Raw genomic sequence first — 144,179 nt, 5'->3', positions numbered from 1 at the left:
TTGGTACCTGACCTGCAATGCCATTTCCACTAGTGTCAGAAGTGCTTGAATCCTGCCACTAACAAACACAACAAACCAGGTTCTGCAACTTTTAAAAAGCCCAATAGCTCTTAAGAGCCTCAGGTGATCAGAAAATACCAGGAGCAGCATAACAGCAGTGAATGCAGGAGGAGGAGGAACGTGAAGAGACAATATTGGAATGACTGTACATGCTTCAGTGGGGCTTGATTCCACATCACGATAAACTCCAGCCCCAGACCGAATAGCACCATCCAAGATTATACCCTCAGAGTAGTTTGATATCCAGTCCTCTGAACCCAGTGGGTTAGATGCTTCAGCCTATTTTGGGAAGTCTCTGGTTTTCATACAATCCCCGAAGGTTACGAAGTGAAAACCTTCAACCTCTGAGAGAAGGTGACAAAGTGAGAACTCAGTTACCCCTGCTAATTGAGCAAAGAGGCATCTTTTGAAGTGGTGATTCTCTTATGTTTAGTAGGGGGAGAGCAACTGTCCCTATCCAATCCCAACACAACATCTTTCCAGTGGTTGATGCTAGTGTCTACCTTTATGTTTCTTATTAGATTGTGATCCCTTTTTGGGACAGAAAACCACCATATTTGTTTAATATTATTTTTATATGTAAACCGCTTTCAGAACTTTAGTTGAATGTTTGGAGTAGTAGAATAAAAACTTTAATCTCTTTTATGGGGGCTTAACTTGATGGACTCCTGATGTTAGTGCTGTTCCCTGAACAAAGCTCAGTATAATAAAGTTTATATATACCATTTTGTGGGGAAGAAAAATGTGGTTTATGAACAGGATAGATTTAACCAAAATCAAGGGCCTTTGGACCATGTAGACAAGCTTATCACATCCTTGCACACACTAGCAGGATCCTGCGAGTATGGTTTTATCAGATTACATGGTCTCATCAGGGACCTTCTTGTAGTAGGTCTTCATGATGATAAGCTGTCACAACAATTTCAACTGGATCCTGCTTTAACTCTTCAAAAGGCTGTTACACAAGCTCATCAATTCAAGTTGGTCTAGAAGTAGCAAAGAGAAAAATGCCCTCAAGTCAAATCAGGCGACAGCAGACTTGGATGCTTTGCATATGCATACAGAAGGCAATAAATGTCAAAAGTCAGGCACACAGAGGGCAAGCATAGTAAATGGCCTCCTCCTTGGCATTAATCTCTACAAGCAGAGGTGTGCACAAATCATTTTTTTTCAGATACATGAATCCATGGATGCTGGATCTGCTAATGTCGGGGTTCTACTGTAAGCAATTTTTTTAAAAAAATCATGATTTGCCCATAGGGAATAATGGGGAACTCAAATCACCCTATTGTTTCCCATGGTAAGTCCTATGGACATTAAAGTGGGTTAGGTGGTAGAGAATGATTGGCATTTTTTTTAAGTTTCATGGGGTGTTTAGGATAAAAAATGTCTTTGCCCATTTCTTTTGTGGGTTGGGTGGAAGGTAGCACCATCATGCTATGCCACCCAACCTGCTTTGGTGTCCATAGGACCTACCCATGGGGAACAAATGGGTGATTCGATTTCCCCATTTTTCCCTACAGGTGAAACAACCAGAGTGCACACAATTTGCAACCCCGCCTTGAAAAACAACAGTGCAGAACAGAAGCACACACAGTCCCTCCCAACAGAGAACAACACATTTTGCCAAACACACAGTTCCAAGATGACCAAAAGAGAATCACTGTCAGCCACAGTGCCTGTGCTGCAGTAACATCATTGGGCACAAGTTGCTCTCTCTCTTACAGTTATGACTCCATCCTTACTTTCCAGCATTTTCAACAGCTGCCACAGCTGTGCCCTTAGCAGCAGCAAGCATAACCGTAAGATCAACTACAGCAACATCTTCAGTCACATTTTGACTGAGTGAGTATACCTTGCAATGTATGCAGATTGTCGATCAGATCAGAGCAGTGAGTGAAGCACAAATTAGTCTCTGAAAGCTAGACACTGAGATCATCTCACAGCAATTACCAAGAAAATATTAGACCGAGAGAGCGAGCGCTGAGCCGCCACTGTCCAATGCCACAACACAAAGCAATCCTCAACTCAGGGAAAGCAGGCAGGCACCCAAATTCTGCTTTTGTCAATCTGAGATCTAGCAAAACCAGATAGTCGCATAGCAGCAAAAGCACAGCATATTATACTCAGTGCAGAGAAAAGAAAACCACAAAATCAAACCTTCCTTAATTCCTCCCTCCCTCCCTCCCTCCCTCCCCTCCTGATGTATTCTCCTCAAAGGCCCACAAAGGGCTCTTCTCTGTTTCATCCCAAATGAAAACATTTTAAAATTCCCTCATTTTTGTTCCCCCTCCCTCTTCCCTCCCCGAGCCACTGGGGGCACAGTTGCCCATAACAATACTCAGAGGCGTAACTAGGGAAAATAGCGCCTAGGGCAAGCACTGAAATTGCGCCCCTGTCCAAACAGGAACGATGGGACTTGTAGTCAACAATATTTGGAAATCCTTGTTAAAAGGAACACTGTACCATCTAGACACGGTTGTTGATCAAAACCTGAAAACATGAGCCATCTCTGTAAAAGACCTAGAACAACAGTCAGGAGTTATGCGAGGATTCCAAGTGTCATTTTCTCTGTCTCCTCTCATTCTTTTTTAAAAAACATGACTTTGTCCTAGAGGATCACCTGCCCAAATAGCCACTAGCAAAATAGGGGAAGAAGGTGGTGGTGGTGGTGGTGGGGGGAAATGATTCCTGCCAGCCTTTGTCTCATGATGACTGTTGGCTCATGATGGGGTATATGTGCATTCACCACACCAGTGCTTACTTTGACACCAAGAGGGAGGAGGATACATTAGTTTGCCACACTAGACAGAGGCATTTGCAACAGGAGCAGACAGCCAAGTTCTGCCAGGGCCAAAACCAGCCCCTGCCAGACTAAGAAATCATTGTAATTTGCCCCTTCCTGTCACAAGCAGTGTGCTGTTCTTTTATTATTGACTCTAACTCTCAAATATCCCAGTCATGGATGGAAAATTCAGGGTCAATTTACAAGAGACACATTTTCTACATGGAAGTTTCTTCTGTGCAGGTGTTGTGCAGAAACCCATGTGTAGTGACCGCCAGGGGCATAGCAAGGTTGGAATGGGCCAAGATGAGATTTTAAAATGGGCCCCCAGCCCCTCAAAGTCCAGGGCCTCCACACATCCCAGGCCCCCAAGGATTTAAGTCTGATATTTCAAAATAAGTATGCTGCCTGGAAATACATTTCACTGAATACACACATGCACACTTCACAGTATATAATGATATACATTGAGTACTATATATTTGTGCTACTTTTAATGCCTAGAACACACTAGCAACGCTAATTATTAAAATGGCCCCCTTGCTGCAGATTAGCAAAGGAGACTTTCAACCATGCAGAGTGAGCCTATGTTTGTTTTCTCAGAATTCTGAACAAATTCAGTAAAGTTTGATTCCAGGAGTTTATTCACACGAGGCTTTTAAAGCCCTTTAACACACATCTCCTCTGGAATGGAGGGGCTGCATTCACATGTTGGCCAGATTTACTCTGAAGTCCCTGCAAGTTATTGGAGAGCAGTTCACACACAAGAAAAATAAAATAAAATAAAAGCACAACACATGCTTCACAGTTCTCATTCAGACCTTCTGAGTTGCAAAACAACTTGAACATAAGTGCATTTATAAATGAATGAATGAATGAATGAATGAATAAATATTTGTTCCAGAAGTTTTTGTAATTTTCTGACATGAAACAAGCCACTTACAGGTGAAACTCGGAAAATTAGACTATCGTGCAAAAGTCCATTAATTTCAGTAATGCAAATAAAAAGGTGAAACTGATATATGAGACAGACGCATTACATGCAAAGCGAGATAAGTCAAGCCTTAATTTGTTATAATTGTGATGATCATGAAAACCCCAAATCCACAATCTCAGAAAATTAGAATATTACATGGAACCAAGAAGACAAGGATTGAAGAATAGAACAATATCGGACCTCTGAAAAGTATAAGCATGCATATGTATTCAGTACTTGGTTTGGGCCCCTCTTGCAGCAATTACTGCCTCAGTGCGGCATGGCATGGATGCTATCAGCCTGTGGCACTGATGAGGTATTATGGAAGACCAGGATGCTTCATTAGCAGCCTTCAGCAATTCTGCATTGTTTGGTCTCATGTCTCTCATCCTTCTCTTGGCAATGCCCCATAGATTCTCTATGGGGTCAGGTCAGGCGAGTTTGCTGGCCAATCAAGCACAGTATACTGTATACTTTTCAGAGGTCCGATATTGTTCTTTTCTTCAATCCTTGTCTTCTTGGTTCCATGTAATATTCTAATTTTCTGAGATTGTGGATTTGGGGTTTTCATGAGCTGTACGCCATGATCATCACAATTATAACAAATTAAGGCTTGACTTATCTCGCTTTGCATGTAATGCGTCTGTCTCATATATCAGTTTCACCTTTTAATTTGCATTACTGAAATTAATGGACTTTTGCACGATATTCTAATTTTCTGAGTTTCACCTGTATAGGCCTTTTTAGATAGTTTTTGTTTTTAAAGCCAGCACATTTTTCAGTCTGTTTTAAATTAAATATTCAGAGACTTCTCAGTCTCGCCCCACCACCCATATCAAAGCCCTATGGCAAGCAGATCCCTATATACGGGTGTAACCACAAAAAGGAATTCACAGCCTACCTGGCAAAAGCTGTGCTGGATGGTCTGGTCTGCTGCAGGGAGGGTCTGCTGCAGGGAACTCTGCCAGCCTCCTTCCTGGCTTGCTGGGGCCTGCTGAGTTCAGGCTTCAGGGAGGCCTACTAGGAGTCCTCTCTGGAAGCCCTGCCCACCTGCTGATCAGCTGAGAGGCGGGGAGAGAAGAGCTCTGCAGTTTGCAGGCTGCTCCAATCTAGGCCTCGCCGATCCTAGGCCGGAGCTGGAGGCAAGTGGCTGAGGGGCCCTGGGGCTGGGCAGGTGGGCAATGGGGTGGGGGTGGCAGGAACTGGCATGGCACCCCCCCTCAGTGGCGCCTAGGGCACGTGCCCTGCCTGCCCCCCCTAGTTCTGCCTATGACAATACTTGCTTTGAATGACAACAAGCTAGCCATGAAGCAAGTAGATCTCAAGCCAACCAGAAGCCAGTGCCAGAAAACCAATCAGCAAGGGGGGAAGGCCCGCCAAAATGGCTATTCAAATCATGCAAATCAATTTGCATTGAATCGGGGCTGATTAGATTCTAACACAAATCAGCCCCTTTATTTTAAGGGTGATTCAATTCATGTCAGAATTACCCGAATCACTTCAATTCGGTGCAAATCGATTTGTGCGCGAATTGAATTGCACATCCCTATCTACTAGAAAGCCAAAGCGGAGAACTACTGGTAAGCTTCATCAGAACCATAACTCACTAGCAGAGCACATACTTTGCATGCAGGAGGCCCCAGCTTCAATCCCCAGGTTGGCCTGGGAAAGTCCCCTGCCTGAAACTCTGGAGAGCTGCTGCTAAAGTAAGGCAGCTTCATATGTTCAACCCTTTCCAGAGAAAGGGCAATGTAGTAGAGAGGTTAACTACTTATCCAGCTGGGTGTTGTTATCAGGAAGGGACAGATTTGCTTTTGAATTAGTAATAGGAAAAGCTGGATTGCCAGCCTGCCTCCCTTGGCCATTTGTGACACAGTCCAATAATGTCATGGCACCGGCCTGCACTGAGGTGGTGACATCATAAGACCATGATGCTCTCCTGCCTGGCAAAGCTAGGCAGAGCATGAGCAAGTGGCATGAGCAAGTGGCAAGTTGTGTTGGTGGTGGCTGCATCAGTGACAGCAATGGGGCCCACCCCAAATCTTGCTCCGGGGCTGCCCTCAACATCACTACACCACTGCATTGTTGTCCCCTCAGATGGTAGTTGTTTGACCAAAATGCCCTTCATCCAGCAACCTTGGGTTGCTAGATTTTGGTGGATTATGGGAACTGCAGTCCAAAAACTACAATCTGGGAGCCAGCAGCGTAGGGAGGCTAGCAGCGGCCCGTGGGTGGCCGCTGCAGCACCCTGCCCCCCTGCCACATCTGATGTCAAATGCAGGGGTCTGGCTAGCCACGCCCCTGCATCTGACATCAGATGCGGGGGTGTGGTCTTCCTCCCAAATGGGGCCACGCAGCACCGTTTGGGAGATCGATCGGCTCTGCTGCGTTAGCAGCGAGACCAGGAGAGGTTCTCCCTGCCTTTAAGGCAGGGAGAGTCACTCCAGCCATGCTACCAATGCAGCACATGCCAAATTCGGCTCCAAACGTGGCTGCATGGCCCCATTGGGGACCAGAATAATGTCTCCTGCATCTGACATCAGATGCGCTCGTGGCCCCTGATTGGTGGCGGCCCGGGTTCTTTGAACCCGTTCGCCCAACGGTGGCTCTGCCCCTGCTGCCTAGGGATGGGAACCCCTGCCCTAGATCATATGGAAATTTCTGAGTCCAGCCTAAGAAAGAATTTGGAAATGTACAACTAAGCTTCCTGCACAGTCACAGTCTATCAGTTCTTGAATTACAGGGGGCTTAGCTATTGGTTTTAGAACGCTACAAGAGAGGCTGTGATTTGGTTAAAATTGAGAGTATAAGGTAGTGGAGCTTGCAGATTTCCTTAAGGGCCTGCTTGATCCTCTTCCCATAATTCAAGCACAGCAATCCATTCTTGCTCTCAGGAGAGTCTAGCAGACCTGCTGCTCAATTCAGCATTACGTGCTGCCCATTTTTAAAATGATGTTTCTCCTCATAGTTGGTAATTGGTTAATAGAGCCAAGTTAGAAACAGGCATGAGCTGAAACTTGGCACAAAGAGCTCTCCAAAGAGCTCAGGTCATCACAGTCCAAACAAACATGGCCTGCTGTTTCGGGCCTGACTTCTGAAAATGCTGTGCTGTGCTACTCTGCAGCTTCTCTCATTTTGGCATGACATGGCGGTTGCTAAACACTGGAAGGCAAGTTGCAGTTATCAGCATTTATTTATTTTTTGCACATAATCTGCTAAAGGGTAATCAGCAGCAATATGTGGACACTGTGCTTCTAGCAACAGTGCACCGTCTGCAGTTCTGCACACTTCCTAATGATTATACGTGTACATAAAACTCCAAAATCCTGAAGAACCAGACAGGTATCTCTGATAGCCTACCACACTTCTGAATCAGCAGTTACAACTGCAAGCAATCTCTCTCTCTCTCTCTCTCCACACACACACAGACACACATAATTGAATGTCTGTTTGTCTGTCTGTTCCCTATACATTCCCACACCCTTTGAGCTATCTGGACCAAACTTGGCACAGTGACTTCCAAGAACCCTACAAGTAACATAGGGTACCCAGGAAGCCCGATAACCACCTTGCACAGACAGGCAGGTGGATATACAACAGGTATATCCACAAAACGGAGATGGATACAGTAACAAAGAGAAACTTGCACTATAAACCCAAGCTACGTGCACTATAAACCCAAAGCTAATCTCTACTAAATTTTACTTTTAACTGGAGACTGAACCTGGGACCTTCTGCATGCAAAACATGTGCTCTACCATTAAGATACAGCTCCCTTCCCTACCATGCAGCTGTTTAGGATATAATAATTTTTGTTATAGAATGTATCCCATCCACTGAAAGCTGTTAATGAGAAATAACATAAAATAACATAACTTTTATAGCTGCTTCCCTCGTAAACACAGGGCAATCTTATGTTTGTTTAACTAAGCTTTATTCAGAAACAATTCCATTTTTCTCCTTCCATTCCATTCCCTTTCTGACTCCACCCACCCAGCCCACACCGCCCACTTTCTACAGGATCCCCTCTGGGACAAACTTCCAATCAACAAAGCACAAAAGATTGCTAGACATAACATAACATAACATAACCGTTTTATAGCTGTTTCCCTTATAAAAATAAAGCAATCTTATGTTTGTTTAACAAAGCTTTATTAAGAAACAATAACTCCTTATCCTTTCCCTCCCTTTTCTTTCTGACTCCACCCCCACTCTCTACAGGGTCTCCACCAGGACAAACTTCCTATTAACAAAACATGAAAGGTTGCAAGATAGAATACAACACATCCCTTCCGCTTTATAACAAGCAGAATTGAAATTATTTAAAATTTGGTGCCAAAGTCTTGGACTTCCTTTTAGGTGGTCACCTGTCACACACACACTTCTCCTAATTCTTGGGGTCTCTGGCACAGGGGATGTTAGTGAGTTGTTTTCTGGCACACAAGATCGCCCACCACTTTCATCAGCCTCCTCTGTGTTGAGTAGCGTAGGGAGGCTGTTGGCGGCCTGTCCATGGCCCCCTGGCCCCATCCCTGCACCTGACATCAGACACAGGGACCCAGCTAGCCACGCCCCTGCATCTGATGTCCAACGTGTGGGCGTGGTCTCCCTCCCAAATGGGGCCACAGGGCCCTGTTTGGAAGGGAGATCGGCCTGCGCTGCATTGGGCAGCATGGCCAGAGTGACTCTCCCTGTCTTAAAGCGGGAGGAGTTGTTCTGGCCATGCTGCAAATGCAGTGCGGGCCGATCTCTCTCCTAAACGGGGCCATGCGGCCCCGTTTGGGAGGGAGATCGATCGGCCTCGTTGTATTGGCAGCGAGACCAGGAGTGGCTCTCCCTGCCTTTAAGGTAGGGAGAGTCACTCGGGCCATGCTGCTAACGCAGCGCAGGCCGATTTCGGTTCCAAACTAGTTCTTTGAACCTGTTCGCCCAATGGTGGCTCTGCCCCTGTCTGTGTTATAGAATATAAAATCTGTGCACGGTTTATAAGTGCCTTGAACACATCCTGTGAGTTGGGCTGTAGAAGGGTGTGGAAAATCATCAGGGAGTGAAAGTGTGGCACGAGGGCTGCAAATTCCTTTCCTAACAGGGGTTTCTGTACCTTTAATCTCTGCATAACAGGAAGGAATTCACCAGCGGTAACTTTCCCTGACATGGAGAGATAGCATTCAAGGAAAGCCCTGTTTAATTTTTCCTGGACTTGCAGTTGCTAAAGACACAAACACATCTGTCAAGAGAGGAGTTGGTGACCTTAAGTGGGACTAAAGTGATAGCTTCAGTACAAGAGAGGACAGTTGCCTCAGATAGTTGTTTGGAAGGAAGATTCATCAGGTGTAGCTCATTTTAATATTGCAGTGGGCAGGGAGCAGGTTGTGGAAAAAATGAAAACTGCTGAAAATCCAGTTCCAATTCCAGTTGAAGAATAAATGCACCAAGTCCTTGTCTTGAATCTGGCAGGTCTCAGTGGGATAAAATGGTAGGAGGGAAGAAAGTATCAGAAATTGTGCTGGACTGTGAATGGATGGCCTGTTTCTTGGAGCAGTCCCAATCCAGGAAGCCAGGTTTGTCTGAGCTTTTGCTTACATTTGAACAAATAGGCCAGAGTTTTCATACCAGCTGAGATAAATTCATCACAGCCTGCGTACTACTTAACAGATGAGTTGGTTGGTATAGAGGTAGAAATTTGCTGATACAGGTTTTCAAGAGACACTCCAAATCTATTTTAGCCCCCCCCCAAAAATGGAATGTAGTTTCTCACACATTAATCATGGCAGCTGGATATGTAACATTTTAGAGTTCAGACAATTCTCTAGAAGTTCAGCTAGGATGCTTTATATGAAATCTACACTTATTCCTCAGATCCCTTCCAGCTGCATAAACGGACTCTCTCACAAGATTTTGTATTTCAAGGGGCACACTGTCGGCTTGGCCAGTGAGCTTCTCCCCTGATACATTACACTGAGACTTGATCCTGTGTCCATTATAGGCACCAAATTTTAAGAACATTTCCTCTGGCTAGTTATAGGCACCACATTATGAAAGAACTTTAAGAAGAACAAGACAACTAGAATTGGTTCAGAGGGACAACAAAGATGATGAGAGGTTTAGAAACCAAGTACTATGATTTAAAGGAGTCAGAGAAGAGAAAACCAAGAGGCAATATGATAGCCACCATCAAACATCTGAAGAACTGTTGCATAGAAGAAGATGAGGGCCTGTTCTCCGTTGCTCCCTTGTACCAACCCGGCTGATTGATACATTACTCCTGCCATGGGGGTGTCATCAACAAATGGCATCCTTGTATTCAATTCTTCACCCTCCAGCTCTGGTGTGAAGCTTCTTCTGGTGCAGCTGATCTGTATTTTAGGATGTGTACGAGATGCACACTGAATGAGAGTGGTTTTTTCCCCCTTGAAGGGTGAGCTCAGTTGCCTTTACTTTTCAGATTATCAATATACAGCCTCCAAATTGAATGCCAATGACCTCTTCCTTTTCACCCCTCCTCCCATGGATCAAGTAGGCTGGCAACTTAAAAAAAACCCCAACACATTTGCATGTTAATCTCATCTAATGGTTCTTTGGTGTTTCATTTGTTTTAAAAAGCCAACATACATTTTTTTCAACAAACTTGAATAATTCTACTGAGAAGGAGAGGACTGTGTGACTGATGTAAGTGCGAGCCAATCAGTCAGGGGTGTTCAAAAAACCCGGGCCCCTCAGCTGCTGAGGGCCACTTAGCTCCACCCCTCCTATTTTCTTCACTCCTCCCCTCCAAGGGGTCACCAGAGAGAGGGATGAACAAAGACCCCCTCTGCCCTAGCTATGCCCCCTGCTGGGCAGCTTCAGGCCACACATTCTTGCACTGCGTGGAATCATGCATGGGTAATTAGGTCACTTTAGGAAGTCAACAAAAGATGACAGATGCTGAAGACATGGCATTTTCAACAGCTTCTCTTCCAAATGGGGCAGCAGAAGAGACGTTGGGGTCCGAGGGGCCCCCAGGGAGAGGGGTGAACACAGGCCTCCTCTCCCCTAGCTACTCCCCAACAATCAGTGCTATGCAAAGCCCCTCCAGTGTCAAACTGGAGGGTGTGCCCTGTGTTTGCCCATAATGCATTGAGAGAGCATTCACTACAGGCTTGCTTTTAAAATTATGGATGTATGCACCCTTATGGTTTCAGCTATCCTTTATTAAGCTGTTTTCTTTCTAGCCATCTGAGATTATCAGATGAATTTATTTTTCCTCAGTGAGATATAATCATGGGAGATTTCCTCCCCTGAATGGAAAGTTTATCGGCAAGGTGGAGTCTGCAATCAGAGTTCTTCAGGATAGTGTGTGTGAATCATTTGTATTTCTAATGACATATAACTCATTTTCTGATGACCCATTCCCCTGTATATTTCTAATTAGAGAGAAATATAGATATAGATATAGGATAAAAGGCTTTCATTCCTTTTTTATGCTTGTCCTTGGAACATCCTGTAGAGATTAGCTCATCTTTAACCATCACCCCTTTTTAATTTTTTTTAAGACAAGGGACTGAGAAAAGAGGCAAGCAACTTGCCCAGGGCTACCCTACAGGAATGCAGATAAAGTGGGATTTGAATCCAGACTGGCTCAAGTCCAGGTTTCTACTCACTGTGCCTCAGTTTGAATTAAAATGGACCAGTTTGAATTAAAATGGATCTTCACAAATTTGTTTTCCTTATATTGAACAAAATGATCTCCATAACATAATTTTAGGATGAACTGAACTCCTCTATATAGGGGCAGGCGGGGGTGGACGGGGTGGACAGTCAGATATATGGCATCATAATGTGACTGCATGACACAGCTTCCATTTTAGAGAGCGCTATGTGTTCCTGATAACCTCCTGCAGTAATTATATTTGTAACCTTGGCCTCATTTGCCGCAGTTGCCAAAAGTACCATCCTAAAAAGCACTCCGAGTCACATGTGCCCTGAAAAATCTTCAGCTGGTATATAAAGGTAGGCAACAATTCATCTGGTTAGCAACATAGGACCACATGAGGATAGTAGCTTGCTGTTCAGTCCCTTGCACTTAAGCCAATTCAAGTTGTCTTTCTTGATACTGAAAACCCAGCTGAGACAATGACACTCCCTCCCTGCTTCCTTCCAGGCTCCATGACAGGAAGATTCACTAATATCATAAACATTTTGACCTGTCGTGGAGGGAAAGCTCTGGTTTCAACTGGAATTCCCTCCGGCGAGAGAACAGAATCACCACAGGCTCTTCAGCATCTTCTTCCCAACTCACCTCTCTGATTTCATTTATGTACTTCCACAAATTGTCTTCAGGTTTGTTTGTTTTTTACAGGCCAAAGAGGAAAAAGAAAATACCCAATTCAGACATTTTGTTGCACCTGCATTCAGATCTCTGTACGCTCATACATTTTTTTGTATGAAGACTGTACCTGTGTCCATTTTTAAAATGAAACTGGGTACAGGTCTCTGAAATGTAGAGTACAGTTAAAAGTGTACTACTGTACCTACATTCAAAATAACATGGGAGAGGAGAGATGGTCTTGTGGTAGCAAGCATGACTTGTCCCCTTAGCTAAGCAGGGTCTGCTCTGGTTGCATATGAATGGGAGACTAGAAGTGTTAGCCCTGTAAGACATTCCCTCAGGGGATGGAGCCGCTCTGGGAAGAGCACCTGCATGCTTCCATGCAGAAGTTTCCAAGTTCTCTCCCTGGCAGCATCTCCAAGATAGGGCTGAGAGAGACTCCTGCCTGCAACCTTGGATAAGTCGCTGCCAGTCTGGGTAGACAATACTGAGCTAGATGGACCTATGGTCGGACTCAGTATATGGCAGCTTCCTATGTGAATAACTGTATCTGTGTACAGATTTGTACTTGAGCACACTGTACACTGATTGTATGAGCACTGAACATAATGTGTGAATATGACCCTCAAGGACATATTTTTGGTGGGCACAACAGCTTAAGATCAAAAGGGAGAGAGGTGAAAATTGCACACATACACCCATACCAGTGCAATAGTAGCAACACTAGTGCTGCATTAGTCTGGTATTTCAGGTAATATGGAATGCTTGCCAATAAAATATCTACACAGTAGTCTCTCACCAACCACAAGGGTTCCATTCCTGGAAACCCTCGTGGTTGACAAATTCGCGGTAGGTGAGCCATTGGTTTCAATGTCAAACAGGGGAATCGTGGTCATGAAGCGACTAAAAATGAGGTAAAGAATTGAAAGAATTGCCCCCTGACCCCCCAAATTACTCCTGACCCCCACACCCCCCCAAATCACCCCCAAACCCCTGAAAATTGTCCCCAAACCCTGGAAATGACCCTCTGACCCCAGAAATGATCCCTTGGTGTCCCAAATTACCTCCCCAACCTATTTTTTTTTAAAATGCCAAACCGCAGATATTCAGGTCACGGTTGGTGATGTCACGCCCTCGGTTTCAGATAGCGAGGAGGAAGGGGATGCTGACAGCCCTTTAGCTGATGCAGGGGTGCCTGAGGGGCAGAGCCTGGCTGTAGGTTTCCAAGAGATGGCTGAGGCAGGTCCGGCTGATGTCCCAGAGCAGGCACAGCAGTCTGAGGCAGCAGAGACAGGGACTAACGAACCGGAGCTTGAGCTGTGCAGGCAACCCCCACTGACTCCACAGCAAAGATGGGTCACAAGACAGCAAGCACATCTGCAATCCATCAGAAGTTAATGCCTCTTGCAGAGGGCTGATAAGCCTTGAATCCCTGCCAGCTGAGAGTTATCAGCTTGGACTATAAAGCACATCTACAGCTTTCAGTTAGCCACTGGAAGACAACATACATCATCCATAGTGTTGACAGCCTCTGAGAGAGAGAGAGAGAGAGAGAGAGAGAGAGAGAGAGAGAGAGAGAGAGAGAGAGAGAGAGAGAGAGAGAGAGAGATTCCCGAGCCGTGTTTTCGCCTCTGCAACCCAGACTGGTACTTTGTGAACTACATCCTAGACTTTCCTGCCGGGTGGCCAGATTGCTGACGGGTGAGGTGGTCACAATTTCACAGTCGTGGATACTCAAATCCGCAATTGGGAAAACTGCGATAGGTGAGGGACGACTGTACTCAGACTCATCAAACTAGTCTAAAGATCATTCCCTTTCCCCAGGGAACCTTAGGAATAAATTCTGTGAGGTGCTACCAATATAAAATTCTCAGCAGCTCACTCAACTCCTATTCCCAGGATTCTTTGAATGAAGCCCAGGATTCTTTGAATGAAGCCCTGGCACTTAAGGCCAAAGTTGATGTGATGTGGGAATTCTGTGACTGAAATGCCCGTTGCCTTTCTCTTGTTCAAAAAGCAGCTAAAGGGTATGTGTGTGTGATTTCTATTAGGGCCATGACACGAGGGACTGAAGGTTATAGCTCCTTTCCCCTTGTACTGTGGTCTTGATCTAAATCAATCTCCCCCACTCAGAGAGGGGAATACAATGGCAGCTCAAGACCTCTGTGCACCTGAGGCACAATACCAAAGGATGCCTTCCCTTGTGTTCACCCTTCTCCCCTTTTTTAAAAAGCAGGGGGCAGAAGTACATCTTGCTATCTTACTGGTGCCCCAATAATCTGCTGCCGGAGGTGATTGCCTCACCTTGCCGCATGGCAAAGCCGCCCTGGGGGAATTTACAGGCCGGACAAAAGTGTTTTCCTCTCTGCAGTTAATAGCAGTTTGTGGGTGCGGGATGTTTACCTAGGGAAGTCAGCATATCAGCATGGGGAAAAAGGGAAAGAACCTTTCCTCCTGTGCCACAGCCTCAGTCCAAGTCAGCCCCCACAGTGGCTTTCTGAAAACCTATCAGGACCCGAGCTCCAGCTACATGGTTCTCATGCCATGTCCAGTTTGGCCATTCAGAAGGCATAAAATTGACACAAATGTGCAGTGTAGACATTCTCTCAATAGACTGAGATAAGATTCAGACACTTGCTCTAGGCAGAAAATTCCCCAGGGGGAAGTCTAGACTTGAACACATTGGATTCAGAAAATACATTTGTTTTTATCAGCGCTGTGCTTCTGTCCAGATAAGGCAATGATCCAGTAACTTTGTTTTGTTTCTTGCATTGCAGTCAAACAGCTTTCACCTATCTCAGCCTACAATTCACTTAATATACTTGGATTTAGGATACTTTGGTTACAATGCTGGTCCTTCAGCCTAACCCATTTGCTGTTCAGACTGATAATTAAGCCTTTGGGGAATATTCATAATAAACCCTTTGATTGCAGAACCCCCCTTTAGGGGTGGCAGTGTAAACATAAAACTTGTGCTGCTGGCTGACATACTGTGCAAAGTCCTGCATGCATTGTGATGTAATGTGCACATAGTTGCGCAAGTGTGCTTTTGTGAAACTGAGTGTATATTACAGTACAATGCACATGGAGGTTTGCACAGTAGGTCTGTCTGAATCTAAAAACAGATGCAGATCTTGGGCTGCTTCTGCCCCCTGCCACTGAACCTCTTCTACGCTACCCCGCCTAAGATTCGGCTGCTGTTAAAGTTACAGTCAACTTGGGACCATTATGTTTTAGAAGCATTGGGTACAATTTGCATGAGAGGAGAGTTGGTCTTGTGGTAGCAAGTATGACTTGTCCCCTTAGATAAGCAGGGCCCTCCCAGTTGGAAGTGAAGGACTGCTGTCTCATGTCTGAATGACAAAGGGGGGCAGACTAGTGAGTCAGAGGGCCAGAGAGGTCAAGACATTGGTCATCCCTTCTCTACTGCTCTGACACTATCCCTTTGGTATGTAGATTGCTACTCTTAGGGACTTCCTGCCTGCCTGCCATTTCCTCTTCCTTCTCTTTCCTTTCTTCTCCCTTGCAACATGCAAGCTCCTCTCTCCCGGCACCATGTGTACAGAGATGCATCCGTTTGCATCCAGCTAGATAAGAGATCCTGTTTCTCCACTTTACTATTTAGAATGGAGTTCACTAATAAATACTCCATATATTGATTTGAAACTATGAACTGGCTCCAAGTTATTTTACTCTTAGAACACACGCTAAGAGTATGCAACACAGACTCTGCTGTGTTGTGCCTCTGTGCACTCTACTATATTAGAAGGGTATCTCTTACCAGAGAGAATTCCCAACACTCCCTGGTTGCATATGAAAGGGAGACTAGAAGTGTGAACACTGAAAGATATTCCCCTCAGGGGATGGAGCCACTCTGGGAAGAGCAGAAGGTTCCAAGTTCCCTCCCTCACAGCATCTTCAGGATAGGGCTGAGAGAGATTCCTGCCTGCAACCTTGGAGAAGCCGCTGCCAGTCTGTGAAGACAATACTGAGCTAGATAGACCACTGGTCTGACTCAGTGTATGGCAGCTTCCTATGTTCCCACACTGGTGCCTGTGAACCAGCTTCCATGCATATAGAAACCTCTGGCTACTTGTATTAGCTCTGAGCTCTGAGTGCTCATGGGCAATATGAGTGCTCATAGGCAATACAGGCAATAAGATAGCTCCATTCCAGCCTTTTCAGGAGTGCTGATGCTGCACTGCCCTTGCTTAAGGAAGATGGGTCATCCTCTTTAGCAATGGTTCCTATTTTAAATAGCAGAAATAAGGATGCTGTTGAGATTCCCCTATGCTATGAGTTCCTCCTTCCCCCTCGTTGCTGCCTGGAAAAGCCAGATGCTGCTAAGGAAGGTGAGCAAATCGGCAGCCACAGAGGCTGTGCTGTCAAAGTGGTTGGACTAGGACTCATCATTGGGCTGTTGTGACCATTGTGTTCACAGAGATTTTGAAAATGAAAGGGTGGGACTTGTCCATGCAGTCATAGAAAGTGCTGCTGTGCTGACCATAGGTGCAATCTCTCCAAACATAGGTATGCATAAGGAACATAGAAATGGAAGTGAGGTGCCCAGTGGGGTACTGTCAATGAAATCAATGGGATTTTTTTTAAAAAAGCCTAAGGGCTGAGTCATGTGATGATGTGCATTGAAATCAAATCCACGCAGCATTCTAATTGTGCAATTAGCAGTCAGGGAGCCTCCTCAGCTCTTAGCATCAGCAGGCATGCTCAGCAGTTATCATGACTGCCCAAGCATATGACCTGACCCTAATTTTCATTAGATTGTGCCACAAAAGTGTGATCAGTTGGATCAAAAATTCCATGGCTTGTCTCCACCCTGACCATGCAAGAGAATAAACAGTAAGTTTAAAGGCTGCTACTGTGTGATTCCAGTGGTGCCACTAGAATCACACAGTAGCAGCTGTTAAACTTACTGTTTATTTTCTTGCATGGCCAGGATGGAGACATGGAATTTAGAGCAGATCTCTTGGGGTGGTGGATGGGGAGTAGGTAGGTGCGGAAAAATTATGTTTAATACAAAATCCCAGTGTGTTTTGAGTATGCACTCTTCATCAGGGGAAAAAGATTCAAGAAATAAAGTTCTCCGAAAGATAATGGTAGCTTTAGCATCATAGCAGTATCTTGTGGATATCTCAGTCCATGGTACATATAGTCGAGCTGGGGAACAATAATCGAAACTGGCCCAATGTGTGGTTTTTTTCACTGGGGTTCTGAGATCAGAAATCACTTCCCCTGGGAGAAAAATAAAGCTGGAGACAGTCAGTTTCAGGTGGAAAGGATAGGCAAGGAAGGCTTCAGCATTCCCTTTCTGATTGCCAGTGCTGCTCATTAAACACCCCCCCCCCCCATTTTACAGGATGAGTCATGCTAGGTTGCACTGCTATCATGTCTAGTTTGGTTGGTCCTCAGTCTTTATAGATAATTCCTCAGTTGTTGTGTGTACTTTCAATCCCTAAAGGCCACCAATTGCCTTAAATCCTTTCATTGCATATCGTTTAAAGACACCAGATAATATGAAGACTTACCCATAATTATTTATTATGATTAGGCATTAAGAAAAGAAACGTCTTTGCTTCTAAGCAGGAGAGATAAAGCACAGCTCAGATGTGAATGGCTTAAGATGAGCCCCTTCTTTAGTTTTCTTTTTTTAATCATCAAAGATTAAAAGAACAAACTAAACTCAGTCCCAGCAGGCAAATTCACAGGAAGCTGTTATGATAATCTTGTCTGATTTTTATTCTTCTAGTAAAGCACTATCTTGTGTGTGCTTTGACCACCCTTTCTTAAATTTACCCATAGGTAATCTTAATATAACACAGAATATATTAACACAGAGCCTTTGGAGTCAGGCGGTATATGAAATAAAATAAATAAATTGGCAACTGAGCCCAAAGTAGCTTGTGTGTCACAGGAGGTATCCTGTCCCCACACAATGGTGTATAATCTTGCTGGAGGGAAGAACAGACTTGCTTCAGGGGATAATCATCCCGCCATTTTCAATATGTCTTTGTAAACTGAACTGCAAAGTCCTTCAAAGCATATTGAGAAGCTACAAAGATCCTCTCTCAAAAGCCTTGCCTTCATTTTATCAGTTTTGTGCAGCACTCAAATTATGGGGGGAAAGGAGGCCAAAGCTGGTCTTGTGTAGCAAGCATGACCTGTCCCCCTTTGCTAAGCAAAACTCTGGTCTGCATTTGAATGGGAGACTACGAGGCTATTTGAGCATGCAAAACCAGGCTAAGGGAGCCCAGCCCAGTTTCACATGCTCATGTGAACCACCGGGATCACGCCTGATCGTGGTGGCTACACGGCATCAAACCCACCTGGGGATCCTCCCTGCTAAATGAGGTTAAGGGAGCACACGCTCCCTTAACTTCATTTTTCTAATTGCGTGCCAGCTGTGGCTGCATGCAGAAATGGCTGGCACACTTGGGGTGGAAGGGGGACCCCAGTAATTCACTATGCACTCGCTTGGTGCATTATTGAGGCACTGGGGGGTGGGATGATGTGTAGCGGTGTGTCCCGGCATCCCGACCCCTGGAGCTGCCATGTGAGCCTCTGGTTGTCTGGCTGGGTGATCCACCCACCCACCCAGGAAAGCCAAGGCAATCATCTGCAGGGAAAGTGCATTAAACCCTCCTTCCCCGCAGACCACCTTAGAACATTTCTCGTGGCTCATGAGAAGAGCTCTTACATGTCTTTGTAAGCTATTCTCCATAGGGAATGGAGCCGCTCTGGGAAGAGCACCTGCATGCTTGCATGCAGAAGGTCCCAAGTTCCCTCCCTAGCATCTCCAAGATAGGGCTGAGAGAGATTCCTGCCTTCAACCTAGGAGAAGCTGCTGGCAGTCTGTGTGGACAATACTGAGCTAGATGGACCAATGGTCTGATAAGGCAGCTTCCTATGTTCCTATGCCCCCTAGTAAAATTCATAAGCCCTACTCAGACTCCTCGTTTTAGCCAAATTATGGCCTTATAGTCTTCTGAAAACAGCAGCTAAGGGGAGCTGGACCCCGTCTATAATTCAAGCACTGATTTCATGTGATAACATTCCCTTAGAAATTTCATCCAGGTTCCTGAAATGGTGATGTTTGGGGTGGAGGGCAGGAATAACCATGTTATGTTTCATTTTTGAAAGAAAGAAAAAATGGCTGAACACTTCAGCACTGTGGTGGCACACAAAGTGAAACTTCAGCACAGTGAGAGCACTCACTGGTGATTTTGAGCTTGGAACAAAACAACCCTGTTTAAAGTTGAAACGTTTTGACATTTTGAGCACCATTTTGGAGGCCTGTTTTCCCCCTTGCTGGTTGGTTTTCTGGCATTGGCTTCCGATTGGCTTGCAATCTCCTTGCTTCTTAAGAATTTGTTTAACATTACATGCTTGCCCATTTCCATTGTGGGTTGGTTGGTAGGTAGCACCCATCATGCCCTACCACCCATCCCAATTTGGTGTCCCCAGGAGCTACCCATGGGGAATAATGAGGCATTTCGATTTTCTTCATTGTTCGCTATGGCTGAAACACTCGAAACGTTTCAAGTTTTGTTTTGTCGAAACAACCGAGTCGACCACTGTTTGGATGAAACGTTTCGGCTTTCTGCATTTTGTTTCAAGCTTGAAACAAAACGCAAAATCCATTTTGTGCACATCCCTATCACGTGCAGTGCAGTGTAATGGGGACAGTTACAGAGCTGTTCTTGCTGCTCTATGACTGTTCAAATATGCCCTTGCTCCCTTGGCATTGGGCTCTTCTGCTCCTATACACCATTGCATGTTGCAACTATACTTGGAATTATTGTCACAATTTGTGATTGTATAACAGTTAGCAGTTGCGGATGTCCTAAATAGATTGTGATTCAATTTGGCATGTTGGTTTGACATATATATCTAGTAAACAAAACTTTAAAAAGTAATTGTATGTGCTTTATCTACATTTTATCTAATTTTTATCTTAAAAGTTTTCCTAATAGGCATAAGTATTTGAACTGAAAAAGGAATTGATTAAGGAACAATTAAATGAACCACAATTAATGTGGTTTAAGTGCTATATTCAAACAAATTCATAGCTTGGTGTAGGAATTATTTTCATTGCACTGCTTGGGAAAATTTAAAGTCAGTACAGAACAGGGTTTTATACAACATATAATTGTGTTTTATACAGACACTTCCAACGTTCCCACCTCAGCAAAATAAACGGAAGTGAAATGAATCACAGTTTTGTTTTGCTTTCACTCATGGAAGAATTTTAACTTTGGCTGAGTAAGTCAAATCAAAACCAATAGGCAAATTCATAACTTGACTTTCTTCCTAGGGATAAGCTCCTGAAGAAAGTTAATTACAACTTTGAAATTATCCAGTTTGCCTTGGTATACATTTATCATTTTGCATTGTTTCACAAAATTAATTAGTAATTTAGAAATTGAAATTGTTCTGCAGAGAAATTCCTACTCCACATTACTAGCATCTAGGCTAGTTTCCTATCTCTTGGCAGATAGCTTGGAAATCTTGAACACTATAGTTCTGGTACAGCTCCCATTCACTTCAATGGGACTTGCAGAGGAGAACTTCCCACAGACCTGTCCACCTCACAACCTTTTCCACATAACTTCTTAACACTTGCATATTTTCCCATGTAAATAAACCACCTTGGAATGTAATTAAGCTGTTCATATCTCATAAGCAGATTGGCATATGGAACTGAAACTCTGTCTTCTGCACCAAAGAAAATGTGCCTGTATACATGGCTGAACAGAACTCAGCAGGCTTACATCCTGCTGTTGCACTGACTGAAAAACTCCCAGTGGGAGCCTCCCAAAGTACACACCAGGTAGAAAATAAATATCAAACATCACAATTTTGCATCGCATATGCAGGTAACTACCCTGCAGGGAGCTTCAAGGCTAAGTTCAGAAAATTATGTCTCCAAAGCGGAAGCTGCCTTTGAAAGGCCTTGAGACTGAGGAAGAGTGGCCATTTGCCATGGTGGTTATATACACTCAGCAGAACCCATTTGAAAAGGCAATTCATGTTTATTTCAACCTGCTGAGTTGTTGGTGACGAACCAGGAAAGCAGTCTTGGAGTCGTGGTGAATAACTCAGTGAAAATGTCAGCCTGGTATTTGGCAGCTGTGAAAAATGCAGAGATCTCATGCTTTGAATCTTTAGGAAAGGGATCAGAAATAAAACTGCCAAAATTATAATGCCTCTATACAAATCTGTGATATAGCCACACTGGGAATACAATGGGTATGTCCGGCTACACGTCCCTGTGTCCTTCACTCAGCCGGGCTAGGCTTGTTGGGTCCGGCCTTAGAACAGGGACAGGGATGGGGTTCAGCGTCACCCTGGGCCTCCTCTGTCCCAGGCTGTTTGTTCCTTGTGTCTGCCCCCCTCTGGGGCCTCCTGCACCAGCCAGCCTCTCATCCCCAGCCAGCTCCTTATATGCCTCCTCACAAGCTATGCATTGCCCATCCCCAATTACTGGGCCAACGTCCCTCTGTATTACCTGTAATTGATTACCCCTTACAGCTGTTGGCAATGCCTCTCCCCCTTATCTCTCCTCCTGCTCAGACCCCCTCCCTTCGGGAGGCATGCTGCTGATGTTATCCTCACACGCGTCCCCTTCGGTCAGGGCTCAGCTCCTCCTCCACTAGAGCTGAGTCCCCTGCCCTTTGGCAGTCTTTCCTCCATCTCTCCCAGCTGCTATCCGTCCCTGTTGCCTTGGGACCTCTCACCACTCTGTCCTCGGAGGTAAGGACAGCCGGAGTATATAACCTCTGTGAGTTTGTAACGGTCAAAACTCAGAAATGAATTTGCAGGATATTATTTGTGTGTGTGTGTGATTCTCTTTTTTCTTTATACCTGCAGAAGAATTACCACAGTAAGCTTACACACGTTCATGCACACTATTCCTGCTCCAACTGTTTCATGGTCCATAGAATGATTTGAAGAAAATAAATAATTTGAAGTCCTTGGTTGGAGACTTTAGTTCCACACTGAAGTCTTCCTGGGAGTTGGCTGCCCCCTTTTTGTTCTTCCATACAATTGCAGTCACTGGCGTACATACCACACAGCATATCACACATCCATGAGGGATGCAGGCTTCCTGCTTCCACAGCACTCTCCAGTGTGTCTGCACTCCTAGCGTGATGGCAGGAGAGGATCTGTGGGAACCATGCTGAGTGTCATTGCTGCTGCAGCTAACTCATAGGAATTGCATGGAGCCTATTCCATCCCTTGTTTTAAATATGTAATTTATTTATTATAAATATGTAATGTTTTTAAATATGTAATTTACTATCACCTTAAACAAGATGTTAAAGAACACACACACACCTCCCCCAATCATGGCAAGGACAGTCCACTTTGGTTTCTCCGGTTGGTGAAGGACCTGGTTATCAGCCTGATCCATCAGCCTGAATCCATTAAATCCAGCTTATGGGTGTGTGTGTGTGTGTGTGTGTGTGTGTGTGACATGTGCAATTCTGCATTGCCACACCTCAAAAAGAATATTATCGAGCTGGAAAAAGAGCAGAAGAGGGCAACCAAAATGGGCAGGAGGAGCACTTCTCTTATAAGGAAAAAAAGGCTACAGCACTCAGAGCTTTTCAGTTTAGAAATGATATGGTTCAGGGACATGATCCAGGTTTATACAATTATGCCTGTTCTAAGAGGATGGAGAAGAGTGTTTCTACTCTGTTGCTGCACTAGAAATGGAGGGAGAGGGCTTTGCCTTCCTCTCCTGTTTCAGGAAACAGTTAGTTGGGCTAGCCATGCCAGCTGTAATATTCTGCTATGTGTGGGCTGGCGAAAACTCTGTTTGGACCCTCAGAGACCTTCATATGTTCAACATATGTGGAGAGACATCTTCCCTAATCCATGGTTGTCCATTGTCACCAACAAATTGTTGGGCATGGGGCTTTCTCCCTCTCACATTTTCCCCTTGGGTTTTGTAAAGGCGAAGGCTATTGTCATTCAGCACCTAAAGGATATTGAGTACCAATGCCTGCTTGACCTTGGAAACAAATATTGTTCCCCTTTGTACCTTGGCATTTCCCCTCCAGCTGGAAAACAGGCTGCTAGTTGTTTAACCACCCTTCATTTTGTTGAATTTAGGTCAGCCTTTGCTAGGGCTAGGCTGAATGTATTACCTTCAGCCTTGCTTCAAAGGAAGTTCTCTAAAGAACCCCCTGTTTTGGGGTTGTATCTATGTGGGGAGGGTAGTTTGGAAACAGTTACTCATATTCTTTTATACTGTTCCCTTTATCGTGATTCTAGGAGTGAATTACTGCATCCATTACTAGAGCAACTCCCTGGTAGGTCTGATTCTTTTTATCTTAATTATTGTTTGGCTGATACCAATGATGAAGTCACCAAAGTGGTAGCCAAATTTATTTATGGGGCGATGAGACAGACATCCCGCCATGGTCTTTTATAAGTTTGATCTTATGGTAGTTTTAGTCTTACCTGTATGTATTGTTATATTTATTCCACTTACTGCAATTCTGAACAGCTGTGTTATTGTCACCTTTGTTTTTGTTTGGCCTATGGCTGCAATAAAAGAACTACGGTACCACTACTACTGTGATGCGTGAGAATACTGAGGGTGTGTTGCAGGGGTGTAGCTGTAATTGTGTGGATGGCTTCAAAGAACTCAGCCCCTCCAGTTCCACCCCTCTCTATTTTCTTCATTATCCAAGGGGCTGCTGGAGAGAGGAGCAAACACATCTCCCCTAGCTATGCCCCTGGTGGGTTGTCCCTTGATGAGTCTGCCCCAAGGCCAGAAAGCAGGAAAATCCAGCAGGATGAAGAATCAAACCTCTTTATTCCAGAAGAACAAGGCATCGCACACATTGGCCAAATACACAGTACTTATTCCAACCAGATTAGGAGTGAAAACCACACCTGTCTGCTTAGGGAGGAGAGCTGGCAACCAACTACACTTGGCCTTAAAGCCACACACACACACACACACCCCAGGCATCCAAATATTTATTGCTTTTTTGCAAGGCAAATACTGAATGTACAGAGACTTTCCCTATGCAGTTTAAAACCATGGGGCATGCCTAGCTGGCACATCACTGTGTGGGGAAGGGCATAGTTAACTTGCGTCTTCCTGTCTGCCCCACCCATTTGTTCAGGCTATGGATGGCATCAGGGGTTGGCCCTGTTGGGGAGTTACTGAGGGCCCACTGCTCATCCCTGAGACCATCTCAGGGCCCATTGCTTTCATGTCATGGTGGTGAAACAACTCTCTTGGAGCCCACCCAAACAGGAAGGGGGCCACGGATGTGTACAAATCACACTAGGAGCCCAAGCTCCCAAAAAGTACCATTGAACCCGCAAAACTGATGGGAGCCCCACCCTTTCCTGGATCCTAAGGCCAGCTCTACACTATAGGAAGTATCTGAGCTGGCCCTACCTCCTCCTGAGTAGGCCCATTGGGAAGGAGGCTCTGAATAGCCAGGAGAGAACTCTGCGTTGGGAATTGGAGCTCCATCCTTGTCTTGTCTCCTGGGGACTAGGGGCAATGGAAGGGGGAGGAACCTCACTTAAGTGTACTGAGTCAGAAGTGCTGCAGGGTTCTTCTGAGGGGTCCACGAGCTCCAGCTGCACTCCAAAGGATCTGAAAAGCTGGCATCAGGATTGGGGATCCAGGTGGGTGTCTCCTTCCTGTACATTGTAGAATGTGCTGGAGAACTGGACATTGTAGAACTGGAAAAGGTGCAGAAGAGGGCAACCAAGATGATCAGAGGCCTAGAGCACCTTCTTTCTGAGGCAAGGCTACAACATCTGGGGCTTTTTAGTTTAGAAAAAAGACAACTGCGGGGAGACATGATAGAGGTCCATAAAATCATGCATGGTGTGGAGAAAGTGGATAGAGAGAAATACTTCTCCCTCTCACATAACACTAGAACCAGGGGTCATCCCATGAAATTGATTGCGAGGAAATCTAGGGCCAACAAATGGACGTACTTTTTCACACAACGCATAATCCCATGAGCCACACTTCCTGCTAAGATCATCTGGAGAGGTTTGCCTGTGGTCTCGTGGCTGTTCGGGAAAGGGTCTTCTCTGTTGCAGCCCCTGGGCTTTGGAATGTGCTCCCTGTTGAAAATAAGAGCCTCCCCACCTCTGGCAACTTTTTAAAAGGCACTGAAGATACACTTATTCACCCAGGCTTTTAATTAGATTTATAGTTTTAAATAATTTTAATGCTGGGTTTTAAATGTTTTTATCTTTTAAATGATTTTAATTGTAAATATTATAAACAAACAAACAAACAAACAATTTGTGGAATTCTCTGCCACGACATGTGGTGACAGCCAACAACCTGGATGGCTTTAAGAGGGGTTTGGATAACTTCATGGAGGAGAAGTCTATCATCGGCTACTAGTCGGAGGGCTATAGGCCACCTCCAGCCTCAAAGGCAGGATGCCTCTGAGTACCAGTTGCAGAGGAGTAACAGCAGGAGAGAGGGCATGCCTTCAACTCCTGCCTGTGGCTTCCAGCGGCATCTGGTGGGCCACTGTGTGAAACAGGATGCTGGACTAGATGGGCCGTGGGCCTGATCCAGCAGGGCTGTTCTTATGTTCTCCTTCCATTGGGACTCTGAGTCTGGGTGAACCCTGACAAGAGGACTCACTGAAGCCTGGAGGTGTCCCTGGTTCAGCCATAATGCTTGAAAAGGCCGTATTTGCTCCCTTAGGGCTTATCTACTCATTTCCACTTTAAAAGCTTAACTTGGATCAGTGCTTGAACGTGCAATTTCCCAGATTGCTGGCTGCCAGCAAGTATGTCGGCAGGGGCGTAGCCACCGTTGAGTGACCGGGTTCAAAGAACTTGGTCCACGGCCTTGACACGCCTCACGAATCTGACATCAGATGCAGGAGGGGCTGGTTTAGCTCCTGAATGCAGTGCTGGCCTGGATCTAACTCCCGGATGGGGCTGCACAGACCCGTTTGGGAGCCAGACCACACACCCCTCGCTTCTGGCGTAGGACATAGGGGGCAGGGTGAATGGGGCCGGACACGGGCTGCTGCTGGCCTGGCTCTGCTACTGTATTTCTGTAGCACTCAATTATTTGAGTAGCTGCCTAAAGTGAGGGAAGGAATTGTGACAGAATAATATCTGCAGATTCTTCTCCCCTACTGCCGAAATATCTGACCCTTTCCATTGCTGAGCTTAAATTCAACTGAGAAAATGCAATCAGTTCACTGGGCACATGTAGGGCTCAGATGATTCTTGTGCGTATCAGCCTAGCCAGATTGCAATTAGAGACTGTGTATGATGGGAGTTGTAGTCCAACCACATCAGAGGACTCAAGGTTGGGAACCCCTGATGCAGATATAATACTGAGCTAAAAGGATCAATGATTTGGCTCCATATTAGGCAGCTTCCTATGCACCTCTGTAGTTCTCAAATTCGTAACCCCAGAGCTGCATGCCAGTTGTGCAGGTTTATATGAACCCTGTCCTTTTACTATCACAGATATCCTTTCCCCAGCATGTTTGGGACAAGTATGGGCTTTTGCAATGCATATGCAATCATTTACATTGCATATCATTATCTTTCATTGCCTTAATTGCATCTTATGTTCTGCATTCAAAAGCAGGCATCTCCCTAAGCAAGTATAAAGTGGATATGAACCTTTGTTGCACATTGTATGTGTATTCCTATCTTCAGTTGACTTAGTCGTACAGCATCTTTCACATCCAGTCACTGCTTTGTGTGGGTGTGAATCCGATAACATTATTCTCGATCTTTTACTTCTTCAAGACATTTAGACAATGAATAAATTTTTGTATGGAAACTGGAAAATCAACGACATGCACAGTATCCCTTGTGTTGTGGCCTGCTGCCAGATGAACGAGATACCTGCTGTTTTTATGGCCCACCTAGCCCACGTTTTATAGCCCATGGTCTACAAATTTAAAAGACTGTGAACTGCTACAGCCTTATGGACAACCAAACCTGAATTTATTCATCTACAGTCAATGCGGACTTATAATGCATGTTTATTCTGAAGGAAGTTCTACTGATCAAAATCCTGATGTACAAAGCATGTGTGCAGCAAAGGAAGCACGTGTGCATTTGCTGCATCTTTACTAATTGAGCAAAGAGGCACCTCTTAAAGTGTTGATTATCTTATATTTAACAGGGAGATAACAACTGTCTCTATCCAACCTTAGCACAGCATCCCCCCAGTTGCTATTGCTCATATCTATCCTCCCTCCCTCCCTCCCTCCCTCCCTCTGCTCTTTTAGGACAGGGAACCATCTTATTAATGTTTCTATGTAACTCATTTTGAGAACTTGTTTTTGGTTGGAAAGCAGTATATAAATATTTGTAATAACTATAACAACAACAATAATAAGCCCTGGGAGCGTTTGTGCATGCCGGGGGAAGAATGTTTGCCAATTTCCCCTTCCCTCTGAAGTATTCGGTAACCCAGAAATAGTCTCTGAGAGTCACCCAGCCTCATGGACATATTTTCAGGAGTCACAGAGGGAGCATTTCAGAGGGAAAGGGAGATAAGTGAAAATAACCCCCTTCGCATGCTTTATTCTGGAACACAGTAAATATGCATGTCTGTCCTTTGCTGCATGCATGATTCATAAGTCGGGAATCATGAGTCCACTGCATTTAATTGATACTAGCTTAACCTGCGCAGAGCATCTGCGTGCTAGTACTAGATTGCTCCTCTCACCCCCTACCACAGCCCCCCTCACCTCAGAGATCTCCCCACCCTCACCTGAGCTGCGCTCCTGCTCCTCCACCATCCCTTTACTCCACCCCCCTCACCTCTCTTGGTTGTGGCTGCAGCGTTGCTGGCACCTATTGGCCAAGCTGCAGCCTCCTATCCCCAGAAATCTCCCCACCCAAGCTCTGCTCCTGCTCCTCCCCACAGGAGCAGCAGCAGCAGTGGTTGACCGGGCCCTTCCTCGCTGCCGCCACCACCATGACCATTCCCCTCAGGCTGCTGACAGGCCCCGGGCCCATCCCTTTCCTGCCTGCTTCCCTCTGACAATGGCCTCAGTAGCCCCAAACAGCAGCAGTGGTTGACTGGTTCCTTCCTTGCTGCCAGTGCCGCCATGGCTGCTCATTCCCCTCAGGTTGCTGACAGGCTTGGGCCTGTCCCTCGCCCTTCCTTCTCTCTTCCCCTCCCTTCTTTTTCTCTCTTTCTCTCTCCTCCTCTCGCTCTTCTCCACTCTTTCTTCTCCCTCCCTTTATGTTTTCTCTCCCTCCCTCCCTCCCTGAGTTAACAGATCTTGTTCCTCTTGTTTCCTCATCTAATTCAAACAACGACAGCCTCTTTCTCCGGAAGGGGCTCTTTCCTCCACGCGACTTCTTTCTTTGCAGACTCCTGCTTGCTATCCATAGATAGATGGACAGATAGATAGATTCATTTCCTCTACAATCAAGAACAACTTCCAACCAGTAACTGCTGCATTACTACTGACCTTAACCATCACTGGCTCCTCCTCCCTATCTACATATGGAATCCCCACTGCCCAGTCACCCAGAGGCGTATCTAGGGAAAATAGTGCCCAGGGCAAGCACTGAAATTGTGCCCCCTGTCCAAACATCTGACACCCATCTTTCAGATAACTTTGCCATAATATCAGCTGAAAAATACAAGTCAAGCTCATTAATCTTTTAATATTTCAAAAACTATTTAGCAGTGGACATAGCCAGACCAAAAAATGCTGGAAAACTACAGATTTCAGTATGCTGGGGCTCATGAAATACCCAAATACTATGTGGACATGTACTTGGAAAACTAAACAGAAGTGCCTGTCTAATTCTCTACTATGCATTGTAGCATCAATGCAGAATTTGACTTTTCCCAGATACTCTGAAAATAATTAAAGGATATGCAGAGTAAACTGTGTCACTGCTTGGAATATATTCTAGTATTTCAGAAAGACAGCTAAAATGAGAGCAAGCGAGCAAGAAATGCCCAGTGGGCCTTAATACTAAGGATTTCACACTGATTCAAAGACAAACTCACCATTAACAGCCATATTATTAAGGTATCACATTTAACTCACTTATCACAGGAAGCAAAGTAAGAGCAAATGAATACAATCCTAGCTCATAAACTTCAGCTCAGTATTCACAAGCCCTGATTCTCTGTACATAGTGCCAATCTGAATATGTGTACAGTGACTTATATTAAATTAGTTTTTTTAAAAAAATTACCTGTAGCCCCTTCAGGGGGCTTCCTAAAGGCCATGGGGGGGGGTCTGCAAAGGTTCCCCCTCCCCCCACTGGCCTCTAGGACCTCACAGTGACCATTTGAGCATGCACAGTGGCCATTTTGTTTTTGGTTGCCATTTTTATTTTATTTTTAATTTAAAAAATTGGTGCCACCCTTCAAGTGGTGCCCGGGGCACGTGCCCTGCCTTCCCCACCCTAGATATGCCCCTGCAGTCACCACAGTGCCACAGACTCCTCATCCTCTGCATATGGAATCCCCACTGCCCAATCACTATGGTGCTTCTGTTTTCACAGGCTCCTTCTCCCTATCTGCATATGGAATCCCCAGTGCCCAATCAGGTGCTTCTGCTTGTGAACTCTCATGAGAGCTGCCACGCTTGGGATTAGCCACAGGTATGCCTTAGAGAATTAAATATATAGAAGATAGATGTGTGCATAAGACTGCAAACTTAAGTTTTCTCCTATGCATGTTTACTCAATAGTATATCCCTGTTAAATGGGGCTTATTCTCTGGTAAATGGGCATAGGATTGCAGACTTAGTTTCCTAACTTGATTTGTTTTTGAGATTTTCTGGCATTCCCACTGACCTTTATTCCTAGAGCCAAGTTTGTGTTAATACTTCAAAGGGTTGAAAGTGTCATAATATAGTAGCACAGATTCTTGAAAAACAGTTAGGTGTTGTTTCTTTGGTTCATGGTGGTAACAACCCAAACATTTTTTGACACCTGTACAGACTGCCTTAAAAAGATTTTTTTTAAATATTAATATGAAAGTAAACTTTGAAAAAGCATAGTATTCCTTGTTTTTATGATCAAGCTAGGCACAAGGCCAGAACATGGAAGCTTTGAGATCCATAAAATGTAGATTGCTTATAACTTATAGCACAACTCCACCAAATGGATTTTAGCTGAATTTCAGGATTTTTCTTCTTTTGCTGAATGTGTATTTTCAAATGCAAAAGTAAATTGGTAACAATAAGCACAATTACTATCTAGTCATTCTAGCTGTTAAAAAACAAAAACCTGTACTCTCTTAGTTTCTCCAGAACACGTTTCTCAAGCTTTCTTGAGGATTTTATGGGAGACTGGGTCTGAAACCATGCTGAGGTCTACCATCCAGATAAAGTCTTACAAAATCTGTTCATTCTGGATTATCCAAAATGCTGTCCTCATGCTACTTCCTCCAGAGTACTGATTAGTCGTTTTCAGTCCATATTGATTATTTTGATATTTCCTTATAATTATTAGTATTAGTTTAAATTATACCCCACATTTCTGAATATAATACATTCAAGATGATTTAGAGACTTGCGGCAAAAGAAAAAGTCTCCAGCAATCCCCATGCATTCAGCCAAGAAATTACTAGCCACAAAATAAATGAACCAAATAGATCTTTGATCAGACCAAGGTATTTGTTCTTAAAATAAAATATCTAGTGAGATATCTACTCTCTGAAGTGAATTCTCTCAAGGCATTTGCCTTAATGCAGAATGAACAGTAAATGGGAATATGTGTGAAGTGCGTTACCATCACTTCAAACAAGTAAACAATTCATTTTCCACTAATGTCAGTGTGATTTTCCATTTATTTTAATGGAGGTGGCTTACGGCTCCAAGTTTCTTCATTAGGTCTGATTTATAGTGGATGTGGGCCACAGAGAAAGCCCTTACCCATATAAGCCTCCTCCTACTGCCCAGTCATCTTTAAATGTACTCATCACATATAGTGATCTCAATAGTCTGGGCAGGTGTGCTGGTGAGCAAATGTTAAACATGCATGTTCCACTACATATGAACAGTGCACCTAGATGTGACCAGGCATGCATGGGAAAGTGTACATGGGTGAAGTTTCTGTCTTATCTGAAAGGCAAGACCTGAAAATGGTCTGAAGGCATAGGGCATTACAGAGATCTGTTAAAGAGATCTGATCTCGTAAGCTGCCTTGATGCAAGACCATCTGGGAGGTAAGCTGCGTTGGCTCCCCAGATGAAGCCTCTGAGTACAAGTCAACCAACCAACCAATCATTCATTTTATTTTTACACCACCTTTCCAAAATGGCTCAAGGCAGTTTACAATTAAAACAAACCATTAAAACAGTAAAGAGCTAAAACAAAAATTAAAGACAATATAACAATTAAGAATTGAGAAACATTTTAAAACAATTAAACAATCACAGTAATTAAAAACCCTGAAACCAGGTTAAAATATTAAAACCGATTTTAAAACCCTGGAAAGCCAGGCCAAACAGATACATTTTAAGGGCTCTCCTGAAGGCTAATAGAAAATTCAAATTACGGATTTCTGCAGGGAACGCATTCCACAGCCCCGGAGCAGCTACAGAGAAGGCCCGCCTCTGAGTCACCACCAGTCAAGCTGGTGGTAACTGGAGACGAACCTCCTCAGATGACCTTAATGTGCGGTGGGGATCACGCAGAAGGTGTTCTCTGAAGTAACTTGGGCCTAAGCCGTTCAGGGCTTTAAAGGTAATAACCAGCACTTTGTATTTTGCCTGGAAACATATCGGAAGCCAGTGCAACTGTTTCAAAACAGGCATCATATGGTGATGACCCCTGGTGGTGCAGTGGTAAAACTGCCGCCCTGTAACCAGAAGGTTACAAGTTCGATCCTGACCAGGGGCTCAAGGTTGACTCAGCCTTGCATCCTTCCGAGGTCGGTAAAATGAGTACCCAGAATGTTGGGGGCAATACGCTAAATCATTGTAAACCGCTTAGAGAGCTCTGGCTATGAAGCGGTATATAAATGTAAGTGCTATTGCTATTGCTATTGCTATCATATGGTCTCTCCGGGTTACCCCAGAGACCAATCTGGCTGCTGCATTCTGAACTAATGGAAGTTTCCAGACTACGTACAAAGGCAGTCCCACGTAGAGTGTATTGCAATAGTCAAGCTGGGAGGTTAACAAATGGTGCACCATAGACATGTGCATGGTCCGGAGCAGTCCGGACCGGCACCGAAGGGGGGCCTTCCTTTTAGGGCGGGGAGGGCTTGCTTACCCCTCCCGCCTCTTTGCCCCCTCCAGCGCCCGTATTTAACAGAATAACGGGGTGCTGGAAACCAGCCGCCCCCCCCGCCGCCCCCCCCGCCGCGAGCAGAGTTAGCCCAAAAACTACCGATACCACTGCCACCGCTGCCGTCGCACGCCAGCCCTCCCTCCCTCCCAGCCGCCCGCCCGCCTGAGTCCTCACCCGATGCTTTGTAAATAACGAGAGGAGCTACCGAACAGAGCTCCTCTCGCTAGGAAGTCCTGCAGCATACTGAAGCTTTGCGCGCGCGCACATGCGTGCGCCACAAAGGACGCCAATCGCCAGAGGCCAGGTCTACCCGCCGGGAAAAGGCCAGGTAGACCGGGCCTCCGGTGATCGGAGGACTCGGGCAGGCGGGCGGCTGGGAGGGAGGGAGGGAGGGCTGGCGGGCGGGCGGCGGCAGTGGTATCGGTAGTTTTTGGGCTAAATCTGCTCGCGGCGGGGGGGGGCGGCGGTGGGGGCGGCTGGTTTCCAGCACCCCGTTATTCTGTTAAATATGGGCGCTGGAGGGGGCAAAGAGGCGGGAGGGGTAAGCAAGCCCTCCCACCCTTAAAGACATACCCCCCACCCGGACCAGCCAGGGCCGAACCGGTCCGGCAGTTCGGCCATCCTTTAGAATGGCCACCGGACCGGTTCGGACACACCCCTAGTGCACCACTGTTTTGAGGTCATCCTCTTCAAGGAATTGGCGCAGCTGTCGAATCAGCCAAAGCTGGTAGAAAGCACTCCTGGCCATGGCCTCCATTTGAGATACCAGGGTGAGGCCTGGGTCCAGGAGTACTCCCAAGCTGCGCACCTGCTCCTTCTGGGGGAGTGTAACTCCATCCAGCACAGGAAGATCTAACTCACCCTAGATTCTGAGCCCCCACAATGAGCACCTCCATCTTGCTTGGATTCAGCTTCAATTTGTTATCCCTCATCCAGCCCATTACTGCCTGTAGGCAGGCATTTAGAGAATGAGTGCCATTTCCTGAAGAAGAAAAGGAGAAGTAGATTTGGGTGTCATCAGCATACTGATGACACCCAGCACCAAATCTCCTGATGACCTCACCCAGTGGTTTCATGTAGATATTGAAAAGCATTGGTGACAGAATGGAGCCCTGGGGGACTCCATATAACAGCTCCTGCATTGAGGAGCGACTGTCACCAAGCTCCACCATCTGGGATCTACTCGAGAGATAGGAACGGAACCACTGCAAAGCAGTGCCTCCTATTCCCAACTCCCCCAGGTGACCCAGAAGGATACCATGGTCGATGGTATCTAACGCTGCCAAGAGATCCAAAAGCACCAACAGAGTCACACTCCCTCTGTAGATTCCCCAGTAAAGGTCATCCATCAGGCCGACCAAGGCTGTCTCAACCCCATAGCCTGTTCTAAAGCCAGTTTGAAATGGGTCTAGATAATCAGTTTCCTCCAAAACCACCTGAAGCTGGTTGGCCACCACCCTCTCGATTACCTTGCCCAACCAAGGAGATTGGAGATTGGCCTATAACTATCCATTGTTGAGGGATCCAGGGAAGGCTTCTTAAGAAGAGGTCTAACTATTGCCTCCATCAAACAAGGAGGCACCCTACCCTCCCTCAGCAATGCATTTATGATATTAACTGGGCCAGCTCCAACAATCTCTCCACCAGATCGAAGCAGCCAGGTTGGGCAAGGATCCAGAGAACAAGTGGTAGGCCATACCGCTCCAAGCAGCTTGTCCACATCATCAGGAGTCACAGATGGAAACTGATCCAACCTAACACTGCAAGAGGGATCGCTGGATACCTCCCTCACATTTAATTAATTAAATGAATAATAAAGGGGGAAATGCCTTTTTGCCTGTGCAGAGTATCTTCCTTTTCATCACTGAGTGAACACGAGCTCTACCTCCTCCAGTAGGGGAAAGAGAGGGCCGAGTGACATGTTATGTTAAGGATGATATTAGCCCTTGTATGCTTCCCCCACATCCACCACACACATACCAAAGGACGTGTTACGTTAAGGATGATATGCATGTTAAGGATGATATCGGGGATGATATTGCGATATGCGTGATATCCTGATATGCATGTTAAGGATGCACCGGGGATATCGTGATATGTGTGTTAAGGATGATATCAGGATGATATGTGTGTTAAGGATGATATCCTGATATGCATGTTAAGGATGACACAGGGGATATCATGATATGTGTGTTAAGGATGATATCGGGGATGACATTGTGATATGTGTGATATCGTGATATGCGTGTTAAGGATGATATCCTGATATGTGTGATATGATGATATGCATGTTAATGATGATATCTGGGATAATACCGTGATATGCATGATATCCTGATATGTGTATTGATATCGGGATGATATGCATATTGAGGATGATAATATCATCATGATATGTGTGTTATATATAACATATACATGTTATGTTAAGGATATTAGCCCTTGTATGCTTCCCCCACTTCCACCACACACATACCATAGAGGCAGGGGTGTAGCTAGGGAAGAGGGGGCCTGTGTTCTCCCCTCTCCCCAGCGGCCCCTTGTAGTGAGGGAGATAATGAAGAAAATAGGGAGGGGTGGAGCTGGGGAACTTCAGGACCTGGGTGGCCCAGGTTCTTTGAACCCATCCACTCAATTATAGCTACACCCCTGCATAGAGGACGTGTTATGTTAAGGATGATGTGTGATATGTAAGGATGATATGCATGTAAAGGATGATATCAGGGATGACATCATGATATCCTGATATGCATGTTGATATCAGGGATGATATGCATGTTAAGGATGATATGCGTGATATCCTGATATGTGCGTTAAGGATGATATTGGGATTATATGCATGTTAAGGATGGTATGCAAGTTATGTATAACATATATGTGTTATGTTAAGGATATTAGCCCTTGCATGCTTCCCCCACTTCCACCACACACATACCATAGAGGATCATGGGACTGTGGTGGGAAGGAAAGGTGAATGTAACCACTTGGTCCTGTTGCAGTCTTTAGCTGTATCGCCATCCGTTTGCCCTAGGAGGGAAGCTGCCACTGGAACCAATGGTAACTTCCCTCTTGGGAGAAATAGCCATGGGGAAGGGGATCTAGACCGGGACTGCAGAGCAGGCAAAAGGGTACATTTCTTCTTCCCAACACAGTCCTGCTCTGGATAATTCCCCACATTGCTCTTTAGCACATATGCAAACACACACACACACCCACACACCCTGCAATGGCCAATAATATGTTTAATTTAACATGATCTGTGGGGTGGGTGAGAGATTTAACAGGCCATTAATTAATTTATTGGATTTATACTCTGCCTTTTCACAGAATGAAAGGTGGCTTACAGCTGGTTACAGCAGATGCTGAAATACACCCACAAAGAAGGTCTTTTCTGCTATAACTTGCTGTCGCAATCCAGACTTGTTTGGAGGCTTTATGCTGGTCAAAGACCGTAATAAAGATTGATTGCTTATTTGGGAGTAGGGTTGCCATATTCAAGCTTCCCAAATCCGGGTGGCCTAATCTGAATATTATGCAAAGTATGTGGCAAAAAAATTGTATTTTATTTATTTATTTATTTGACAGATTTGTATATTTTCCCCTCCTCTGCCCTTCCATGTGATCAGATCCAGAGTAAAATCTGGGCAGTGCATTTGAAATCCATGTAAATCCAGGTGGAATTTAGCTGCCGGGTGGAGGAGCCAAAATCCGGGGGCAACCCTAAATTCCAGGGGACATGGCAACCCTATTTGGGAGTAAGTCCCATTGCTTTAAATCTGACTAAACATGTACAGCAAACAGCATCGAGATCGTCCATGTACCAGAATGCAGCCTGCACCCCTGGCACTGACACCAGGTCCTGGAGCCAAGCCTTATCCAAAAGTGGCCAGGGGCGGGGGGAAGGGCAGGGCTCCGTCCTGTACCTTTAGAACAAAGGCTCCCAACCTTGGGTCCCCAGTAGTTGTTAGACTACAACTCCCATCATCCCCAGCCACAACGGCCAAAGGGATGATGGGAGCTGTAGTCCAACAACATCTGTTAAGCCAAGGTTGAGAGAATCCGTTGCTTTAAAAGATGTGCATAAGAGATGCAGCTTTCCCCCTACCGTACGTGTCTAAGCGCCGCCCTCTGAAATGCCGCTCTTCTGTGCACTTATTGAAGGCGCAGGAGGCGGCGGAGCCCTGCGCTTTTTATCCGTGGCCATGATCCTACCGTGCTCAGTCCACCCACGACCCGTCAAGAGGCGCGCCTAATTTCCCTTCTCCCCCCCCTTCTGTAGAATGGATCCTTCCTCGAAGGGCACCGGCCTGGCGCCTCCCCCTTTTCGCTTCAGAAGGTGGAAGGTGCCCTGGTTCCCCGTTGCCATGGGGATGGCGCAGCTGGCTTCTGCGCGTCTGTCTCTCCCTGGAAGCGCGGCGGGGAGGATTCGAGGTCGCCGAAGGAACTAGGCGGCTGGAGGGGAGGAGCTGATCTTTCTCTCTGTTTCTGCCGCGCCTTCGGTTGTTTCCTCCGGTTCTCCCTCTGGTGTCTGGGCTGGCAAGTGGGTACTAGAGAGCCAGGGCTGGAGCGGGAGACGGGGGCGCGGGTGGGGGCGGGGACAATGCTCCTCGGAGTTGGAGATTCTGCGCTGCTGTGTGTTGGGAACGGCTAGGAAGGGGTTAACTTAAAGGGGCCATGGTTTCAAGGCTGCTTCGAGACGCCGCCGAAAGGTCGTGCCGTGGAAGGCCAGAAGAGTTGCCGGCTCCTCCCCGCTCCCTCCTCCTGTACCTTGAACAGCAACCTGGCATGCAAGAATTTAGCAATTGACGCTTCCCCGGGGTGTGGGGGTAGGGACAGCCCCAAAGGGAACGCTGTAAGGTGGCACACTTTCTGTGTTCTTCCCCTGGCACTGTTTCTCTTTTATTCCAACAGAAATTGGGCTTTGTGGATGCAGCAGCGGGAAGGCAGGCAGAAATCCAACAGACAAAGCTTTCTTCCTCACTGGTATCTTCATTCCTGGAAGACGATTGGTCTGTCATGCAGTTCTTAAAGATATAAGAGCCATGATAACAGAACAGGGTGGCAAACCCGGGCATGGGTGCAAAAGTAAAAATGACCCTGTTTAGGGTGGATAATTGCTTTGGGATGAGCCAGTGGTCTAAGGCAACTAAGACTGCTTCATATGTGCAAATAAAAGGGTTGGTAGGGCTACAAACAGTAATCACATATTTATTAATACACAGTTCTCAACCTTGGGAACCCCTTATGTATATTATTGGATGACAGCGCTCTTAATCTTGAGCTGCAGTGCCACATAATCTCAAACCTTCTCAAACTTTTTGGACTACAACTCCCATCATCCCCACCACAATGGCCATTGTGGTGGGGATGATGGGCGTTGTAGTCCAGCAACATCTGGGGACCCAAATTTAAGAACCCCTGTATCAAAATTACCCCATCTTGACACTCTTTTTATTAAGTATCAAATATCTAATTAAAATACCAAATCATCATCCTTAAAATGTTTCAGTAAGCCTGGTATGATACCAGTGGTATCAATATGGTTTAAAAACACGAACCCTTTCAAATCCAGGGCATTTGGACTAAGTAATACCTAATAAGAGAGTGCTCCATTATGTAGAAGAATGGCTCTGTGACCTGCCCCCCCACACACACAAAAAGAAAGAAAGAAAAAGAAAAGAGAGAGAATATGGCGGAAAATAGTGCATTGTCTCATTTCTTATAGTCATCAAATGAAAACATGAGACCTATTTAGTCTTTATGTGATATGTGCGTATAGGTGCCTGTATCCATCTACATGTTTCCATGTGAATGTAGAAGTGAACCTGGGTCCAGGTCCATCAAATGCGGGGTACAGAAAGGAAGTCTGCTGTGTATGTAATGTGTGAATAGGGCTATGAAGTTTCCTTGTACTGAGTCTGATCATTGGTCTACCTAGTCTGGTATTTTCCACCTGGACTGACAGTAGCTCTCAAAGGTGTGGACAAAGCATGTGCGCTACCACAAACTTAATGACTTTCCCCACATGCTGCCATATGTCACTGCTGCATCTTAAGATTGCCAGAGAGGAAGCATTTATTACTTGCTTGCAAACCCCCCCCCCAATCTATATCTGGAAGTATTCCCATGTGCTTGAGTTTCTCTCGAGCTGTGACACTATGCTGTTTCGTGTGGACTGTTCTTTCTCCTATCCCCATTGAAGAACCTGACAGCTGGTCCTTCCAGCATGAAATTACAAGATGCTCTAGAATTGTTTGGGAGGTGATGTTGTCCCAATTAAAACCAGTGTGTGAGAAACTTGCAGGTTGTTTCTGGTATGGCAAGGCGAGGGAAAGAGTTTTCAAGGAAGGAGGCTGGGAGCAAGATTTGGGCTGCTGTTTGCCATCCCTGCAAAATTAGACATATACTGAAAAATGGCTATATCTTGAAAGATACCTCCAGTACTGCATGAACCCTTTCCAGATATGACTGTGCATTTGAAACATTTGGAACTGTTAAAGTTCTAGGCTGTTCCTGTAGCTATGATTCTAGTTACTCTAAGGAGTTTAGATATTCCTCATCTGGCTAAATTAAATTACAGCAGTTTTACAGTTTCTTTATTTGAATCATATTACATAGTTATGCAGGCTGTCTCTACTTTCTTGGATCTGATTAACAAAAACCAATACTTTATTAAATAGCTCCCAAATTCTAGAAGAGTAATTGGTTAAACTGTTGTAGCTAAAACATCAAAGTCTTGTGGCAGTTTAGGAACTAAGAAAATTATTGTAACATGAGTTTTCATAAGCAAGAATCGGCTTCAGTAGATGTGCAGAATTCCCAGTAAAGGCCATATTGGTTTTCACAAGTGTGTGATGGAGAAGAAAATTTAACCCACAATGTGTTAGAAATATTCTAAGGCAGGGCTTGACAATCCCAGGGAGGGAAGCCAGGGTGCTACAAATTTAACCATGGTGTCTGGACCAGGATATTCAGAGGTCCGTTGTATAATAAAATTTTTCTTTCTCCTTGGCATCTCAGTTACTGTTCTAAGTATGTATGTAAAAGGGATAAAGAGCAGCCCATTAAGGATGTGCAGAATATTTTGAGCTCGAAATGTTCCAACTCAAAACAGGCTGTTTCGAGCTTGAAACAGAATGCCATTCAAATGAAGGGCCTGTTTCAAGCTCAGAACAGAATGACCCTATTCCAAGCTGAAACCTTTTGAGTGTTCCGATCGCCATTTTGGAGGCCTGTTTTCCCCTTGCTGACTGGTTTTGGCATTGGCTTCTGATGGGCTTGCGATCTCCTTGCTTCTTGGTTGGCTTGATTTGTATGATAACAAGCCAACCAAGAAGCAAGGAGATCGCAAGCCCTTTGGGAGCCAGTGCCAAAACCAGTTATTAAGGGAAAAACAGGCTTCCAAAATGGCACTCGGAACACTCTGAATGTTCCGAGCTTGTTTTGTGCACATCCCTAAAGCCCATCTGCCTTCTTCCTCCAAAATGTTCACCACTTAATCTGGTAATTTTACCAAGTGTCCATTGTCTGGCTCCTAAATCTTTGGGCTGGCTCCTGGATCCAAAGAAAATTTGTCAAGGCTTGTCATTCTTCATACTTATCTGAGGAGTGCAATCCATTGCATTTTTAAAAGGGCTTCCATATGAATAAACATATATAAATTTGGGCTGCATGGCTGCACCGCTACTTGGGAGTAGGTCTTACTGAATATATTGGGTTGTTATGTTGGATTAAGCATGGATAGGATCAGACTGCTTTTTATTTGCCGTAGAGTGCTTTGTTGCCTTCTATGAATCAGCTTCTCCTGTCTTTAAAAAATAAGAACATAAGAACAGCCCTGCTGGATCAGGCCCAAGGACCATCTAGTCCAACATCCTGTTTCGCATAGTGGCCCACCAGATGCCTCTGGGAGCCACAGGCAGGAGTTGAGGGCATGTCCTCTCTCCTGCTGTTACTCCCCTGCAACTGGTACTCACAGGCATCCTGCCTTTGAGGCTGGAGGTGGCCCACAGCCCTCCGACTAGTAGCCGTTGATGACCTCTCCTCCATGAAGTTATCCAAACCCTTCTTAAAGCCATCCAGGTTGTTGAATAGTAGTTTGGATAGTAGAGCCTTTGGATGGGATGGTTTATAAATGTAATTAATTAATTAATAAGTAAGTAAGTAAGTTTTAATTTTTGTCTTTTCCCCCCTCAGCGGGCTTCTGAGCCTGTATATTTTGACAGGTTTTTGTGTGCGATTTGGCAATCATGAATGTGAATGACTTTGTGATACTCCCTGGTTCAAAAACTGGACTCTCTGTAAAACTGAAGGAAAAGTAAGTTCATTTCAAAGTAAGTTCAAAGTAATGGCTGTATAGAAATCGAATGAATGAATGAATGATATCTATTGGATTTTTACCGCTATGGCTGAAATCCTAAAGTCACTTGCCTGGAAGTTAGTTCTATCGAAGTTGATGGGATTTTCCTTCAGGTAAGTGCATTTAGATTCGGTGATGGGGTGCCACTAACATCTGTGTTAGTTTTTTCCAGTGTTGCCCTTATGTTTCCCTCACATCTTGACAACCCAATCCTAATGAATTTCGTTAGCTCTAATGGTGCAAAATGGAGGCCAGAGAAATCGCATGGTCTTTTTCCTTAGTGGTAGACTGTAAATAACATAGTCCGGCCTTCAAAACTATCAAAAGATAAAGTTCCGTATCTCTGTGGCATGCTGAAAATATTTTACAAGTACTTTTATAAGGAGGGAGGGAAGTGCATTTTAGTGCCAAATTTGGTATGCAGTCACAGATGTGCTTGATCTCTTTAGAAGTGTACGAGAGTTGCAGTTGCAGAAGGTGCAGCTGGAGCTTGAAAACAAGGAGATGGAGAAGAAATTGCAGCAACTGCAGTCAAACATGAGCAGAGAAAAGCAAGAGCGAGAGTAAGTGAAACTGTGAATGGAAACCAAGAGATGATTGTAATGAAGATGCATATATTTTAACTTTTAAAGGACTTGTTGTGGATAAACCATTTGAGAAGCTGAAACTGTGTTCCCTCAGAATACGTTTGCTATCTTCACTTTCTCTCAGTTCTATCTCCAACCCACATTTTTAATATTTCTTAATCCATAAAGCTAATTGCTCTTACCTAGTGGCTCCTCTAGCCGCGCTTGTGGCATCAGAGTTCTGTTGGCAATTGCTGGGGGCCACACTGCTGACGACTTTCCATCAGCTTCATATGTTGACTGGTCTGGTCGGATGGGTGCTTGGCTGGGTTGGGAGTAACATGAGGCTTCTGACAGCGGGTGCAGGTCATTGGCTGGCCAGGGGTGCAGGTGATTGGCTGGATCCTGCCCCAGCCTTTTTGGTAAGCTGGTGCCAAGATGGCAGGAATTGTGATGCTGCAGTTCAGAACATGGAACAGCAAGTAACAACTCTGAACTGTGAGAATGTCAGGATTCACCCTGACAGTGACTGAGGAGAGGGAGTCTAGGGAAGAAAAGGAGTCCGCCCTGGCCTAGATCCAAGCTTCTGATGACAGCCTAGAAGTGCCAGTGCAGCCAGAAACTGCTAGCCCTGCAGAGGAGTCTTGGAGCTCTGGGAGCCTGGCATCCCCAGGTGGGGTCCTGTCTCCTCCCCTCTAGTCCCTTCTGTTGCCCCTGGCCTGCAGGAGCAGAGGTGGTGCTGGACCTGAATTGAGCTCCAGGTGTGAAGCTGGAGTTCACACTCGGCTATCCGGTCTCTTCCTCCTGATGGGTTTCCTCAGGAGGAAGGGGAAACAAGCCAGAATGTCTCCTCAGTTGGAGGGGTGCCTTAGGAGTCCAGGAAGGGGTGCAACTCAGGATAGATCTACCCCTTCTAGACTTGGGATAGATTGGTGATTCTATTGGTGTACCCTGTTGCCCAATGGAGTCCCTAACTCAGCTGATGGAGCTGGTTGTGGAGTTGGCCAATGCCCAGGCTTTTGCTGTTGGGTGACTTCAACATTCACTTCAGGGCTGGCTTGTCTGGTGCATCGCAGGAGTAGTGGCCATGACAACAATGAACTTCTCCCAATTGGTTGCAGAGCCAACACACACTGCTGGTAACACTCTCATAGGAACATAGGAAGCTGCCACATACTGAGTCAGACCATTGATCTATCTCCCTCAATATTATCTTCATATACTGGCAGCGGCTTCTTCAAAGTTGTAGGCAGGAATCTCTCTCAGCCCCATCTTGGAGAAGCCAGGGAAGGAACTGGAAACCTTCTGTTCTTCCCAGAGTGGCTCCATCGCCTGAAGGGAATATCTTATAGTGCTCACATTTCTAGTCCAGCTCTCCTCTCGATTTGGTCTTTTGCTCAGATTAGGGTGGTGATCCTTGGGTGGAGACTCCTAGAGTGTCTCCATTGTCATGGTCGGACCACCATCTGGTTAAGGTTGGTTCTGTGTCGACAACCCACCTCTTTAGGGGTGCAGGACCTATTAGGATGGTCTGCCCAAGAAGGCTATTGTATCCTATAGGATTCCAAGAGGGCTTGGAGAGTTTTAGAGTTGGTTCTGCCAGTGATTCTGTTGATGCCCTGGTAGAGACCTGGAATAGGGAGCTTTCCAGGGCAGTAGACACAATCGCCGCTAAGTGCCTTCTCTGTTCTGCTTCAAAATTGGCTCCATGTTATTCTGAACAGCTTTGGGAGCTGAAGCGGCAAAGTAGAAGACCAGAGCATAAGTGGAGGAAGACTCAACTTTAATCCAATAAAACACAACATAAAGCCTATTTGAAGGCTTATTCTGTGGCAATACATGCAGCTAAGAAGCAATTATATTCTGCACATATTGTGTTCGCAAGTTCGCATCCAGTGAAATTGTTTGGAGTTGTGAGGAGATTGACTCAGGTTCCCTCCACTCTGAACTTAGATTTGGATTTTTCTTCATCCTGCTATGATGCTTTTAACAACTTTTTTGTGGATAAAATCTCTCACATCCGAGCCAACTTGGACTCCATGGTTATGGCGGGGTCATTGCAGAGGTGTCCAGTAATTGCTTTGGTTCAATTTGAATGGATCAGTTTCAATTCATGACTCCTTAGAATATGGACAAACTCCTTGGAGGCAGTGGTCCCTCTAATTTTTTTCATCTCTGTGCAGAATGAGTTTTGTTCTGGGCGGCAGTACCAAGGCACTGTGTGCACACATGCATTCAGAGTGTGGCCTTCCTAATTTAACCTGAGCAGGATCTAAAATTAACTGAACAGACAAGAAAACTTGTGTGTGTGTGCATGTGCACACGCCTTAGAGGGAACAGTGCTTGGAGTTGTTCAGCCTACCACTTGTTCTTTGAATCCATGCTCAACATGGGTTATAACGCTACCAGGGAGGAGGTTGTTAGAGATGGCCTAGTTGACATCATAAATGCCTCGCTGAGGGAGGGCAGGATGCTTCCATGCTTGAAGGAGGCAATTGTGAGACTTTTACTCAAGAAGCCTGCCCTAGAAACTTTGGTGATGGATAATTATAGGCCAGCCTCCAACCTCCCTTGGGTGGTTAAGATAAGAGAGGGTGGTGGCTGATCAACTCCAGGTAGTTTTGGAAGATACTTGTTCTCTAGCTCCATTACAAACTGGCTTTAGAGTGGGCTATGGGGTGGAGACAGCTTTGGTTGGCCTGATGGATGATCTCTACCAAGGAATGGACAGAGGGAGTGTGTTTCTGTTGGTTCTTTTGGATCATCCTGGTGCTTTCGATACTATTGACACGGTATCCTTCTGGATTGTTTGGGGTATTTGGGAGTAGGTGGAACTGCATTGCAGTGGTTCTGTTCCTATCTCTCTGGTAGATTCCAGATGGTATCACTAGGAGATAATTGCTCTCTGAAACAAGAGCTATTGTATAGTGTCCCTCAGGGCTCCATCCTATCTCCAATGCTTTTTATCATCTACATGAAACTTCTGAGTGAGATCATGAGGGAATTTGGAGCAGGGTGTTATCAATATGCTGATGACTCCCAATATATTTCTCCATGACATAATCATCAGGAAATATATAAGAGCTTGTGGCTCCAGCTGAATGCTGTGCCCTTCCTGCCTCACTTCATTGCCTAATCTTAGTTTGGACAGGGAGGAAGATGGCCAGGTTTGCTTTAGCTGGTCTGGTAGCTTTCATTGCAGGGGGTGGGGTGGGGTAGGGTGGGGTGGAGAGGGGTGGCTTGCCTTCAATGGAGTATACCTTTCCTAAATTTATCTCTTGTAAAGTCCAACGTGGCAATGAATTATTCAAGAGATAAGCAGGTCTTAAAGGGACACCATTGACCTTCTCTCTTGTGCATGCCTATATATTGAGAAAAATCCTTCCCCTTGAGTTGGATGCCCCAAGAACAGAAGGACTTAAGAACAGCCCTGCTGGATCAGGCCTAAGGCCCATCTAGTTCAGCATCCTGTTTTGCACAGTGGCCCACCAGATGCCGCTGGAAGCCACAGGCAGGAATTGAGGGCATGCCCTCTCTCCTGCCATTACTCTCCAGCAACTGGTACTCAGAGGCATCCTGCCTTTGAGGCTGGAGGTGGCCCATAGCCCTCCGACCAATAGCCATTGATAGACCTCTCCTCCAGGAAGTTATCCAAACCCCTCAGGGCTACACCTTCTGAGGGTAAACGCTTGCAGAGGACATCCATCCATCCAGCCATATAGCTTTCTCTCATAGGAAGCTACCTTATACTGAGTTACATTGGTCCATCGAGCTCAATATTATCTGCACTGACTGGCAGCAGGTCTCCAGGATTTCATGGAAGGGTCTTTCCCAGACCTACCTGGAAATGCTGCCAGGGGTTGAACCTGGAATCTTCTGTGTGCAAAGCCGATGCTCTATCAATGAGCTACAGGCCCATCTCCTCCTCCTGTGTTTTTCTTTTTCTCTTTCCTCTCAGATTTATTGGTCTGTACTCTTTTATTTGTCCTCTTTGGCTGCATTGCCTCAAAAACAACAACAATAGCAAAACCAAACAACAACACCACCCCCAGTTTACAGTATGAATAGTATGTCCAAAATAAACAGAAATTGCATAAAATAAATTAGCTAATGTTTCACAATCGTTCAGGAAAGAAGATAGACTGGCTCAACAGGAAGAAATGGATTGTTTTGCTCTAATATGTAGTGATACCAGGATATGGAAATCAGAAAAATATTCTGGTAGTATAGCTAAATTGGCCATTAGAAATAAGGTAAAAATTAAAGGGCAAGTTGAGTTCAGAACTGTCAACTTTAATCTAATGAACAGTTTTTAACCTCACAATCATTAGGAGACATATCCAGCTAGGAACATTTTAATCCAGTTGATCTTGCTAAATGGATATGCATTAATATCATGGTGTCATGTGAGGAGATCAGATAAAGAATGGGGCAACATGACCCCAGACATTACAGCATTTTCAGATATGGGACTTAGTAAGAAGCTGAGTGCTGAAATTTGGGCTCCTATGTGATTTAACATTGATTGGGTATTTAATAAAATTTCCTGCTTCAAGAGAACTCATAAGTAATTGGTATCAGCTTTTACATAAATTGAATCTCCTGAATCCATAAGTAAACGAAATAAGAGATCTTAGTGAAGAAATCTTGGATGAAGAGTGAGATTGGTTGTGGAACTATAAAGTATAACATTTAATTAATGTCTTGCTTAGAGAAAGCTGTTGTAAGTTACAGCTTAGATGGTATTTAACTCTTAAAAGGTTAAAACACATCTATAATCTCCAGAGTGATATTGCTGGAAATGTAATTCCACAGCAGTCAGTATTTACCATGTGTTCTGAGAATACCTGGGGATAGCAATTTTTTTGAAGTTCTGCAAAAAAGAACCCAAGATATCATGGGGTATTTTCTACCATATAATCCTAAATTTGTCATGGGGGTGGGGGGGAAGCTATATTAGAGATACAGTTTGGGCATTAGATTTAGAACTAGTGACTTGTGTTCTTATGACTGTAAGAACTGGCATAGAAGCCAGTTTGCAGAGAAATTGAGTTTCTTTACTGATTTTTAGAATTTTGGTTTTCCGGAATGCTACATTATTCTGAATTATTCTCCTTGTTGTGATGTAATGGGATGCATCTGTTGATTGGTTCTATTTATTTTGTTGCTTAAAATGCAGAATAGTGTGGATTACCTGTAGTAGAGGTGTGGAAGAAGTGTCATATACGTTTAATATTACACCCACCCACACACCAGCTTTGTTATCTTCTGTAGTGTTTAAGAGATAATTTGTTTATAAGTCAGATTCTCCATGAATCTGATTTATAGCCTGTAAATTTGTCTATAAATCAAATTGATAGAGAATTTGACTACTAATGGCTGCTAGTCTGGTGGCTATAGGCCACTTCCATCCTCAGAGGCAAGATGCCTCTAAATACCAGTTGCAGGGGAGCAACAGCAAGAGAGAGGGCATGCCCTTACTTCTTGACTGTGGGCTTCTCAGAGGCATCTGATAGGCCACTGTGTGAAACAGGATGCTGGACTGGATGGGCCTTCAGCTTGATCCAGCCAGGCTGTTTTTATGTTCTTATAGAGCTGTATAGACTCAATTCATGGAGGTCAATGGCTACTAGTCTGTTGGCTAAAGGCCACCAGAGATGGCCTTTAGAGGCAAGATGCCTCTAAATATGAGTTGCATAGGAGTAACAGCAAGAGAGAGGGCATATCTTAACTGTGGGCTTTCCAGAGGCATCTGGCGGGCCACTGTGTGAAACAGGATGCTGGACTGGATGGGCCTTGGGCCTGATCCAGCAGGGCTGTTCTTATAGAGCTGTAAAGACTCAGTTTTTTTAGTTTTTTGGCTTTCTGTGGTATTTAAATGCTTTTAACATGTTTTATGTCAAAAATGTAAACTTTTAATTGTTTTAACTGTTTGCATTTCATTGTGAATGGTGTTGAGCCCTTTGGATTTGAGCAGTATACAAGATCAACAAACACACACTGGCCGACATGACAGGCAGCCTTCCCGACAGTAGAGGGCTGCTGGGGATGCTTCACAAGGCCTTTGAACTGCTTCCAGGTAGTAGTCCAGCGCTCCTTTCCATTGCTGGAAGCTCTTCACAGGAATTCTTTGGCAGCTCCATTGTTGCACCTTTGGGGCTGCCTTTGAAATTCTGCAGCAGCCTGTACTGCCGACAGCGGGGCTCACGTCATGTCAGCCATAAAGGTAGTTATTTGTTGTTAGTTTAAACTAGGCTTTTGTATGTGGTGTAACATGAGCGTGGTATAATGGTTAGCACACTGGGCTAAGACTGTGCGGTACTGAGTTCAAGTCCCCAGCAGGTGATCCTGGACCTGACTTAGGGGCTGGCTCTAAATTGTGCCTTTGGTGAGAAGCATCTTTAGCACTCACCTCGGCTTGTTCAACTTAATTTCATTTCCGGAGGAGAGCTGGTCTTGTGGTAGCAAGCATGAATTGTCCCCTTTGCTAAAGCAGGGTCCTTCTTGGTTGCATTTGAATGGGAGACTACATGTGTGACCACTGTAAGATATTCCCCCTTAGGAGATGGGGCTGCACTGGGAAGACTACCTACATTCAGAAGGTTCCAAGTTCCCTCCCTGGCATCTCCAAGATAGGGCTGAGAGAGACTCCTGACTGCAACTTGGAGAAGCCTCTGCCAATCTGTGCCAGACCTGCTCAATTTAGCACCCCCCAGCTATTTTTGGACTACAACTCCCATAATCCTCAGCCACAATGGCCAATAGCCAGGGATTATGGGAGTTGTAGGCCAACATCTGCAGGAGGGCCAAAGTTGCAGCCCTGTGACAGTAGTGAGCTAGATGGACCAATGGTCTGATTCAGGATATGGCAGCTTCCTATGCTGGCTGTCTTTAAAAAAATAATAATGGAAAAAAGATTATTTAAATAAAAAGTGTAAAATGCCTTTGAAATCTTCCTGGCATGCAAATAATAAATAGTGTAGAATATATTGCTGTGTTTGCGACTGCACATAGTGTCCTGGTTTGCTTATATTTTTATGAGTGGATGCCAGTTGTCTGCAAACATGGCTGTAGCTTTCCCCCACCTGCAATGGCAGTTAAGTTACACACTGTTATGCGGTGCCAAACCTTTGTGCTCCAGTCTATGACAGATGCTTTCTTGCCATGTTTCCATTCCCCCCCCCCTCTGTGAATGTGTTAGCAGCTGACAGCAGGTTCCCTGGTAATACTTTTGTGTGCTCTCTGGGAGTGCCGAACATTCAGCTGGAAGGGGTCTTACCATCTTAGCAGAAATGTTGTCTGCTACTCATTGGTATGAACAGCAACACTGGCTTTCAAGCAGAAAAGTGACTGGACTTTTCATCTATGCAGGCAACTGCAGGAGAACCTTTAGCTAGCTCTGCTGGTTCTGGCCCACGTCAGCTCATCACTTTGTAGGAATGCAGCCTTTTTTTCTTTTCTTCATTGGCACTTTGATATCAGAATTTAATTTCAGATACTTTCTCACCCCCTGAACTTCACTTTGTATTATTTCAGAGGGCTTCATTGTTTTGTGAAAAGGTAGTTATCTTTTAATAGAATCTCCATCCTATACAAATTTAAGTGCATATGCATGCCTTAACAAAAACACTTAAAACTTCCTTTAAAAAAGGAAGTTGTAATTGTACTGTATTTGATAGACTCAATTTAGGAAGTCAAAATGTTCTGCAGACAAAGCACAACCCTGAATATTGTAATTCTTTTCATTTCAATTCTGAGAACCACTTTATTAACCTCTCTATATCTGTTTGCTTGTTCTCAGTAACATGAACAATAATACTAACTTTCCTCCCTCACAATAGCTTTGAAAGGGTGCAGTCATTAGTACGTTGCTGCACTTAACAAGATATATAGCCCTATTTAAGTGTTAAGTGTTACTAATTGCTTTGGATCATCGCCATTAATTTCTGCATCGTTTTCTCAGTGCAATTAATGCTGGATTCCAGCTTTGAGAAACTGGATGGTTAGGGGTTTTTGTTTTTAAGTGATAGCTCTTCCGTTTCTAGTTTATAATAATTTGTTTTGCTCTTTGCTTGCAAAGTTGAGAAATACTACTAAAACTGGAAGGAAGTTATGAGCAGGTTCAGACAACATGCCAGGGGCCCAGTCATTGGTTCCTGGAGTTTGGTGATGAGCCTGAGTAAGGGGAGCGGCGATATGCCAACATTTGTCATGTCGTCTAAATCTGCTAATATCAGCATATTCTGTCCTACTTTTGGTTCTGAACCTGACATCTGTAACCAAGATTTGAAGTTGGTTACAGTTGATGGGTTCAGAACTGAAAGTAGGGCAGATATATGCCGATATTGGTCGGTTTGGATTGCATGACCAATGTCAACATATCCTCCCTTGCATAGCAGTTGGATTTCCGGCCGAACTTTGGGAACCAGTAGTTTGGCTTTTGATATGTCTGAATCCCACCCAAGGTTTCCTATAATTGGACTGTTCTCAACATGACAATGCCTTCTGAAAGGAAAATGCTGTTTCACGGACCTTGAAACCTTCTGCAAATGTTTTACGTCTTGTTTAGTAAACGGTAAACCCCTTTTAGAGAGGATAATGGAAAAGCCCTTCTTCTAACTGCTTAGGATGGGTTCACTACCTTGGGTCCTGAGATGCTGGACTACAATGGCTAAAGGCCATTGCGGCTGGGAATGATGAGAGCTGTAGTCCAACATCATCTCGGGACGCAAGTTTGGGAACCCCTGATTTGGGATATTGCATGTTTAATCGCGTCTTACTCCTGCTGTTATAGTGGAACCAAGGGCTTGCTCTGTAATGGATGCAGCACCTTGAAGCTGATCTCACTTTGATCTTGTTCTCCCAAAGAGCATATGCAGTGATTGACTGTCCAACTTCAGATTGCAAGATTGAATGTTTCTTCATGTTAAAAAAAAAAACACAGAAAACTAGTCCAGAACCTAGGGCTAGTCCAGAACCTTCTACCTCACCTCTAGTTTCCTGTGTGAAAGGATCTTTTTGTCTGGAGGGCCATTTAGTAATGTAAGCCCCCACTCTCACTGGTATCTGAAGCAGTACAGTTGAAACACAGGTTTACCTTCTCATCTGCTGCTTGTAAGAACTAGACCTCTGTCTCAGGGGTTAACCCATTTATTTTATAAATGGAGGTTTCGTATAGGGGATTTAGAGCAGAGCAGCAGTGGGTGTGGAAAGTATTAAGAAACTCCTGTGCCACTTCCTCTCTTTTTGAACTTTCGTTGAAAACTGGTATATAAATATTCATAGTAGTAGTAGTATTCCCCCTTTACAAATCTGTATTTCCTTTCATCTTTTAATTTATTTATTTTTAAGTGCTTTGATGCAGTGTTTTCCATATCTGCTTGTAACATTCAGTTAGCCCCTCACTGCTCAATATGGTTGGAAATACCTGTGATCAAATTTATCTGTTGCCACTTTGGAAAAGCCACTGCTGGAGCTTTTACAGGATAGCTGCAAATGGGCGAATATCTCCCTGCACCCAGTTGGTGTTGAGCATTTATGATTTGCTGTCTCTGACTTTGATTTGATATCTTCCACAGAGGTCAAAGTTTTAGAAGAGTAATTGGATTAGTCTGTTTCTGCAAAAACAAGGAAACAAAAATAACTTGGGGATGGCCAACTTGAGGCTCTCTAGCTGCTGTCGGACTGCAACTCCCATCTTCCCCAGCACAAATAATTGTGGCTAGAGATGTTGGGAATTGTAGTCTAACAACAGCTAGAGAGCCTCAGGTTGGCCACCCCTGCCTTGAAGAGATGAAATGAAATCTTCCATTGGTTGAAATGGCCAAAGCCAGCAAAGTTGACTTGATTTTGGTTGTATTATTATACTTCCCCCAAATAATGTTTCAGTTCTAGGTTCTTATAAAATAACATTTAATACGTTTGTGCAGCCCAGGTAGTTAGTAACCAGATTGTTCTAGTTTCCAGCTACAAATGTAATCACATTGGGCTGATAGGGCACAGGAAAAGACTTTGGGAGGCTTTTGGCAAATCTTTATGTCCTCCAATGAAGTTTTATACCTGTCTATAAAACCAAATCAGCCACAATCAAGTGATCCCTTTGATTCCAGTCTTTAACATTTTGTGCTGAGATCAATAGGATTTACTGATCTCAATACAGTACTGACGTACATGTGCCTGCATAAATATCCTGGTTTTGGTTTTTTTAAAAAGATGTCAGTCAGACCATAACATTTGCTATTTTATGCTTTGTCTAAGGGACAATTTCATGCCATTGAAATCCTCCTTGGTTTCCTATTCCTCCCTATTCCTGTTTTTAAAGACTTATTTTGGATATGGGGGGGGGGCGCAAGGTGAGCAGAAAACGTTATATCCTTTATATTAAAAAAAAGTCAAATGTTTGGAATCTTCTATAGACGAGCAAATGGATATCACTGGAGGTCTGGCCAGTCTGGGCTGAGCCCACCAATCCAGCTATTGTCACAAAACAAAGAGAATGTTGGAAAGGTAAGACTTTTTCTGGAATTTCAGGTTTAATTTGGTTGCTTATGATCACATTATGTTCAAATGACTCTAGCTCTGAAAACATCATAAATGGAAACGTATTTCTATCTCTTCTGCTCTTTGTTGCTAGAAACAAAACAAAACCCTGAGTTGTGAGGTGTATGTGTCTTAAGGAGAAGTTTGCTTTTAGATGCAGTACTGCAAAAACATAACAAAGAAAATTTTTTTTAAAAGGGTAGTACTCACCTTTTCACCATTCTGGGTTGTTATTATTATTATTATTATTCATTCATTCAGTTTCTATACCGCCCTTCCAAAAATGGCTCAGGGAGGTTTACACAGAGAAATAATAAATAAATAAGATGGATCCCTGTCCCGAAAGGGCTCACAGTCTAAAAAGAAACACAAGATAGACACCAGCAAGAGTTACTGGAGGTACAGTGCTGGGGGTGGATAGGGCCAGTTACTGTCCCCCTGCTAAATAAAGAGAATCACCATGTTAAAAGGTGCCTCTTTGTCCAGTTAGCAGGGGTTATATAAGGCTCCTATCTGCAGTGGTGAACACTACCTCATTCCTGGATCCTCCTATAGGCAGGCAAGTCCACCGTCTTGAATTGGTATGGATGACATCACAAACTACCCCATTGAAGTGTCCCTATGTGTCACTCACTACAACTGTACCTCATTTGGTTCAAATTGGTTAAGAGAGTCCCCATGTTATCCCACTTGGGCCTCAAATGTTCACGTGTCTGCCATCTTGAATTTGGGTAGAATATATCATCACAAATGACGCCGTTGAGGTGTCCCTACAACTCTACCTGATTTGGTTCATATTGGTGCAGGCTTTGCAAAGTTAATGGTTGGGGACACACACATTCAAACACACGGACTGCTCTCATAAGTAGGGATGTGCAAATAGGTTTGATGTCAAACCTATTCAGTTCAACAGTCCAATATTGAACTGAACCCCCTCTGGTTCGGTATTGGACCGAACCCCCTGGCAGTTTGGGGGGGGGGTTTCGTGATTTTAAAAAAATAAATAAATAAACTTTTTTTTACTCCCTGCTTTGTGGGGCTTCTTCGAGGCCGTGGGTGTGTATGTCTCTGGAGTTCCCCCTTCCCCCCACCGGCCTTCGTAATGATAAAAAGCACCTGGTCCAGGTGGCCTTCTGCCTGTTCCGGGCCTGCCCTGTGTGTTGGCTGCCATTTTGGAGGCTGCTGCACATGCCCAATGGGCCTCTGCTTGGCTGGGGTCCACTGGACATGCGTGGTGGCCTCTAAAATGGCTGCCGCCATGCAGAGCAGGTCCAGAACAGGCCGAAGACCGCCCAGACTGGTTGATTTTAACCATAACGGAGGCTGGTGGGGGGAAGGGGAAACTCTGGAGACAACCCCCCACCCTTGGTCTTGGAGAAGCCCCCCGGAGGGATGAGTAAAGAAAAGAGTGATTTTTTTCTCTTTTTTTGCACTTTATTTTTATTAATTAAAAAGATTGATTTTTTTCTTAAAAATAATTTGAACCCCCCCGAACTAGGGGAGGGGTTTGAGGTGGTGAAGAACTGAATTGGCCCGGTTCAGTTCAGGTGTGGTTCGGACTTGAACCCAACTGGGCCAGCCAATTTTGTGCACACCCCTACTCATAAGCCTACTGGAAAGTAGGCTAAAAATGATCCAAACTTTGGAGAAACTTGTTTCTCTTCATGCTTTTATTGAATTTTGGGATTGTAGTTCAGATTGAAGTCATTTTCACTGACTAGAAATACTTCAGAATTATTATAACCCTTTTAAAAATATGCTTTAATTGCTTGTGGAGTTCTGTTTTGTTTGTTTATGCTTTCTTTTATTCTTTCTTGCCATTCTGCCACTGCTGGTTGTTCTGTTCACCAGCTGCTGTTGGAATTGCATGATGAAAATATGAGGGTCCTCAAAATTCTTATGTATGCAAGGCCAGCTGTGGGTGAATAAGCTTCTGTTTTGTTTATCATTGATGTACTAAACAATATTTCTCCCCCGCCCCAGGACTGATTCACATTAGACCTTTGGAGGATTTTTTAAAGTACACAATTACCTTATTTTTTATTACTACCATGCATGGAATGTGAGCATGATAAAACGATTTCTTGAGCATTCAGCCATGTACCCAGATCTGATTTGCTGGTAAATGCTTTAGAAAGAGCTTTGCCATGAACCGGGGATGATTGTGTGCTTGGACAGCTGTTTCAGAGCCTGTATGCTTAACGTGAAGTTCGTGAACTCAAAAGAAGTCAGTAGAAATGAAAAGAAGTCCCCAGGTGGTTATTACAATCGGTTTGGAGTTTAGATCGACCCACCTGAATTCTCCCTCTGCTTGTCTTAAGACAGAGAGCTGATGCAGCACAGTGGCTTTGAGGCTGAGCTGAAAACTTGGACTTTGCTGGTTCAGATCCTCTTTCTGCCCCGAACTTCACTAAAGGTTGTTCTCACAACCATAATAGGGGTGGCGGGGCGAGGCAGGGTTAAACCTACCTCCCCCCCGCCTCAGATGAGCAAGGAGCTCCTCTTCAGTCCTCTGTCGTGCTATCAGGGGTGGAAATTGGGCTATCAGGGGTGGAAATGATCCTGGGGGCTCCACATGAGCAGCCCAACTCAGGCTGGGCTGCCCTGGCCTGTGTTGGGCTCCTTGTGTGAATAGCCTCAAGGTGGCCCTAGGCAAGCGACTCCCTCTCAGCCTCAGCTCCCCAAATGCAATGTGAGGATGCTAATACTTGCCTTACAAGGTTGTTGCACGGATAACGAGATAAAACATGTGAACTGCTTGGAACACTCATAAAATGCTCTACAAATGCTAAGGGTTATTATTTGTTTTTCAAATAGATTTCTTCAGGCAAAGTAAAACTGAGACTACTCAAAGAACAAGTACAAGGTAATGGGATGCTTTTTATTTCATTTATTTATTTCAAATATTTCTATACTGCCCAAAACTTGCATCTCTGGGCGGTTTACAATTGAAATCATTTAAAACATCAAATCAATTAACAATTAAAATCATTGAAAACATTAAAAACCCCATTTTAAAAATCTTAAAACTATAAATCTAATTAAAAGCCTGGGTGAATAAATGTGTCTTCAGTGCCTTTTTAAAAGTTGCCAGAGATGGGGAGGCTCCTATTTCAACAGGGAGCGCATTCCAAACTCCAGGGGCAGCAACGGAGAAGGCCCGTTCCCGAGTAGCCGCCAAATGAATTGGTGGCAACCGCAGATGAACCTCTCCAGATGATCTTAGCAGGCGGTGGAGCTCCTGGCAAAGAAGACGCTCTCTTAAATACCCAGGAGCTAAGCTGTTTAGGGCTTTATAGGTAATAACTAGCACCTTGTATTTTGCCCGGAAATGTATCAGAAGCCAGTGTAGTTCCTTCAAAACAGGAGTAATATGGTCTCTTCTAGATGACCCAGAGATCAACCTGGCTGCCGCATTCTGAATCAACTGCAGTTTCTAGACTGCTTACAAAGGCAGCCCCACATAGAGCGCATTGTAGTAATCCAGCCTAGAGGTTACCAGCATATGTACCTCCATTTTGAGGTCGTTCATCTCAAGAAACTGATGCAGCTGGTGTATCAGCCGAAGCTGATAAAAAGCACCTCTGGCCACCGCCTCAACCTGGGACACCAGGGAGAGATTCAGATCCAGAAGCACCCCCAGATTACGTACCTGTTCCTTCCGGGGGAGCGTGACCCCATCCAGAACTGGCAGATCAAAATTGTCTCCTGAGTTCCGACCCTGTACAATAAGTACCTCCGTCTTATCTGGATTCAGCCTCAGTTTGTTATCCCTCATCCAACCCATTACTGCTTCCGTGATGTTGACATGGAGAAATAGATTTGGGTGCGTTCAGCATATTGATAACACCCTGCACCAAATCCCCTGATGATCTCTCCCAGCAGTTTCATGTAGATGTTAAACAACATTGGAGACAATATGGAGCCCTGAGGGACATCATAAGAAAGTTCAGGTTTTGAAGAACAACAGTCTCCAAGAGACACCATCTGGAATCTGCCTGTGAGGTAGGAGTGGAACCACTGCAAAGCAGTGCCTTCCAACCCCAATCACCTCAGACGTTCCAGAAGGATACTATGGTCAATAGTATCGAAAGCTGCCAAGAGATCCAAAAGGACCAACAGAGTCACACTCCCTCTGTCAATTCCCAATTGGAGACCATCCATCAGGCCAACCAAGGCAGTCTCAACCCCCATAGCCCTCCCAAAAGCCAGTTTGAAATGAGTCTAGAATAATCAGTTTCCTCCAAGACTGCCTGGAGCTGGGAGGCCACCACTTTCTCAGTCACATTGCCCAGCCATGGATGGTTGGAGACAGGCCTGTAATTGCTTAATTCTGAGGGATGCAAGGCAGGCTTCTTCAGAAGCTTTCTAATGATTGCCTCCTTAAGACAAGGAGGCATCCTGCTCTCCCTCAGAGAAGCAATTATAATCTCTACCAGGCCCTCTACAACAGCCTCTATGCTAGATAGTATAAGCCATGTCAGGCAAGGATCAAGAGCTCAGATCGTAGGCTGCACCATTCCCAGCAACTTGCCCACATCCTTAACTGTCACAAACTGAAAGTGATCCAGGATCATCACATAGGAGGAGCTGCTGGACACCTTGGCATCAGACTCTGTAACAATTACAGAATTAGAGGCCCAAATACCCTTGCTAATTCGTCAAAGAGGCACCTTTTAACATGGTGATTCTCTTTATTTAGCAGAGGGAGAGTAACTGGCCCTATCCACCCCCCAGCACAGTACCTCCAATGACTGTTGTTGGTGTCTATCTTGTGTTTCATTTTAGATTGTGAGCCCTTTGGGGACAGGGATTCATCTTATTTATTTATTATTTCTCTGTGTAAACCGCCCTGAGCCATTTTTGGAAGGGCAGTATAGAAATCGAATATATCAAAATCGAATTGAATCTAATATGAGAGATTTTGTCCACAAAAAACTCATTGAAAATGTCACAGTGAGTAATTGTTGGTTCTAACTACTGATTCAAGTGGGAAGGCGTGCACACATTAGCCCTTTCACGACCCTGAACAACTCCACCGGACGTGAACTTGTGGATGTGATATGCGAGGAAAAGAATCGCTTCTTTGCCGCACGTATTGCCTGAGCATAGATCTTCAGATGCGCTCCATGTAATAATCTGTCAGAGTCGAGTCTTCAAGTCGAATGTTTGTTGGAACCCCGTAGTCCGGGTGTAATGAGAATGTAGGTTTTTGGTTGAAGTCATGCTTTTCAGCAACTGTCTAAAGAATCCAGTCTAAAAGGGACAGTAGCATGCAGGGGCAATTTTTCCTCTTGCTTCTCTAAAATAAACAAATGGCTCTATCAGGAAATATTAACCTCAATGCACCACATACATTTAGTTAATGAATTAATTAATGTAATTAAACATACATAAGATCTTTTAGAAGTGTAATTATGATGACTTATGGTTAAAAGCAATAGAACAAAATACACTGAAATCTTGGTCATTTAAGTGGGAGACATTCCTCTGAAAAGAAATGCGGTCCTGACTTCTTATTTCATTTCAATTTTATTTAATGCTCTAACCAAGGTGGACTTCACGGTGGACTGAATCCACATGTGCTCAACCACGATTTGCCTTCTGTCACAGCTCTCCCCTCTGCACCGACTGGCCATGTCAAATTTATATTAATTTCCGTGAATGAATATAAAGCCCATTACCTAGGCTGATCAGTGCTATGTATTTATCTATGCTAGGGATGAGCATGAACTAGTTTGTGCCCTCTCAGGAGGTGGGGGAGGTTTCCTTTAAGGGGCAGGGAGGGTGCCCTTACCAGCCGCGTTGCTTCCCCCCGCTGGCACTCTTCCCAAAACTGCTGGCGCAGGGCTGCAGCGTACTTCTTTGCAGCCCCAGTTGGTGTCATACCAGAATATGACGCTGACCGGGGCTGCAAGGAGGTACGCTGCAGCCCTGTTCCTGCAGTTCTGGGGAGAATGCCAGGCAGGGGGAAAGCGGCGGGGCAGGTCAGGGCACCTTCCCTGCCCCTTAAAGGAAACCACCTTTGAACCTGCTCGGACATCGGACCTTCGAACCGGTTCAGTAGGGGTGTGCAATTCGGGTTTTTGGGTGATTCGGCTCGGACCCGAGCCGAATCACCCCTGTTCTGTTTTGTGCCCGAATCTGGGTCACCCGAATCACTCTTGATTCGGTTCGGATTCGGATTTAATCCGAATCCGAATCGATTCGGGGGGGTAAAAAGGGGCCCAGGGGCAAAATTTTGGGGTGGGGTGGTAGTGCCCAATGGGTAGAGTCTACCACCCCAATTTCAGGGGGATTGGGCAAAGTCCTGATTTTTGGTGAATTTTTAAAGTTTTAGTGACTTTGGGGCAGTTTGGGGGCATAGCATGGGATGTGGGCAAAAGGAGTGGGGTGGGGTGGTAGTGCCTAATGGGTGCAGGCTACCACCCCAATTTCAGGGGGATTGGGTAAAGGGCTGATTTTTGGTAAATTTCTGAAATTTTCATGTCTTTGGGGCAGATTGGGGCATATTGGGGCAGAAAGTGGGGCCTGGGGCAGAATAGTGGGGTGGGGTGGTAGTGCCTCATGGGTTCAGGCTACCACCCCAATTTCAGGGGGTTTGGACAAAGGGGTGATTTTTTGAGAATTTTTGAAGTTTTGGTGACTTTGGGGCAGTTTGGGGGCAGAAAGTGGATCTGCCCCAAAATAGTGGGGTGGGGTGGTAGTGCCTCATGGGTGGAGGCTACCACCACAATTTCAGGGCGATTGGGCAGAGGGCTGATTTTTTGAGAATTTTTGAAGTTTGGGTGTCTTTGGGGCAGATTGGGGGCAGAAAGTGGATCTGCCCCAAAGGAGTGGGCTGGGCTGGTAGATAGTGCCTAATGGCTGGAGGCTACCACCCATGCCCAATTTAAGAGTGATTGGGCAGGGGGTGAATTTTGGTGAATTTATTTGTATGAGGTTTGTCTTCATAAGGTGAAGTGTGCTAAATTGATTACTTCCTCATATTATTCATAGTAAAGGAAAGTGTGAAAAAGTGAAAGTGGGATCATGAGAGCTGTTTAATTGAAAAAAATCTCATTTGCTATGATAGAATGAGAATTCACACCTCAGAAAAAACTTCTGAGGTGTGAATTCTCATTCTATCATAGCAAATGAGATTTTTTTCAATTAAACAGCTCTCATGATCCCACTTTCACTTTTTCACACTTTCCTTTACTATGAATAATATGAGGAAGTAATCAATTTAGCACACTTCACCTTATGAAGACAAACCTCATAAAAATAAATTCACCAAAATTCACCCCCTGCCCAATCACTCTTAAATTGGGCATGGGTGGTAGCCTCCACCCATTAGACACTATCTACCAGCCCACCCCACTCCTTTGGGGCAGATCCACTTTCTGCCCCCAATCTGCCCCAAAGACACCCAAACTTCAAAAATTCTCAAAAAATCAGCCCTCTGCCCAATCCCCCTGAAATTGGTGTGGTAGCCTCCACCCATTAGGCACTACCACCCCACCCCACTATTTTGGGGCAGATCCACTTTCTGCCCCCAAACTGCCCCAAAGTCACTAAAACTTCAAAAATTCTCAAAAAATCACCCCTTTGTCCAAACCCCCTGAAATTGGGGTGGTAGCCTCCATCCATGAGGCACTACCACCCCACCCCACTATTCTGCCCCAGGCCCCACTTTTTGCCCCAATATGCCCCAATCTGCCCCAAAGACATGAAAATTTCAGAAATTTACCAAAAATTAGCCCTTTGCCCAATCCCCCTTAAATTGGGGTGGTAGCCTGCACCCATTATGCACTACCACCCCACCCCACTCCTTTTGCCCAGATCCCATGCTATGCCCCCGAACTGCCCCAAAGTCACTAAAACTTTAAAAAATCGCCAAAATCAGCCATGAACCGAATCACCCGAATTTTTCGGGTCCGAAATTCGGGTGATTCGGCTCGTGCCCGAAAAATATCGGGGGACATCGGGGGTGATTCGGTTCAGCCCCGAATCACCCGAAATTGTTCGTTTCGGGCACAGATCGTTCTGTGCCCGAAATTTTTTGCACATCCCTACGGTTCAGCACTCCATAAAAGGAGCGCCAAACTGGTTCGTGCACATCCCTAGTCTATGCATCTTGCAGAACTATATATATAAATAAAATCTGCTACATTTTGCAGCTCCAGAGCCAGCTAAGCAGCCTCTTACACATAAAGCAGCGAATACTGCATCCACTGAAAAGCCGCGAGTGAAGGGGAAGGTGTGTGGTCAGTGTGAGACGAAGGCAGCGTTGCTGGTAAGTTGGTGGTGTAAAGGAAGAATAGTAGCTGGTGGGCTGCTGCCTTGTAATCCTTTTAACTTTCTAACTCTTCAGCCTCTAAATTTGGTTTTAACTGTTTTTTTAGTTCTTATTTTGTGTTGTTTTATCTGTTTTACTGATTTTCTGAGCCGTGCCAAGCAGTATTGCACTGGTGGTGTGAGGTATATATATTTTAAATTAATTAAATCAAGAAAACAAATGGTTGTATTCTGGCTCTGGGCAGTAAGGTATAAGGAGGTTTGAAGGAAAAAACTCAGCCTCAGCTGTGTGTCAGAAATACAGGTGGCCCTCGTTATCTGCAGCTGTGGCACCTGCGGTTTCGTGTATCTGCATTTGGCTCATAAGGACCCAGTTTTTTAATTTGTGGGGCAAAAAAAGAGTTGTTTTCACCTATCGGTGCTTCTTGAGTGGTCGGAAATGACTTCTGATGTCATTTCCTGCTGCCATTTTGTAGTGCTGAGCCATTTTATGGCTCCTTCCTGCAAAAAATAAAATAAAATAAAAAATAAATCCTAAAAAAGAACAAAAATTGGAGAATTTGGAAGTTTGGGGGGCACTGCTGGAGATCAAGGTCCTGTGCTTATTACTGTTCCCCCCCTGCTTTTTCTTGTGATTTTCAGTGTGCTAACTCTCCCCCTCCCATCCCCGTAGGGTTAAGGTCTCTTTGTTCATGGTTTCGTTGTCCATGGAAATAGGCAGGAACAGAATCCCTGTGAATAAAGAGGGCCTCCTGTATCTCTCAAAAGTAATTTCAACATTTTTTCTAGCAAAAGATATTTAGGTCTACAAAGGATAGTAAAAACAGCAAAGAGTCTTCTGACACCTTCAGGAGTACCAGATTTGTAGTAATTTACCCTTATGTGGACTAAATTAACAGCTGCATCTGATAAAGTGAGCTCCAATCCATAAAAGTTTATACCAAAATACATCTGTGAGTCTTTAAGGGCTGTTGTGGCTGGGGCTAATGGGAGTTGTAGCCCAACAGCTGAGAACCCAAGGTTCAGGATCCTTAGGAACACAGGAAGCTGCTTTACACTGAATCAGACAGTTGGTCCATCAAGCCCAGTAATGTCTACTTTGACTGGTAGTGGCTCTCCAAGGCTGTCTCTTCCAATCCTCTTTGGAGGTGCCAGAGAGAGCACTTGGGACGTTCGGCATTCAAAGCCGATGCTCTACCACTGAGCTACGGCCTCATCCCCTAAGCGAAATAGCTTAGAGCAGACAGCGCTGAGATGTAGTTGCCCATCCAGAGGCAAACCACGGTAGACACTGATTTGCAAAGGGGATCATTCATGCTTGCTACCACAAGACCAGCTCTCCTCCCCTGTTTTAAGATGGCGCAAGACACACTCTGCTGCTATTTCTGAAACAGACTAATATAGGTGGCCCTCTGAAGAGTCAGCGAGCTACCCCAGATTAGAGGATTCCCCCCCCAGAATTCTATTAGAATAAAAGTATTGATGGTTGAACAGGCTGTAGTGTCTGATAATCTGGGCCAAAACATGAAGAGAGAGCCAGCTGTTAAAATCACTACTTAGTTATTGAACCGGGCAGAGCGGGAGCCCTGGGCAGCCAGATCGGCCGCCCACATGATTGCCGGCTCCGTGACGGAGCCAGCTGGTGCTGGGGAGCTCCGCCCCCAGAAACTCCAGTATGCCCTGTGCAAGCGCGTAGGGCATACTGGGGAGACCCCCGGAGCCGGGAGGTGGCTTTTCGCCTCCCCACTGGGGGTCTACTCATGAGTAATCACAGCATGGAGCCGCGTTGTGGCTACTCACGATGTTTAAAACCAGGTTTGCGGAGAGCTCGCTCTGCAAACCTGGTTTTAGGGCAGGGCTAGTTAGGCGGGTTACCCGCCTGGGAACCACCGGGCTCGCAGCCGAGCCCGGTGGTTCACACGATGGGGCGAAATCGGGCTAGCCTCTGCTGTGAGGTGAAGTGAATAGCCTCATTGTGTCGGTTCAGACACAACACAGAGGTGGAGTAGCCACGATTATTATGATTATATTCTGGCTGTGCTTGGTGACTCTGGGCCTTGGAATAAGTTCTACTTCCAGCTCTGGCCAGGATTGCTCGAGCGATCCTGGTGTATTCCAATTCTCAGTGGCTAGTTTCAAAAGTAATGAGCAATCCTGGCTTGTTACTAACTCGAGTTGGAAGTCAGACTCTTCTGACTCTTGTGTAGGAAGGAGAGCAGGTAGCATGTGCTCCCAAGGCATAATCCTGCCTCTGTGTTGCATCTGAATCAGCCCATAGTGTTTAGTCCATCAAAAGGACCTCTGAAATCTAAGACCAAGTAAACCACAGGTGGTGACCCGCACATGATGCGTTTCAGAGTAGCTCCTTTATAACAAGGAGAATTCATCTTTTTTTGCTTTATATAAGATATGCATTGAAGTAGGCATGTACACAAACTGAGGTTCATGCACTGGTTTGGTGCCCTTGGGAGGGGAGTGGATAGGAGAGTGGGAGCTTTAAAAAAGAGGAAAGCAGGTCCTTACCTGCTCGCCGCGTGCTTGTCCCAAAAACCTGCGTGCAGTGCCGGTATTCACATGGCATCTGTGCATGCTCAGGTGCCATTTGCCTTGTCGGAAACACATGCTGACCACACATATGGCGCCCGCACATGTGTGGATGCCATGTGCATGCCACCACCATACGGAGGTTCTTGGGACATGCACCACTGCAGGAGGAAGATGCATGCAGTGGCACAGAGCAGGTAAGGACCAGATCTCCCTCTTTTTTTTTTAAAGCTCCCGCACTCCACTCCCCTCCCCACGGTGTCAAACCAGTGCACAAACCTTGGTTTGTGCACATCTCTACATTGAATGTGTTCCCCCACACCACATATTGACAGATCTTGGAGTGCAGTGTTGTGAATTATGTACCCCATCTAGCAAAGTTTTAAAGGCACCAATATCCCTGTGCTTACAAAAATATTCCTTTCCTGCAAGAAGTTTCTCAGCCATTCCAGCAGAGGAACGATATCTATGCATGTAAGCAGACCTTTGGATCAAGGGGAGTATGATTTTGCTTGCTGTGTGGTTTGAGATCCAAACAGTCACAATTCTCAGGCAACCAGAATACCTGATGAACTGGTCTGCTGGTTATTGCACCATGCAATTAGATGGGGAATACCTTGTGTTAGCATTTGGTTGCTGTATTGCTCGGTCGCTGTCTCCGATCTCCAGATTTCACAATGGATCTTGGTTAATTTTGCAAGTGACTACCTCCTAGCTATCATTGACTTAGGAATGACGATGTCATAGGATTTGATGTGCTCAGGGACTATGCACCTCACAGCTGGTTGCTTGGGGACACTGGGGAAACTTACATTGCAAGGCCCATGGATGACTTTTGTAAATGAAACGAAGGTTATGCATGCAGAGCAAAGGACTTTCTAGTGACACTGCTGTGTATCAGTTGGTGTTTTAAGAGTGTCTTCATGGGGAAAGGGCAAACTTCTAAACCTGCTTGCCAAAGAGAATGACACAAGCTACGGAAATGTGAAAAGCAGGAGACTATGGCAGTAGCATGTGCCTTGCCCTCTTGACCTAAGTGGTCTCTCTAAATCTCTAGAATAAATCATTTGGTAGCTGTATTTCCAAAGCTTACACTCAAGATGTATTCCCAAAGGTGAACTCTCTGTATTCCTATTACTCTAGGGACTTTCCAGGTAACTCAACATGCCTTGAATGTAGTGCAGTAGGTATTGCTAGCTTATAATACTGAACCCAATGAAGCAAGCTTTTTAATTCCAGATCAAGACATTTGAAATAATATTGCTTCTTTGAATGCTTAAAATTTGTGCTGGCTGTGCCGTACACTTCCTCCAGGCACATAAGACAATGAGGTGATAATCTTTTCATGTAGACACCTGTCTGAATAGAGATATAGTTGTGATTGGAATTATAGTAAGTAGCGCAGTGGGAAAATGCTTGACTAACAAGCAGAAGGTTGCCAGTTCGAATCCCTGCTAGTACTATATCGGGCAGCAGCAATACAGGAAGATGCTGAAAGGCATCATCTCATACTGTGTAGGAGGAGGCAATGGTAAACCCCTCCTGTATTCTACCAAAGAAAACCACAGGGTTCTTTGGGTGCCAGGAGTCGAAATCGACTTGACAGCACACTTTACCTTTTATGTTGAACACAAATTTTGAACTAGATCCCAGTTATAGTTGTGTTTTCTTTCTTGCCTCATTCTTTTTTTAATTCCTCCTTATGAGACAAGAAAGCGATGAGCAACACCATACATTTACTTTCCTTTTATGGGCTTCATTTTTTTTCCCTCCAGGTATGTTTAGAGTGTGGCGAAGACTACTGTCCTAGCTGCTTTGCCAGAGTCCACCAGAAGGGGGCACTGAAGCTCCATAGAACGACCTCTTTGCAGGTATGTATTTCTTTCTCAAAGAAGGCAGATTTTTACAGTTCCCTGAGTTCCTTTAATTATCATATGTAGAAATACTTTTGTCATGCATTTACTTATTCTTATTCTCTGCATTTCCTCCTACCAGTTGTTCGTTCAGAAATGTTTGCAAATCAATAGGAAAAAAAACAGGAAACTGGACATGTATGAAGCAGTTAATTATCATTGCATGTAGAGTCCTGAAAAAGAACAGGTGAATCGAGATGACCGTTTTGTTCACAGCATAGTGGCAGTTATCCTTCAGTAGCCTGGTCACATGAAGATTTTGTCACAGCGTGTCTCACCCAAAGATAACCCCCCCCCCCCCGAGAACAGCAGAAAGCTCACACCTGATGAGTTTTACCCTATATGAGTAATTTGTTCTTAGCCTGAAGCCTCCCAGTTAGGGTTCCATGCTTCAAAGAAAACCAGATGCTTTGCACTGCAGCGGAGGCTTTCATGCCAGGAGAATACTTTTATTTCAGCTAGGCTTGTCTTCTGGAGAAAGCACCTTCCAGCTTCCTTGTTGTGCTGATCACTGAATGATCAGTCTACTTTGGTGATGCAGTAATCTAACTAGTTGTTCTAGTAAGAACTAATCAGCCTACTTTCCTTTCACTGTCTCTACATCTGGACTAGATTTGATGCAAATCGAGGTCCACAAGTTAGATCTTTTGCATCTCAAATGTTCATGTGTCTGTCATCTTGGATCGGAGGTGGGGGGGATGTCATCATTACAGACTGCACCATTGAGGTGTCCCTGTGTGTCACTCACTACAGCTGTTCCAAATTTGGTTTGAATTTGGTTCAGATTTGGTTCAAATTGGTTAGACAGTCCTCAAGTTAGTGTACTTGCGCCTCAGATATTTATGCATCCGCCATCTTGGATTGGGTGGCTGCCGATATGTTTCCGGGCAAAATACAAGGTGTTGGCTATAACCTATAAAGCCCTAAACAGCTTCAGCCTTGGGTATTTAAGAGAACGTCTTCTTCGTCATGAACCCCACCGCCCACTGAGGTCATCTGGAGACGTTTGTCTGCATTTGCCACTGACTCGTCTGGTGGCCACTCAGGGACAGGCCTTTTCTGTTGCTGCCCCGAGGCTTTAGAATGTGCTCCCTAGTGAAATAAGAGCCTCCCCATCTCTGACAGCTTTTTAAAAGTCTTTAAAGAAGCATCTGTTCACCCAGGCTCTTAAGTAATATTATTTTAATGGTTTTAATGCTGTTTTAAAATATTGTTTAAATTTTTTTAAATTGTTGTAATGTTTTTAAATTTTTGTTTTAAGTAATGTTTACTTTCTGCTTTTATTTTGTTGTAAACCTCCCAGAGATGTAAGTTTTGGGCAGTATAAAAATATGTTAAATAAATAAATCATCACAAACTACACCAGTGGGGCATCCTTACAGTCCATTCAGCAGTAGCAAATTTGGTTCAAATTGGTTAGACTGTCCACAAGTTAGTGCACTTGCGTCTCAATAGTTTACGTGTCTGCCATCTTGAACTGGGGTGGATGACATTGTTGCAGTCTTCGCCGTTGAGGTGTCCCTATGTAATAGGATTGGTATATCAAATATTTCAAATAAATAAATAAATAGGAACACAGGAAGCTGCCTTATTCTGCGTCAGACCCTTGGTCCATCTAGCTCAGTACTGTCTTCACTAACTGGCAATGGCTCTCCAATGTTTCAGGCAGGGGTCTTTCCCAGCCCTACTTGGAGATGCCAGGAATTGTGCCTGGGACCTTCTGCAAGCAAAGCAGGTGCTCTTCCCTTGAGCTTCTTCCCCATTCAGGATTTAGAAGCCATAATCATGTGGCCAGGGCCGTTCATGTGTGTCTTGCCTACCTTACTGTCACTGCCCTTCCTAGTGGGGCAGTGATCCAATAGGAAGGAGCCACACAGTTGGCCTTGCCCTTGCAGTTGCAGCCTCTAAACCTGTCCACAATGGCAGAAGAAGCCACAAAGAAGCAGCTCATATGAGAAGCCCCTTAATTTGGGCAAGCTTCTGCTTAATTTCCCCCTGCCATCAAATTACTTACAATAATTACTTACAACAGCCCATACTGCTATTATTTGGCAACTAAAATAATCTAGGCAACTCAACCACCTAGAGCCTTTGGAGTCAGGCAGTATATAAATTTATTTAATTTATTTAACACATTTGAGTACCCAAAACACAAGTCTCTGGGTGGTTTACAGCAAAACAATAAAAATAGCCGATAGAAGATTAAAGCATTACAACAATTAAAATTTAAAACATTAACATTATTAGAAACACAATTAAAACAATATCTAATTATTTAATTAATTAAATAAAATAATACATGAATGATTCAGATGAGGCATCATTCTAGGTGAAAGTGGAGGGAGTATCTTGGCCGGCTAGTGCTACCTGTCGACCACATTACGCATATATCACCCTATCTCTGGTCTGGATGCTAATTTTCTTACCAGCTTTACAACTTTTTGATTGCAGTGTTCTGGCTTCTTGGTCATAGATATAAAGCTTACTGGAGGTTGCCCCATCTCTAAGTAGTCTACACCAACCCACTTCTCCTGTTTTGCCAGTTGGCTAATTGGAATGATGTGGCTTTATTGTGACTGCATTGTGCATTATAAGCATACACTTTCACAGTTAGGTGCTTATGCCATCTCCTTAGATATCTGTAGGGTTTTTTTGCCTTGTAGAGCTATTAGGCATGTACTGCTTTTCAGCCATGAAAAGCTTCTCAACATGGTTTGTGTAGGGAGAAAAAGAAGAAGAACATAGGAAGCTGCCATATACTGAGTCAGACCATAGATCCATCTAGCTCAGTATTGTCTACCCAGACTAGCAGCAGCTTCGCCAAGTTTGCAGGCAGGAATCTCTCTCATCCCTGACTTGGAGAAGCCAGGTAGGGAACTTGGAACCTTCTGCTCTTCCCAGAGCGGCTCCATCCCCTAAGGGGAATATCTTACGGTGCTCACAGGTCAAGTCTCCCATTCATATGCAAGCAGGGCAGACTCTACTTAGCTAAGGGGACAAGTCATGCTTGCTAGAGGTCCCTGTCCAAAAAGGGTTCACAGTCTAAAAAGACACCTAAATTAGACACCAGCAACAGCCACTGGAAGGATGCTGTGCTGGAGCTGAATAGGGCCATTTGCTCTGCCCATTACTAAAAAAAAAGTGGGGGGACATATGATGTATGAACATTGGACATTCAGGGGTGAAAGTGAGCGTTAATTTGGAGGAATAACTGGAGAGGGACCCTCACAAGTGTGCTGGAATGTTGTTTGTTAGCCCCAATATTTAGGGATAGGTTCACAGTTCAGTGGTTCAAACCTGAAGGTCCTAGTGGTCGAGCATTCAGAACGTTCCAAGTTCAATCCCTGGCATCTTCAGGTCGGTCTGGGAAAAACCTGAGAGAGCTGCTGCCAGTCAGTGTAGACCAGGGCTGCACAACTATAGCCCTCCAGCCATTGTTGGACTACAGCTCCCATCACCCCCAGCAACAGAGGCCAGTAGTTGGGGATTATGGGAGTTGTAGGCCAACATCTGCAGGAGGACTGAAGTTGTGTAGCCCTGGTGTAGACTGCACTGAGCTAGATGCACCAGCATTACTTTCTGGTTGTCTTCACATTGGTGCTCCCATTCCATAAGAACAGCTGTGCTGGATCAGGCCTAAGGCCCATCTTGTCCAGCATCCTGTTTCGCACAGTGGCCCACCAGATACCGCTGGAAGCCACAGGCAGGAGTTGAGGGCATGCTCTCTCTCCTGCTGTTACTCCCCTGCAACTGGTATTCAGAGGCATCCTGCCTTTGAGGCTGGAGATGGCCTATAGCCCTCCAACTAGTAGCTGTTGATAGACCTCTCCTCCATGAAGTTATCCAAACCCCTCTTAAAGCCATCCAGGTTGTTGGCTGTCACCACATGTCGTGGCAGAGAATTCCACAAGTTGATTATGCGTTGTGTGAAAAAAGTACTTCTGTTTGTTGGTCCTAGATTTCCTGGCAATCAATTTCATGGGAAGACCCCTGGTTCTAGTCTTATGTGAGAGTGAAAAGAATTTCTCTCTCTCCGCACCATGCATGATTTTATAGACCTCTATCATGTCTCCTCACAGTCATCTTTTTTTCTAAACTAAAAAGCCCCAGGTGTTTTAGTCTTGCCTCATAAGAAAGGTGCTCTAGGCTCCTATCATCTTGGTTGCCCTCTTCTGCACCTTTTCCAGCTCTACAATGTTCTTTTTTAGATGTGGTGACCAGAATTGTACACAGTACTCCAAGTGTGGCCGCACCATAGTTTTGTATAAGAGCATTATAATATTAGCAGTTTTATTTTCAATCCCCTTCCTAATAATCCCTAGCATGGAATTGGCCTTTTTCACAGCTGCTGCACATTGGGTCGACACTTTCAACGAGCTGTCCATCATGACCCCAAGATCCCTCTCCTGATCAGTCACCAACAGCTCAGATCCCATCAGCATATACTTGAAGTTGGGGTTCTTCGTCCCAATGTGCATCACTTTACAGTTGCCAGCATTGAACTGCATTTGCCACTTTGTCGCTCACTCACCCAGTTTGGAGCTCCTCACAATCAGTTTTGGATTTCACTACCCAAAAGCGTTTGCTATCATCTGCAAATTTGGCCACCTTGCTGCTTACCCCTACTTCTAAATAATTTATGAATAAATTAAAAAGCACCGGTCCCAGTACAGATCCCTGTGGGACCCCACTCCTTACTTCTCTCCATTGTGAAAACTCTCCATTTATACCCACCCTCTGTTTCCGGTCTTCCAACCAGTTAGCAATCCACACATGTACTTGTCCCCTTATCTCATGACTGCTAAGTTTCCTCAGGAGTCTTTGATGAGGAACTTTGTCAAAAGCTTGGTCGAATTGGTGGAACATAAGAATTGGCACAAGGTATAATGTCATCAGCCCGTCTATGATGCCTCAAAGCGACCAGAGCTGGGGAAACAATTATGATGCGTTATTGAGTAAAATGGTAGACATCATAATACAGCCATGGACAGGAGCAGAGGCAGCTTGTGTAGCTTATATGTTTGAAAGATAGTATCGCAGAAGGAGAAGGCCTAAGGTGAGAGCTCACCATCTTTGGTATAATAGCTAATAGAACAGGAAATTGGATGGTCAATCATCTTCAGGGTATTTTCTAATCTGTGTTGTACAGTAAACCAAACCTTTCTGAAAGATAAACCCTGCTGTTCAGCCTGGCTCTTTATCCGATTTCCCTTCCCCTTCCCCTTATTTCCATCAAAATTTGTACATGTGGAACAAAGTGATTTGGATAGCTGGGGTGTTGTTCATTTAGAAGTACAGTATTTTCATCCATGAATTCTAGTGGGTTGTGGCAAAAATGTTCCGTATGTTATAAATGTTAAAACTTAGGATCTCTGAAAGCTCTGTGAGAAAATATTTATACCACTGCATCATCATATATGAACATGGAAGAAAAGCCTGTTTTGTCGTGTCTGGGTATGCAAGAGAACCGCAGTGAACTTCTGCTTCCAAATACTTGTACATAAAGCAAAATAGACACATTTTGTTCTTTGTATGTATGGTGGTGGAACATACTTCTGTTGTATTTATTAATTGCCTTATTAGGCTGTCTGTCTGTCTTGGCTAAGGTACCCAAGGCGGTTTATAGAATTAAAAAATGCAAGATGTTATATAAGATCTACAAAGATTTGTCTCAGGCTGTTGATGGTCTTTTGATGACCTGAGGACAAAAGCTTCCTAGCCTGGGTTCTACCTTTCTTACCTTTCTCTCAGCACACACTGGCTTCAGGCTCAACTGGATAACTAACTGAGTTGTAACTGAGTCTCTTGCTCAGTTATTTGGGCATTGCATGGGTATATAGTGTTATCAACCTGCAATAAGTGTGTCTGCAAGGGACTCTTTTTGTATTGGCATTAGATGGTGGCCAGTGGGACCTGCCATCATGTCTGTTTCAGTGATCAAAGATGGTAGGATATTTTGGGGGGATGTAATATATATCCACATCACGACATTCAACCATTTTCAGATATGTTGCATTGTGCAATTTGAGGTTAGATGAGAAGGAAAAGGAGAAGTTGATGATGCCCTTAGGGTTGTATGTATGGGACTTAGAGGGAGATGACAGCATTTTAATGCATTTTCTAGTGAAAAACAAATGTTATAATGTGGGGAAAGATAAGAACATACAGAAAGTTCTTCTGGATCAAGGCCTATCAAGTCCAGCTTCTTGTTTCTCACAGTGGCCAACCAGATGCCTTTGAGTTGAAGATGTGCCTTCTCTCCTGCTGTGGTATTCAGAGGCATACTGGTTGACATCCAGCCTAATGAAGCAGTGGTATTTCTGAAGAGTTCAACAAACTCAGCTCCACTGCTCATGGAGTGGGGGGCATTTTGACGACTTCCCTTTCCCCTGGATGCACACTGTGCTACCCCAAAATGTGTCCCTGGGGGTTGCACAGACTTCAGGGATGTAGTTTTGAGTGGCGCAGAGTGCTTTTGGGGGAAGGGGAAGCGTTCGAAATGCACACACACCTGTGCAAGTACTGGTGCAGCATTAGTCTGGAACTCTTCAGAAGCACTGGTGCTAGCACTGGTGCTTCTCCTGTAGAACTGATGTTTCATTAGTCTGGATGTCAGCCCCCTGCCTCTGAACTTGGAAGTAACATATTACCACCGAGGCTAGTATTTTATTAATTCATTTATTCAGTTTATATACTGCCCTTCCTAAAGAGGATCAGGGTGGTTTACATTAAAATCAAAAATAAATAAAACTTAATAAAACAAAAACACATTTAAACCAGATTAAAATTAAAACAACATATCATTAAAAGCCAGGCTAAAAAGATGGGTCTATAAGGCTCTGCTGAAGGCCTCCCAGGAAGAGAATCCTCTTACATCCACAGGGACCATGTTCCACAACCTATGGATGACAACTGAGAAGGCCTGGTGCCAGGTCACCACCAGATAAACTAGGCCAGCTCCAACAACTTCCCTGCAAGGTGAAAAAAACCAACCATTCTGTATTGTGGGGTAAGGGTAGCTTACTAACAGCTGTTTTTCTTGGAATTATTAACAGCTCCCTTAGGTTAGTTTATATAATGTTGTTAAATGGCATGGTATTGCTGACCCTATCTCTTTTTTGTGGGGGGGCAGGGGAGATGAGGTTTATTTTCCATTTTTTGTGATTTTAGTAACACTATATATATTTTTTGTAACTTGGAAACTCGAGAGATGTAATCATGCTTTTGTGGTTCTTATTTTAAAATTTAAAAAATTGTTAAAAACAAACAACCCAGCCATGTTGTGCTCGGATCCTTTTAAGCCAAACTCCTCAGACCCCCACCTCTCATGTGCACTCTGGAGCCCAGCTAATGAAACTGGCCCTCGCAGGTGCAGCTCGTCAGGGCCATCAGGACAGTGGCTCAGGCGGGCAGGAGGTCATCTCTACTGGTCATGGCCGAAAGGAGGAGGCAGGGCCAGCTTGGCCTCCGCAAGTCTCCCAGCTCAAGCCGGGGAGATTCAGGTGGGAAAAGAGCTAGCCCCCAAGTAGCCATTGAACTTGTCCTCCAGGAGCTTATTCAATCCCTTTTTAAAGTAGTCCAAGCTAGTGGCCATCACCACAACTTGTCACAGCGAATTCCATAGATTACCTGTGTGCAGTGTGAAGAGGTATTTCCTTGTATACGATTTCAATCCCCTGCCGATCAGTTTCCTTAATTGACCCCTGATTGTAATATTTGGGAGTAGGGGAAAGCTTATTCTCTCTCCTCTTTCTCCACCCCATGCATACTTATATAAGCCTCAATTATGCTCCTCTCTTAGCCCTCCCCCCACCAAACAACACCAAACACTGTCGTCTCTCCTTGTAAGGAAAGTGCTCCAGTCCTTCGATCACTTCAGTTGCCCTCTTCTGCACCTTTCCCAGCTTTATAATGTTGTTTTTGAAATGTGGTGACCGACGTTCCCTGTTACAGGGATTCCCAAGATGTTGTTGATGACATCCCCAGCTACAGTGGCCTTTGGCTAGGGGTTACGGCAGTTGCCAACAACATCTAGGAGTCCCTTTTACAGGGAATGCTAGTGGCAACTAGTAGGACAAAGATTAAGCTCGGTGTTTGTATCAGTTAGTGGTTGCTCTTTTCTCCATAGGCTCTTTCCTTCCTGTATCTATCCTGTATATTTTCAGACTGAAGTTGGACATCCTTTGATGCAGACTGATGATGCAAATTGAGTGTTCCTTTTTATAATAACAGTGATGTGAATGACTATATGCATGAGGGATACTTGCATCGCCTAGAACTGACACTTGTAGTCTACTCATCCTGCTGCTGTTTATTTCCAAAACGGAACACTCCAGGAGCAGTTAAGGATGTATCCATGTATGTAGTAAAGAAAGAGAACAGATGTAGGGAGAGGGAGAATCTTGGAGGCAGCAGTGTGGAGAAAGTCAGATGCTGAACACAACTGGCAATGCAATGCAAAGCAATTAGACACCGGCCTCTTTATAACATAAAAGAGTATTTACCAATTCCTGCAGAATGGTTGGTGAATTTACACAGCGTGTTACTCAAGGCTGTTACTTCTGCAGGAGCATCTGTTTAGTATATTGCTTTCCAAAGCATGGAAGAGCAATTGCTAGTGGTTCAGGTGCCTCGTATGTGCACAGTATCAAAAGGACTTTTAAGAAAAGAAAGTAATATGGAAGGAGTTAAATATAGAGTTGCATTGCATATTTTTCTTGTTTTTTGAATAGCAATTTTAACTAGTGATTTTTGATTGATGCCAAATATTTTATTCAGATATTTAGCTTTTCCCATTTTATTTGGTGTCACTGGGTCAGTTCATACATACTGGCTGACATACAAAGCAAGGATGCACAGGGGCATCACAGTGTTCTCTCTATTTTTTTTCATCTGTGTGCGGAATGAGATTTGTTCTGGGCAGCAGTATTGAGGCAGTGTGTGAGGGGAACCTGAGGGGATCTAAAATTAACTGAGCGGACATCAAAAAACATGTGAGGGTGCACACACATGCACTCCTTAGAAGGAACACTGCTGCAGGAAGATAGCAGTGTAACAGAATTTCCCAATTAACTGCATCAATGTAGCAGGGAAGCAGCAATTTTTGATGCCCTCCACTTCCCCAGGAAGCCCTCTGTTGTGCCTGAAAATATGTCTCCAAGGTCTGCACCACCCTCAGGGACATATTTTCAGGTATGTCAGAGGGCTTCCTGGAGAAAGGGAGGGTGTCAAAAATTGCCGCTTCCCCACAGCACTGATGTAGTTGGGAGGTTCTGTTAGACTGCTCTTTTGCTGCACTGGTGTATTGTTGCTATGTATGACATCCAGTATTCTCCAACCATAGTTTGGAGGATTAGGAGCATGCTTCCTTTAGTCATGCTATGCCTAATTTATCTTTATTTAATTTCCGCTTGTTTGTTTACTTTAAGTAATGATCAGTTAACAAGCATTACAGAGCTGTTGATTACAGCAGGATAATTCATGTGAAGTGGTCTGAACACTCAAAAGTACTGCAGTACTACTGAGTTCTGAAACTTAATGCTCCCTAGTGCTTCAGGAATCTGTATGCCATTTGCCTCTTTGTCTAAGCTTCTCCACTGTGTTTGTGCTCTTAGAAATTTATTTATTTATTTATTTACTTATTTTATTTGATTTCTATACTGCCCTTCCAAATATGGCTCAGGGCGGTTTATACAGAGAAATAATAAATAAATAAGATGGCTCCCTGTCCCCAAAGGGCTCACAGACTAAAAAGAAACATCAGATAGACACCAACAACAGTCACTGGAGGTACTGTGCTGGGGGTGGATAGGGCCAGTTACTCTCCCCCTGCTAAACAAAGAGAATAACGAGTTAAAAGGTGCCTCTTTGTCAGGTTAGCAGGGTTAATGGAATGCAATTCCTTGGAACAATTTTTGTGCAAATTTTGTTGATGTCTGTAGTCTTCTTCATTTGGTCATGCAAATGCCATGTACTTGGTCATTCTTTCTTTTGGTGTGAATTTAACATATGCCACCTTTTCACAGGCAAAAGTACACATCCCAGTTGGAAAACTGGAGGCTGCTCAGCGGTTCCTGAAAAGAATAAATGTTGATAAATTTAATGGTCAGATGAATAATGAGCAGGCGGAAATGAATAGTATGTTGAAAGATTCATTAGACACTGCATTACCATTACCAGAAATGCCAATGTATGATACTGAGGTAATCCAACAAATTTCCTTTTTAAAACTTGTGTTGTGTTTAAGTGTTGTACGCTTAAAAGTTTCAAAAATGCCTATTTCATAACACTCAAAGGCAGGCTCTTTAGTGTATTAAGGACAAGATGTAGCCAAAGTTAGCAATATTTAAGTGGCTGTGGTCTAGGGTCAAGAAAACGAAGGGGAAGCACTTGAGCTAATAAGTTTTTTTTGTTTTTTTAAAGTGAAATATTTGGGAGGGTCATAGCTCAGTGGCAAAGCATGTGTTTTGCACGTAGAAGTGCAAAGATCCTATGTTCAGTCCTCAACTTCTTCAGTTCAAAGGGAATATTAGGTAGTGAAAGACCCTTGAAGGTCACTGCCAGCTAGAGTAGACAGTCCTGGGTTAGATGGACCAATAAATCCATATAACGCAGCTTCATGTGTGGGTGGACCTTCCCCTTGCAGCCCCTGTTAGAAGACAAACTGAGACCTTCCCGTTCCAGAACCCTGGATACTGAAGGAACTCCGGAAAGGGGCTGATTTCCTGGTTGCTGTGGTCTCAGATATAGAGGGGAAGGGGCTAAATCATCCTTGTCCACCTCCTTCCTTATTCAGAGCAGAGGAAAGGAGGAGCCTTATCATTGGCTGCTTCCTTCTCATTTATGAAGCCTCTGTAGTAAGCTGTGCACACACTTAGTGGCTCTCTCGACTGCTGTGAGATTTCCAGATTTCACAGGGAGACTGGACATGATTCCATGGCAATGGAGGTGTTGCTAGTTGATGATAGACAGACTGGTGGGCAAGGTCGTACAATCCTAGATGAAAGTTCCTGGGCTTTCTTTACTCCTGTTGCCATTTGGGGGTTTCTCTCTAGTCCTCGACATTCATTCATTCATTCGATTTCTATACTGCCCTTCCAAAAATAGCTCAGGGTGGTTTACACAGAGAAATAATAAATAAATAAGATGGATCCCTGTCCCCAAAGGGCTCACAATCTAAAAAGAAACATCAGATAGACACCAACAACAGTCACTGGAGGTACTGTGCTGGGGGTGGATAGGGCCAGTTACTCTCCCCCTGCTAAATAAAGAGAATCACCACTTGTGAACATGTGGTAATCAGCTGACTGATGGTTTGTGCAGAGAACCTAGACAATAGGCTTGTTTGCATGGCCATCTGGGAGAGGGAAGTTCTCTTACCCTGAGCCCATCAGATGAGCGGAGCCTCCATGTGGCCCCACTCACCATCAGAAATCCATGCACAGAAATCCGTTTTGCAAAATGGAGCCGGATCTGCAAAAATTGAAGGCTGTATCCCGTAATGCATTGTGTGCACAGTAGTGAGGCAGCCCGCAGTATAGCAGCAGCTCTCCTATGCTTGGTCCTTTTAGCCTCAGAACTCTATGATAAAGATGGCTGTTGGCAGTTGGGAAGGAACTGTTTAAAATGGTGAATGCATCCACATGACCAAACTCTGAGGTAGGATAGCTGCTATTTTCACCCTACCTCAGTTAAGACCTAGGTAGAAAAGTGGGCTGGCCAGGACTGAATTGACTGGTTTGGTGGGAGTTCTGAGGGTTCTCATGACCAGCAGTAGCTTGCTTTAGTGCCTCCTACCCTCTGATTCTTGCTTATAATATTCATATTATAAGAACAGGCTTATAATATATTGTTATAGAAAGAAGTTAAAAATTTGGTAACTCTTGCATTGCATTGGAAATATAAGTTTTGAAGCACTTGGAAAAGTGTCTGAAAGGAGAACAGACACTCCTTTAAAATACATCTAAATATAGTAGCGTATAGCATTGTTGCATGATGCATGGTTAGGTATACATATAGCATTTCTAGTAGAAAGGGAAGATGAAAGCATGGCCTTCTGTAGTTTGATCAAAACAGCTTTTAAGATGCCTCCCAGCATTCAGTCACTTCTGTTTTGTTTTGTGTCTGTCATTGTAATAGTAAGCATATATTGGACAATACAGCAATATGTTGATCTTTTTTTTTTTTTTAGCTGTTTACATGCCTTGGATTGCTTTATGAGTGGACTGATAATATATTTGTGTGGAGAGTATGACATTGTTTCAGTCACAGTTACGGAAATGCAAAAATTCTACAGTGAACTATATTTAGCTGTATTTTTAAGAGGCATCTATTCTCTATCCCTCACTCCAAATTTAGGCCCTTTTCGAAGACATTTTTCAAAGCGCTTCAAAACTTACATTGGAATACAACATAAGAGTACAGCATTTTTTGCTTCTCAGGCCTATTTAGCCTTTTCAGTCATAGGAATTGCTCCTGATGAGCTGTGGCTGTTATCTTTGTGCGGTCAGGATTATGCAGCACCTTATATACAGTTGAGGGACAACATTCGACTTAATGAGTTGATCTATTGTCCTCCTTGAATAATTGCACGACAGCATGGAATTGTATCTACAGCAGCCCCAATCTAGCACAAAGTTGTATGTTTATGTTCCACTGTGTTTCCAGGGGTTTTGAAGTTGTATGATTGCCCTTGATTGAGGCCAGCATAGTTAAACAATTCCTCATCATAGTCTTGAATTACTTTGGTGACACTTGGTCTAACACAAAGTGGGTGTGCAAAGCTTACTCCACGCTTTTGATTCTAAAAATCAGAACCTTTAAAGTTAAGAAACTTTATATGACATTGAGACTTGATATTCACACGCATGTGCAAAACCGGGCTAAGGGAGCCTAGCCTGGTTTTGCATGCACATGTGAATTGCTGGGATTGGGCCGATCCCGGCTGCAAACCTGCCTAAGTAGCCACTCTTCAAAACAAGGTTAAGGGTGTGAGGGCTCCCTTATCCTTGTTTTTTTGCTCGTGTGGCAGCCGCAGCTGCTTACAGCCATGGCTGTCAGACTGCAGGGAGCCTGGGGAGGGGAGGGGGAATTCCCATGATGCATCACACAGTTGCGCAGTACATCATGGTATTTCCGGGGGCCGGGATGACACCTCCTGGCCCCAGACCCTCCCCACTGCCTTGGCACGTCGGGAATCGTCTGGGCATGTGGGGAGTATACCCAGCAATGCCACTGTGATCATCTGCGGGGAAGGTAGGTTTAAACCACCTTCCCCACAGCCTGCTCTGGATCCCTTCTCACAGATCATGAGAAGAGGCTCATTGTGTACATCTTTGGTGTAGAAGAAGCTTGTGACTGATTATGCATGTTCTTGTGATGTACTGGAATTGATGAGTTTCAGTTAATGCACATTTAATTCCCGGAAAGATTGAGAAAACTTCTACAGTACCGACAGAGGTATGGCCAGAGAGCCAGATTGGCTGTTTACTGCATGGAACCTATGATGAAGAAGAATCAGCAAAGTCTTTTCAGGAAGCTCTAAATCAATGGAGAAGTGGAAGTCCCTCTCTGAAACTTAAGGAAGAACGTGCTTGTCAGGTTGGATCAGGTATGGATTAAAGATAATACATCGTATTTAGAAATGGAAAACTGCAGCCATTATGTTCAGTGGGATGTTGTAAACACTACATTCAACACTAAATAATGGCAGTATTTTATGTGAAAGACCAGTGGGAAATAAGAGTTGAGATGCTGAAGCGTTCCAAATAACCCTTTAACCCTAACCTTAATTTTAATAACCCTAATTTTTAAATTTTAATGTGTTTTTATCTATTATGATTTTTATCTTTTTATGAATTATAAATGTTTATGTTTTGTATTATTATGTGTTTAATTTTGTACACCGCCTAGAGATTTTATATTAGGTGTTCTATAAATTCAATAGTAAATAAATAAATAAATAACATACAAAAATTTCACAACATATCTTAGAATAGGCATTGTTGTTGTTATTATTATTACATTTATATCCCACTCTTCCTCCAAGGAGCCCAGAGCGGTGTACTACATACTTACGTTTCTCTTTCACAACAGCCCTGTGAAGTAGGCTAGGCTGAGAGAGAAGTGACTGGCCCACATTCACCCAGCTAGTATCATGGCTGAATGTGGATTTGAACTCGGATCTCCCCGGTCCTAGTCCAACACTCTAACTACTACACCACACTGGCTCTCCATATATACTCAGTGCAGTTACTAGGACTGTGTGAAGCAGCATTGCTTCAATTTGGAGGCTGCCTTAGAACTTTGGAGGGGCCTCTAATTTCGTTTTATGCAACGGGGGGCCAGACTGAGTCTCTCTGAGCTGATTTAAGGGGTTGCTTTGAATCTGACCAAAGCTTCAGGCCAGCTCCCCACCACCACCCCTTTCTTGTTTTGCCACTCCCTAACCCCCTTACTTACCAGTTACGGGAAGGAGAAGATGTGCTGGTTTCCATTTCATTCCCGAAAGTGAGGGAGCAGCTGCTGCTTCTCTTTCACTTTTAAAAACAACTCCTAGAAGAGGTTTTTCAGTTTTACTTTTTCCTGCAGCCCCGGGAAAGGCACAGTCTTTTGGGAATGCCTACATTGTGTATTTGGGGGGCTGGAGTTCTTTCAAGGTGTGCAGCCATTGTGGCAGCCCCTGGAAAGTTTCCAGTTCCTAAGGAGCCCTGCACGTTCCCCAAGATTGCAGGCGGGGGGGGGGGGGAATAAAGCAAAAGTATTTACTCTATCCCTTCATCTAAGTCAGGAATTCTTAATGTTGGGTCCCCAGATGTTATTGGACTTCAACCCCCATAATCCAACCAAAGGCCACTGGTGCTGAGAATTATGGGAGTTGATGTCCAATAACATCCGGGGACCCAATGTTGAGAATCCCCAAGTCATTAATATGTTCCTTTATGATATAAGTCACTATATGATCTAAGTCATTAATATGAAATACAAAGTACTTTTTATTACCTATAAAGCCCTTAATGGCTTGGGTCCAGGCTATTTAAGAGCGCGCCTCCTTTGTCATGAACCGTCCCACCTGCTACGATCTTCTGGAGAGGTCTGGTTATGGTTGCCACCAGCTCATTTGGTGGCTACCCAGGAGCGGGCTTTCTCTGTGGCTGCCCCAGGGCTTTGGAATATGCTCCCTGCTGAAATAAGAGCATTTCCTTCTCTGTTTGTTTTCAGGAAGACCCTCAAGACTCTCCTGTTCTCTCAGGCTTTTAATTAGAATTTTTAATAATTTTAATAATTTGTTTTAATAACTGTTTTATACTATTGTTTTTATTGTCTCGTGTTTTTAAATTAGTGTTGACTTTTAACTATTTTAAATGTTGTACACTGCCTAGAGATGTACATGTCTGGTGGTATAAAAATGATAAAGCCAGCCTGGTATAGTGGTTAGAGTGCTGGACTAGGACCGGGGAGACCCGAGTTCAAATCCCCATTCAGCCATGAAACTAGCTGGGTGACTCTGGGCCAGTCACTTCTCTGTCAGCCTAACCTACTTCACAAGGTTGTTGTGAAAGAGAAACTAAAGTATGTAGTACACCGCTCTGGGCTCCTTGGAGGAAGAGCGGGATATAAATGTAAAATAATAATAATAAATAAATAAATAAATAAAACTGGAGGCCCAGGACAGAGCCCTGCAGCACTGCATTAAAACCCCGTCCAGTTTGATGTTCACTCTTTGAGTGAACTCTGGAGACTACATATATGTTACTGTGAATGTCCGAAAGTTTACGATGATTAATGTTCACATGTTTGAGACTCCAGGTGAATTTTGTGAAAGCCTGAAAACTCAAAGATACACTTGTGGGTGTTGACAGTCACCTGAATGTGATTGTCAGTATTCATTTGTGCAAGCCCAACAAGTGAGGAAAAAGATATATGCTTCTGGGAGAGAAAATGCACAATGGTGATAGCACTGCCCTGGTTGCTGGGGGCTGGGGCTGGCCTGTCCAGCCTGCATCCTCCATGCTGTCTCGGTGCACAGAGGGCTGAATTGTACCATATTGCATTAGCTGGGAATTATATTTTTTTAACCAGTGATTAATGGAATAGTACATTCAGAATTATTTTCTTAACAGTGTTTTGCTTCCTTTGGTGGTATTATAGTTATTACTGATGATGAAAATTATTTATTTATTTATTTATTTAATTGTTAAATTTATACCCTGCCTTTCATTAAGAAAATCCCAAGGCGGCTCACAATAAAATTTGAAAACAAGATTATAAAAAAAGACACATTAAACTATTGAGCTAAAAAATATAAAAACAAATCTGATTTAAAAAATTAAAACACAAGCATAGAAATGTATTTGATATCTTAATATATTTGAATTTCAGCTATTTTTTTTCTTATATTATAGAAAATATAGGTACTTCTGAGGCACAGACAAGTCCTCCTATCCTGAAAAAAAATATTGATATTGAATTCAAAGAAGATAGCTTGAAGTATATGGAAAGGCTCCTGCTCAAAAAGCATAGAAGGTATTTGCTGGATTGTTTAGATGCATGAGGGAAGCTGTATTTCTTAATCTGTCCGTTTTAAAGTAGTGTTGTCAAAGTATTCATGCAGTAATATTGGAAACTACGCCTTTGGACTCTCCCACAATGCCCAGCAGGGCGGGACACTCACCCGACGGAGTGGCAAGCAGATCAACGGCCGGGAGTTGCCCAGCCACGCACAGAGCCGACAGCCACCATGCTGGGAGGCGGGGGAGGGCGAGGCCCTTGACTGGGCCAGAATGGCCGACAAGCCGTTGCCTGGCTGCAGCCAAGAGCTTGCAGTTCCCTCCCCTCTGCAGAGACCCTGGGGGATGATGCAGGGAGAGGAAATAGAGTCCTGTAAGGTGGTCCCTTTAAGGGCTAATACGCAGAATACAGGAGGCTGGGAATGGAAAGTAGGAGAGGGGTTAAGGGGTGGCGGCTGACCCTGTGAATATATATAATGGGCTTGAAGCTGGAGATGAGGAGGCCAGTGGAGATGGAGGGTGGCTGCCTGTACGGGCTCCCGGGGAGGAGCAAGGCATTCCCTCTCTCTGGCAGATGGAGGGGGAACAGGGTGCTTAGAACCCCCTCCCCATCCTTCTGAGGCCTGTATGCCCAGGGGCTGTGAGGCTTGTGAAGAGGAAACGCCACAGTAGTAAAATATGTTACTGATCTAAAATGCTTATTAGGAGTCAATAAATACCAGAGTAACTTATGGTATTATATTGCCAATAATGTGCTAAAGCATTTTATTAGAACTAGCTAGCAAGCCGTTGTAGTGGATTTTTAACGGCTCAGTTGACAGAAGAAAATTGTTTAGTGTTGAGAAGGGCTGCAGTTTCCTAATGACTTGAGTAGTTCACTAGACTGTGGGTCCATTTAGATGTAAACCTAAAGCACTAAGCCATGGTTTAGTGCTACGTGAGTGAGCCCAAGGAAACTGTAGGCTCATATGCTCCCCTTTCTCCTCTTCTCTCTCTTGCATGCAGTCGGAGAGTGAAAGCTTTTGCTTTCACTTGAAGATGTTGCATTTATGTGTGAACTTGGGGAACTGGGGTGTGTTATGTAACTCGATTTAAAACAAGACAGGACATCGAACTACAGTTTGATCTTTATTTGTTATCTTGGGTTTGCTCTAAATGGTTAATAAATCACAGTGCCCTGAATTCATACATAATGCAGAGGTGTGGTTTGTTCTTAATGTGAAAGTAAAAATTTCACTCTTCTCTTGCATGCGACAGAGGAGAGGGGAAGGGGAGCCTGTGCAGTGCTGGCCCCAGATTTCAGGGGTTCTTTAGCAAAGCCACCTGGAGCTTTTGGAGTCAGGTGGCATATAAATAAATACATTAATAAAATAAAATAAATTGCCATTTGTGGGCCCTCTCCTACCTTGGTGAGCCTTGAGAAAGTCACTTTACCACCACCATCACATGAAGGCTGTCGGCACAGAGGTACTACTACTACTACTATTACCCCTACTAACTAGGCAAAGAGGCACCTTTTTAACATGGTGATTCTCTTTATTTAGCAGGGGGAGAATAACTGGCCCTATCCACCCCCAGCACAGTACCCCAACACTGTTGCTGGTGTCTATCTTATGTTGCTTTTTAGATTGTTAGCCCTTTGGGGACAGGGTTCCATCTTATTTATTTATTATTTCTCTGGGTAAACCGCCCTGAGCCATTTTTGGAAGGGCGGTATAGAAATCGAATGAATAAATAAACAAATAAATAAATAATAATAAATACTATGAATATTACTATACTGCTCTTCGACCAAAGTTCACAAAGCGGTTTACAAAGAAAAATACATAAATAAAATGTTCCCCTGTCCCCAAAGGGGTCATAATCTAAAAAGAAACATAAGGCAGATACCAGCAACAGCCACCTGGAGGGATGCTGTGCTGGGGCTGGATAGGGCCAGTTGCTCTCCCCCTGCTAAATATAAGATAATCACCACTTTAGGTATTCTCAAGGATCAGCACTAGGCCCTTCTGTAGACCTTTGGCAAGTGCTCAGTAGTGTTGGCTCTGAACCCCTGACTCCCTTGGACTCATTCATATAGTGCTAGCCGATAGAGACTTGTATCTGAATTGGTCTTGTGAGTGAGACCAGCTAGAGCTGGGAGCCCCTTAGCCATTTTGAGAAGTAGCTTAGGTTTGTGGATGGCTAAGGCTGAAATCCTGTCACACTGCTGGTGCAGGGGAGAAAAAGGGCTAGCAGTAGAATATTTACTGCAGTTTTCAAAGCACTTTTCCCTTCTGTAGAACTCCAGTTGATAAATTGCCAGATGTTGTTATAGAAGGTGAGCTGAATCTTGAAAAACCGTTGACAAATGAAACTCCTGATTCCTGGGTGAGGGAAGAGGAGGAGGAGGAGGAAGACGACGACGAAATAGCAACTGCTCGTTTAGAAGGTTTGCTGGGCTTCTCCATTCATTATTGAATACCTTATGCTCCCATAGACAGACTATTTCAAAAATCCAATTGATTGATTGGGCTTTTGGAAGAATGCAAATTTGAACTCCAAGACTTGACATTTGGCAACACAATCTACAAGGTTAAACTATCACTACATGTGATTGTTTTGCAGCCACATACTGTACACCTCAACTTACCTTGCATTGTTGTGGGAAATTGTGGGGTGGGGGTGAAATCATCACACAGCCATTTCACCCTGTGTCCAGCAATGACAAAGTTGAAAACAACTTCATTCCCTGAACCCCCTAGACCCACCCCTTGAAAATGGTTGTGTTAATGAGCCCTGAGAAGAGGGTGTGGAGAGGATTGTGATACATGTGAAACAATGCTCAGGTTAGAGACTGTAACAGATCCTCTGGGGTGGAAGCTTTTCTCTGCTTCCTACATTTTTGGCACAACGTGTCTAATCATTGCTTTTGTGGCAAGCAAATGCTGTTCCGCCTAGATATACAGTGGCTGGCATCCTGACTACTGATGCATCCATGCTTCAAGCAGCTGCAGGGTTGCAGCGAGAGTCCACACTCTGCTCCATCACGTTATGAATGCAAATGTGCTAGAATGCTAGTACTTTGGGGTACACTCCCATGTTCCGAAGGTGCTCTGTGGAATTTGAAATCTGTCCCTGCTTTAAGAGACATGTTTCTGCTTCCGCAGAGTGCTTCCACAGCACAGGGGAGTGTCCTAAAACATTAGCACTCTTATACAGTTGCACTCATAATTCAGACCATGGTGGAGCAATGTGTGGCCTCTAACTGCCTTCCCCCAGCTTCTTGAAGCATGCCATAGATGCATCAGTAGTCAGGATGTCAGCCAGTGTGGATTGTTTAATGCATATATATCATAATGGAATTAGAGCAGTTTACAGAGCGTTCCTGTAAGGTCTCTGATCTAGGTGTTGATCAAATGTGCCTAGCCTCAGCAACATTGCTGCAACTTGTGCCTTTAGACCATGCCCTTGGATTGCAAGGGTAGAAGCTTGTGTTAGCTGCAGATGTAATTGGTGATGGGTGCTGATCAGCCTTTAGCACTGAACAAACAGGCAGGAAACCTACCTCTCTTTCAGCTGCAGTACATATTTCCGGAATGGGAATTGTGTTCCTTACAACAGCTTCTTTAAAATCTACATTTCATTAATAATTGTAGTTCAAATTATTTGGCGAATGGCCATAGTTCAGTGGTGGAACACATTCTTTGCATGCAAAAGGTCCCAGGTTGAATCCCTTCAGGTAGGGCTGGGGGAAACCCCATCTGAAACAGTACAGAGCAAACCACCAGTCAGCGCAGACAATATTGAGTTCAATTGACCGGCAATCTGACTCAACAGCTTCTTATATTCATACGTACTTCCTCCAAAATGGGATGGGGCATTCTGAGTACAAGGGAACTACCTTTCTTTTTTCTTTGCATCCCAAATCCTCTTAATTTAGGGACTCATATAGGGGTGCTTTTTCAGTGCTTCCTATCCTCAGAATCCAGACTTGCAGGATACTGTTTCCCCCTGCTTCCTTGCCAGTCCTTACAGGTGATGAGGACTGGTGGTGAAGTCTCTGTGGTTCCCCTGTGGTGTCCTTAGGGTGGTGATGAGGTTCAGCTGGGGAAGCAAAAGCCCCTGTCTTTTCCCTTGTACTCCTTTTGTGTTACAGGATGGAACTGGAAAGTTGGGACGCTGCTGTCCAAATGAGCCCTAAAAATCTTATTCCTCCAAACTTCCCATATGTTAATCTCATCCACTTTCTCTCTACCCTATTTTGCCTGGGAAACAGTACTGCTGTAGTACTATTGCCTTATCCATATGGTTCTCTAAATCCTAGCATTCATGGAGCCAATATAGCATAAATGATGGCTTTAGATTATGATATTCAATGTAAAAAATACTCTATGTATCCCAACTCGCACTTAGAATATGAGGAGAGAATACCTTGTGTTTTGTGCTTCCCTAATAATCTGCAGTTATTGGTACAGCTCTTTCCCAAGTATTAGTACAAGCCTAACATATAAATAATGGCAGAATTTTGATGTTTAATTCCAGCTGAAGAAATGAAAAAATGCTGGGTAGTTATTGCCAGACCAGAGGAGCCTGGGGCAGTTTTTGTGAACTCTGAGCCCTCTTTCCAAATCAAGATCCTTGACAATGTGAGTATGTATTGCTTGGCCGTTCTGTTGAGTTTTATTTGTTGCATCTAGTACTGTGGTCTTCAAAACATATCACGGTCTTTCACACAATAGAAAACTATTTTACCCGAGTTTGGGAGCTGTGTGTGCTCCATGTTTTTGATGGTGTGGAAGCAAAGAAAGATGAAAACCTGGGTAGAAGTGATTGTGTGGAAGCAAGGTAGGAAAAAGGCTGGGTCGCTTTGCAGTCTAACAGACTTTCATCTGACCTGTATTATTGTTGTTGTTGTTGTTGTTGTTTGTTGTTATTTCGATTTTATTATTTCGTATTGTGCAACCATGAATGCCTTGACAGTAACTTCCAGTGGGATATAGTGGGAAACAAAAGACTATGCAGAACTGATTTTTTTCTAAATTTATTTTTATTTATAATTACAAAACCAGAAATATATTACAAGTGTATAATCGCAATACCTAATAACAAACTTTACAGTCATATACATTTATTTTTTATTTTTTTTACATTTATATCCTGCTTTTCCTCCAAGGAGCCCAGAGTGGTATACATGGTTATGTTTCTCCTCCCAACAACCCTGTGAGGTAGGTTAGGCTGAGACATATGCAACTGGCCCAGAGTCACCCAGTAAGTTTCACGGCTAAATGGAGATTTGAACTCAGGCCTCCTCAGTCCTAGTCCAACACTCTAACCACTACACCACTCTGTTGTATCCAGGACACACGAGCAATAAGGTCCATATAAGTTCTTTATTATAAGTAATCTTCTCAAGACAGTACAAACATCATCGTAAGAGCAGAGCAAGACTAACTCCCTTTGCTCTCTGCTCTCTTTTATACATTAGATAAACACTGATTCCTTTCAGCTGGTTTCTTACTCTCAACCCCTTAAAGAGACAGTATCTTAAAATCACATCACCACACACACTGGTAGAGAATTTAAAAAGCATCAATGAGTTTTTTGTGAGAAAAACTCAAAGGAAACTTAAAATACAGAAAAGCAGTTTAGACATTTAATTTTATGTTAAATCTAAAAGGGAAGAGGGAAAAAAGACCTGTGACATGCAATTGAGGAAATACTTCTGCATTGCAAGAAACCAAAGGGTGGAGTGGGGAGGGCCCAGTAAAACATTTGGTGAAACAGAAATCCACATTGATCCAATATCTAGACAACCCAAGGTATGAAGAATATTATGCTTGTCTACCAAGAAGTAAACAACAAGTTCTCTCCCAGGGCAAATAGCAGCTTGGGGGTGAGAAGGAGAGGGTTCACAAAGAAAATAAAAGTGGGATGAGAAATTTAATTAATTAAAAAAAACAAAAACCCACCACCACCACCCTTCCCCTGTCCAGGGAAAGAGTTCCTACAGTTCTCACTTTTTAAAAGGTCAGACAATCAGAAAGGCAACGCCACATTTCATGTCTGGTTTGGTTTGGCCTAAATAATACTATAACATCAAATCTTAAAATCCAAATCACTGTGGCAGAAAAACAAAATAAACAAACTCTTAAATAATTCAGGTTGTGCCCATATCTTGTTTTCCTCCTGGGCCAAACAGCAGATTGAGAGAACATTTTTCTTTGGGATAAGGGGCAGGGGGGAAAGGGTTAGACTCCACCTGCTGTGCTATGACACCAATCTGGATTCCACACCCCACTCCATGGTTGTTAGGATGATGGTGAGTTTTTTAAGTGATAGAAAGGCGATAATACATGTAAAGTGTCATTTTGTCTGACCCTTACATCTCTGAGCTTTAAAGAATGGAAGAGGCTGAAGATCTTTAAAAAACCAAAAACCCAAACCCAAATAAATGATAAATTCATCATCAAAAACAACTTTTTGTTAGCTGCCCCATAAAAAATTGTTCATGATCCCCATTCAGTATTGTCTACCCATATTTTCATTATAATTGGGAATGGTTAAGAGATACACAGAAGATAGATCCTTTGTTCTTTTCTCAGCTTATATATTTATTTCCCATTAAGGATTGCAAGGAGGAGCTGGAAGAATCTGTTAATTTTGTCGTTATGGAAGCTGGATCTGATGAGTTCCTTGATGACCATAGGTAATAGTTTTTAATTTGGTTATGAAGTATGGGTGCATGCATTCACACAGGTAGATTTTGATTTGGATCCCCAATTGGTGCTTCGTTATCCACTGAGATTTTTATTCAAAACCTATTTTTATATTAGAAAAATAACAGGTCAGAAGCTTTCTTAAAACTACCAAAGAAATTGATTTAGTATTTCCATGTGAAACTATACATTTCAATAAGAGAATGGATTTTTAGAACATTTAACATGGTTTCATTTTATATTCCTTTCCTCTTGTTTTCTAAATACACAACTTACATTTGCACTTCCCTATTGCTTTTCTTTAAAAAGATGTAAAACAGTTTACAGTCAAAGTTTATCAGTAGAATATAAATGGGGGAAAAATTAATCCCAGTTAAAAACCATGAACATAATATATAATCCATCCTAAATGCCTTCAGTATAAAACCAGCACAACAGTCTCAGTTTGCAGGGCGTTGTTTAACAAGAGCCTCATATTTATGTAGCTCCCATAGGCAAGTAGAAAGCTTCTTTAAGGTGGCAGTCTGGTTATTTCTCTGTTCCAATTTTTGTCTCATATCTCAAGTGGTACCATGTCAGAAAATCTGAAAAACGGACCAGACATTTTTCTGGCACAAGCTGGCGATTTTACCTCAAGGTCACCACTTTCTTCTTCAGTTGAGAAAGAAAATGGTTTAACTTTTCTTCATAATAAACGTGAAGAAACTCCTAGAGGTAAGCTTATAACATTTGCTTTTACTGTTAAAGGAAGACTTGTGTCGATGTGGTTTTTGCCCAGGGTACATGATCAGTGCTTGTTCACACCTCACAGGCACACTGGTGATTTATCTATTGGATGCAGCATTAAGAGGCAGCTTCTGTGCTTCCCTCCTAAGGGCATGTATTCAGGGCAGCTGCCAGTGTGCTCAGTTAAATGTAGCACAAAGCTTGATGTGTATAAAACTTCCCTGGCAACAGATGACTTCAAACACATCAAAAATGTGTTCCTGTTAACTATGTGGACTGGCAAGAGGCCCGTGTGAGGTGAATTCCCCAGTTCAGGGGACCTATTGATATCCAGAAGTGCTGGAGGAGTGCCAAATGGGTGCTGTGAACACTCCCTAAGTGTTTGCCATACAGTCCTTTCTTGTTTTAAGGAAAATAGGATAAGGCGAACTGTGACAAGGAATAAATAAGAAAACAGAACAATCTGCACAGACTTTTAAACTTGCATAGCGAGTTGTCCTATGGCCTGAACTTATTTCTGTCATTGATTAAAAGTTAATCACTACCAAATTCAGAAGCCTAAAATAAGGTTGGAAGAAGATACCAGCTGAATACTGGTTGCAGGGGAGCAACAGCAGGACAGAGGGTATCCTCTCATCTCTTGCCTGTGAGCTTCTCAGAGACACCTGGTGCACTGTGGGAAACAGGATGTTGGACCAGATAGGCCTTGGCCTGATCCAGCAGGGCTGTTCTTGTGTCCTTATGAAGATGGCAAGCTCTGTCAAGTCATTTGTAACACACAACAAGTTTTAGCTTCTGTCTGGGTAGCAGTTCTTAGTGGAGGTCTCTGGTTCTATACTGGAGCATAACTTGTGTGTTAAAGGGCTGTTTTGAGATCATTGAGAGATTACATTAAGGGATTTAAATCAAAATAATATTTTTTTTCTTTGCTTAACTCCTTTAGCTAACATTTCTTCCATGCAGCCTGAAAGAACTGGTACTCTTTGTAGCCATTCTGGTGTGGAAGAAATGGTTCCCAACACTCCTTATGAAAGAGCTGTAATGAAAGAAAAAAGCACTAAAACACAAAATAACAGCACTCTCCTATCATCTGAGCAGACCTCTCGCCTTCCTGAATTACCTCCTAGTGAACCTTTCCCAATGATGGAATTGCTGAAAGACTGCAAGATCTCCCTGGAGTTGAATGAAGCTGCACCAGTAACTACCAAGTCCTCAGTGGTAAAACAACAGCAATAAGAAGAATTCTATTCTATCTTTTATTGGCTTTATTTCATGGTTATTAGCTGAACTGTGTGTTAGAGCAGCAGTAAGAATGCATTTCTGGCTTGTTTGGCCTGCTGCACTTTCAGACCCCTCTTTAGAATGTTTCATCCAGTAGATTCTTCCATCTGCACAAGGATTTCAAAGGGCTGAAAGGAGGAGTTGTGAGGAAATGGGAGCAGCATAGGATGCAGAGGGAAAGCAGTATTTTTACTCCAAGGAGGCAAAGGGGTGTGTGAGAGAGAATTTTTTCTGTCTTCATGTTGACTGTCTCCCCCTTCTCTTTTATGCTATCTCCAGAAGGACCACTTGGATGATGTTGTCCCCAGATGATGTTGGACTACAACTCCCATCATTCGCAGCAACAATGGCTGTTATGTCTGGGGATGATAGAAGTTGTAATCTAGCATTTAGAGACTCAAGGGTGAGAATCCCTGGGTTATTCACTCTCTGCATGCCTTTACCCCAGAATGAATCTAGGAACAAAACCTGAGTACCTGTAAATCAGGACCTGCAGGATCATTTGAAAACAAAAAGCTGTGTATTGTAACGATAATTAATTCTTCCTCTTACCAAACTAAGAGTAAAACCAAAAAGCCAAAGCGTCTCAGCGGGTCAGGCTACACATCTGAGATCTTAACGAGAATTGGGGGTGGGGGGAATGATTAGTACAATAAATGGTTAAGATTCTTTGGGCCCAGTTCGGATGACATGCCAACCCTCAGTTACACTTACCTGAGGTCGGGTTTTTTATTATCCAAATGTAAGAAAATCTCACAGCCGTGGTTCCATTGCCACCTTCAAACTGCAAATTTAACCCTTGGTTTGAAGTTCAGTAGCCTGCTGGAACCGGAGCCCTCCTGATCCCATTGTGTTGTTCAAATGCAGTAACCTGGGGTTTGTGCTGAAACTTCTCCCACAAGCACGCCCCTTCTCCTATGAGAACCATGCAGATGGAGGTAATGAAACCGCAGCTGCCAGATCATCGGTGGCATGATTCTTGGTTTCTGAAGTTAACCTCAGGTAAGCCTATCTGCTGTTTCATGTCATTGGAATGGGCCCATATACTTGCAGCAGACTGTAGAAGATTTCAGATTTTTATGTGCTAGGAAAGTTTGCATACAAATAACACTGATGTGGCTATCTTTTCACACACACCCACACCCCCTTTTTTTTTTCATCATCAGTTGTTACAGGAGGTAGCCCTCAGGAAGAAAATTGTATGTGCCCCATACAGAGGACTTGAGGGGTTCTTTACAATGGATGCAAGTTCTCAGCAAGCCGTGATGGACTCTCTTCCTTCACCATGCATGGGCAGGCAGTCTGCAAGCAATGACACTTCATTTTCAGGTTGTAACACAAAACTAGCCTTCTCCAGTTTCATATGTATTGCTTACTAAGCTGATGCAGTAAGTAAAGCTTACTTCATCAACTTTAGGGCATGGTTGCTTCAGGTACATGTTTAAATACAGAGAAGCACCTTTATCTGCATGTGTCAAGTCCAGGACATCATGTGTAAGTGAATTTGGCATAAATTGGTGTAACTGCCATGCTGAAAAGACAGAAGGGGAAGGTTGTAGCACTAAAACGAGACAAAATGTGGCATTCCCCCATGTTGTAAGATGTATTGTTACACATATGCAATTATGTAAGTCACCTGGAAACTTCATGGTTTTCTCTCAAGTTCCGGTTTTGATGAGGCCTGCTTTCCATTTTAATAATAGAGTTGCATTAAGCTCTTGGGGAAATTATTAATGACCCATTTAGCTGTCATGGCTCATTGCTTGAGAAAACAAACTATTTGTTGAATTCATTTAATAAGGTGGCTACTTACCCCTTAAGGTGTACTTGTATTGTGTTTTTGAACTAGATGTTTGGGTGATATGATTCGGCTGTCCTAGGTTAGTCAGGGTTGTGTCTTGGGGTGTTCTGGATTTTAGGTCACAACTCTGGTTAGGAATGCTTTTCACTAGCTCCCTCTCATGAAATGACTGCAAGCATTTCCATTACTAGATGCTCTCTATTTAAAGGCTATTCAAAATGTCAACTAGAGATACTGACCAGTTCCAAGATTGTATTATGCCATTGCTTCAGAGTTTCTGCTGTAGTTTCCAAACTACTATTTCATGGGCTAATTTTGATTTGTGAAGCTGCTTAGGACTAGGCCATAACTGATCTCTTTTCCAGTGTCCCTTTATAATCTCAAAGACACACTTGAGAGGAGAGCTGGTCTTGTGGTAGCAAGCATGACTTGTCCCCATAGCTAAGCAGGGTCTGCCCTGGTTGCATCTGAATGGGAGACTTGATGTGTGAGCACTGCAAGATATTCCCCTCAGGGGATGAAGCCGCTCTGGGAAGAGCAGAAGGTTCCCTCCCTGGCTTCTCCAAGATAGGGCTGAGAGAGATTCCTGCCTGCAACCTTGGAGAAGCTGCTGCCAGTCTGTGAAGACAATGCTGATCTAGATAGACCAATGGTCTGACTCAGTATATGGCAGTTTCCTATGTTCCTATGTTCCTAGCCAACATCCTGCCTAAGTATACTCACAGAAGTCCCATTGGCTGACATGAGGAGGAAAATTATTCAAAGCAGTCCCATTGGAATGTAAGGGACAAGTTAGGCAATGCCTAACGTGGAATACTTTTCCTTATCAGGTCAGCCACTGAAATGAAGACGACAAGTTAGGCAAGTTTAACTTGTTCTTTTAATTTCAGAGATTCTTCCACATGAGTAAATGTAGTCAGGATGTCACCCACTAAAAACTAGGGCTTTGCATTGTTGACTCGACAGAGCTGTCATGCCCTCTGCGGGACATTGTCGGAGGAAGTTCTGCAATGACAGCAGAAGCCACCAACTGTTGGAACTCCAGCTGAGATCCCTGCTGTTGTTACGGAACTCTGCTGGAATTCCAACATGTCTGTCAGACCGCCCCTCCCCTTTCTTTACCCAGGACACTGATGGGGACACTGCCTCACTTTCTCTTTGTCTTGGAGGAAGCACCAAACTAGTGAAAGGCTTAGTTTAAAAAGCTGCTACTTGTTTCATTCCTCCTTACAGTATCTCACCAAACCCCAAATCATCTCTCTAAAAAATAAACGGCCATTAATTTACAGTCTCGCTGATCTAAAATTTGCTCTCAGTAATTAAAATTTGGGGCCATCAATGAATCAGTTATATATTTGGTTGCACTGGAATCTGGCATCCCTTCTTTTATTTCTCGTTTCATGTGTTATCTTTGAGTGGCATAGAGGCTTGCCACCTTTTTCTGGTTTTTGCCTAGAGCCCCTAATAGCGACTTGATACACTGACATTCCGAAGGTGAGACTTTTATCGGCATGCAGGTGTGATTGAAAACGCCTCACCTCCTTAATTGCTGCAAGTCAGTGTGTTCAAGGCAGAACCCATAAATAATCCATGTGTGTGCATGTAAAGGTAGCTGCATGTTCTCAGAATATATAAATAGTTTGTGTGAAGATTCTGTTTCCTTTAATTGCACCTACCTTTCCAGCTTTAGGGTCTGAACAATGGACGATGCACTTCAGCTTTAGTGAATTTGCTGAGGAGGCTGTAGTGCAAGATGTCTTGAAAAGGGAGCTCAACAGACCGAGTAGACTGGGAAGGCGAAACCCAGCTCCTAGAGCTTCTCTGTCAGATTCGTCCAGTGGTGAGAGCATTGCTTAAAGCAGCACGCTTATGCTGTGACTAAACACCGAAGCCGAGCCCATCTATATAAGGGTTTCTCTCAAATTACTTTAAAAGGGGGTTAGACAAATGCATGGAAGACGAGTCTATCAACAGCTGTTAATCGTGATGGCTATATGCTACTCCCAAGGCAGCATGACTCTGATTAGCAGTTGCAGGAGAGCAGTGGTGGGAGAAGATTTACCTTTCTCCCCTGCTCGTGGGTTTCCCAGAGGCATCTGGCTGGCTGTGTGACCCTCAGGGACATATTTCTAGGAGCAGAAAAATCTTTGGCAGAGAGGGGAGAGAAGCGAAAATCCCTCCCCACTGTGCCTGCTCAGCTTTGCAAAAAGCCTTCTTGGATGCTGAAGGAGAGGGCACAGCCCTTCTCCTGTCGACCTGTTGCTGTGCAGAATGTGGGCCACTGACTGACATGATGAACACTGGCATCAGCTGGTGCCACTGCCACATAACAGGCAGCCCCGACAGTATTTTGCCAGCAGGCAGTGGTGCAACTTCTTTAAAACTGCATGCCCACAGTTGTGCAATGCTGCTTCACCTAATGCTTTATGACCCGGAGAATCGGGTGATCACAGAGCTATAGGCCTAGAGTTCACAAATCTGGGGGATTTACTCACAGTGTTTAAAAAAACAGGTGATGCCACTGGCACTCCACTCCCCAACCCCCATAGAATCTGAACCCACAGACAGTGACATGGACACCCTTCACCATCAGTTCTTACCTGATGGCCACATTAGTGCAACTGGCAGAGCTCTAATAAATACCCTGTAGCATGACCTGATGATCACCTTACCGGGTACTGACACGTCAGACTGCAACCCCTCCCAGACCCAGGAAGAAACTATCAGTTCATCTCTCTGATTTCGACATGGACTTGGAGTTCAAAGACAGCGATATGGACACCATTGAAGGCTACCCACCACCCCCTGCCCCATACAACAGTTAATTCAAGGAGTAAGGATAGCCCAGATCTTGGCCAGCTCCAACCCAAGTCAGCTCTATCCATGCTGCTTCTTGGTGCTGAAAAGGCTCAAACGCTTCTCATTGACATACAAACCTCTATGGAAGGGCCCCTGAGCTAACCCAGACCCAGCTCATAACATCACTATGCAAGCCACCTACTGCTGCTGAAGATCTTCAGACCCTACATTCAGACACTGCTACCCCAGATGAAAGGGCCTCTGCATATCACTCATTGCCCCAAAAGCAGCAGTCGCCACACACAATTCCCCAGGGACATCATCTTATCTGCTATTGGCCCTGGAATGTTGTTTGCCAACAATCCTCATTTTGATGACATCACTGCTCGAATCTCCCCAGTTTGCTTTCCTAAGATGTGGGGGCTGCCTGCTTATGCTCAGAGAGAGGTTCAGCAGCCTCTGAGCTGAAAGCTCATGATTCCATGCTTCCACTATCTTCATGCCAGGATGATGATGATCCCCAGTCTCTGACTGTTGCATTATTGGAAGTACAGCTGGAACTAGTTGAAACAGAACTCAGCCGAGAGACTACCTCCCTTGATTATGTTCCTAACCTGTAAGGACACTTATCTAACACTATCCCAACCCATAAGGGCATCAAACAAGGTTGTATACTTGTTCCTCTCCTGTTCAGCTTCTACATAAACCACATGGTGGGCCACCTAAACAACCCAGACTTGCATCCCCCAAAGTTGGCAGACACACACATCTCCACCGTGCTCTGTGTGACAATCCTCTATCAAGGACCTCCATAGGACTTAAAAGATCACTGAGGGCTCTCACCCAATATGGCAAGGAAGACTTACTGGAAATCAGTTACCATAAAACCAAAACCATGGTCTTCGCTAAGAGACCTAGGACACACTCCTGGCATATAAATAGAAATGATGATGACCTGGTCTCCTGCTTCAAATACCTGGGGATGGTTTTCCATGCTTCTGAGACTAGGAAGGCCCATGGCGGCTGTGTTGCCCCAAACACCCTGAGAATTACCTCTGCCATTCTAAAATTACTACGATCAAAAGGTGGACTATCCATACCCACAGCCCTTAAACTGTTTGAAACTAAGTTAGTGGCACAACTTCTATACGATGTCCAGCTTGACCTCTTTTCCAGCTTTGCCCCTCTAGAGATTGTCCAATCCAAATCCCTATGAGCAGTACTGAAGTAGGCCTGGTGAAAGTGGAGGCTAGAGTCTGGCTGTCCATATTCCTATCACCTTTGCATGCTTTTAATTGTGTTTAATATCATCTGTTACATGCTCCTTCTACCTTGTTCTGGTCTGAGACTGTAATAAAGATTGATTGCTTGATACTTCTGCAACTGCTGGCATAAGAACATAAGAACAGCCCTGCTGGATCAGGCCCAAGGCCCATCTAGTCCAGCATCTGTTTCACACAGGGGCCCACCAGATGCTGCTGGAAGCCTACAGGCACGAGTTGAGGGCATGCCCTCTCTCCTGCTTCTACTCCTCTGCAACTGGTATTCAGAGGCATCCTGCCTCTGAGGCTGGAGGTGGCCTGTAGCCCTCCGAATAGTAGCCGTTGATAGACCTCTCCATGAAGTTATCCAAACCCCTCTTAAAGCCATCCAGGTTGGTGGCTGTCACCACATCTTGTGGTGGAGAATTCCACAAGTTGATTATGCGTTGTGTGAAAAAGCACTTCTATTCATTGGTCCTAAATTTCCTGGCAGTCAATTTCATGGGATGACCACTGGTTCTAGTGTTATGTGTGTGTGAGAGAAATTTTTCTCTGTCCACTTTCTCCACACCATGTGTAGTTTTATAGACCTCTGTCATGTCTCCCCGTAGCCATCTGTTTTCTAAACTAAATAGCCCCAGGTGTTGTGGTCTTGCCTCATAAGGAAGGTGCTCTAGGCCCCTGATCATCTTGGTTGCATGCACCTTTAACTAGCTGTATAACTTCCTACTTGTACAACACTGTCAGGGCCGCCAGCATTGCATTGTGCATCATGTCGGGCACCTACCTAAGAAACGTGGTGTTAACATCACTTTAATCTGCAGATGAATCATGTTTCCTAAGTCATCTAAATAAACATGTTTCTGGATGTGGAAATGCATTGGCTGTTGTGCAGAAAGCACATCAGCAAGTGTCACATCTTTTCTAGAATGAGGAAGCGGAGAGCTTTAGATGGGGGAGTTCTTATTGCATGTTATTAACAGCAGGCTCTTCCTACTTGTTGTTTTAGAAAGCGCTTCTCCAAGGTCTTTCCCCACAACCATTCCCTGCTGCAGAACCATTCAGCACAGCCCTCGCCCTTCTCCAGTCCTTCAGAGAGGACCCACAAGCCCAGTGAGTGGGCCTCTCTCTCGAGCAGCATCTGAGATTTCAGAAATTGAAGGCATTGATGTCACAGAGCATGATGATCCCCTTCTGGAGTATAGCACTGATGAACAAGCTTTAACAGATTTAGAAAGTGAATTGCAAAGTAATGCGGGTAATTATGCAATATCATTAAACTCCCATTCTGAAAGATGTATTTTTGGTAGCTTGATTATCAGTGTTGTGTGCTTTTATGTTCAGCTTGGCATTTTCATTTTCCATATTCTCTGGATTATAAACAAGGAAGTCCAGAACTCTGGAGGAGAAGCCATAGCATCCCTCCAACTCTCTTGATCCTGCTTCTCAGGCAATCAATTGGAAGGAGGAGAGAAGGCATAACAATTGTTGATCCAGAGGGAGCATGGCTTTATTTTATCCCTCCTTCCAATACTTGCAGCATTCCACTGGGCCAAAGGGAGAAAGGCCCTGCTGATCAGTTGATCAGTGTATTCTGTCTGACCACATGATTCAACTCCAGTGTGCTCTATTCCTTTCCTTGTTTGGATTACAGAGCAGAGGAAAATAGAGCGAGATTGGAGAGAAGGAGCAGGTGACCGCATTGTGTTACAATTCCAAAGCAATTGGAGCAATCAGTAGGAGGAGCTAGGTGTGTGTGTGGAGGAGCCTAGAGGCAGGGGCAAAAACAGGGGTCTGAAGAAACAGGGATTAGAGTATAAAGAAGGATTTAGGGTTAGCATGAAGTACTGGTGGGCATGATTGGCAGGCAGCCCATTGGAGGGACTAATTCACGCATGACATTCTTTGTTCAATAACTTATCTCTTATCAAGCGTGGACTGCTTCCAATGAAGAGTATTGTGTTTAGGGTGGTGTAAGGCAATATGGCACCATCTGGACCACCCCCATGGAGCTCAGTATTTTCTGCTTTGGCAGTGGCTCTCCAAAGTTTCAGGCAAGAATCTTTCCCAGCCCTACCTGGAGATGTCAGGGATTGGACTTGGCACTATCTGCACGCAAAGCAGATGCTCCACCACAGAACTACAGCCCCATCCCCATGCTCACTGTGGTCCACCACTGATCACTGTAGTGAAATTCCAACCTTGCAGGCTGCGTTGTTTCTAACAATTCTTTAGCCCAAAGCTACTCAACCTTGGGCCTCCAACTGTTTTTGGACCACAACTCCCAGCATCCCCAGTCACTGGCCAGTAGTTAGGGGTGATGGGAGTTGTAGGCCAAGATCTACAGGAGGGCCAAAGCTGAGTAGCCCTGCTCTAGTCTACAATGTTTCAAGTATTTAAATTAAAGCATACACAGTTCAGCATCAGTTTTTGTAGAGGCCCAGATAGATTCATCCAACATCTCTGATCTAGGGGTGTACATGAGCCCAAAATTGTGGTTCCGTTCGCATTTGAATCAAATCCAAACTGAACCACGTGCCACCGAACTGGCCGGTCCAGTCTGTTCAACTGAACTGGTTTGGTGGTTTGAGTGGCGATACTTGTAAAGGAGAATCTGGTGAGGATTCCCCTTTACAAGTAAAAGGGTGGGGGAATCCACTGGGTGGCAGGAGAGTGGCAAGAAAGGTAGTCTAAGGTGCTTACTGGCCGGCGTGGTGGCTAGTGCCACTGCTCGCTGCCCCCAGTACAGCCCAAGTGCCACCGATCTAAGCCAGCCACCCACATGGTGGCAGCATGGTTCTGGTCATGGATGCATGGAGGCCCAAACCACGCCACTGCCACACATGCAGCCTGATTGAAGATGGATCAGCAGCACCTGGGCTGCATGGGCAAGGGTTGGTGAGTGCCGCCACTGGGCAGTAAGCACCTTAGGTTACTTTTCTGACCACTCCCCTTCGATGTTGAATTGGTTCGTGTTGAACCAGGATTGGTTGGGTCTGATTATGGATCAAACTGGCCCCAGTTTGGTTCATGATCGAGCTGCCGAACTGGTTCGGCATCGAACAATCCGTGCACATCCCGTCTCTGATCCCTTCAAGCTGTGTGGGTCCTGCTAATGTATGCTGTAGAGTTGGAGAATTGCAGGACCGGTGAGAATTATGTAGTTCTCATGGAGGAGAGGAGAGCTGGTCTTGTGGTAGCAAGCATGACTTCGCCCCTTAGCTAAGCAGGGTCTACCCTGGATGCATATGAATGGGGGACTAGAAGTGTTAGCCCTTTCAGATATTCCCCTCAGGGGATGGAGCCACTCTGGGAAGAGCAGAAGGTGTCAAGTTCCCTCCCTGGCATCTCCAAGATAGGGCTGAGAGAGATTCCTGCCTGCAACCTTGGAGAAGCGGCTGCCAGTCTGTGAAGACAATACTGAGCTAGATAGACCAATGGTCTGACTCAGTATATGGCAGCTTCCTATGTTCCTAATAATGCTGAGCACAACTTTGTGCAATATCAATGTGGTGATACTTTCTTTTTTCACGTATTGCTCCTGGCACTTCCAGTTTAAGCAGTGAAGTGCTGAACTAGCAGTGTGTGATGCTCCCATGAGAATATAATAATAGAGCTACTTATATATTGTGGACTTGTTCTATGTTTGCAGTTTCCTAGCAATATTTTGAATTGGAGTATATTTCACATTTTTAATACATAAGATGTCACACTTTGACAGATCTTTCCCCTGCTCTATGATAATTTTAGACAGTGTTTCCATTGCCTGTTACTGAAAAATACATACAAAATTTCAGATCCTCTGGAAAAATTCAATGGCTTGACCTCTGGAGACTTATCTGCCTTCACTAGACATTCAAAGATGACAAGTCAAAATCTTACAGATCTCCATAACCATGAAATAAATGACTACAGTAGTGTTGATACTATAAGGTAAGCTAAAATTGCCATTTAATTTTAAAAAAAGGAAACACAAATTGCAACACCCCTCCCTGAACCTTTCACATTTTGTGGGAGGAAAAAAGACAGGTTTCATGTCTATATAATGCACCTGGCATTTCAGTGCTGAATTCCCTGTGCAAGTAATAGACGTCACCATGGTTGCCAGAAGAATGGTGCTTTCATCCAGGTTAATTTGTTTTTCCCTAGTTATTTGATAATACAGTTTGTTTTCCAGGTAGATAATCTCCCCTCACTGATTACAGTACATATTTCATTGCACCATCTTTCAGAAAATTAACTTGTTTGCGTTTTTTAAAAGCAGGGTGCCTATTTAATAACATTCCATGTAAGATATTTGATCCTACTTTTTCAGAGACTGCTACTCACCCCACAAGGTCATGCCAAGGGGACTCTTCTGAGCCCATGGCAGTAAATGACGGGAATAAGGCATCCTCCTAGAAAAACCATGGCTGACATCCTGATTAGTGGTGTGCATGTACTTCTAACAAAAGCATGCGTACATTGCTAGCCCCCATGCTTCCGTAGGGCACTCTTGTGCAAGGGTGCAACAATTTTTGCCATGCTGTCCTTGCTCTGGAAGTGCTGGACAATGGAACAACATCTCTGGGGGCTGAGCATGTCAATTAGCATCTAATGTCAAAAAATGCTTCCAAAGCAAGAGGAGTGTGGTGAAAATGGCTACAGTCTTGCCCAGGAGTGCCCATGTTTCAGAAATGTAGTGGGTAATGCTGCACATGCACTTTTGTTAGTTATTTTTGTTAGTTATTTTTGTTAGGTATTAGTTACTAATACTGATGCACTATTAGTTGGCATGTCAGTTACTGCCCTAAATATCCACTATATTGTTTTACCCAACAATTGTGAATTCTTACATGAATGGCTCAACTCATATGTTAAAATGCTTCCAGTTCCCACTGGGGCTTCCACTGCATCCCAGCCTAGTTGGGCATCTGTGGAGCACCTGCACTTTCACTGGCTGTAAAAACTTTTGTGGTGGTGTCTGTGTGTTCCTGCAAAGCTGCCGATGTTTGAATCCTTAGAAAACAAGAAATCCCACCATACCACTAGCCAGTAGGGATGTGCAAATCGATTTGGATACAAATTGATTTGTACCTGAATCTAGCTGATTCAGGCAATTTGGAGATGGAACAAATTGCCCCAGTGATCCATTGGCTAGATTCAGGTCCAAATGGAATCACGTCAGATTCAATTCAAATCGCTTCAAGATTTGGATTCCGCCTGTTATTTCCCCCAGACTCCCAGCTTTCTTTCTTTCTTTCTTTCTTTCTTTCTTTCTTTCTTTCTTTCTTTCTTTCTTTCTTTCTTTTTCTTTTTAAAGCTAAGCTCTAGCCCTTGTTGGGGAGCAAAATGTATTTTTGTTCTGCGCGGTCTTTTTGTTCAGAGGAACTGAGAGAAAGATGGCTAGCTCCTCTAGTTAAAAACATGTCCTGCAAGAATAAAAACTGGTTAAGATGTTAAACATCTTACTCAATTAGGACATTTGATTAATATGCCCAACAAATGAAAGGTTATTACATAGTTCCTATTTTTATTAACATTGTTATACTGTAGGTATTCTATGAACATTTTTAGTGCGTGTTGTTCTTGTATATATGTTTGGCAAAATGCTGCAGGTCAAGAAGAAATGCTGGCTAGCATCCAAACTTGTACAAACAGAAGATGTTCCACTTGTGCGAGATGTGTGTGGTGAGAGGATGATGATTGTGAATCCTTCAATCCTCAGGAATGTATTGGGGGCATGGAGGGCTGGGGGAGCAGCAAAAATAACCCCTCCCTCCACTTGTGCATACTGGTTTAAATGCCTCCTGGTATAATGAAAATTTAATTTTTGATGGGTGGCACATTCCATGATATAGGCCAGGGCTTCACAGCTTCAGCCCTCCAGCTGTTTTGGACTACAACTCCCATAATCCCTGACTATTAGCTACTGTGATGGGGGATTATGGGAGTTGTAATCCAACAATAGCTGGAGGGCTGAAGATAAATAGCCCTGATATTGGCAAATCCCAGCCGAGGAGAAGGAGCTAAAGCCGCTGCCTGTCTCTTTTGCTTTGAAAAAATCGATCCTATATCTGTATTAGGATTTTGCTTGCATTTGGGTTTCCAAAAACAAACACATGAAGCTTTTGGATGTTTTATTTTTAGAGTTTATGATGAAAGCCATACAGATGATGAGGAAGACCTCTTGAGGGACAAACAGCAGGTGATAGAATTACAATGAAAATCATCAAGAATCCAACCTGACAAGATCTTTTCTTTGCTTTTCTTAAAATAATCCAACCACAGTGTCGGTCCTGAGCACAGCGGGATTAACTGAGCTCATGCGAAAGCAAATCTCAAGTAAATAAAGTATACATTGATGAAAAACAAATAAAAAGCGTTTTGTTTTGTTTTTCCTTTTTTCAGGACACACAGTGATACTTTTCCTTGAAAAAGATAATGTGCATTCACCATAATTCTGTTGTCCAGTCAAAGCAAGGACTGTTGCATTCTCACAAATTCTGAGGCACTGCGTATCTAGATAAGCTGTATGGCTAGAAAACATTCTTGTTGTTTCATATAGTAACTATGGTGAACTACAAGTGAGCCCCATTAGCCACGGGGGTTCTGTTCTGCCCTACAACCACGGATAATGGGACATTGTGGTAATGGGGGTGGGGGTTAGATTCCCGGAGGCATGAAAATGGGCCAAAAATGTGAAAAACAGCAAAATAAAGTGCCCTACTGTGCTCTGCGGGTCTCCAGCTTTCCAGGAATGCCCCTCCCCCCAAGTCCCAATTCTCCAATTTTTCTACAAAAAATTGCAGGGAAAATCTGTTTATCTTTTTAAAAAAATGAACCACAAAATGGTTCCTTTTCTCAAAATGGTGTCAGAAAATGACCTCAGAGGTCATTTCTGGCCACCCTGACATCATGGATATGCAAAATTAATCCCTTTAAAAAAGTTTCCCCCCTGAATATTACGAGGTTGGGTGACAATTCCCGACCACAGATATGCAAAACTCTGGATGTCAGATCTGCGGATAGTGAGGTTTGCCTGTACTAATTTAACGATGGATTACAATTGGACTGCTGGTGTTCTGCAATAGCTGAGTGTTCTTTGGCCATTATGTGATAATAATGAGTCAGTTCATTCACTTCTCTGGATACGTTTGTTCAAGTTGTTATCTCTTCACCCTTGCCTTACATATATGAATTTGTGAAGCGATAAAATGAAAATGAGTTGCCATTGACATTTCCCCCCCAAATAATATAAAACAATCACCTCTAGCAATTATTGTATCTGGTAGCTCTAAGAGTAGGGAGTGAGGGCTGTGCAAAGATTCAGCTTTGAAGCATCGAATTTGGATCATCTGCATATCACCCCTGCCCTCATGGTGGGCGGGGAGTGGGGGAGAGAGACAGCAGTTCCCAGTGCTAACTTCTGGGTAGAATGGTTTTGCGCACAGCACTGGGAAGGCTGTTAAAGGGATTGGAGCTATGGGAAGCCCCATTGGCATCTTCCAGGGAGTGCTGGGATCTACAGTCCTTTCCAGCGCTTTCTCCTAGGTATGTGCATGAACCTCAGTTTGTGCACTGGTTCAAAGCCAAACTGGTTCGACAGGTTGAGTACAGCGCATGGTGTGATGGTGAGCGGCACCTTTAAAAATGTGGACAGCTGGTGCTTACCTGTTCCCCTGCCGCTCCATGCAGCTTCCTGCTTGTGGCAGCATGCCCCCAAATAGCCTGTGCACAGTAGTGTCATGGTGTTGTGTACATGGCTGCCATGGATGCATGGAAGCCGTGTGCATGGCCAGCAACACCATGCTGACCATCTAAAAGGCTTCCGCGCATGCACAGTGGCCATGTGTGTGAGGCCCCTGTGGTGCCGCCACACATTGGCTGCTTCAGGGGTGGGGGGCACAGCAAGAAGCTGTGTGGAGTGGTAGTGGAGCAAGTAAGGACCTGTTGTCCTCACTTATAAAGGTGCTGCTTGACCCCCAGCACTGCACTTACTCCTCCGAACCAGTTCGGCTTCATGCCTATTTCCCTCAATGTATGGGAAGGTCTGCATCTGCCACATGTCTTCCAAGATATCATTTGGGCTTCCCGTGGTGCTGAATCCCTTTAACAGCCCTCCTTGGGGCTGCCCACAGGACCAAGTCTACATGGAGGTAAGCAATGGGAGCTGTTGCTTCCTCCTCGTGGTGGCTGGGACCACAGTACAGCAGGCTACCCCAACCTGCGGCCCTCCAGATGTTGCCAAACTGCAATTCCCATCACCCCCAGCTACAACCTATTGTGGCTGGAATGAGGAGAATTGTAGTTCAGCAACATCTGGAGGGCCGCAGGTTGGGGGAGCCTGGTGTAGAGGATTCCACTTCAAAGCGCTTGTTGGGCTGCGTTTGCCGAGAGATTGGTTTGTGCATGCAATCCTAGATCATGCTTTTCAGATGGGGAAAGATTATATGCCTCAACCATTTGTGTGTGCTTTTCCTCTCACAGGATTGAGGCAATTGTCTTTTGATATGGACAGTTACCTGTAACATTTTTTAAAGAATTCATTCTGCTGTTTATAACATTGCACTGAAAAATCCCTAATCGGAACTGTCATATACCTCCACAGGCCGTTAGCTTTTGCCTGGTATGTAACTTGGGAAAGAAAAAACATCAACATCCAGAAATGCTCTAGGGGGGGAAAGCAACTTTATAGTCTGGTATCTCTATTCTCTTGTTTTTGTTTGGCTGTGTTATTTTTGAAAAAGCATATCCCCAAGTATCCCTTGTTTTCCTTTTTTTCTCCATTGCAATTCGTAGATTCTTCCATTAAGCACATTTAGAGTATCTTTTTTATGATGGGTTGTGATGTCTTGTCAAAGTATTCCTCTTGAAATTTAATGCATTAGATGACAGTGTGCATATACATCAAAGAAATAACTTTGAAATTATTAACAAATAATTCATGATGCAATTTAGTGACATTGTGCATTGCTGTATTTGACAAACTTTAATCTTTTTTAAAAAAAAAATCCCTTTATGAAACTTTGAAAATTGCATAATAAGCCAGGCTTAATAAGTTAACAGTGTGTGCGTGTGCAGTGAGGAAGCTTTGAGACTGATTTGGTATCATTTTTGGAGTACCACCACACATTGGTCTGCAGTTGCCACCAGCTTATCTGGTGGCAACTCAGGGATGGGCCTTCTCCATTGATGCTCCAAGGCTTTGGAACACACTTCCTGCTGAAATAAGAGTCTCCCCATCTCTTAAAACCTTTAAAAGGGCAGTCAAGACACATTTGTTCACCCAGGCTTTTAATTAGATACTGTTTTAATAGTGTTTTAATAGTTTTAACTTTTAAAATCTTAATTGTTGGAATATGTTGATCTTTTTATTGGTTGTTTTTATTGTCTTGTAAACTGCCCAGAGAATTTGCATTTTGGGTGGTATAAAAATATGTTCAATAAATAAAACAACAACTATACGTAAGCTTGTCTTACATGATAGGTCTTCCCTCATGATAATCCTTTGCCCTAGTGTTTCATGAGTAAAGAGCAGGGCGGGAGTAGCTTCTTTTTTTAAGGTTCTAGTTTAACTTTCCCTCCCCCAAAACACAACACCTCTGTGTCGCTTACTCTGTGATACTGCAGGTGGTGGAGGCCTTCTGATGTTGCTTGATAGAAAATTCAGAAGTCTGCTCCTCCCTCACTCCCTTGGGCCTTGTCTGCTCAAAGCATGTAGCACTGAGAATTATGAACCTGAAAGCATGGGCAGCTGCTGCCAGTCAATGTAAGCAATACTAAGCTAGATGGACCAATAGTCTGGCAGTGAGGCTCTTCTCACGATCGGTGAGAAGAGCTATGAGGGGGTTTGTGAGGAGAGCAGGCTAAGCCCACTCTCTCCGCAGACGAGCCGTCAGTCTGCTCCGGGCGGCCGCATCGGCTGCCCACACGACTGCCGGCTCCATGATGGAGCCAGCAGGGGCTGGGGAGTTCGGGGGCCACTTGGCCCCTGGAAGCTCCAGCATGCCCGGTCCAGCGGTCTGATGCCGGGGGGGTGTACTTACCCCTCTCGCCGCTTTTCCTCCTCCGGCGCTCCAGATTTTAGGGAAATCTGTGGGGCGGCAGCACGCGCATCAGTGGTAGGCGCATGTGTGGAAGTTACTTCCGCTTTTAGCAGGCAACAAGGGGGCAGGGGCTACAGGGAGGAACACTGCCGCCCCGAAGATTTCCCTAAAAACTGGAGCGCTGGAGGGGGGAAAGCGGTGGGAGGGGTAAGTACAACCCCCCCGCCCTTAAAGCAACCCCTCTGTGTCGAACCGCTGGACCAGGCCACCTACGAACCAGTTTGCAGGCCTCTAACATGGGCCTGCATGTTAGAAAGGCATCATCTCATACTGTGCGGGAGCAGGGAATGGTAACCCCGCCAGCCCCCCTCCCCATATTCTACCAAAGCAAACCACAGGGCTCTGTGGGTGCCAGGAGTCAAAATCGACTTGACGGCACACTTTACCTTTAGGCAAGAAGGAAATCCAGGTGAAGCACTGGATTATACAAGGCCCTCTTCTATAAGATAGACACTAACCACCACCACTGGAAGGATGCTGTGCTGGGGCTGGATATGGCCAGTTGCTTTCTCTTTTCTCAGTCAACAGGGTCAGCTGGAATGCATTTGTAACATAAAATAATTTGCCACCTGAGGTGACTGTCTCACTTTACCTCATTGAAAGGACCACCCCTGCTACTCAGGTTCAAACGGATACCTGAGTTCTCAGTTTGTGAGCTCAGAAGTTATATCCACATTTATCTTGATTTCATACTGCTTTATTCATCATGCCTTCTCTCAAAGAATCCTGGGGACTGTAGTCTGGTGAGAGTCTGAAACATATCGGTTTGAAATCCTTAAGGGGTGTCCACAGAGTAGGTCACAGTTTTCAAATCTCCTCTTCTTTTTTCCTCTCCTTTGTGAGACATGGCCACCTTTTAGACAGTGCTTCATCTCTTTGTCACACAACTTTACTATTCCCTGTTTACCTCACTTGATGTGTGGCATACTTTGTAGATATACCCCAGTGGTTGGCTCTGGTTGGTATGGCTCAGGAATAATAATAAATAAGTCACCAATTATGTTAATAAGCAACATGACTAAAATTATGGGCCTCCTGTGCTTGTGGTGTACTATATTGTACCACAGATTTGTTTGATGTAAATGTTGATTCATTGTCTAATCTAATGCCACTGAGAAGACGGAGTGAAAATTTTACTGAATGGCATAGTATTGTATGAGAACTGTAGAACTGAATCACTTTGATGTTCTGTAACTACTGTATTAATACCAACTTAATTTTCACATTTCTAGCTTCCTGTACCCTTAGATTGCTACCCATTTTAACTCTCTTTTACTGTTGTCATAACTCTCATTTTCCTGTCAGTAATGCGTGACTTCATTGAGACATATCATTAAAAAGTTAATCATTGCTGTTGCAGAAGGTCTGACCTGCCATTTCTGTTGATAAGTGTTTACTCTTTGAGTCTCTTGCAGTAACAAGGCAACTTTTATTACCACAATTAGAAGATTTGCTGCATGTTGGTAAGAACAAAGAAAACTTTGAAATAGTTGGTGAAATGGGTATGAATTGTAGCTGTTCCCTTTTCTTACAGTCATTAACCTTGCCCAGATTACTTCCTTTGACTCTGCTATATTAGTTTTTCTTTCACTTTCATTATTTTTGTTTATTCCAAGATCCCTCAGAGCTATGAGTGCCTGGAAAAAGAAAGTTGTTCATAACTTCTGAATGCTAAAAACCCAACCAGTTCTCTCCAGAGGTGCTGCTAGGTAATTTTGGAGCCTGGACCTAAAGGCCTTTGGAGGCCCCTCTCCCCTGAAAATTAAGCATCATCATGCTTGGTCAAGTGACCTCACCACCTGGGACAGACTAAAGAGGATTTGGGCCCAGGAGTGGTGGAGGCCGTGGACTGAAGTCTGGTTCTCTCCAGCCAAACCAGCCTGCACAACTGGTAGCCTGTCAAGTTAATGGAGCCAACCAGCCATGTTTTGTGGCTTGACCATATTGTGTTAGCTGCATAAGCATACCTTCACCATGCAGTGAAACATGGGTGGTTCAGAACTGCCTACACTGCTGTATGTGTCTAAAACACTGTTGGCAATGTTGTGGAACAGGGCTGTGCCACTGGGACTTAAAATTGCCCAATCACAGTTGCATGACTTTACTGTCATCATTTCCAATGGAGGTAGTGTCATGCAACTGTGATTGCACCATTTTATGTTGCAGTAGAGCATCTCTGGTCTGCAACAGCGCGGGCAGTGTTTTAGACACACGCAGCAACGTGGACAGTGGGGGGGGGGAACCCCTAAGGGTAATTCAATGGAGCAGAATGTTCAGAAACTCAGAGAGCAGTTCACAGACAACTAGGTCTGGGCGGAGCTAATGGAACTCAGTGGCAAGGAGGGATGGCTTGAACGAAAAGAGTGGGAAAATTCGCAGCTTGAAGAACACTCCCTCAAGACAGTCACAGCCCTTTCTGATTCTAAGGGAGAATGGTACCTCAAACTTTCAGGCACAGGTTCAGGCCACCCCTGCATACCAGGGCATGGTATAACTCCAACACTTTGTTGCGGGTCCATACTTGTACTTGATTATTATGGTTATGTGTTTATATAGCTATACTGAGTGTCCAAGTGCTTCACCTGGATTTCCATCCAGCCATTCATAACATAAATCTCTATGTTCTCAACAGAGAGCTGAAGTTAGGAGAAAGTGGCTCGCCTGCAGCAACCTTAAGAGTTCATGGCAAAGGCAAGATTAGAATGGGGGACATTGCAGCTCACTGCTCAGTCTTTCTTCTACAGTGTCACGCTAGCTTGCATTATGTTTCTTTCTCCCCAAGCCTAGCACTGTATGGTGCTCAGATCAAATAAGGTCCATAGAAAGTAGCCTTAGACCGAGTCAGACCCTTGGTCCGTCTAGCGCAGTATTCTCTATACCATGGGCTCTCAACCGTGGGTCCAAGATGTTGTTGGACTTCAACTCCCATAATCCCAAACCAAAGGCCATTGGGGCTGAGGATTATGGGAGTTGAAGTCCAGTAACATCTGGAGACCCAAGGTTGAGAATCCCTGCTCTATACTAACTGGCAATGGGCTCTCCAAGGTTTCATGTAGGAACCTTTCCCATTCCTACCTGAAGATGCCAGGGATTGAACCTGGGACCTCTTGCATGCAAAGCAGGTTGCTCTAAATGGAACAGCAAACTTCATTGTTTACGCCTGCTACAAATTAGTCTGAGAGGTCGCTTGATGGTTGCCATTATGCTACCGAGTGCAGAGATTAGACAATTCTGGATCATGCTCAGTTAACTCCCTGTGTGTGTATTTCGAGCCACTTTCTGCTTCGCATTTGGAAGCTGACAGAACGTCATTTGTTTGCCACTTTGGAATTGCGAAAAACCACTTTCCGTCCTTATGGGATGTGGCAGAAAACCATTATCTGTGTGTGGAGATTAAGTGTGCTAATTAGTAAAGTGCTCCTTCTGCCTTCAGCTCCACAATTGTTTTATTCACTGAGGCATGTGGGCAAAGGGTTACCACAGAATTATAGAGCTGTGTAAAATTAGCCATTTACCTGTTTGAATCGAGCACAATACGGCCACCGGCAACTGTGAGAGGGAGCAAATGTTTTAAGAACTGTACTCTAGAATGGCAGCAGAAAGCAGCATTTGCTCTGTTGAACAGTATGTTTCTTCTTAATTTAATTTTTTAACCTCAAGTTTCTAGCCACCTTGATCACAGAAAAAGAACTGAAAATGTGATGTAGGAAGCTACAGAAGATTCACGCCGTGTCCACATGGGTGTTAATCAGGACTGGGATATAACTAACAAACTGTATGAGACACACAAGATCCCTTATAGGGTACCACTGCTCGATACCACCACTGGCAAACAGCTTAGCATTTACTTTTACAAGTGCCTCTCACCACACATCCCGCCCCTTGGTGCTGCCCTCCCTGGCAAGCCCTTTTAAAAGAATTTGTATATAATTCCCCTTTACATAGCAGCATGAACCGCCTAACCAGTTCGCCCTTGGACCGAGCGCCATTTAGCTTAATTGCCGACTGGCCCCCTTTCCTGAAGGCCAGTCCATTTTGTGATCTAACCTGCATTTTGCAGCAGACGAGTTTGGTTCTGAACCATACATGCACACTCCTACTCATGGCTACAGTGGCCTTTGTCTGAGAGGTGAATGCTCTAACTTTGGGCATTTCCATGATTGGGAAACTGGGGCATGCTATGATCTCCTTGGTATGCTATGTTCAAACCACTATGGGCCTACGTTCAAACCACTATTTGCTAAATTATTTTTTACATCTTTTTACCACCTTTTTGTCCAAAGACACCAAGGTACTTTTATGTGTCAAAACGGGTAATTATGAAGCAGTATAGATGCTGGCATCCTGGTGCAATGTGTTCCTGGTGACTCTTCCCTGCTTGGAGAGACCATCCTCTATGGTGTCAACGGAAGCCTCCCAACCACCATCAGCTCAGGAGTACGTCATGATCTCACTTCAAGGTTACGGAGGCACAAATGCTTATTGCAAGGCTCGGACTGAAATAATAAAATTATCCCAGAATGACAGTAACAAATGCACCAGATGTAGCTCAACCTTGACTATTTTCATACAAATGATATGCAAATTATTATAATTACATGCAACATAAGCAAATCAGCAGTAGCCTTCTAGCTAATTATATTTCCTTTGTGGCTCTTGCTGCTGAACAAGCTGCTCAGTGCTGGATTCAGTTTAGCTGTTCAGTTTGTCATTCTAAGATATTTATGTTGAAGTAGTTCCACTGCAATCACTTTTATTAGGAAATCAGGTCCACTGAATCAATGAGCCATACTTCTGAGTACTGGTATATAACATCAGAGCATTGAGGGCATAGTTGGAACATGAAGTTCTGTCACTGGGCAGAATGTCTGATTTCTTTCTTCTGAACAGAGCACACTCAATTCATGAGGCATTGACACAACTTTGGAGCCGGATACTGAGTGCTATTAAAGCTGAGTTTCCAGCCCTGGGTCTGCAGATGTTGGACTACACCTCTCATCATCTCTAGCTAAAGTGTCCTGGTGATGATGGCAGTTGTAGTCCAACACCATCTGGGAACCCAAGGTTGAGACATAAGAACATATGTTTGTTTCGCCTATAGGGAACAATGGGGAACTTGAATCACTCCATTCACCGCAGACACACACACACGCCTACGATCCAGATAAAATTCAAAAACTCATTTAAAATCACTTGATTGCCCAATTGCTTTGTGGGTTAGGTGGCAGGTAGGTTGGGTCATGCAATAACACCCAACCCACTTTGGTGTCAGGACCTACCCATGGGGAACAATTGGGTGATTCGATGTTCCCAATGGGATGATTAACATTTTTTTCATGAATTTCTGATTTGATTTGTCAGACTGGCTGGCTATGGCCGACTGGTTCAACAAATTGGTTCATTTTTTAAAATTATTATTTTTTGCATTTTGATTAACTAGCAAATCGAATAGCAAAAAGCAATTCGTGCACACCCCTATAAGGTAGCTTCCTATGTTCCTTGGGACTGAAAGGCGTACTGTTAATCTTTGGAAACTACATGGCACGGTAGCATTGGGAATAAGTGGATGGGAAGCATTATGTGGGTTTTCTGGTTCAGGTACAGAATTAGTAGGGCTATTCACCATGACTGGGAGGGCACATAGGAGGATGCGAGGGGGAGGGGAGGCAGGGATGAACCTACCTTCTCCTGCCCGCCCCACCCCCCCCCCACAATGACCAGCGTTCCATTCTTTGGCACGCCACTGTGCACCTACATGATCCGCGTTGCTCCTAGCAGCACAGACCTCTGGAGCCCAGACAATTCATCTCGGCCTCCAGATATCCCACAATGCATTGCAAGATGAGCATGGTGCATTGGAGGATACCTCCATGAGCCAGGTGCTCTAGGAGCCCGTCACTCTCAGGGCTCGACTCTGAGCCCGACTCAGCCAGGTACTGCAAGCAGCCCAAGCACAAGCGTGACCATGGTGCCAGGGTTAAGGGCACACTTGTGCACTTAAACCTTACTTAAAAAGTAAGGCTAGGCAGGTGGGAAGCCCCGGGATCTGAGTGGGTCCTGGTGCTGCACACAAGCAGCCTAACCCAGGCTGAGGTGCCCTAGCCTGGGCTAAGCTGCTCATGAGAATAGGCTTAATGTCTTGAACCACTTGCCTTCAAAGTTATACCAGCAATGAAGTAATTTTATTCAAATTATTGCATGTTTTAAAACAACTTCTTCTTTTTCTTACACTTCACCTTATCATAAGAACAGCCCTGTTGGATCAGGCCTGAGGTCTCTCTCGTCCAGCATCCTGTTTCACACAGTGGCCCACCAGATGCTTCTGGGGAGCCCACAGGCAAGAGGTATGTACATGCCCTCTCTCCTGCTGTTGCTCCCCTGCAACTGGTATTGAGAAGCATCTTTCCTCTGAGGCTGGAGGTGGCCCATATCCACAGACTAGTAGCCATTGATAGTCCTGTCCTCCCTTTTAAATGGCCACCAACCATCCAAGCTGGTGGCCATCACCACGTCCCATGGCAAAGATGGGGTGGTGTATAAATACCTTTGAGAGACAGAGAGAGACAAGGTCATTGTCCAAAACAGATTTGCAGAGGTTTTTTTAAACAGCTATTCACTTCATCAAAGCATAATATACAGCTGTCATGATTGCATATTATTTTCTGTATTGCTCCAGCGATATGCAGTACCTTTGACAATTTAACAGACATTTATAAGTGCCAAGACTTCAAAAGCCAACCTTCTTTAGTATATGCAATTCCATTCTGCAGTGCAAATTAAAATTCTCTTAACTGTCTTAAGATAAGCATCACCAACTTACATTTCATATGCTGGAAGAGATGGGGTCTGCTTTGCAAGTTAAAATAACTTTCTCACAGCATATTTTGCATGCTAAATTTTGCTCCTGTTCACAGCATTGTAATTTTTGGATGGCTTATGGTGATTTCACTCCATATACCTCTTTAAACAGGCAGTGTTTTAATTTATCAATAATGCTTCATTAATGCCACAATTCCTCTCTTAGAAACTATGCCGCTCTTCTGTTCATAAAAGGTTTATAAGTCCTTGAAATTTCATGGCAGAATTATTGATTGTGTACAAATGTAATATATTGATGTGAGTCTATTGACCTTGTGTATGGTAGCCATTGTTTTGTGTTTAAGCAGAAGAGCACATTCTTTGTTTACAGAAGGATCCAGGTTCAATTCCTGGCTTCCCCTGGTAGAGCTGGAAAAAATATCCCCATCTGAAACCTTGGAGAGGTGCTGCCAGTTAGGGTAGACAATAATGAACTAGAATGACTAATTCTCTATAATGCAGCTTCATTTTAGGGATGTGCATAAAATGGATTTTGCACTGTTGTTTTTAGAGCTCAAAACAAAATCCAGATGGCTGAAATGTTTCATCAAAACAGTGGCCGAACCGGTTGTTTCAACGAAACAAAAACTCGAGTGTTTCTGCTATAGGGAACAATGGGGAAACTGGAAACACCCCATTGTTCACCATGGGTAGCTTCTAGAGACACTGTTAGTTGAATGGTAGGGTAGGCTACTCACCACCCAACCCACAAAAAGAAATGGGCTTTTAAACAAATTTTTAACCTTTTCCCCAAACCTCCATGGGGAAAGGATAAGAATTTGTTTTAAAAATGCCCACTTGCTCATTACTTGCTCATTACTTTGGGTGTTGGGTACCACCTATTATACCCCACCACACAACCCACTTTTGTATCCCTAGGAGCTACCCATGGGGAACAATGGGGTGTTTCAAATTTTCCCATTGTTCCTTATGGCTGGAACAGTTTTGCAATGCATTTTGCAACCCTTCCTTGAGAAACTACTGGCCTTCTCCGCTGCTCCTCGAGGCTTTGGAATGCGCTCCCTAGTGAAATAAGAGCCTCCCCATCTCTGACAATTTTAAAAAAGTCTTTAAAGACTCATCTGTTCACCCAGGCTTTTAACTGATACTGTTTTGATTGTTTTTAATGTTGTTTTAGAATATTGTGGGTTTTTTTAATTTAAATTGTTGTGTTATAATTTTTTTTTGTTTTTGTTTTTAACTAATGTTTTAATGTTTTTATCTTCTTGTAAACTGCCCAGAGACATAAGTTTGGGGCGGTATAAAAATATGTAAAAAACAACAACAAAACAAAACACTGCAGAAGCACACAGTAAAAGGGAATCTGTCCCTCCCAACACAGAACACACATTTCAAACAATTCCGAACATGGCCAAAAAAGAACCACTGACCCAGAATCCACTGCCATCCACAGTGCCTGTGCTGCTGTAACATCACTGGCACAAATTGCTCTCTCTTACACAATTATGACTCCTTGCTTCCTAGCATTGCAACAGCTGCCACAGCAGCACTCTAGCATTGCAACAGCAGCACCCTTGGCAGCAAGCATAGCCATAAGCTCAACTTGAGCAACTTGAGCCACATTTTGACTGAGTACACCTTGCAATGCAGATTGCAGAGGAGACCAGAGCAGTGAGTGAAGTACAAGTTATTCTCAAGGCCAGACATGGAGCTCATCTCACAGCAATCACCAAGAAAATATTACACAGAGAGAGTTGAGCTGCGACTGTCCATTTCTCTCCACAACACTATCTCACAAAAAAACACACAACAACTTGAGGAAGACAGACACCCAAGTTCGGCCTTTGTCAATCTGAGATCCAGCACAACCAGAGAGCTCTAGCACAGCAAACTATACTCAGTGCTAAGAAAACCACAAAATCAAATCTTCCTTGATTCCTTCTTCCTCACCTGGTGTATCCTCTTTAAGAGAGGCAGACTATAAGGACTCCCTCTGCCTCCCCGTCCCTTTGAATACATTTTGAAATTTCCTCCTTTTGTGTTCCCCTCTTCCTCCCTCCTCCCAGCTAATGGGGACACAGTTGCCCATGACAACATTTGATTTCTAGGATTACAAGCCAACCAATAAGCAAGGAGATCACAAGCCAACTGGAAGCCAGTGTCAGAAAACCAATCAGCAAGGGCAAAATAGGCATCCAAAATGGCGATCAAAATGTTGAAACATTTAAAATGGAATGGGGTGGTTTTGTTCCAAGCTTGAAACAGGCCCTTTATTAAAGGGCACTTTGTTCGAGCTCAAAATCCTCAAAATGATCTGTTTCAAGTCAAAATGTTTTGAAGTCAAAATGTTTTGCACATCCCTACTTCATATACATATAGTAGGATTACTTGCATAATGATGATAAAGCAGATACTGGCCAACAAGGCAGTGGTGGTGTTTCTGACCCGATGTAGCTGTTGCGCACTTGAAAGCCAGCCCTGGTAGTGTTGTGCAAGAGCGCAAATGTGCAACTACATAAAACAGTATGTGGGCATTTGTACTAGGGTTGCGCATTTTGTATTTTTTCTGTTTCGATTTGTACCAAATCTGAATCAACCCCATTTTGTATTTTGTCTGAAATTAAGCCTTACGAATCACCCCAGTTTTGTTTTGTATCTGAATTAATCCGAATCTGAATCCAAATTAAGTCATATTAAAAAATGGGTCACATGGTCAAAAGAGTGGGTGGGGGTCATAGTGCCTGATGAGTGGAAGCTACCACAAAAATTTCAAAGGAATTGGGCAAACTGCTGATTTTTGGTGAATTTTTGAAGTTTGCATGTCTTTCAGATTTTCCCCATAGGGTTTGATGGAGGTTTCAGGGAAAATATAGCTTCACACGGGGGGAGGGGTGGCCCAGAGTGGAGTGTGGTTGGTGGTAGTGCCCAGTTGGTACAAGGAAGCTACCACAAATTTTTTTCAGAGGAATTTGGCAAAGGGCTGATTTTTAAAGAATTAGTGAACTTACGCATCTTTCTGATTTTCCTCATAGAGTATAATGGAGGTTTCTGCAGTCCCATAACTCCACTTCAGGGGCACTGGGGTGGCCCAGAGCAAGTGGTGGTGTAGTGCACATAGGGTGCCAACCACCCACATGGGTTGCCAACCCATGAAGTACAGGGTTTTGTTGTTCTAGAGGTGTTCTGAGAGTAGATTCTCTGGTAGCATATGAGAGTGGATTCATGGTTTTTCATTAAAAAATCTCATTTGTTACCAGAGAATCTAAACTCAACACCTCAGAAATAACAAAGCCCAGTATCCCAATGGGTTAGCAATCCAGGGGGGTGGTTGGCACCCTCTGTGCACTGCAACACCACTCACTTTGGGCCATCCCAGTGCCCCCCAGGTGGATTTATGGGGCTGCTGAAACCTCCATTATTCCCTATGAGTAAAAAAAAAACTTAATGATGCATAAACCTCAAAAATTCCTAAGAAATCAGCCCTTTGCCCTGTTTGGAATCTGGGTGCACCACCCTTGGGGCACTGCCACCCAACCCACTGTTTTGCCCCTGAAGCCCCACATCAACAAGTTGAAAGAGTGAAGAGAATGATGAACAACACTTAGTTTTTTGGCACAGTTATTTGAGAATTTTGCAGCGGGTGGGATCCTGTCCCTGTGGCACTAGCACAGCAGCACAACCCATTTGTGGATTCAAGCAATCTTTCAATAAAAACACTCCCTCCCCATTGAAGTGTGAACACAGGTCATTTGAGATAGCAAGATTGACCAATGAGCCAGCATGGTGTAATGTTTAGAGCGCTGGACTAGGACCGGGGAGACCTGAGTTCAAATCCCCATTCAGCCATGATACTACCTGGGTGACTCTGGGCCAATTACTTCTCTCAGCCTAGACTACTTCACAGGGTTGTTGTGAGGAGAAACCTAAGTACGTACTACACTGCTCTGGGCTCCTTGGAGGAAGAGCAGGATATAAAATGTAAAAAAAAATTTAATAATAATAATGCCTTGGTACTATTGAACAGCTTCAAATGTTCATTTAACTGAAGTGGAGTGAGCCGTAGCCCAAACAAATCAGCCTGCTGTTCAGAATTGTTGAGATTTATCATCACTGCATTTAAGAAAGTGCAAAACCATGGATCATGGTTACAAGAAAGAGAGAAGCAACTAAGATTCCTGGGGATGTCAATAGATGGACAGAGGTATTCCCCACCCCACTCCTTTTGTCTCCTGTAGTCCCATGTGGATGACCTGTCCCTGTAATGGCAAAAGTTGTGAACCACTGGCTTAGACATCATGTCCCACCAAATTACATTGTGGCCTAAATTACATTAGACTGCTCAACTTGGGCAACAAAACTTAGACACCACTATAACTCATAAAAATCAGAAGAAGAAGAAAAAAGCTCTTCAAAAGAACCCTGAACAAGTCAAGAGATTCTTTCCAAACCTTTGGAAAGAAAAACCTGTGTAATTTCAGAACTTTCCTAACCAGCTTCTCAAAAAGCTTCTCCACACAAGTTATACCATGGCTTTTAGCAAGAGCTTTGGAATTGCATTGAGCTCCCAAAGATATTTGGGTATTTCTGTCTCAAAATGCTGTCTTCCAAATCCCTTTGCAAGGTCAGTTTGCATTTCAATCACACTGAATACAACATATACTTAACTAAACCATTCAAGCTCAAAAGCTTTTTGCATATCTTATCTTCTGCTAAATACTCAGTGCCTCAGCTGGAGTGGAGAGAGTCAGAGAAGTCAATCTGAATTGCAATGCTTTTCCGAAGAACAAAGCATTCTGTCCGAAACACAGTCATTTTGATTTAGAAACAAAAATCTCTGTTTTTTAATTCTTGATTTTGTTTTGGTTACAAAACCTCCGAAATTGCCATTTTCGGGCACAAAACATTTTGTAGCCGAACTGAAATGCACAAGCCTAATTTGTACAGCACTACACCATTGAAACAAACTGCCTTCCAACAGATGATCAGCCTTTAGAAATGATGTGTGAATTTCCCACCAATCTTGAAATCTGGTATCTAGTTAGGATCAGGAAGCAGATCCTCCTGGATTGGGAGTGGGGTTCAGAGCAGGTGAAAGGGTGGAGCTCAGCATCTGGAGTGAATCTGGGATAGAGCCAGTTTTTTGGTGAAACTGGAAGGGATGAATACAGCTGGTTTTGATAGATTGGTGGTGAGGGAGGAAACACCAGTGCAACAGATCTCTATTTAATCAAGGCAGGGTTCTCAGACTTGGATCTCTATGTGTTGTTGTTGGACTACAGTTCCCATTATTCCCAGCCACAGTGGCCTTTGGCCATTGTTGGTTCAATATCTGGAGACCAAAGTCTGAGAACCCTGACCTAAGGTTTACAGTTTAAAACAATAGTGGAGAGGAAAATGATGATTTCCCCTCTTGCTTTTCAGGTTACTGGGCCAACCAACCACACCCTGCCCCCCCTCCCCATATCCATTAGGAACTCTACAACAAATGAATCACAACGTGCATTTCTTGCCCTATAGACTGATTGCCTGAAAAAACTGTATGTCATATCTTCCAATAATGTGAATGGAAAATTGGCACATTTGTTTCAGATTATTGTTAAGCCAAAATTCTGAGTTTCTTCAGGGTTGTAAACCACCCTACACCACTTTTGGAAGGGTGGTATCGAAATCAATCCAATCCAATCAATCAATCAATCAAAAAAATAAATAATATGCTCTGGCAGAATAGTGGCTGACATTAGCAGTTGCCCTGCTAAATGGGCAAAGAGGCACCTTTTACAGTGGTGATTCTCTTTATTTAGCAGGGGGAGAGTAACTGGCCCTATCCACCCCCAGCACAGTACTTCCAGTGACTGTTGCTGGTGTGTGTCTTATGTTTCTTTTTAGAATGTGAGCCCTTTGGGGACAGGGAGCCATCTTATTTGTTTGTTATCTCTCTTTGTAAACTGCCCTGAGCCATTTTTGGAAGGGTGGTATAGAAATTGAATTAATAATAATAATAATAATAATAATGCAGAGACTCAGTGCAATTAACGTGCAACATTGCAATTAATTGGGAAATTCTGTTAGGTTGCTCTCCTAACCTCATAGGGATTCATTATGAGGAAAAGTTATTAGACACCAAAGAATCTAAATATTTCAATATTCCTAAAAATTAAAATGAGTACTCCCACTGCCTTGCAGGTGTGTGCATTCTTGCTGTTTTTGTCAGCTATTATCTTCACACTAACATTCTCCTACAACTCACTAAAATGGCTTACCTTTGGCTGGATCATGACCAGTGTTCCCTCTAACAGGGATTCCCAGATGTTGTTGACAAAAACTCCCATCATCCCCAGCCAAAGGCCATTGCAGCTGGGGATGGTGGAAGTTGTATTGAACAACATCTGGAAATCCCTGCTAGAGGGAACAGTGATCATGACCATTGTTAGGGCTGACATGCCCCTTCTCCTTTTGTACTCCATGACTATTTTCTTTCAGGAGATGCTGAAAAGATCACTGCTCCGTGATACTTTAGAAACCCCATTAATTTATTCCTTCCACCAGTAAATCAAAGACTATTCTCTGAAACATTACATCTGAGTGAAAATGAAAGCTATTAACCTGAATCTATACTGGGTAAAATAAATATATATTCTCAGTGAACATGATTAATGTTCAGATTCCAGGAATATTGGTAGGTTTCCTCATACTTATTTCCCCATTTTATGATGACACTTATGTCTCCTCTACGGCTATTCTGGATAATTAATTTACTAATGTGGTTGCTGTTGGGACAGGAAATATTTCTTAGATCCTTCAAAATCCTTGACACGTGGTAGAGAAAATGACATTTAAGCCTCTCCGAGAAGATCAAGTATATAATGCTTATTATAAAATCTCTCATCTGGTGTGTAGTTTAGAAACCTGGAGCTTGGCAGAGTTAGGAGTGGGGGGAAATTGGATGCTTTTGATCAAAGATGCTTATGGAGGTTTATGTTATACAGGAGATACCACGGAAGTGGTGAGAATATGAAATAGCAAAATTGTCATGACTGTTAGGTGGGCTCTTTATCTTTCTTCACCTTTCTTCACCTTTCACCCTAGGGTTCTTCACCTTTGTTATGATTTTTTGGTTTGCATGGAATTGACTGATTTGTGGCCAGAGGTGACAAAAACCACCTGCCACCCCTAAGCTACATAGAAAGCTGCCTTAGTATAAGCCAGACCTTTGGTTCATCTAGCTCAGATTGTCTAGACTGGCAAAGGTTCTTCAGGGCTACAGACGGGTCTTTCCCATTCAACTTGGAAAACCCTGGGACTCAACCTAGGGCCTTTGGCATACAAATCAGGTGCTCTTCCATTGAGCTATGGCCTCTCCCCAACTCCTGCCATCAGAGGCGTAACTAGGGAAAACGGCGCCCGGGGCAAGCACTGAAATGGCGCCCCCCCCCACCGTGCCCCCCGCCGCCGCTCCCCCAACATACTACATTATACTTAGGTTTTTCCTCACAAGCGCCCGCTGCCGCCGCCAAGCCAGGCCAATGACTGGCTGCCAGGCACCAGCAAAGCAATGGTGGGGGGGGCGCAGGAGGCGTGGAAGGGACCGCTCGTGGGGAAGGGGGCACCGACGTGCTCCCTTGACTGCTGCAGCGCTGCTGCACTGAGCAGGAAACATTTGTATTAACAAAAAAATAAAATAAAAAATAAAAAAAAATGGTCATGGCGGCGCCCCCCACGTGACCAGAAAAGATGGCGCCCGGGGCACGTGCCCCCCCTGCCCCCCCTATAGTTACGCCTCTGCCTGCCATAGAAAGTCTCACAATCCATTCAAAATTATATATTGTAATCTAATGTCAGGCATAGTCTACTGCAGGACACACCAATCGAGTAGCTGCACAAAACAGGGGAAAAAAAAAGAATTCCAACAGGTACAGGAGAAATTCTTTGTTGATAACTTATATAAATCCCAGTACATTACCAGAAAAGCCACCTAATGGCACAGTGGGGAAATGACTTGATTATTGCTTAGCAAGCTAGAGGTTGCCGGTTCGAATCCCCGGTGGTATGTTTCCCAGGCTATGGGAAACACCTATATTGGGCAGCAGTGATATAGGAAGATGCTGAAAGGCATCATCTCAAACTGCGCAGGAGATGGCAATGGTAAACCCCTCCTGTATTCTACCAAAGACAACCACAGGGCAATGTGGTCGCCAGGAGTTGACACTGACTCAACGGCACACGTTACCTTTACCTTTACATTACCAAAAAAGAGTTCTTCACCAGGGGAATCTCTCTCTCTATCCCCCACCCCCTTTCTGATAAGGCCATTCTTCTCTAACTTTCATATACTCATATATCTTCACCCTAAAAATCTGGAAGTTTTGTCTGATAAGGCTATTCTTCTCTAAAGGCGAAGAAAGGTGGTAGCAGAGGTGCTCTTAGATGCCCTGGACTTCAGGGTCTAAGTCCAGGGCATCCACACCCCCTAGGACCCCCCAAATCCTCTTTAGTCTGTCCTGGGTGGTGTGGTTGCCACGCCACCAGCCTAGACTGTGTTGGGCAGCCAAGTGCAATTATGACCTGCACCAGGCGCGAGGAGTGGCAGAAGAAATATGTGGGATGGGAATATGTTAAGTTGTGTGTTGAAATGTTCCTGCTAATGCATGTTTGCTAAATATACCTGTTTTATATCCTTACATTCTTGTGAGTTCAGTTGCTGTTTGTGCCCTCAAAAACCTGTGGGTTAAAAATACTGCATGTGTCATGGTGAGTGTGTAGGAGGATGAGGCTTAACTTGTAGTGTGGTGGGGGTGGGGGGAGGTGAGGGCCTCCAAAGGCCTTTAGGTCCAGGCTCCAAATTACCTAGGTGCACCTCTGAGTGGTCAGGTTGCACTTCCGTGCTCCAGAAACAGATACTAATCCACCAGTTCCAACAAGGGAAGAGTAATTTGTCAAAGTGTTTTGGAACTTAGATACTGGAAGTGGATATCAATATATTTGTCTCCTGCACTGGTTGAACTTCAAGTGATATCTAATGCAGGGCTGCGCAACTTGTGAATCACCAAACATGAACATATTGTGGCCCACCAGGATCTTGGTAATCTTCATGGTTTTGCTGCCTGTCTGGAATGCTAAAATGGAAAAGGGGAACGTTTTCAAGCCCTGGCAAGCCACAACGTATGCCTGATAGACTGCTTTGATTTGCTGGGTCATTTTGTAAGGATGGTCTAGTGCAGGGTTCTCAACCTTTTTAGCCTACTTTCCTTAAGGAAAGGAAACTTATGAGATCACCCGACATTCTGTCTCTCTCTCTCTCTCTGTGTCCGTGTGTGTCCCACATCAACTTTGCAATGCCTGGACCAATATGAACCAAATTGTGTACAGTTGTAGGGACACATAGGATGTCCCTACAACTCTACAGTGCAGTTTGTGATGATGTCATCCACCCAAATTCAATATGGTGGATCCGTAAACTTTTGAGGCACAAGTGGGTTAACTTGTGTTCCATCTAACCTATTTGAACCAAATTTGGTGAAGTTGTAGTGAGCGACACAAAGGGACACCTCGAGGGCATAATTTGTGATGATGACACCCACCCCAATTCAAGAGGAGGACACATGAACTTGTGAATCATCCAACCAATTTGAACCAAATTTGCTACATTTGTAGGTACACATGGGGACACCTTAATGGCATGATTTGTGATGATGTCATCCACCTCAACTCAAGATGGTGGACACCTGAGGCACACGTGGGCTAACATGTGAACTGCCTAACTTATTTGAACCAAATTTGTTACAGCTGCAAGGACACATAGGGACTTACCTGGTGCCTATGCTCTGGACTGGAATTTTCTCCCCAGAGAGGTTTGCCTGGTGCCTACACTCTGGTCCTTCTGGTGCTAGGTGAAGGGCTCTTTATGCTTCCAAGACTGACATCCTGACTAACACTGTGCTCTTGCAAGGAGATTGCACTAGCAAAAGCCTGGTGTGCGAGCTAGTTGCACTGGGATGCCACAACTGAGAAGATCCTGTCTGCACTTGCTACCTGTCTCACCTCCAAAGGCCTCCGAAGATTATCTCAGAAAACGTATCAGATCTGAGAGATTTTACTTCATATCTTAGGCCCAGGATCTTTAAGAGAATAAGGTCATTCACATGGCCAGAAATGCAGGGAGTCAGGTTCCTACCTGGCTCCCTGAGCATGATTGAATCTCGTTTTAAGGCTCTGCCACTCATGCAGCACATGAGCCACGCCACAGCAAGTTGCAAAGCAGGGAGCCAGAGGAGGACACATGCAGAAGAGGACATATGCACACACATGACCGAGGACCTTGGTAGGACTGCATAAGCCTGGATAGGGCTCCTTGTGTGAATAATCTCATTGAGGCTATTCACATGATGGGAGAAAATCGGGCTGATTTTCTCCCATAGTGTGAACCACCGGGCTCAGCTGTGAGGCCAGTGGTTCTTCAGCGGGTAACCCGCTAAAGTATCCCTGCCCTTAAACCAGGTTTGCGTAGCAAATGCTGGTTAAGGGTGTGGTTCAGCACCATGGCAACTCATGAGGAGACTCCCGGTCTCAGGGTCTCCCCAGGATGCCCCGCACACTTGGGCAGGGCATCCTGGAACTTCTGGGGTCAGGCGGCCCCCTATCCCGCCAGCCCCCACTGGCTCCGTAACGGAGCTGGCAGTCATGTGGGTGGCCACTGCGGCTGCCCAGGGCTGCCCCCTGCTCATCTGCGGGGTGAGCGGGCTAATCCCACTCTCCCCACTAACCCCCTCATGGCTCTTCTCACTAAACATGAGAAGAGCCTCATTGTCTTCTTCACTATGAGCCACACCACGCATTGAGATCATCCAGAGAGGTCCATCTGTAGTTGCCACCGAGGGCTACTCAGGGACGGGCCTTCTCTGTTGCAGCCCCAAGGCTTTGGAATGCCAAAATAAGAGCCTCCCCATCTCTGACAGCTTCTAAAAAGATTCTCCAGACACATTTATTCACCCAGGCTTTTAACTCGATTTTGTAGAAGTGTGGCTTTTAAAACTGTTTAATGTTTTAATTCCTGTTTTTATTTCTGTTATGTTTGTTGTAAGCATGAGTTTGGGGTGATTTACAAATATACCTAATTAACAAACAGACATCCCCCCTCTGCCATGGTTATAAAGAGCATAGCATTGAGAAAGTTGCCATAATGGCCTGATTTCTCCTTCTGTAAATGGGGATACCAGACATGGATCTGGGTGACCTGATTTCATAACCCAGTTTAGTCAACACTGGATTTACAAGTGATTTATTTTTAATACAGCGAGGGTGTCTTTTAAGATAAGAATAGTATTATTATAAAGGCTGTCCCCTGCCCTTGTCAACAAGGCAAGTTATAAATCAAAATAAAGAAATGTGTTCCCTGAAAGAAGAGGTACTTAACAAAATAAAATTCTGCAGGGGAAAAAAAGCAATATTACTGAATCCAGAAGGGGAGATCTGTTTTATTGAAATAGACTTCTGCACTATTCCATTGTTGGGCCAGGAACTGCACAAATAGATGCATGTCCATCCATTTTGTGCTGTATATAAGGATACCAGCTTTCCAGCGTGATCACCATGTGCCCTGCAGGATGTGTGGATGATTGTTTGTAGCTGACTTGCAATACAGATGTGAATTTAGAGTCCCACTCTTTGTTTTGTATCAACATCTACACCAGGGAACCCCTGACCTACTCTGTGATGTATGTAGGCATGCAAAAAAGCCAGCATGTACGGCTGGGTGTGTGGATGCATCATCCTCTCTAGCCCTATTCAGACATTATGCTGAACTCTTGTACAATGAATGTACAGTATATACAGGTACAGTTATTCACATGTTATTTTGAACAGAGGTACAGCAATACATTTCCTGTCTGTGCCATGCATTTGAGGGTTCTGTGCCCAGGTTCATTTTAAAATGAACGCAAGTACATTCATTGGTGTTGAGATTTTGCCACAGACACTGAGGTCATTTACACAATCATACTGTGTTCTATCCAGGTTTGATTGCTGTGTGTGCTCCCAATTTTTGGTTGTGTGGAAGCAAGATGAGAGGAAAACTTGGGTAGAAGTGATCATGTGGAAGCAAGGTAGGAGGAAAACCTGGGTAGCTTTTCCTCCTACCTTGTTTCCACACAATCACTTCTACCCAGGTTTTCCTCCTACCTTGCTTCCACAGAACCGAAAATTGGGAGCACACACAGCTCCCAAACCTGGGCAGAACACTGTTTTTGACTGTGTGAATGACCTCAGTGTCTCAGTTATGTGTATGGAGCTTGCTTCTCTAGTTAAATGTATCTATGTACTGTCTTGGGGGTGAAGTCACAACGGGGTGTTGTTTTTTCTTTCCTTGCTATTCATTTGTTGCCTTGAATTCAAACTGAGAGAGTCTCCCTCTTTCAGCATAAGAGACGGAGGCTATTCCCATGACCAGGAGAAATTGGGCTAAGGGAGCCTAGCTCAGTTTCTCCTGGTCGTGTGCTGCAATGGGAGCTGCGTAACTCCCAGCAGCAAACCTCCGAAAATACCCCTCTGCTTAACCTCTGCTTAATACCCCTCCATAGCACATGCTCTGCTAACCCCATTTACCCGATCGTGAGATGCCATGGTGCGGCTCAGCACCACAGCGACTGATGAGGAGACTCCTAGTCTTGGGGGTCTCCCCAGGATGCCCCACGCACTTGTGTGGGGCATCCTGGGGCTTCTGGGGGCCAGGGGGCCCCTGATCCCCACCTCCCCTACCAGCTCCATGAGAGATCCAGCTGCCCAGGGACGGCTCCCTTCTTGTCTGTGGGGAGAGCGGGCTAAGCTCACTCTCCCTGCTGAGCCCAGTTAGGCTCTCCACTGCTCGTGTGGAGAGCCTCACTGTTAGTCTGGCTTTTTGTTTTCTTAGGCTATGTTTAGCAAGAAATATCAAATTCTTCTTCCTCAGTTAAAGTTGGCTTCTTGTTCAGTTACTTATAGAGGATAAGTAATAACTCTGTAAAAATTGATACAAAAAACAAGTACCTGTGTATAGATATTTGTAGAGCATAATGGCTGAATATGGTGTCTGTCTTGCAGTGTGGATGGACATTTGCAGCTTCATCCACTGTTATAGGGACATAGGCAGCTGCTATATACCAAGCCAGACCATTGGCTCTAGCACTGGGCTATGCCCCCTCCCTGGTTTGAAGCAATTAGTTCTGTGCAAGACATTCGTTGTGTGTCTGCTTCTCTGGCTGGGTGTCCTGGACTTTCATTAGACTAAAGATTTATTATCCTGGTGGGGAAAAACACAAAAGCCAGGTTGCCAATTAAATAACTCTAATTTACATTTAGAGGCTTTTCTCACCAGGAGCCAAGCCCAGGTTTAAGCAGCACAGATATGGTCACCTAGATTGCCCATCCCCTGGGAGAATCCCCTCGCATACTGTGCTTGGCTTGCAGTGAACTGTGGGAAACCCATAGGCCAGGACAATGAGTCCCAGCCTCAGAATGATCTGCACTGTTTTGTGATGCACAGAGCAGTAGGGGTGTAACTATAACAGGGCAAAGGGAGACAGTTGTCTGGGGGCCCACTGCCTTGCCCCCCCCAAGAGGCAAGTCACATGACTGACTCCCCCAGCTGAGCACCTGCCCGGGTTTCCTTCAGTTGTATTCATCCTCCGAAATTGATGTGAGTGTTAAGACCTGGAGCTACCAGAACAGCATGTCTTTCTCTAGTACCATTAAATGTCTTGCATCGTCCACAATTTACAAAACCTTTTAAAAATAATTTAGGATGATGATCTATTGTGGCATACACACACACACACACACACACACACACAAATTTTACTATGCTTTTTGTTACCACTATTCAGCCTCATTTAAGATTTCTTTACTTCATGAGCTGAGCTTCAGTGAGGGGTGGGGCATTTTAAAATCTTGTCTCTGGGCCCACTCCAACCTTGCTATGCCCTTGAGTAGGGATCATGTGGGAACGTACTCCACATTCCCACCAGGAAAACACTGATTGTCTGGGGGGAAGGCAAAGTTTGGGAAACCTTCCCCTTGCCAGGTAGGCTGTGTGAATGTCCCTTTACTGTACCACAGCACATTATTTCTGTTCTTGTATTCTTGTTCTTGTATATGAACATTTAATTCCCAAGATTAAAACATTTTAAAATGAAAGATAGATATTATAGGACCAGAATGATGGTTGCACTGGGGAAATTACTTTGTTTTAGAAGAAAGAAGTAGGAGGTAGGAGCAGAGCATATGTGGATTAGGTTGTAAAAAGCTCTTGCTGAGAGGCTTCAAGCCAAGCTGACCCTTCAGAATGAAAGCTGTGCATGGGGGAAGAAACATGCTCAACAAAATATAATAACCAAAAGGCTTCTCTGTTTCTGTGTATCCAGTACTATCTGCCTCCTGCAGAATCCCTGAAAGTTAAGATAAGACAAAACAAATTAGTGACTGCATTAACAAAGCTGGTAGTTAATTTGGAAAGTATACTCAGTAGAGAGTCAAGTGAAGTCAAATCCAACGGTACTGCCTAGTGAAGAAGAAAAAACCAAGCAACTCCAGAGAGGAACATAATAAATGTGGAGAAGAGGACATCTGAGAGCTTGCATCAGATTTCTCTTATGTCAATACAATCCCAAAATTGTTTCACTTAAGTGATGATCTTTGGGTCATTATGGAGGAGGCTTTTGGAAAATGTACTCTGATCTCTTGAGGATCAGTTACTACCCATATAAGAAACAAAGCACATTATCGTTGTCCAGAAGATTCTCTTGCTAGGCTATTTAAAAGATCGAGCCTAGGATGAATATTTGCAAGTAATGTTTAGTATCTTAATACTAACTAGAATGGAAACAGCAGCCAGAAGGAACTGGCCAGAAGGAACTGGCCATTTTAGCACATAGCCACACCTAAACCAAGGGCACAGCTGTAGTTGAACAAGGTGGGACAAATGCCCCCCCATTACATGGGAGAATCTGTGATTTTATTTGCATAAGCGTGAAAGAAAGAACATACCAATAATATGTTGGTTTTTACCATGTCTTTCCCTTTCTTCTGACATCATGGGGTGGAGAAGAAGGCATGGGGGTGATCACTCCAACCTTGCTATGCCCTGACCTAAACAATTGTTGAAACCCTCCATATCACTTAGCAAGGTGAATCTGTTCCCAAGGTGAGAGAGAGGTTTTCCCAAGTATTGTGATTGTCTAGCTCACAGAAGGTGGTGCATATTCCAATGGAACAACATTACTGTGGAGGACACTGAACGTGACAGAGATAGTTGAATCAACATATCTAGCTGAGATTCAAAGTGGGCCCAGTTAAACTCATAACCCTGAATTTTTTATTTTTATTTTATACATTTTTATACCGCCCAAAACTTACTTCTCTGAGCTATTTACAACAAGATAAAAACATTAAAACATTAGTTAAAAACAAAACCAAGAAATTTAAAACACAACAATTTAAAATGTTTAAAACAATATTCTAAAACAACATTAAAAACAATCAAAACAGTATCAGTTAAAAGCCTGGGTGAACAGATGTGTCTTTAAGACTTTTTAAAAACTGTCAGAAATGGGGAGGCTCTTATTTCACTAGGGAGCGCATTCCAAAGCCTTGGGGCAGCAACGGAGAAGGCCCATCCCTGAGTAGCCACCAGATGACGAGCCGGTGGCAAATGCAGACCGCCCTCTCCTGATGATCTCAATGGGCGGTCCAAATGCTATGCCACCTCTTTCTCAATTGGTGGAATAGACTTTCAGATGTCTGTTTGTAGTTCTGTAGGTCAGTGTTCTTCCAATTCTGTTCTGGGTAATCCCGGGGTTCAAGATGCCAACCCTGCAGGAATGGCCTGGAACCTCCAGGCATCAGCATCAAATTATTATTAAAGCAATCCTGGATATTTAATGGCTTGATGTTATGAAAAATATTGTGGGGGCAGGGGAATTGTGCAGAAACAGCTTCTATCAGAGTATTATAAGTATTGGTTGCCATGATCCATAAGCCCTATGGAGACAGTAGTGCTTGTGGCTCTGCTGTAGAGATCAGGCAGTAGCTCTAGAAGTGTCACCATATTTCTTCCCATTGTTGCAAATGGGAAACAGTGTGGTAACACTTCTGGTGCTCCTGCTTGATCTCTACAGTGCAGCCTCAAGCGCTACCATCTCTGTAGGGCTTGTGGATCACATCAGCCACACACATACATGCACACACACACAAAATTCATCTTAAATGCCACTACTTCCATATTAGTCCCCACAGTGTGGATTCTGCTACAAAGCATGAACACAGGTTACACCAGCATAACCTGAGAGTGTATCCTAGAACACGCCTCGGCATTTTCTCTTTCATGAACACGAATCCCCTGGGATCCCATGACTGATGAACAGGGGCCCCTCACCAAATCTCACTGTGGAGAGTGTTCCCTAATGGTAGAGTATTTGACAACCACTGCCACAGGAGAGAGGTATTTGGTCTGCCTGATCATCTATAGGCCAGTCCAGCCAATATTTCACTCGCAGTATTGTGATTAAGTTGTGATGTGCTGTGAGTGTGCACATCTCTTCTCAGCAAGCCATTCCGTGTGTGTGTGTGGGGGGGGCGCTTTTTTGGTTTGTTTGTTTTTCATCTGAACCACAGGCACTCCAATCTGGAATGCTCTTAATCATGTGAGATGGAGCTGTTGAGTAAAATATGGTCCAAACCTGCTCTTTCTCATTCTACCATCTTGTGCATAGCCTAGCTGCTTTTACATTATTATCAGTTGCCATACGCACATACATATATACACATACATACAAAGATTGGACTCCTTTGATTGCCATGCAGTATGGAGGAGGAGAATACACATGTTTTTCCAGCGTAACTCTGAGGAAATTGAACGCTGACTGTGAGGTGCTTCAGCTTACTGCTTCAAGTGCTGGGCAGCAGGAGACATGATTTCGCCATAAGCTGAACCCCAGGTGAGTTCAATTTGAGAGGAAAAGATAGCGTACTTAGTGGGAGGCCTGGAAACAGGTGTCTGCCGTCTTGTTTTATATTATGCTCATGCAGTGTTACTAAGAGAGCATGAAAACCGCTTCTGCTGGGTACAAAAGATGATTAGGAAACATAATAACTTTTACCACACACCAGCCTAGAGTGTGCTGAACAGATTTAAAGCCATAGAGAAGGGCGGCGGTGCCTACAGTGGCAGCAACAGCAGCATTTTTTATGGGAAGTCAAGCGTACAGTATCACTCTGGGGAGCAGAAAAACCAACGTATTTTTATAATACCGACTGAAGAGATGCTATGACTCTGGCACAGGTTAAATGACTTTAAATGGCAGAAATGGAAAATCGAGTACAGAGGGAGTTGCAGTGCAAGTGTTTTGGCATCGGGTACATGGCTCTGTGGTCGCCAGGAGTTGACACCAACTCGACGGCACACTTTACCCTTACATGGCTGAGGGGTAACTGTGAGCTGCGAAGTCCCTGGTTCAAATTTTACCTCAGCTGTGAGCTCCCTAGGGCTACCGAGGCATGCCTCTCTCTCTCTCTGAGCCTTGGTCCCTGAGCTGTAACAAGTGAATTTGCAGGTTGGTAGCAAGGATTTTTGAGGAAAATAGGTAAGTAAGACAAAGTAAGCAAGACAACTGCTCTGAGCACTCAGCAAGCTCTATATTATGCCTGGTCTACACATGCAGTAGAATCAGGTTGTAATGTATTGATTTTATTTATTTGACAGACTTATTTCTGGATTCCGCACGATTTAGGTCTTCAGGGTGTCTTACAAACATATTTGAATAACGTTTTGGCATAGCAGAGGGAAGCTCTTATTTTTACCTGAGAGAGTTTGGGCTGGATCCTGAGTAGGCACCCTCCCTTGGTGCCTGCTAGGTTGCCAGTGTCTTCTATGGAAATGGAAATGTGTGTTTCTGGGGCTTCTTTCTCTACCTGTACAGAAGCAACCCTTATTTGCCACCATTGATAGTGGAGGGCAGAGGAGGGACAGAAGCCACAGCCATGAACACTTATCTGAGGAATGGAGTGGTTAGAAAGAGAAAACACTGTTGTTGCAGTGCCCTCAGACCAACAGGGTTCCCAAGGTATTATAGCACCTGAGGCAAGGTGCCAAATGCTGACATCCTCCCTTGCCCCTGGTGGGGGCCGGCTCCCTTTACAAAACAACCTTTGCAAGCTTTGAAAGTAGTGCAGGATGTGGGAAGGAGAGGTTGCTGGCAACCTCCCCCTCTCCAGATGCTTCTGGGAAGCTTTTGACTGCGTGTGAGGAGAGGCTCTCCTTGCATAGCTTGGAAAGGCCAGATTGGTTCTGAAGACCTGCTGTCACAGCAGCAGCAGCATAGGGCATTTGGCCGACCTGCTGGCATCCCAATAATCTGTCATCTGAGGTAATCACCTCACATAGCCTCATGAAAGGGCCGCTCCCAGTGCTGGTTGTTGGCAGGTCATTCCGATTCTTAAGACCAATGTGGAAGAGAGATTTGCTGTCCGAAGAGAGCTTGAGGAACACAAATACTTTTCCAGTCCTGCTTTGCTTCCCTTACTAAATATATATTTATAAGTTTATAAGAGGAGTGAATCCCGGAGGACAAGAACTGCCTTCGCTTCCCTGATGATTTTTTGTTGTTGAAGTCTTTTGAAGACAGATTCCTTCTCACAGATGTGAAGTCTTTGATGTCATGCTATTTAATTTCCCATTAACATATAAGTATGTAAACGCGCTGGAATGGGGGCGGGAGAAGGGTGCCCAGCTAAAACTAGAAGAAGGAAGGTAAAGAGATGCAACTGGAAGTGTTTAAAAGGGGCAATAGGAAACTCATCTGGGGCTTTTTCAACATACTAGCCACTAGGGATGTGCAGAACTGGTTCGAATTAAACTGGGTTCAATTTGAACCAGCCTGGTTTGAGCATTTTGAACTGGACCAAGTCCCCTAAAAGTGGGGCCAGTCCAACCTAAGCAGATTGAACTAGTTTAGCCTGGTTTGGCTGGTTCTGTATGATTGCAAAGGGGAATCCAGTAAGTCTTTCCCCTTGAGAAGCAAAGTGGGAATCTTATGCACTTGAAAAGGGTGGGTGGAGGGGCAGGATGTATGTTCCACACACTTTACAATGCTGGTTGTAAAGTAGGGGTGCAGCACCTCCCTGAGAAATTATATTAGCCTTATCTAAACACTTTGGCTGATGTACTACGGAACATTACATGGACATCACAGTGAGAATGTCAGTGAACGTCAGCAGTTGCTGAAGAGTGTTGTGCCAAATGGAAAAAAATGCACAAATGCTGTTGTGTAATTTAGGGACATTATTTCCAGTGGCTTTTAATTGTGCTTATTGCAATAGTGCTCTTGCACAGCTGTCAAATGTTACATTGCAACATGCACATAACATTGTGCACAATGACAGCTTTTTCCCTTTCTTTGCAATTCCTCAGATGGTTTTGCCACACAGAAATATCCAAACATCTTTGAATGCTCCTGTAGATAAAATTTGGTGGAAATATTAGTGATAAGCTATTGTTTAGGTATGGGGATGGGGGAAGGTTGTGGAAGGCATAAGAATTTCTTCCCCTAGAGAGATAAAGAAAGCTGAATATATTTTAAAACAATCCCCCTCCTCTATTTGCAAGACCACAACAGTAATCATAATCAATAAGAAGTTTGCCGATGATGTCTCTTTTGTGAATTCAATTGCTACAGAGGAAGCAAAGTGCTGATCCTCAAAACTGTAGCATTAGTGCCTCTGAAGAACTGTTAATAAAGTAGATTCAGCAATTAGAGTAACTAACTTTGCCGGGAAATGTGCCATTAGCAGGATTGTCAGACATAGCGATGGTGAGGGAGGAAAAAAACACACCTCACAATCTTATAAATTAGGTCCTGAGAGACTTGCAGATTATTCCAAAGTTTCCTCAGCTGTGTGCATGAAATATTTCCTAGGCTGCTTGAATTGCTACTGGAGATGCCCTTAGCAGTGCAAGGTTTATGTGTTCCCAGTGTAATTTGGGGATTGGGGAATTATTGGGAAGGGTCCATTGCTCAGTAGCAGAGCATGTGCTTTGCAGGCAAAGGTCCCAGTTTTAATAACAGGCATCTCAAGTTAAAGGATCTCAGGTAGCAGAACTGAGGAAAAAGAAACCCACCTGAAACTCCGGAGAACCACTGTCAACCAGGTCAGATGGACTAATGCAGAGGTTTTCAAACTTGTGTCCCCAGATGTTGTTGGGGTTCCCAGATGTTGTTGAACTACGGCTCCCATGATCAGTGGTTGCCTTTGGCCATTGTGGCTGGGAATGGTGCGAGCTGCAGCCAAATACTACTACTATCAATATTTATATACCACTTTTCAACAGAAGTTCTCAAAGTGGTTTATATAGAAAAATATATAATAAATACACAAGAAGGTTCCCTATCCCCAAAGGGCTCACAATCTAAAAAGAAACATAAGGGAGATACCAGCAACTGCCACTGAAGGGATGCTGTGCTGGGGTTGGATACAGCTAGTTGCTCACCCTGTGCCAAATGTAAGAGAATCACCACTTCAAAAGGTGCCTCTTTGCTTAGTTAGCAGGGACCATCTGTGGACCCAAGTTTTAAAAATTCCTGGATCTATCTATCTATCTATCTATCTATCTATCTATCTATCTATCTATCTATCTATTCAGTTTATATACCACCCTTCCAAAAATGGCTCAGGGGCAGTTAATGGACTGACACAGCATAAGGCAGTTTCATATCTTCCTTTTAGATTTGAACTGGATTTTAAACATGTCAGCTATGGGCTAAAGAAAGGACATGCATGGGCAGAGGAACTCACCTGCAGATAGACTCTGCTGTTTTTACTAGGGGAGTGCATGAAGCTCGGAACAAACACAAAATGTGCAGAACATTCAGTTGGAATGATTGGTTGAGCCAGTTGTACCAATGAAACAAACCTGTTGTAATGTTCCGATCCATTCCGAGTGACATTTTGGATTTCAAAATGGCAGTCTTCTCGCCTCTGTGCATGAGCAGCAGCCATTTGCATGGTGGTGCTGATCCTGCAAATGGCTGCCATGTGTGTGCAGAGGACAGAAGAGCATCATTTTGGATTCCAAAATGGCGCTCAGAATGGGTCAGAACATTCAGCCTCAGAACAGGTCATTCTGAGCTCACAACAGACCCCCTTTTAAAAGGGTGTTCTGTTTTGAGTTTGAAACACTTGAAACAGCCTGTTTGGGGGCAGAACGTTCCAACTGCGGGAAGTTCTGCACATCCCTAGTTTTTACTGTGATAGTTCCTACTGCTAAACACTGACAAGCTACTCATTAATTTAGGAAGTGTGTTGTCTCTTCTATAATGGGACTGATGAAGCAAAAACAATAGAAGATATTGTGTTGAACAGTTCACTCCTGTATATAACAGGTGGAGGTGGAATCACAGCCATACAGTAATCCAGACTAGACAAACACATGGATTCCCCAAACAGCACACTTCTTTTAGCATTTATCCTGAAGTTTCATTTTCAGTGACATTGGACAGTACTCTTTAGTCCTGTCTATACTAGATACTTGCATTGGTTTTATAGCACTTTGTCATTGCTTCTCCCCAGTAATCCTGGGAATGCTAGCTTGGTAAGGTACTGGGAATTTTTACAGATTTCTACCCTTCCACCTTCCCCACAGAACTACAATTCCCAGTGAATGGTCAGACCTATTTCCCTGTGGCTTCGTCCCCTCTGCGGTGATCACATATAGATGATAGAGCCACGTGCAAAGAGTCAGCTAGGCATTTTCTTTCCATGTAACTGTTACCCAGCCCCAGAGGAGGTACTGGCAAGGGAGGTGGCCAACCACTGGATCCATCCACATGGTCCTTCATCCATAAGTTATTAAAGCAATGAAGGGAAAAGTCATAGGAAATGGGTGTCCATGTTACTATATAACATTATTTAGTAATCAGGGCTCTGTGGGCACCAGGGGCATCTTTAGGGGTGGCATGGGCCCTCAATGAATTGCTCAGAGCCTCGAATCTGATCAGCCACCAGCATCCTCCATGGCTTCTTCCATAAAGGATGTGCAGCAGCAGAGGCACCTGCACAGAGAATGGGAAAGAGCTCCCAGCTTCATCTAGCTATCTGCTGTTTCCACCTTTATAAGTGCTGTGTTATAACATTAGAGACTTTAAAAAAATATGAGTGTTGAGGGGGTTATGATTGAATTTAATTATCAAAAGGAAAACTGTGGGCCTGGAGCCCAGATCTTTTAAACATCTAGCAATGTCCTGGTAGGAACAGTGTGGAACTGAAGGGTATTATTAATTAGTCAAACTGAAGGGATACTTCGCATGTAAGGATTCAGTCATTGCGCTGGTAATTTGGGCTGTTATGCTCGCTCCTTTCCCTCTATACTTGAGTTCCTTCCCTCACCTCCTGATTCATCCAAACCATAAATGGTCCTTATAATCAAACAAGGCAAACCATAGTTTGTGCTGACCGCAGGTTGCCTCCAAACCAGAATTGGAAATGGTCTGAAGTGAATTTCTGGTTCTTGTTTGGAAGCAAATTATAGTTTGTGTAATGGCAAACTATGTTTTCTCCCTAAGCCAGGAAGTAAGGGTGGTTGTGGGCAGAATCAGCTTGCATGAGGGGAGGAGGGGGTAGAATATGCAAATCTGAGGCATAGTCCTACCTGCCAAATCATGGTGTGGCCATCACATGTGAATCCAGCTTTTGGGTGAGCACAATTTAAGAAGGTTGAATGCAGAGCAAAGCCACCAGTAAAAGGGAATGTGGACACACCACCAATCAAAACAATCTAAGACCATCCATACTGCTGCTGCTGCAACGGTGATGAATATTTATATACCGCTCTTTGAAGCCACCTAATGGCACAGCAGGGAAATAATTTGCCTAGGGAGCAAGAGGTTGCTGGTTCAAATCCATGCTGGTATGTTTCCCAGAATATGAAAAACACCTATATCGGGTTGCAGCGATATAGGAAGCTGCTGAAAGGCATCATCTCATACTGTGTGGGAGATGGCAATGGTAAACCCCTCCGGTATTCTACCAAAGAAAACCACAGGGCTCTGTGGTCACGGCATCCAACGGCACTTTACCTTCAACAAAAGTTCTCAAAGCGCTTTACACAGAAAAGTAAATAATACATAAATAAAACGGTCCCCCTTCCCCTAAGGGCTCACAAGTGAAAAAGAAACATAAGGCAGATACCAGCAACAGCCACTCGAGGGATGCTGTGCCAGGGTTGGATAGGACTAGTTGCTCTCTCCCTGTTAAATATAAGAGAATCACCGCTTTAAAAGGTGTCTCTTTGTTCAGTTAGCGGGGGTATTGGTGGCTTGGGTACTATAGGCACCAAGCCACCAATAAAAAGTGTGTGTGTAGCAGGAATTGCCAGATGTTGTTGACTACAATTCCCAGTATCTCCAGCTGCAATGGCCTTTGGCAGGGGATTATGGGAGTCAACAACATAAGGGAATCAATGTTACAGGGAACTCTGGAGTGAACACACCTCCAGGCAGAACAATCTAAGACTATCCATGCTATATGCACAGAGCAGCAGTGATGAATTCACATTCCTAATGCAACCTCTCTTCTCTCATTTCCTCTTGTTAGCTTTCTTTTCTCTAGGTGTCACTGTCACACAACAGATAGGAAAATACTTCTCTTAATGAAAATGCGGAGTACATGCAAATGGAAAACAAGCTGTGAAGTGATTTACTTGGCTGTGGTTGTCATATCAACAATAAGGTTTCCCCAGCAACTAAAGGAATAAATTATTTTAAAGATTTATTTATCTATTCTTCACAAAATGGACATTACATAAGATGAATATTATATTCTCTTTATGGTTATGGGGGGTAATTAAATGTGGCATCTCCAGCCATTTTTACATCAACACCAATGATCCTAAATGAGTTTTGTTAATATAATTGATGCCAGTGGAATTAATGAAGATTTGCCACTTGCTCCAAACTCTTGGCGTTTCCTATCCCAACAATTTACATATTTCTAAGTGTTAGCTTGATTGCTGAGTAAATTATTACCATATGTTTATTTGACAGGATAAACCTTCAGCACCGTATAGAGTGGATTATATATGCAAATTCTGCTTCAAGAGATATTTAATGCATTTCCCACTGCGCAAAGGAACCGACATACTCCTGCGAACAGGAGCTGGCATGCTATGCAAAAGTACATCAGCCTAGTAATGTTGTGGTTGTGTAAAGGGTTACACCCACTGGAAATAATGGGCTTACTCTTGTGTAACACAATTTGTGCAGATTTTGTGTTTGTGTAACTTAAACAAATTATGGACTTGCCCACTCATCCCCCCCCCCCCCGCCTTGGGGCTTCCTAAGGATAGAATTCTGCCATGCAACATTCCTGTACAGTCGAACAGTCCAATTCACAGGGACAGATTCTGTTTTTTGGTTTATGTCCTTAGTAAATCATTTGCCCTATTTTTGCCTCTTGGGGAGGTCTTTTAAAATGTTGCTCTTGTGAGTTACTAGGATTGTCATTCTTCCAGACTGAGTTCTCGCCACACATCTCCCTGAGTCTGTGTCCCTGAGGGTGTGTCTTGTATCTAGCGCTCATGCTGGTAAATCACCAAACTGCCTGCCATTTCATATGCTGGTGTAGGATTATTGTGTTTTTCTACATATTTTTAACCAAAAGTACAAACCTATGGATTTTTGAAACAGTGCCAGACAGAAGAGTCATTCTCATGACCAGCTCAGCAGGATAGGAGTGGGAAAACCCAGGTAGAGAGGCCTGTGTGAAGCTGCAGGAACTGCTCCTACCTTGCTGCTCCAGAGCAGGGTTACCCTGTTATTTTACCTTGTCTTTAACTGAGGTAAGAGGGGCAAAGACCCAACTTACCTCACAGCCCTGATTGTGTGCACTATCAGGGCTGTTTGCAGCAACTCCCAGAATACAGTGCCACCTATAGAGCACCCAGGAGGCTGGGAGCTGCTGCATTGATAAGGGCAGCCTCTCTGCTGCCTGTGCAATGCATTGTGGGATACTGGAGGACTTCCTCCTCCAGTTCCCCATTCAGAACATTGCCACCATGCTGATTGTGTGGGTATGCTTTGTGGTGCAGGTGAGCACACAGTCATGTGGGGGGAGGTAGGTTGTGTCCTGCCTTCCCCCACAGCCCTCCCTAGCCCCAGCCTATACTGAATGACCCTATACTGTTACACAGTACATGAACACAGCAGATAAATCTGAGCCTTTAGCAATGTGTTTTTGTTAGATGGGCTGGACAGAGATCTTAGGTATGAGAACAGGATTCTACATGTTGGAGATGGACTTCCAGTGCATCGACTTTTTGCACCAACTATCCTAATGACCACTAGAGGCATTGGGAGTAGAGATAGTGAGTACGGTTCTCCCTAACTGTTCTACCTGTCTCTACTCTATGACCCGTGATATGACTCTACAGGTATTTCCTGTTGAGAGTCAGAATCCCTTCCTTTCCTCTTAGAGAGGAGATGGGAACATCTCTCCCCGCCCCCCGCACCTATAGATTAGGGTTAGGTCTTTCTTATCCAAAGTGTACTTCACCAATAAATACTTAGTATTTAGTTCTACAAGAATCTCCATGTGTCTTATAAATAGCTGCAACAACTAAACTCTGCAACTACTCTAACTGGAGTGGGTAGTTTCTATAGTGCTCTGCTAAGTAACTGGAGAATAAAAATTACAACCCCCAACACTACAAGCACATTCATCTGTGAAATGTTGGAGAGGATCAAAGACTGAAAAAGGACTGCTGACAACAGAAATATTTTGTCAGACTCAACAACATGAATGATTTCTAAACTTATACATATCAACCACACAAACCTTTGTGCAATATTCTTCTGGAAGCAGGTTGTGTTTTTTTTAAAGGAGGAACTAAACTGTTTCAGGGTTAGATTGGAACACCATTCCTACAAGGAAAGGTTACAGAACTTAGGTTCCCTAGTTTAAAAAAACCACTAAGAGGGAATATGAATGAGGTGAATAAAATTATGAAGAGAGTGGAGATAATAGATAAGGAAATACCCCCACTGTCTCCCATTCTCCCTCTCTTTCTTGTAATGGCATGAATTGGCAGTAAGTTCAGAACAGGCATTAAAAAGTACTTATTAATTAATGTATGGAATATACTACTGTAAGATGTGGCAACGGACACTAGATTTGAAAGTAGGGTTTTATTCACAGAGAAGTCCACCCTGATCTTTTAGTCATGAACATGGAACCTCCATGAAGTAGTATATCTCTGAACACTGGATCCTAGGAAGAGGTAAGATGTGGTCACCATTAGGATCATGTTTTGGTCTGGAACTTCCCAGCAACACCTGTTTGACTACTGCAGAATTCGATTATGAAACTCAGAGATCATCAACAAAACCTCTTTTTCTAGGGCTGGAGAGGGCCAGGGGAGATGCTCCTGCCTTCCCCCACATGATTGCCACTGCCACGCCACCCACCCCACCATGCTTGTAGATTAGCATGGCTGCAGTGAGCAGTGTGGCAACAGAGAGGCCAGGGGAAGGATGACAGGCCTCCAGAAAACCTACAATGCATTGCGTGGCACACATGATGCACTGAAGGCATTCTAGAGGTTGGAGTGCTCCTTCCCTCAACCTCTATGGTAGCTTGGGCTACTGGCAGCCCGTGATGCCACATGGCTGGGACTGCAGTAACTCTCCGTAAAAGCCTGGGGGTATCTGGGTTATCCAATGGGGCAGCCCTACCCCAGTAGGGCTGTGCAATCACTGGTCGGGCTGCTTGTGTGAACAGCCTTTTGGTCTGATCCCGCAAGAACATTCTTACAAAGCTGGCCATGAATGTATAAGTCCATCCATCTTCCTCTGATTCTCCCAACTTGATATGAACATTAAATATATACTGTCAAATTGCACAGCCTCCAGACAAAGCTGAAACCATGCAGAGTCCTAATAGATACCTTGTTAAGCAAAGATTTCGCATGGACAAGCTTAGCTCATTTCCTTGCCATTCATTTTACATCTAAACTAAAAGTTTTCAAGTTCTCAAATTTCGGTTCCTAGATGCTGTTAGGTCCCCAGTGGCCTTTGGCCATTGTGTCTGAGGATGATGGGAGTTGTAGTGCCAGAACATCTGGGGACCCAAGTTTGAGAACCCATGATCTAAGGTGTACCATACTTCCTAATACAAAAACATCCTTATTTAGCTTCCTTGTGGAATACAGAGCTTGGAATGATGAAATGAAAACAAAAATAGCGGATTATTTTATTTCCCCTTAGGTCTCACATTGAGTGCTGCCTGGATGCTTATTTAAAGACCTTGGGCAGTCTCTAAAAGAATCATTCACTTCATGTTCTATGGACTCTAACAATGTCATATTACTTCAAATAAAGTCTTACAGAGAAAAAAATGGGTATCGGCTGTCTGTCAGCCATTCATCTCACTTGCAGAATGGTAACTATGAAGTTGTGTAGCTGTGTGTGCTTGCACTGAAGTAATCCAGTGATCTCATCACCATGGGCACGCTTTAGCCCAAACCGGCTCAGTTCGCATTACCACCAGAGCACTTTGGTAGGGATGTGCTCAAATCATTTTGGCACCTCATTACAGAGGTGCTGAAATGATTCGAGCTGCCCCAGCCAAATCATTTTAGTGGGGGGCAAGCAGTAGTTTTAAAATGAGGCTTGCAGGTCATACCTGCTCCTTTGCCACCACCCCCACCCGCACAGTCAGTTCCAAAATGCTGCACTGCCCAGCTGTGGTGCTGCTCCTAGGACCCTGCATGCAGCATTGGCACACACATGGCTGCCACACATGTACGGCAGCCATATGCATGCCAATGCCATGTGTGGGAAGCTGGGATCTGCAGTGGGGCAGCAAGGGTGGCAGAGAAGCAGGTAAGACCTGCACGCCTCCTTTTAAAGCTACTGCTCTCCGATCCCCCCTTCCATGGCTGCACGAAATGCTTCATGCACATCGCTACTCTTTGGTCATGTGAGCTGGTCCTGAATCTAACCGGTGAGGTAATATATCAACTTGCCTAAAAACATAAGAATTTAAGGACTGCCCAGCTGAATCAGACAAGGGTCCCCCTCAGGACCAGCTCCAGATTTCAGGGGGCCATCAACAAATGTTCTCCATGAGTTTTCTCCAGTCTGGGTGGGGTCTCTGATGTTCATGATAGGGATTGTGTTGGTGGATGGGAAAGGAGGAATAAGGTGGCTACAGAGTGTGATTCTCTAGGGGAAGAGAGCAGGGCCAGCCCTAGGGTTTTTGAAGCCCTAGGCAAACTTTGACTTTGGTGCCCCTCACAGCCAAAAGGTACAGAGTCCAAGCTTTAAAGCAGAGTCCAAGCTAGAGCTACACAAGCTGCTTATTCATGAGGTCAACTGAACAGCCCATGCAGATGACCAGCAAATGACTAGCCCATGCTGGGTTGAGGAAAGTGTGGGAGTCTTCCTACCCCCGTTACTTGGCATCCAATGCAAGTCAGAGGTACACTTCTAGATCTCATTTAAATATCATGACACATGGATCAATAGATGACTACTTCTTGTGCTAGTGAGTTGTAGTTTGCCTTCCACAGACTAACTGGATCTTTTATTCCACAAGTTGATTGTCACCTTATAAATGGGATAGATTTGACTGTGTGCTCTCCCACTTGGGTTTTTGGATGAATCTTGATGTTTATTTCACATTAAAGGTGACATTCTAGCATTTTTGGGATACAGAATTTAATGTGCCATTTGGCTGGACACAGCCCAAGAATAGCATAGGAACTGAATGATTTTCCTCTGTTTTATCATTTAATCATAATTTGCCTGCTGAAGGACAACATTTGTGAGAGCTTAATTGTCTGCATTTATATTTATAGAAATGGCTCAACTGCTTATTCCAAATAAGGCATGACTGACTAGCTTTAGGACAAAGAATATATGAAGGAGCCATTACTTGGATATCTGTCCTTGTTAGCCAGTATTTAACAGGGTGGCCGATGGGGCTTCTTCATTTCTTTGTTCCAGTAAGTCTCTAAATTATATCTGGGGAGTTAAAAAAGAAAACCATTCATCAAATGTGTAAGAATAGAGTCTGCACTTTCATGAGCTAGGGGGAAAAAAAATCAAGGACTATTAATCCTTTTGCTTCAGGACATAAACAGGTCATTGGATAAGGGGTTAAGAAATAGACTGAGCAAGGAGGAGATTTCTCCAGTGCTTCTTGAAGCAACACTACTAATACTAGTGATGTTGCCAGATTTTGGAATTGGGTGCAAATCTCCTTTTGATTTTGACTTTGCTTCTAAATAAGTTATACGAGTATATTCTGAGTTGCTCTGTCCCTTTCTCTTCCAGCAGCAGTCATGTGGTGAGTGCTTCATGAAGGGAAGGACTGTTCCTTGGTCTCCATTAGACCTAAATGCTTTACCAAGAGGAATTTCCCAGTGCAAGAAACCCTGGAAATTGTGACCAGTTTTCCTTCCGCCTCCCTTGCATGGTACGTTTGGGGAAAGGGCAGGGAGGAAGGAAATCTGCTGCAGGGAACACCCCAGAAACTGACTGGGTGGCATTGTATTTGCATGAATGGAAGACATTCCCCTTGTACAATGAGTGATTTTTGCCAGCCCTGCTTCTCTCTGCAGCCCTCTTGCCCTCTGAAAATATCTCCTGTAGAGTGGGAAGACCATCAGGGACATATTTTCAGGTGCTGCAGGGAAATGGTCGATTGCTGAAAATGCTACTTCTCCCTCCTCGTGTAGAAAATCTTCTGTTTGCACAAATACTATAGTACTCTGGATGCTGCCCAATGATGCAGGAAAGAAATGCCAGGAAGCATTCAGAAGGAAGAACAATCTTTCAGCATTCAGAAGGAAGAAGCATTCAGAAGAAGAAAAATCTTTCCAAGATTTCAGAGAACTCTTGTGTGGAGTGGGGGGAGACCCCTGACCATTTTCAAAGAATCACCTGAATAAGCTGAGAAAGATTGAACCCATTCTGAATTAAGGTGGGGCAGATTTCCCATCTCTTCTACTAATTCCATCTGGGATCTCATCTAGACCACAGAATTGGTCATGCTCACCAAGGTGTGGCTTCTTCAAGTGAATTACATCTTTTGTTCAATATATGTATTATAGTGGAAGTCCAAATAGTGTGTAATGTGGACAATAGTATTTACATGTGAATACTGGCAATCAAATATGGATTTTGTGAATGTCCCCACACAGATGTTTAACTCTTCATTTTTCCAACAGAAAGACGAACATGTCAATTGGTGGACTGTCAACATTCACCAATGTATTTCTGATTGTTCAGATGCTGGAAATTTGAATGGGACTGTCAACAATCACATGTAAATGTTGACAGTCACCAAATTTCAGACATTCACTGTCACATATACATTTTTAACCTTCTTTTCATATGTATTTTTAACCTTCTTTTCCTATGAAATATTTCATCACCATCGTATAGCAAAGGGGAGAAAGTTGAAACAGAAGAGCTGCAAGATGAATAATGTATAAGAAAACACCTTTCTTCAACTCATTAAAATGGCCTGACAGTCATTGAAATTGTTCAACTTTCTTGCTCAAGATGAAACTAGAACACATGCAAATGAACATTAAAAAAAAAAAATCAAAGGTAGCCCCTTTCTTTATTCCTCTTAAAACTTTTAGAAAGATGAAGTAAAGTTACAGTGTGAAATAACAGATGTAAATGTTGTCACATTTGACTTCAATAATATTTTAATTCTTGAGGAACTGATGAATTGAGAGTTTTGCCTCTCTCTTTGTTTTCAAAAGAGGAACCCTTTGGTCTTGACTTGGTGGATAAAGGTGCTTGTAACTTCATCCATCCCTTCTTAAGAAATACCATTTCAGTTCTGAAAAAGGCCACTCTCCTTTAACTTTCATTTTCTTTTATCTTCGCAACTTCACATTACACTTAAAATTTAAAAGTTTTTCCTGGCTGTAGTTTCAGTAGTCATCTGCGGATTTGGAGCTACCTCTGGGGATTTTTTGCTAGCTTGGATGGCATCTCCCAGCTGGCTGCCATGGCAAATGTCTTAATGGCAGGTATCACTGATGGGACAGAAATTTGTGGGTTCTTTGGTATTATTCATAGCTTGACATATTGGAAGACAGGAACATTTATTACATCAGCTGACGTCCTGGAACATAGAGAGCTGCTTTATTTATTCCTTACTTTATTTATTACATTTATATACACTCTTCTTTCAAGGAGCTCAGAGTGGGGTACAGGGTTATGTTTCTCCTCAGAACAACCCTGTGAAGTGGGTTAGGCTGAGATAAGTGACTGGGCCAGAGCCACCCAGTAAGTTTCATGGCTGAATGGGGATTTGAACTTGGGTCTCCCAAGTCATAGTCCAACACTCTAACCACTACACCACACTGGCTCTATACTCAGACCACTGGTCGATCTAGCTCAGTATTCTCTACACAGGCTGGCAATGGCTCTCCAAGATTCCAGGCAGGAGTCTTTCCCATTCCTACCTGGAGATGCCAGAGATTGAACCTGGGGCCTTCTGCATGCTAAGCTGATACTCTACAACTGAGCTATAGTCCATCCTAACTAAACTACTTGAT

The 144,179-nt window shown here is 44.1% G+C and overlaps 1 protein-coding gene across 5 annotated transcripts; it reads left to right on the top strand.

Moving 5' to 3' along the window:
• The first annotated feature begins 36,578 nt into the window (after window positions 1–36,578).
• On the top strand, window positions 36,579–102,039 carry ZBBX (zinc finger B-box domain containing). Of its 5 annotated transcripts, none has more exons than XM_053311636.1 (21): window positions 36,581–36,942; window positions 37,314–37,385; window positions 40,599–40,719; window positions 41,211–41,324; window positions 51,743–51,833; window positions 54,684–54,732; window positions 60,029–60,144; window positions 64,466–64,561; window positions 74,629–74,805; window positions 78,032–78,212; window positions 81,007–81,127; window positions 83,394–83,542; window positions 85,636–85,739; window positions 87,720–87,799; window positions 88,375–88,523; window positions 89,479–89,753; window positions 90,983–91,145; window positions 93,302–93,457; window positions 96,688–96,936; window positions 99,476–99,611; window positions 101,808–102,039. In XM_053311636.1, the coding sequence occupies exons 3-21, from the start codon at window positions 40,652–40,654 to the stop codon at window positions 101,881–101,883; spliced, it is 2,550 nt and encodes an 849-aa protein (XP_053167611.1). In that variant the 5' UTR covers window positions 36,581–36,942; window positions 37,314–37,385; window positions 40,599–40,651; the 3' UTR covers window positions 101,884–102,039. The 5 variants fall into 5 exon arrangements, with proteins under 5 accessions (XP_053167615.1, XP_053167611.1, XP_053167613.1 ...); XM_053311638.1 differs by having other exon boundaries at window positions 37,314–37,411; XM_053311640.1 differs by lacking the exon at window positions 93,302–93,457 and having other exon boundaries at window positions 36,579–36,942.
• The last annotated feature ends 42,140 nt before the right edge of the window (window positions 102,040–144,179 follow it).

The sequence above is a fragment of the Hemicordylus capensis genome, chromosome 3 (genome assembly GCF_027244095.1).
Source record: "Hemicordylus capensis ecotype Gifberg chromosome 3, rHemCap1.1.pri, whole genome shotgun sequence".
NCBI lineage: Eukaryota > Metazoa > Chordata > Lepidosauria > Squamata > Cordylidae > Hemicordylus > Hemicordylus capensis.
Note: the sequence above shows the minus strand (reverse complement) of the source record. Positions and strands in the feature narration are given on the sequence as shown.

Bases quoted from the DNA above. Each gene is read 5' to 3' on its own strand.
- ZBBX (XM_053311636.1), top strand. From the start codon at position 40,652: ATGAATGTGAATGACTTTGTGATACTCCCTGGTTCAAAAACTGGACTC. The intron at 93,458-96,687 runs GTGAGAGCATTG...TTGTTGTTTTAG, and splicing joins TCTGTCAGATTCGTCCAGTG to AAAGCGCTTCTCCAAGGTCT. The intron at 99,612-101,807 runs GTAAGCTAAAAT...TTTTATTTTTAG, and splicing joins AGTAGTGTTGATACTATAAG to AGTTTATGATGAAAGCCATA.